At 39.5% G+C, this 144,179-nt stretch overlaps 2 protein-coding genes across 6 annotated transcripts in view; both read right to left on the bottom strand.

The window, feature by feature from the left end:
- Nucleotides 1–51,002, bottom strand: part of LOC120531139 (kinesin-related protein 4-like) — a 136,049-nt gene extending 85,047 nt beyond the window's left edge. For all 4 annotated transcript variants that reach the window (XM_039756270.1, XM_039756273.1, XM_039756271.1 and 1 more), the window contains exons 1-4: nucleotides 50,732–51,002; nucleotides 38,161–38,217; nucleotides 37,744–37,870; nucleotides 1,725–1,814 (exon numbers count right to left, since the gene is read on the bottom strand). In XM_039756270.1, the coding sequence (XP_039612204.1) occupies nucleotides 1,725–1,814; nucleotides 37,744–37,870; nucleotides 38,161–38,217; nucleotides 50,732–50,786 (329 nt within the window). In that variant the 5' untranslated portion in view covers nucleotides 50,787–51,002. The remainder of the gene's footprint in view (nucleotides 1–1,724; nucleotides 1,815–37,743; nucleotides 37,871–38,160; nucleotides 38,218–50,731) is intronic.
- A 42,607-nt stretch (nucleotides 51,003–93,609) lies between these two features.
- On the bottom strand, nucleotides 93,610–139,105 carry lrrc3 (leucine rich repeat containing 3). 2 transcript variants are annotated; one of them, XM_039754965.1, is made up of 2 exons: nucleotides 138,823–139,105; nucleotides 93,610–95,135 (listed from the first exon to the last, which is right to left on the bottom strand). In XM_039754965.1, the coding sequence occupies exon 2, from the start codon at nucleotides 94,924–94,926 to the stop codon at nucleotides 94,168–94,170; it is 759 nt and encodes a 252-aa protein (XP_039610899.1). In that variant the 5' UTR covers nucleotides 94,927–95,135; nucleotides 138,823–139,105; the 3' UTR covers nucleotides 93,610–94,167. The 2 variants fall into 2 exon arrangements, with proteins under 2 accessions (XP_039610899.1, XP_039610898.1); XM_039754964.1 differs by having other exon boundaries at nucleotides 138,828–139,105.
- Between the last annotated feature and the right edge of the window lie 5,074 nt (nucleotides 139,106–144,179).

Below are 144,179 nucleotides of genomic sequence, written 5' to 3'. Positions count from 1 at the left end.
TCTTATTTTTAAACTTTTACTAATTTATCTAAAACACAAACACTTTGCAGTCCCATAGCAAATCAGTAGCTTGGTATGTTAGGGGATGGCAAAATTTTCCTACTCATTCTTGAATAAGAAAAGGAAGTCTGCTTTGACTCTGAAAGATATCCTTGCCATGATCAACTGTTTCTGAAACAAAAGCATTAAGTTCAGAATTGTTATCACCTGCTTCATAAACAAACGAGTTAACTGAAATATTTAAAACTTTAAAACAAAGCATTAGGTTTGTTGGTCATGATGATTCACCAACCTAGGAGAGTGCGCTGCTGTTCTTTTATGTATGCAGTAAGAAAACCACCAACATAGTTCTATGGTTTTGAGTCCATATGAACTACCTTTTGGCTGACAGCACCAGGGAATGTTAGATCTTTTAAAGGAAGATTAGGAAAACGGTCATGTAGATGATCACAAATGTAAATTAGTAAACCAAGTACAGTAATTAGCTTAAAATAGAAACTGCCTAGATTATTTTCAATTGCAAAAGAGCACATGTACCTTGAGCAAGAAATACAAAAACAGTTTGTAATTAAAAAGAAATAAACTCTGGGAATTCAAAAAAAGCTCATTTTTGTTCCAAATGATCCTTACAAAATTTGTAGCTAAATGGCAAGTTCCAGCCATCGAGGAAACAATAAATTCTAAAAATGAGAGTATCTGTATGGCGTAAACCTGTTCAAATACTAAATGTTAATCTTTTAAAATAATGTTATAACCCAAAAAAAATGTTTGTTGGAGCAGCTGCTGTTTTTGGTGATTCAAAATTTCCATAGGACATGATTTAGTTGGAAAACCTAATCTTACCAAACATAAAATAACAGAGCCTGGTGTTAAAATTCAAATGCACCCACATAGGATTTGTGAAACTTAAATGACAGACAGATAGATACTTTATTAATCCCAAGGGGAAATTCACATAATCCAGCAGCAGTATACCGACTATTAAATTAAATAGTACGGTAATAAAAATGAAAAATGAAAAAAATAAATAAATAAATAAAAAGCAGACAATAACTTTGAGTAATGTTAGCATTTACTCCCCCGGGTGGAATTGAAGAGTCGCATAGTGTGGGACACGAAAACCAGACAGAACCAGATATTCTTGCACAGACTTTAGATGTTAAAATAAAGTTTCTAAAAATTATGTATTTCCAATATCCCATGTAGATGAGCAATTAGATAAAATAGGACAAGTACTAAGGGACACTGACAGGTGCCTCTTGAAAAAACCTGTTGTGAACAAATGGCATTCTCCACCCAAGATGGTTTGTATGAATTTGTAAGACTTCCATTTGGACTTCATGACAACACCCCTAACATTTCAGAGAATGATGGATCAGATATTACACACTCGCTCTGAATTTTCCAATGCATATTTTGATTGCATTGTAAGATTTAGCAATGACTGTGATTCCTGTTTAATACGACTTCCAGCAGTGCTGGACACTTTGAAGGATGCCGATTTAACTGAATCCAAAAAAATGTAAATTGGCCATGTCAGAAACTCAAAAAGAGCCTGGTCTTCTTAGCCAGTACTGTGGAAGAAAAATTAGACTTAGGGGCCACAGATTCATTTAGGATAAAGTGTTTTGATATGTAAGGTTTCTAAACTCTTTTGGGACTCCGCCCCCCCTTTAAACAAAGATTAAAAGTAGTACTGGATAGACAACTCGTGTTTTACTTACAGTTCTTGCTCAGTCTGTATGTTCTCATTTTGTAGCTCTGTCTTCAACTCACTCTCATACTTAAGAAGAAGGGAGTTAGTGATCTTTAAACTAGAAATAAAATAGCAGACATCATTTAGTAAATATATCAAAGTAATTTTAAATGTATTAAGTCAAGATCCAAATTTAGCACCATGTCTCTTCAGTCAATATTTTTTCCTTCTCTTCAGTATGTGATTTTACTAACTCAATTATCCAATTTAATGTACAAAAAAAACTATTAAAAGTTTTATTGCTATAAAATAGGTGGGCAAGTAATTTGCACTTAAGTTTGAGAAGATCCCAACAACACTCTTACACATCTCCACTGCACCCCTACAAATACATTTTTAAAGAAAGATTAAACTTTGGACTTTACAGGTTTTCCTGTATTTATTGTAGTTGTGTATAGAAACAACAGCAGTTACTGTATACAGTGGAACCTCGGTTTGCGAGCATAATTCGTTCCGGAAATGTGCTCACAATCCAAAGCACTCATATATCAAAGTGAATTTCCCCATAAGAAATAATGGAAACTCAGATGATTCGCTCCACAACCCAAAACTATCCATATAAAAAATAATTAATACAAAATATAAAAGTAAAAATAAATACCACAAATTAACCTGCACTTTACCTTTAAAAAGAATCATGGCTGGTGTGAGTGAGTTTCTAAACTCATGTGGGATTCCACCCAATGGGACGACACGCGGAAGAGTGTCCCAAAGCAATCACAGTCTCCCAGAGCTGTAGCAGTTCGCCATATAAGCGCATCCAAAAAGATCGCAGACATGCTATAAGCGCCTGCCGGCAATGGGTGATACAAGGAACATTTATAAAGATCCCACTACAATAAATAACAGCGCTGTTGCTGTTTCAAGCTGAATAAAGCTGGTGTTGTTAAAGTACTGAGACTCAGCTTCGTGTTTTGGGGCGCAAGATGGGGACTCACACTTCACAGCACACACAGTCACAATACTGTAGTAAACAGTATACGCTCATACGGATGTTGACTATATGAGTGAGGCACGCTGACTCAGACAGAGAATAGGAGGCGATTGCCCTCAAGAGAAGAGAGAGAGAGAGATGCGTGCGAGCGAGAGAGATAAGGAGAGAGAGAGAGAGAGAGAGAGATGCGAGTGATTTTGTACAACATTCATTGTGGAACTGTGGTTTGTGTTATGTGCAAAAATTTTATATGTAATACATGAACAGCTTATACATCACATTTTAAACATGTATAACCATATAAATGTTGTGAAAAACTATTTGCCCCCTTCCTGATTTCTTATTCTTTTGCATGTTTGTCACACAAAATGTTTCTGATCATCAAACACATTTAACCATTAGTCAAATATAACACAAGTAAACACAAAATGCAGTTTTTAAAATTATGGTTTTTATTATTTAGGGAGAAAAAAAAAATCCAAATCTACATGGCCCTGTGTGAAAAAGTAATTGCCCCCTGAACCTAATAACTGGTTGGGCCACCCTTAGCAGCAATAACTGCAATCAAGCGTTTATGATAACTTGCAATGAGTCTTTACAGCTCTGGAGGAATTTTGGCCCACTCATCTTTGCAGAATTGTTGTAATTCAGCTTTATTTGAGGGTTTTCTAGCATGAACCGCCTTTTTAAGGTCATGCCATAGCATCTCAATTGGATTCAGGTCAGGACTTTGACTACGCCACTCCAAAGTCTTCATTTTGTTTTTCTTCAGCCATTCAGAGGTGGATTTGCTGGTGTGTTTTGGGTCATTGTCCTGTTGCAGCACCCAAGATCGCTTCAGCTTGAGTTGACGAACAGATGGCCAGACATTCTCCTTCAGGATTTTTCGGTAGACAGTAGAATTCATGGTTCCATCTATCACAGCAAGCCTTCCAGGTCCTGAAGCAGCAGCAAAACAACCCCAGATCATCACACTACCACCACCATATTTTACTGATGGTATGATGTTCTTTTTCTTAAATGCTGTTCCTTTTACGCCAGATGTAACATCGGTCCACAAGGTATTTTTCCAAAAGTCTTGGCAATCATTGAGATGTTTCTTAGCAAAATTGAGACGAGCCCTAATGTTCTTTTTGCTTAACAGTGGTTTGAGTCTTGGTAATCTGCCATGCAGGCCGTTTTTGCCCAGTCTCTTTCTTATGGTGGAGTCGTGAACACTGACCTTAATTGAGGCAAGTGAGGCCTGCAGTTCTTTAGACATTGTCCTGGGGTCTTTTGTGACCTCTCTGTGCTCTTGGGGTAATTTTGGTCGGCCGGCCACTCCTGGGAAGGTTCACCACTCTTCCATGTTTTTGCCATTTGTGGATAATGGCTCTCACTGTGGTTCGCTTAGGTTATTTTTTAACAAGGGGGCTATTACTTTTTCACACAGGGCCATGTAGGTTTGAATTTTTTTCTCCCTAAATAATAAAACCATCATTTAAAAACTGCATTTTGTGTTTACTTGTGTTATATTTGACTAATGGTTAAATGTGTTTGATGATCAGAAACATTTTGTGTGACAAACATGCAAAAGAATAAGAAATCAGGAAGGGGGCAAATAGTTTTTCACACCACTGTATATACACAATCTAAGGAACAGCATACAACCCAATATTCTCACAACACGTTACAAGAATAACTAATAAAGATATTCCTTTGTCAGTCCTTATAGTGAAAATAAGCAGCAGCAGAGATGCAACAAACTTTACCAATGTAAACATTGAGTGGACTTGCTTTTACGTTAAGTAAATCACTAAAAAAAGTATTTACTGTGAGATACAATACTGTAACATATTGTGATGAGAACAGAGGCAAAAATGTAATATTCTAATTCATTTCTGCAACATTTTTAAATTAATTATTCTCATTTATACTTGACTAAAGGTAAAGTTAAAATTATATTTCTATGTTCAATTACATCCAACAAGAAAAACCCTTCATTTTTCAGTCAAGTAACTGTATATAAACACCTCTGCTATTTCCACAATGAGACTGTGAATATTCAGTTATTTTATGCACTTAACCTAAATTTAGCTCCAGGCCAGTCTTAGTGTTGTAAACCAATAACTGAGATTAGAATTTTTAGTACTTAAAATCTGTACTTAATTAAAGATACTCATATATGGATTAAAAATTCTGGTGTCTAACATTTTACTTTCAAACTAATTAATATATTAAACATTTATAGAAAATACACTTTTTAAACACTGCAAATGTTTGGTGCTAGTCAGCAATGTCAAAAACATGTCATGATGCTTTGCATATCCTACCCTATTGATTTTCCTTTGCTCACATTTCATTGCCAGTTCAGCCAAATTTATATTGTGTGGATATGAAATTTAACTAGTCAATCTTTGCTGTGCTTGTCAGGAACACAGCCCTGTACCACAAAGTGTTCCCCCACTTCTCCTTTCAGTTTGTGTCATAAGGAATTTGCAATTTGCCAAAACATCAATGCACTTCATGTGCTGCTGCATGGAGGAGCGAAAATACATCACAGTTTATAGTGCTATTGCTTGTATTAAATTTTCACAGAGCACAATGCAGTGTTACAACTTTATGGACTCCATTTCCCAGCTGTACTAAGGGTATTGCCCTGATTGGATGTCTGCAATTGGCACAGGGACTGCTGGGGGCAAGAAGGGCTGGCAGGAACTTTAAAAGGGAGTCCACTAAACACAGAAAGGAGTGCCGTTGTTTGTTTGTCAGCACTGTCACCGTTTTACCTGTGTGGATATTACATGTTTGTCCTGCATTACAGTCGTATTGTAAGTTTTGTCTCATGCCAGTCTGCTGCTTCTTTGTTGCAGGGACTGCTCACATGCATCTCATGCCAATGCACTTCAGAAACAGTAGGACAAACTTTACATTCACCTCTACAGTTCACAGGATCTGCCACCCACCCCCAACTCCATTTGCATCTGTTACATAGGACTGATTCATGGGCATTGCCATAGGTGTTTATTGTTGTGTGTTGTGCTTGTTATTGCAATAGGGGTAGGGGAGGGTTGTCTGATTATTTGTAGTTTATATTTACTTTCCATTTCATTCATTCATTTGAATTACTGGATTTTCTGTCTCTGTTTGTTAGTTAGTGTGAGTCTGGCCAAGGCTGGATGCGTTCTCGGAATCCCCACCTAAAAAAAAAAAAATTACCGTCCCTTCAACAGTGTGAATCTGAGCGGCAATGGACCACTACAACTTTGCAGGAGAATCTTTACAGCAATACTAATAGTAACGGCTCAAGGGTTAGGTTAGGTTGGTTCTACCTTTAATCCAAGAACAATTTAATGAAAGTACAGCTCTGGTTTAAGCCAGAAAACATAATGTATGCCTTAAAAGATAAATGTCTGAAAATTTAGAAGCAATACATTTTATTAATGAAGTAACAAAAATGGATTAAAAAAAAAAAAAAATCACAACCTTAATGAATAAAAATCCTGATGTTTGCCCTTAGTGTATTAATGATATTTCATGATGAATACCACTGCAATATTACGGTATATTGGAAGGATGGGCTCATGTGAGTGTGACAGCCGACAACCAGTGCACATTCACCCAGAAGTTCAAAGCATAAAAACATGACCACAAGCAAAGATGATGTTTTAGACAGTGAAAACAAAACAGAAGTTTCTTTGACCGATTTCTTATGTTTGTCAAACCATAACAAAACAGAGCAGGGGCAAAAAGGGGGCCAAGATTCATTCATGCATGCACTATTTAATCAATTTCTACTTTGTTATCTGTGTATTTTAACTCTGTATCTTTACTAATTCTACATTTAGTGATTGGTACAATCTATTGTTGCATTTTGCGTTGGGAGTTGTTGTGGCAGTCTGCACCTGCACTTGGCAAAGAGTGTTGTGCAAGAACAAATTATATTGTATTATATTTCTGTGGGGACAATGGTAGATGGACCATCTACCTATTAGATAAGGACTTCTTGTATTCTGTTTTGTATATTGTATGTGCCCAACGCAGGGGGTCTCTCTTTGAATTGCCTTTAGTAAGACTTCTTCCTTTTCCCTGCAAGGTTTCTTGGAAGTTTTTTCTCTTTCTTTTCTTCTTAGACAGTCAAGGTTTGTGGGGATGGATTGGGGGAAGGGGGTCTGTAAATAAAAGAGGGCCTGTTAAAGTCCATTGAGGTATTCTTTGTGCAATTTTCAGCTATACAAAAGTAAATTGTTGTTCCTGTTGCTACAAAAATTTTCAGTAATGTGATTATGCTAGCTTGAAAATCCAATTGGTGGGATGGTGAGGGGTTTAAATGGCATGCTTCTAGTATGAAAAGACTGCCACTAATTGTAGTCTCCTTGTAATTACCCCTGGAAAATAAGCCTAAAAAACTGAATTGTTTTTCAACAAAAAATATTATGTTTAACATCACAATCATAGTAGGAAAGGTATGCCAACTGTCCAGCACTGTAATGATGCAGATTTAGTATACAGTAATCCCTCGCTATATCGCGCTTCGACTTTTGCAGCTTCACTCTATCGCGGATTTTAAATGTAAGCACATCTAAATATATATCATGGATTTTTCGCTGGTTCGCCGCTTTCTGCGGACAATGGGTCTTTTAATTTAGGTCACATGCTTCCTCAGTTTGATTACCCAGTTGATTTCATACAAGGGACGCTATTGGCGGATGGCTTAGAAGCTACCCAATCAGAGCATGTATTACATATTATCTAAAACTCCTCAATGCTATAAGATATGCTTCCCGCGTGGCACTTGTTTTGTTTGCTTCTCTCTGTCTCTCTCACTCTCTCTGCCTGACGGAGGGGGTGTGAGCAGAGGGGGCTGTTTACACAGTGGCTGTTTGCCTAGAAGATAGGACGCTCCTCTACAAAATGCGGCTTTATCGCGGTGCTTCTGTATACTTAAAAGCACGTATTGATTTTTTGATTGTTTGCTTTTCTTAGCAAGCTCTCTCTGACATTATCTGCTCTTCACGGTGCTCCTTTGAAGATAAGATATTTTTTCATTCTTTTAATTGTGAGAAAGAACTGCCATCTCTGTCTTGTAATGAAGCACAGTTTAAACTTTTGACTAAAGGGTGTTATTTCATGTCTAGAGGGCTCTAATAATGCTAACAGTGTGGGAGAGTTTATAAGGGCTTAAAATATATAAAAATAACCATACAAACATATGGTTTCTACTTTGCGGATTTTCATCTATCGCTGGGTCTGGAACGAAACCCCTGCGATCGAGGAGGGATTACTGTATTTAGAAGGTCGTAAACAGGTTTTCTATGCTCTAACTGCGAAAATATTCGATTTATAAATAAAGAATCCTACTTCGCGGAAATTCATTTATCGCGGCAGAGTCTGGAACGGATTAACCGCGATAAACGAGGGTTGACTGTACATACTTTCTATATTTTGAAACATTTTGTAATATTTTTATTTTTGCTTGTGCATGACAGTGTAGAATGTCAGTACATGAGATGCACAATTGACATTGTCTATCGTGTTACTATAGTCTACCATAGCACAAAGCTCAAAATTTCCCTCAACACGGAAACCGACAGCTGCTGCATTATGTACAGTGCTTAGGTGGCAGACATCTTTCTTGTCCTTCTTCTTGATCACAATCACTTTGCCTTTATGCCATCTGGCTACTCCACCTTTGTGAAGCTCGACCCGTTCATGTGACCTGATTCATCAAGCATATCATGATAGTTCAGTCGTATAGTGTTATATGTGTCAGTTTTCATTTGAAGTAAAATCCCAAGCAATTCAGGTGAGGTCTAGAAACTGCCCACCATTACCTTGTTCAAGCAAAGTATTCACCAGTGATGGAACAAATGTAGCATCGCCATATTGATCGTACTTGCCATCCCTTTTGTTTCCCTCTACCGGTTTAGACCATTGAGTTCCTGGTATAACCAGTGCTTACTTTGCACAGCACACAGAACTTGACACTCAATCGTGCCCATATGGATACAATGTACCGTATCCATAGCGTCCTTTCCTTATAATGCAGGAGACTTCTGTCGATACTAATATCATGATCAGGAACATACAACTTCTGCATATTGTTGATGATTGTCTGATACGCATCCCACAGTTTGCACAGTTTCACTGCTTGGTGATTGACTTCATCACAGCTATAGTTACTAAAATTTGGGCATTTCATAATAAGTGAAAAAGGCAATTAAAATGGATTGCTGTATGGAACTTATAACTTCGCTAAAGGGTGTTTGCAACAACTAGCTTGTGGATAAGCACATATTTTGACTACTTTGTCCGCCATGTCCTGCAGTTTCAGGAGACTGAAAAACAACCATGTCAACTGCAGTGACAGGCTGACAGGAACTGTAACAAGCAGAAGGTTAGTGGTTTACAGTAATCCCTCGCTATATCGCGCTTCAACTTTTGTGGCTTCACTCTATCGCGGATTTTAAATGTAAGCATATCTAAATATATATCATGGATTTTTAAGCTGGTTCATGGATTTCTGGACAATGGGTCTTTAATTTATGGTACATGCTTCCTCAGTTTGTTTGCCCAGTTGATTTCATACAAGGGACGCTATTGGCAGATGGCTTAGAAGCTACCCAATCAGAGCATGTATTACATATTAACTAAAACTCCTCAATGATATGCTTCCTGCGTGGTGCTTGATTGTTTGCTTTTCTTTGTCTCTCACCCTCTCTGACATTCTCTGTGCCTGACGGAGGGGCTGTTTGCACAGAGGATACGGACACTCCTCTACAAAATGCCGCTTTATCGCGGTGCTTCGGCATAGACTACTTAAAAGCACGTATTGATTTTTTGATGGTTTGCTTTTCTTATCTCGCGTTCTCTCTCTTTGACATTCTCTGCTCCTGACAGCGCTCCTTTGAAGAGAAGACATTTTTGCATTCTTTTAATTGTGAGAAAGAACTGCCATCTCTGTCTTGTCATGGAGCACAGTTTAAACTTTTGACTAAAGGGTGTTATTTCATGTCTAGAGGGCTCTAATAATGTGAACAGTGTGGGAGAGTTTATAAGGGCTTAAAATATATAAAAATAACCATACAAACATATGGTTTCTACTTCGCGGATTTTCACCTATCGCGGGGGGGTCTGGAACGCAACCCCTGCGATCGAGCAGGGATTACTGTATTTCAAAAGCTATTTTCCCTTTCCCTCTGTCTTTGCATCTGCAGTCTTACAAAATACTGAGAACTGTATTGTATTATATTATGGTCACTTGAACCTATTGGTTCAATCACCTCTATATCCTAAATTCTATCTTATTTTTTACAAAATACTTAATTCAGACAAGCTTGACGCTTTAACATACTGTGTTAAAAAACAGTCACTGATTACTTCTAAAAACTCCTATTCCTGTGCGCCTCCATTTGCAAGGTTATCCCTGTTAGTATCCAGATAATTAAAAGTACCCCATGACCATAACATGCCCCTGTAAACTTGCTTTTTTAATATTACTAAAAATATGTCTGTTGAAATTACTGTCTGCACTGGGTTGTCTATAAAACACTCTTAAAATAAGGCCTCTTTCCCTAAACCTTTCTAGGCAAAGCCACATGCCCTAAGATGGGGTTCATCATCCAACTGAAGAGGACTTGCATTTAAATTATGTTTGACATAAACAGCAACTCCACATTCTTCTCTGTTCTGTATATCTTTCCTAAAAATGTGCATCCCTCTATATTACACTTATCCCCATCTTTGTTATTTAGCCAGGTTTTCGTTATTGCTAAAATATCATAATTATGCTTTGCTACATACAGCTCTAGCTCACTTGCCTTATTTTTGATACACCTATCATTAAGGCAATCTATTGGTGCCCCTCCAGTTCAGATGCAACCTGTCGTGGTGAAACAAGTCCCATCTGTTCCAAAAGGAGTTCCAATGCCCCATAAACCTATACCTTTCAACCCTACACCAATATTTGAGCCACGTGTTAAGCCTTCTAATCTCTTCAGTCTTACCTGGACTGGTGCGTGGCTGGTGCAGACAGAACTTCAGAGACTACCTTATCAGTTCTGCCCCTCAGCCTGGCACCTAACTCTTTTTGAATTTGGATCGTAGAACCGACAGACTACCGTTATGTACGTCATTTGTTCCCACATGGACAATGACAACTGGATCATTTTCCTGCTCTGGCCAAGAACCTATCCACCCTTCCCCCACCTGTGCACCCAGAAGGCAACACACCGTGCAAGACTCTCAGTCTCTGGAGCAAACCTGCGCTTAAATCCCCCTAATGGTTGAGTCCGCAACTATCACAACCTCTCTCTTTCTAGGAAACTGGTTTTGAGGTGGCCTGTTGGGGCTTCTCATCCCTGCCTATCACCTCAGAATCATCAGAGACACCATACAGCTCTGCAAGGACCTGAAAACAGTTTGACATTTCTAATTCTGGAATTGATGCCACTGGACATTGTGCACCCTTTATTTTACGCCTTTGACAGTGACCCACCTATCTCTACTTGTCTGGTCTGGAATCTACTGCTGGGCCATGATAGTTGATGCAGACTCTCTCTCTAAAGGACACCTGGGCCAGGTCTGCCAATTCTGTACTACAACAGAGGCCAGACAACCCCTCCTCCAGATTAGCAACCCTGAGCTTGAGGTGCAGCATCAGCTGTCATCCACTGCAGATATTGCCCTCATAAACAACTGGCTCCTCCAAGCCATCACCTAAAAAGTCCAGCATACAACAGGACTTGCACTGAACTGACCTCATTGTTAAAATTTGATTCAGGATTACTACAACTGCCTTAACTTTATCTTTTTTTAATTAAAATTAAATTATTTAACTTAATTGGTAAAACTAAAAAGTTTAGCCAAAAATAAAAAAATTGATTATAGAACTGCTACTGCTATTTTACACCTTCTGTCCCCTTCAGCTACTGTACTATTCTCCCTCTCAATTGACTGCTTGTTTGTCCTTCTATGAGGTTAACTTTACTTTTCTGTTTTCTAACCTTGCGCTCCTCTTATTCCTTACATAAAAGCTTTCTACTTGCATTGTTTATATTCCCCCGTATTAATGAACCCATACAGTGTCACCCATGTAACTGTTCTACCTCTAGACTGTAAGCACTGATAAAGTGCGTTGATGCACCCACCATATGACAAACTGTCTCATGATACCAAATTTGGACCATAGCACAGCTGTGCAACAGGTGACACTTCAGTCCAACGCTAGTCTGAATGGAATGGAACAGTGGGAGTTTTTTTTACATTGTGTGAAGTGCCAATCCTGCCACCAATCCCTGAGTCCTCCCTGCAATCTGAAGGACCTTTTAACATCATACCCAGGATGGAGCAATTGCAGGTTAAGGGCCTTACTCAATAGCCCAACCAAATACAATCACTTCTGGCATTTAAGGGATTCAGATCCCTAGCCTCAAAGCCACCACTCCGCCTAAATGAAACTAAATTGTGTAAATAAGGCTTAACTACTAAAATTGGCTTCAGGAAACCATCCCCAATTGAGCAAAATGAAAAGGTTTTCATACATTGCATTATATTAGGAAGGAAGCAGCTTCCAAAGCTCAGGTACAGTGCAAGACACTGCTGTACAGAATTAATTCACATCAACATAGTTTACAAGTCTGTAAATTAGATAGATAGATAGATAGATAGATAGATAGATAGATAGATAGATAGATAGATAGATAGATAGATAGATACTTTATTAATCTCAAGGGGAAATTCACATACTTCAAATAGGGAAATTTAGAAATATAATAAAACAATTCTTTTCCATACAATAACATAATTAGCATTGATTGGTGAAATTCAACAGAGTGTTTTTTATAGTGAATATGCTGTATTCATCGTTAACCTTGCTTGCTGAATATTTTCCATGCGGCTGGCTTAGGCGACCATTTTCTTTCCCAGTGTGCTGTGATGCTTTGTCCAGCAAGCATGAAATCACACAACTGTATGAGCCATGGGCAGAAGTTTCATGTGTGGTGACAGTAAGATCATTGCTATGCTGTTTCAGACATAGAAGATGTTGTGACCTGTTCAGTATCCCAGCCTTCCACACCGCATCTGTTTTTAAAAAAACTTGCAGTATGTTAATTTGATGGGTACATTACCGGACCATCATGAGAATATTATCAGTGCAGGTACATTTATTTATATTACGGCACTAGGGACACAGGTCACCATGTGTTTTGTACTCAGTAAATGTACGGGAGAGGTGCAATTATATCACGCGTATTTAAGTAAACTTCCTTGCTGTTCAATATTTAGGGATAGTCAAAGTAGCGTTTGATAACATTCACTGCTTTGCCATATTGTTTAAATAAGTTTGCATAGCAGCATATCCTATGGCAAAAGTGAGTCTCTGCAGGGGAGAAACTGTATGGTGTGAAAATTTGTAAGGACAGGGATCTCCCTTGAAGAAAATGAGGGCTGAGGGCAGACTGACATACTGAAATAAGCAGCTGTTTAAATGGTCCTTGAAAGCATTGTTTATTGTCTATTTAAGAAAAGACCATGACAAACTGTTAACCTCAAAAATGCCTCCCTCATCCAGTTCATCTTCAAGATGGATCGGTGCCCTCACAAGTCTTCACACCACCTTTCCCTTGCTCACCTGCTGCACTGTTCATCACACCTCGTTTTAAGATTGAGGCATTTATGGGGCATGATGCACTTGCTTTTGCGAAAATATAGCAGCTGCGAAACATAAAACAGACACAGATGCAAGTAAGTAAGCTAGGACGCAAGGAACTGGTGTCCAATACACCATGAAACTGGTAGCAAAATATTATACAGTAAGTGTTCTTTTTTGTTAATAGATAAAATAAACATCAACATATAATAAAGAATACATACATATATATCTGTAACATCTGTTAAATACATAAATGTATTACATGTTAGATGAGTACTGTCCCCTTATATGGCTGAAAGTGCAATCAGTTTTTGCTTAGAATGTACATGGTGCAATAGGGCAGAAATAAGATAAATAAGGCCTTATGGAATCCATTTTATTTTTCCACAAATTCCATGTTATTTTTTTTTTTAATTTTCAGTTTTCACGGTTTTATTTTTCCTTGATTCTTTTTTTACTGTAAGAAAGTAGTAACAGCTGCAACAAAACAAACAATTATGAAACAGCACACTAGCACAACTGAACCTTATTATTCATCAGGTAAGAAGCCCAGATCCTCCATGATGCTGTATGCTAAAATTGCAGTAGGACAGTGAGTGCCCTCCTTTTAAGAGCTCTTACTAGTTTGATGCATCCTTTTCAGATTAAGGTTAACTTCACTTTTAGAAAAAAGAAAGAGTGACCCGCTTTAAAGGGCTCATTGCGTCTGAGGAAAAGCCTGCTCTTCTGTCCAGGTTTGTAGGTGCCGAGTTTATAACGGACGAGTCAAATGTGGACCTTGCATACCTCGTCACTGTTAGGCAAAGCATTTATTAAAGCACAAAACATCATTATTAATTTTTAAAAGGGAACCCATTAACAACGAATGCTATTCACTAATAACATTTTTCTACGAAAAGGACTGTTAATACCAGTGAAATACCTGCATAATTTAGTCGGTTAAATGATTCACAGTAAATACATCACGTACAATTATAACTGATTACATAAAAGAATTACCACACAGCCAAATGTTTACTCAGCTATCACTATGATGAGAACTATGTGGTCTCGGCTATCAGTGGTTTCATCAACTACGACATATATTTTCTTGCCACAAATCTTTCGAAGAACGGCGTCCATATGTTGTTCAAAGACACAGAGCAAATGAGTTTCACGAAGACTGCTTTCATTTTCTGGCAGCGCGCCTCCTTATTTACAATGCTTAATAAAGAAAGGATGCATCTTCATAATTTATTCGAGCAGTATGTCTGACTCACATGGACACAAACTGCCATCTTGCATCTGACTATTTTGTTGTTTCCTCTTCTGTTACTTTTAGAGGAACACTTTTGATCTTAGTTTCTCCTTGTTTTTGACATGGGTTTTAGATTTGATGTGGTCATTAAAAGTATCTTTTCATTTCCAGTCAATGGTACGCTGGCAAAACTTGCAGAAAAGTTGTCCAGATTCGTAAAAGTCTCTGGGATATTCTTGTACCTTCAATTTTGCAGTTAAGCTCATGTTTCTTAGTTTTTTGTTTTTTTTTTTAAAGTAGTTAGGGTATCTGATACGGCTTGTTTCAACATTACAGTCTTCTGAAACTAGCTAATTCGGGTGCCTTTAACATAGAATTACCAAAGCCTACGAAAAAACCCGTAAATCTGGCCCACCTTAAATTCCTTAGCACCTCTCCATTAGCATCTTTTGTCTTGTAAATGTGCTGATCAAGACAAGCAGCAAGAAGTCTATTATTCCACCCTTCCATCGCTGCAGAACGGGCACAAAGTTCTCTCAGTTGCAGCCTTGATTATCTGGGAGTGAAGTGCAGGAGTTTTACAATGGAAATAATAGATCGTTATTTGGAACACATGCATTGCATGTGTGTTCCATTTCTACAATAATCTGTGTAAAAACATTGTTAAAACAGAAAGGTTTTTCATATTTTAGTAATAAATGACAAAATGCAGACATAAACTATATAATGCATAAATCCTGAAATCCAAAGATCAAATAAACACTTTCAAAAAAGGTTCAAGGATGACGCAACAGCTTCCATGGTGCAGTGGCAAGAATTGCTGACTTGTAATCAAGAGTTCCAGGTTTGATCCTGACTGCCTCATATATTTACCTTTTTGGAGTACTGAGCTGCTCTTATTGTTAATATTATACAATAAAAACATACATTTTGATTTGCGTCTGTAACAGCTGGTGTACATTTATAATACTTGGAAAAGTTGGCTTTTTTTTTTTTCCACTTTTATTCTCTCAGTCACGATACACACTACCCCTCCCCATAAGGGGATCTGATGCTGTTAGTTTTTATTTGAAACTGGGAATAACTGTAGATGTAAGTGGTGCTTTGAGACAATCAACTGGAAACTCTCTGATCTGGATGGATAAAAGCTGACAAACAAACGCTGACGAATTTGTCTTATTCGTATCCAATTGTCAGTTGATTTTTTTTATTCAGTTTTACTGAGTGTTCCTGCTTACGCTAAATTAGTATGCACCTAATGGTCCATGATGTCAAAGCCACACTGACAAAAAACAGATACAAAGATATGTATATATGATATTGGGAATTATTCATTTTATGATCTGTATAGTACATTTCGGAAAACATTGTGGCACTGTTGTAACATTATTCATATTCATTCGGATACCATCTTGCGGTTGTAATCAGTCAAACATTTATTTGGAAATGAATAGCGTCAGATCGGGTGTGAATTTATGCTGGCGCTGTTATTTAGGGTCAGATCATGAGGGGAGGAAGATAAATTTACACCTGATCTGTTTATTTTCAAATAATATTGCATGTTAACATTGCAGTGTTTTCTGATTGGTACAATTCAGGTCATAAAATGATTTCTTCAAAATGTCACATATATCTGTCTCTTTCTTTTTTTCCCTGGTGCTGTGTTGACATCATGCACCAGAAGGCTAAGCTTATTCAGTGTGAGAAGGAACATGCAGGTGGCCGGTTGCTTGTGCAATAACAAACTTGACCTGGCTGTGCTCAACGCGCATGTACTGTGCAAGGCATGTATGGGGTCCACTGAGAAAAGAAGAGCGTTCATGGCTCACCTTGCAGAGGAACTTTCTTTCCTCTGCATGTCCTGGTGTACAAAAGAAACACCACCATGCACCAAAATGTGGAGACTGGGCAAGATCAGAAAAAAAAAAAATAAAAAAAAAATGCGGTCACTGATTACAACAGCAAGATGGTATGCGAATGAATAATGTTACATCAGTTCCACAACGTTTTTCGAAATGTACTATTTTATGGATTATTTTACTCCCTAAATAATAAAAACCATCATTTAAAAACTGCATTTTGTGTTTACTTGTGTTATATTTGACTAATGTTTAAATGTGTTTGATGATCAGAAACATTTTGTGTGACAAACATGCAAAAGAATAAGAAATCAGGAAGGGGGCAAATAGTTTTTCACACCACTGTATGTATATATATATATATATATATATATATATATATATATAATGGACATAGTTAATTCATCATTAGATACGGGGGTCTTTCCAGACTGTCTTAAGACTGCTGTAGTTAAACCCCTGCTCAAGAAAAATAATCTCGACCCCTCTGCCTTTGAAAATTTTAGACCCATTTCTAACCTGCCCTTCTTAAGTAAAATTCTAGAAAAGGCAGTCATTATGCAGTTAAATGACCACCTCAATAAACATGCTATTCTTGATAAATTTCAGTCAGGTTTCAGAACAAATCACAGCACAGAAACTGCACTCGTTAAAGTAGTAAATGACTTGCGAGTGAATGCAGACAGAGGCCATTTATCTGTTCTCATCCTCTTAGATCTGAGTGCTGCATTTGACACCATTGATCATAATATTCTTAGAAATTGCCTAAGTCAATGGGTGGGCCTCTCTGGCAGTGTCTTAAATTGGTTTGAATCCTACCTGGCAGGGAGAAAATTCTTTGTGAGTTGTGGTAATCACATCTCAAAGACACATGATATCCGATATGGTATTCCACAAGGCTCTATCCTGGGTCCGCTGCTTTTCTCAATCTACATGCTTCCGTTAGGTCAGATTATCTCAGGTTACAACGTGAGTTACCACAGCTATGCTGATGACACACAGCTGTACTTATCTATAGCACCTGATGACTCCGACTCTTTCGATACACTAACACAATGTCTTACTGGTATTTCTGAATGGATGAATAGTAATTTTCTCAAACTAAATAAAGAGAAAACTGAAATTTTAGTAATTGGCAATAATGGTTTCAGTGAGGTTATCAGAAATAAACTAGATGCACTAGGGTTAAAAGTTAAGACGGAAGTAAAAAATTTAGGGGTAACCGTTGACTGTAATCTGAATTTTAAATCACATATTCATCAGACCACTAGGACAGCATTTTTTCACTTAAGAAACATAGCTAAAGTTAGACCTCTTATATCATTGAAAGATTCGGAGAAATTAATTCACGCTTTTGTTTTCAGTAGACTAGATTACTGTAACGCACTCCTCTCAGGACTACCCAAAAAATACATCAATCACTTGCAACGAGTGCAGAATGCAGCTGCTAGAATCCTAACTGGGAAAAGAAAATCCGAACACATTTCTCCAGTTTTGATGTCACTACACTGGTTGCCTGTGTAATTCAGGATTGACTTTAAAATACTGCTTATGGTTTATAAAGCCTTAAATAATCTCGCTCCATCTTATATATCGGAATGCCTGACACGTTATATTCCAAATCGTAACCTTAGATCCTCAAATGAGTGTCTCCTTATAATTCCAAAGCTAAACTTAAAAGAAGTGGTGGGCGCCTTCTGCTGTTATGCACCTAAAATCTGGAATAGCCTGCCAATAGGAATTCGCCAGGCAAATACAGTAGAGCACTTTAAAACACTGCTGAAAACATATTACTTTAACATGGCCTTTTTATAACTTCACTTTAACTTAATCCTGATACTCTGTATGTTCAATTCTTCATAATAACTATTCACAGTGGCTCCAAAATCCATACTGACCCCAACTTTCTCTTCTGTTTCTTTTTCCGGTTTCTTTGTGGTGGCGGCCTGCGCCACCACCACCTACTCAAAGCATCATGATGCACCAACATTGATGGACTGAAAGCCAGAAGTCTACGTGACCATCATCATCAGGTCCTTCCATGAAAACCCTAAATACAAAGAGGACTGTTTGACTTATGTTAGGTAGATTGCGCAGAGGGGACTGGGCGGTCTTGTGGTCTGGAACCCCTACAGATTTTATTTTTTTCTCCAGCCTTTGGAGTTTTTTTTGTTTTTTCTGTCCACCCTGGCCATCGGACCTTACTTATTCTATGTTAATTAATGTTGACTTATGTTTATTTTTATTGTGTCTTCTATTTCTCTATTCATTTTGTAAAGCACTTTGAGCTACATTTTTTGTATGAATATGTGCTATATAAATAAATGTTGATTGATTGATTGATTGATAATTCTCGTTATAGCGGGTTGGATAATGGATGGAAAGTTTGGGAACCCCTCTTAAACTTTGGATTTTTGTTTCTCATTGGCTGAGCTTTCAAAGTAGCAACTTCCTTTTAATATATGACATGCCTTATGGAAACAGTAGTATTTTGCAGTGAAATTCATTAAGTTTATTGGATTAACAGAAAATATGCATCATAACAAAATTAGACAGGTGCATAAATTTGGGTACCCCAACTGAGATATTACATCAATACTTAGTATTTTGCAAATATAACAGCCTCTAGATGCCTCCTATAGCCTTTGATGAGTGTCTGGATGGAGGTATTTTTGACGATTCTTCCATACAAAATCTCTCCAGTTAAATTTGATGACTGTGAGCATGGACAGCCTGCTTCAAATCAACCCATTGATTTTCAATGATATTCAAGTCAGGGGACTATGACGGCCATTTCAGAACATTGTACTTCTCCCTCTGCATGAATGCCATTGTAGATTTCGAACTGTTTTGGGTCATTGTCTTTTTGGAATATTCAACCCCTGCATAACTTTGTGACTGATGCTTGAACATTATCCTGAAGAATTTGCTGATATTGGGTTGAACTCATCCGACCTTCGAGTTTAAGAAGGGCCTTAGTACCTAAACTAGCCATACAGCATGATGGAACCTCAGTAGGCAGCTGGTTTTGTTCTTCCATCCATGCAAAGCGCTTTTTGTTATGAACCAAATAACTCAATTTTCGTCTCATTAGTGCAAAGCACTTTGTTCCAAAATGAATCTGGCTTGTCTACATGAGCATTTGCATAAAACAAGCGACTCTGTTTGTGGCATGAGTGCAGAAAAGGCTTCTTTCTCATCACCCTGCAATACAGATGTTCTTTGTGCAAATTGCGCTGAATTGTAGAACGATATACAGATACACCATTTGCAGCATGATGTTCTTGCAGGTCTTTGGAGGTGATTTGTGGGTTGTCTGTAACCATTCTCATAATCCTTCGCATATGCTTCTTCTGTATTTTTCTTGGCCTGCCAGACCTGCGTTTAACAGCAACTGCGCCTGTGGCCTCCATTTCCTGATTACATTCCTTACAGTTGAAACTGACAGTTTAAACCTCTGAGATAGCTTTTTGTAGCCTTCCCCTAAACCAGGATGCTGAACAATCTTTGGTTTTCAGATCTTTTGAGAGTTGCTTTGAGTATCCCATGCCGTCACTCTTCAGAGGAGAATCATAGGGAAGCACAACTTGCAACTGACCACCTTAAATAAATTTTCTCATGACTGGACACACCTGTCTATTAAGTTCAAGGCTTAATGAGCAAATCCAACCAATTTGGTGTTGAAAGTAATCAGCATTGAGCAGTTACATGCATTCAAATTAGCAAAATTACAAGGGTACACAAATTTTTGCACAGCTAGTTTTTCACATTTGATTTAATTTAATACAACTAAATACTGCTTCACTAAAAATCTTTGTTCGGAAAAAACACCCTAGTACTTGGATGTTCCTAGGAAATGAAAGACATACCTTTGTTGAAGGTAAATTATTATGCAGGCTGAGAGGGGTTCCCAAACTTTTTCATATGACTGTATATATACATACACACACATGCACTAGCTCGCCAAACACAGTCTTTAGTTTTCCGGATACACATTTTTAAGATTTTATTTTCTTTAAAATGTTGCTATTTCATTAGTTTCTTTTTTATTTTTTGAAGTTTTATTAATTTTATTGCAATCATTCCATACAGATCAATCAATTTTTACAAAAAGTAAAACTGAGTTAAGAACAAGTCGACCCCAACCCCTGGGAGAGAGAGCAAGGCAAACGGCGTAAAAATAAGGCTTGTAAACATACCTAAATTAATAAGTTTGATAAGCCAACAGAGATGAATGCAGAAGACAAAGAAATAATTGCTTCCTCTGTGCTTTAAGAGCTTATTTTAAAATATTACTGATTAGATCCTGCCATGTTTTGAAAAAAGTTTGTACCCAAACTATTTCATATGACTGTATATATACATACACGCACACGCACTAGCTCGCCAAAAACAGTGTTTAGTTTTCCGGATACAGAGTTTTAAGATTTTTTTTTTTTTTTTGAAATGTTGCTATTTCATTAGTTTCACTTTTATTTCAAAACTTTGGTAAAAACAATATGTGGAATCTTTCAGCCTGCTGAAACTTTTAAATTAGGTCCATGAGGCATGTGTTTAATGACTTTGTACCATAATTCAGGATAGGTTACTCTGTTTGGAATTTCAGCACAGACAAAATGATTTACATCATCAGCAGTTAATAATTTTTTTTGCAAAGTAACCAATAAATGCATGTGAGGTAAACCCCATTTTTGAAATTCTCCGACTTAAACTTCAAAGCCTTAAAATGTTTACATACTTCTGACATATCACCTATGTCCATATATTCGATCTCTATTCACCTATTCGTTATTTTTTCGAGTAATAATTTCTCTGTTTGCACTAATGCAATGTTTATTTTCTTTGTTCTAACAGATGTTTTTTTCTGCTTTCATATTAGAATTAGAATTAGAACAATCTAGACGAGAACAGGCCATTCAGCCCAACAAAGCTCGCCAGTCCTATCCACTTGCTTCCTCCAAGAAAACATCAAGTCGAGTTTTGAAAGTCCCTAACGTCTTACTGTCTACCACACTACTTGGTAACTTATTCCAAGTGTCTATCGTTCTTTGTGTAAAGAAAAACTTCCTAATGTTTGTGCGAAATTTACCCTTAACAAGTTTCCAACTGTGTCCCCGTGTTCTTGATGAGCTCATTTTAAAATACAAGTCTCGATCCACTGTACTAATTCCCTTCATAATTTTAAACACTTCAATCATGTCACCTCTTAATCTTCTTTTGCTTAAACTGTAAAGGCCCAGCTCTTTTAATCTTTCCTCATAATTCAACCCCTGTAGACCTGGAATCAGCCTAGTCGCTCTTCTCTGGACCTTTTCTAGTGCTGCTGTGTCCTTTTTGTAGCCTGGAGACCAAAACTGCACACAGTACTCAAGATGAGGCCTCACCAGTGCATTATAAAGGTTGAGCATAACCTCCTTGGACTTGTACTCCACAGATCGTGCTATATAACCTAACATTCTGTTAGCCTTCTTAATGGCTTCTGAACACTGTTTGGAAGTTGATAGCTTGGAGTCCACTATGACTCCTAAATCCTTCTCATAAGGTGTACTCTCGATTTTTCGACCGCCCATTGTGTATTCAAACCTAATATTTTTACTTCCTATGTGTAATACTTTACATTTACTGACATTAAATTTCATCTGCCACAAATCTGCCCAAGCCTGTATGCTATCCAAGTCCTTCTGTAATGATATAACGGATTCCAAATTATCTGCTAATCCACCTATCTTGGTATCATCTGCAAACTTAACCAGCTTGTTACTTATATTCCTATCTAAATCATTTATATATATTAAAAATAGCAGCGGCCCTAGCACTGACCCCTGTGGAACACCACTCTTAACATCGCCAGTTCTGATGAGGTTCCTCGCACCATCACCCTCTGCTTCCTGTGTCTGAGCCAATTCTGCACCCATCTAAAAACATCACCCTGAATTCCCACTTCTTTTAACTTGATGCCCAACCTCTCATGTGGCACCTTATCAAATGCTTTCTGAAAGTCCAGATAAATAATATCATAAGCTCCACTTTGATCGTATCCTTTTGTTGCCTCCTCATAGAATTCCAACATGTTAGTAAAACACGACCTCCCCTTCTGAACCCATGCTGACTGTTCAGAATAACTCCTGTCCTTGTCATGTGTTGCTCAATCTTATCCTTAATAATTCCTTCCATTAATTTTCCTGTGATGCTTGTTAAGCTTACTGGCCTATAGTTGCTTGGATCTGCCCTGTCACCCTTTTTATATAATGGGATGATATTTGCCATTTTCCAGTCCTTTGGAATCTCTCCAGTGCACAGTGACTTCCTAAAAATGTGTGTCAAGGGTTTATATATGTACTCACTAGCCTCCTTAAGAACACGAGGATAAATATTATCTGGGCCTGGTGATTTGTTTGATTTCATCTTATTTAATCTGAGCAGCACTTCTCCCTCTACAATTTCCAAATCCCTCAGTACCTCCTTAGTAGTTGTGTTTACCTCTGGCAGGTTATCCACTTGCTCACTTGTAAACACCTCAGAAAAATGTAAGTTTAGGGCATCTGCTATTTCATTGTCTGTATCTTTTAATTCCCTTTACTATTCCTGATGAACTTGACCTCCTCCTTAACTGTTCTTTTACTACTAAAATACTGAAAGAATCTCTTGGGGTCTTCTTTCGCCTTATCTGCTATATTCCTCTCCAACTGTCTTTTAGCCTCTCTGATATCCTTCTTAATGGTTGCCCTCATGTTCTCATACGCTACGGTTCTCTTTGCAGTCATTAGTCTTATATGCCTTATACAGCAGTTTTTCCTTTGCAACTTCTTTTTAAATCTTTATTAATCCATCGTGGAGATTTTTTAGTTTCCTATTACTTCCAAATTTAGGTATGTATCTGTCCTGCATTACATGTAAAACATTTTAAACCTGTTCCACTGCTCCTCGACTGTCTCCACATTTAAAAGCTTATCCCAGTCTATCCTACTTAGACTTTGTCGCATCTGCTCAAAATTAGCCCTACTAAAGTTCAACTTAACAATTTTAGTCTTTGCATCTGTACTCTTACAAAATACTGAGAATTGTATTACATTATGGTCACTTGACCCTAGTGGTTCAATCACCTCTACACCCTCAATTCTATCCTGATTATTACAGAATACTAAATCCAGATAGGCTTCACCCCTTGTTGGTGCTTTAACATGCTGTGTTAAAAACAGTCGCTGATTACTTCTAAAAACTCCTGCTCTTGTGCTCCTCCATCTGTAAGGTTATCCCAGTTAATATTTGGATAATTAAAGTCCCCATGACTATAATATCCCCTGTAAACTTGCCTTTTGATATTACTAAAAGATGTGTGTTGAAATTACTGTCTGAATTGGGTGGTCTATAACACACTCCTAAAATGAGACCTTTTCCCTAATATTTTCCAGGCGAAGCCACATGTCCTCACTAAGATGGGGCTCATCATCCAACTGAAGATGACTTACATTTAATTCCTGTTTGGCATAAACAGCAACCCCACCTCCTTTTCTGTTCTGTCTATCCTTCCTAAAAATGTGTATCCCTCTATGTTACACTCATCCCCATCTTTGTTATTTAGCCAGGTTTCCGTTATTGCTATAATATCATAATTGTGCTCTGCTACATACAACTCCAACTCACTTACCTTATTTTTGATACTTCTAGCATTAAGGCAAGCTATTTTTAATGTGTTAATCCTTCTATCTTTACGTGTTTGCTTAAAATTTACATTACTATGCATTTTTATTTCTACACCATTGTTTGTTCTTCCATGTATAGATCTAAATCTGGCCTGTCCTAAACTCCCTGCCCCCCCATTCCCTAGTTTAAACAATCCTCGACTAGCCTACACATACGCCTCCCCAATACATTGGTGCCCCTCCGGTTCAGATGTAACCCGTCACGGCGGAACAGGTCCCATCTGTTCCAAAAGGAGTCCCAATGCCCCATAAACCTATACCCTTCTACCCTGCACCAAGATTTGAGCCACGCGTAAGCCTTCTAATCTCCTCAATCTTACCTGGACTGGCGCGTGGCACAGGCAGAACTTCGGAGAAGACTACCTTGTCAGTTCTGCTCCTCAGCTTGGTACCTAACTCTTTGAATTTGGATCGCAGAACTGACAGACTACCCTTATGTATGTCATTTGTTCCAACGTGGACAATGACAACTGGATCCACCCCCGCTCTGGCCAAGAGCCTATCCACCCTTCCAGGAGGTCTCCCACCTGTGCTCCCGGAAGGCAACACACCGTCACGAGACTCTCTCTCTGGAGCACACCTGCGCTTCAATCCTCCTAATGATTGAGTCCCCAACTATCACTACCTCTCTCTTTTTGGGAACTGGTTTTGAGGTAGCCCGTTGGGGCTCCTCAACCCTGCCTACCACCTCAGAATTATCAGAGTCACCGTCCAGCTCCGCCAGGACATGATAACGGTTAGACACTTCTAATTCTGGGGTTGATGCCCCGGACAGTGTGCACCCTTTACCTTACGCCTTGCGACCGTGACCCACCTATTCCTACCTGTCTGGTCTGGAATCTCCTCCCGCGCCACCTTAGGGGTGCACACTATCTCTCTAAAGGACACCTGGGCCAAGTCCGGCAATTCTCTATTACTATATATATTCTGTATCTTGCTCTGCATGTGTTTTGCGCCTACATTTTTTTTTGAGTCTTTTGAATTCCACTGCTTTCATTATCTATAACCTGCTCTGCATGTGTTTGCCCCCCTTGTTTTTAACCTCTTCATGATGTTTTACTTTGTTTTCCACTCTGTCTTCTATTTCTGACCTTTCTTTGTCCTGCTTTTTTTTCCAATGACACCTGGTCCGTGGTGATTGTTTTCCCTTTTATGAGTAATAATTTCTGTTTGTTTGCGCAAATGTGATCTTTACTTTCTTTTTTTTTTGATACTTTCTAATTTTCCTACTAATATTCTTTAACTTTCTCTGCATTTGTATCACGCTGTTTTTTTTTTTTAGCCTTTTGACTTCCACTGCTTTCACAATCTCTAACCTGCTCTGCATGTGTATAGCGCCAACGTTTTTGAACATCTTTATGAAGCTCTACTTTGTTTTTCACTCTGTCTTTTAATTCTGAGCCCAAATGGACCTGCTTTTTTTTTTCAATTCCACTTATTATGGGCTGATTACCTTATTTTCTGAATTTGCACCTAGATTATTATATTTCATTACATTAAAACCAAGCACACCATTGTTTTTCTTGTGAAATTCCCAATAAGTTTGATGTGTCACATGACCCTCTTCCTATTGAAAAAACAAAAGTTGGATCCAAAATGGCCGACTTCAAAATGGCCACCATGGTCACCACCCATCTTCAGAAGTTTTCCCCCTCACATATACTAATGTGCCACAAACAGGAAGTTAATATCACCATCCATTCCCATTTTCATATATATATATATATATATATATATATATATATATATATATATACACATATACACACACACACACACACACACACACATATACATATACACATATACTGTACATATATCTATACTAATAAAAGGCAAAGCCCTCACTGACTTACTCACTCACTCACCGACTCACTTATCACTAATTCTCCAAGTTCCCGCGTAGGTAGAAAGCTGAAATTTGGCAGGCTCATTCCTTACAGCTTACTTACAAAAGTTAAGCAGGTTTCATTTCGAAATTGTCCGCGTAACGGTCATAACGGTCAACAACGTCCGCCATGTTGAACTTTCTTATTTACGGCCCCATCTTCACGAAATTTGGTAGGTGGCTTCCCTTTGCTAACTGAAACCAATGTACGTGCTTATTTCGTGGTATGGCGCCACTGTCAGCCGCCATATTGAATTTTCCAACATCACTAATTCTCCAACTTCCCGTATAGGTAGAAGGCTGAAATTTGCAAGGCTCATTCCTTACAGCTTACTTACAAAAGTTAAGCAGGTTTCATTTCTAAATTCTACGCGTAATGGTCATAACGGTCAACAACGTCCGCCATGTTGAACTCTCTTATTTATGGCCCCATCTTCTCGAAATTTGGTAGGCGGCTTCCCTCCACTAACTGAAACCAATGTACGTGCTTATTTTGGTAGTATGATGCCACTGTCGGCTGCCATATTGAACTTTTCAACAGTCTTTGTTACTTATGGGCCCATCTTCAAGAAATTCTATCGATCAAAGAACTGTCACTTACCGAGTGGTTTCCATGCCCGGAAATACCACCTACCTTTTCCATTCTCTTTGTTACATATTGCACGGCCATATCAGGCTCACTCTTGATATCCGGAGGAACATTCTGTCTTATGTATTGAATGACTGGGACAGGTTCAAGGTGTGGACTGATGACGGTACAGGAGATAATTATACTACACAGGAGCACTAGAAGAGTGAAATGCTTAAGCCCTTCACCTAGGGTTCTGCATGTGAGTTGATGGCTGCCGCTGAAATTGTTCGGTTGTCGCTTTCAAGTGTACCGAAATGGCCAAATATTTTACACCTTCGACAACTGCCAATGCCTCTTAAACATCTTAGATTCACAGGTGACTATTTCAGTAGTGGACACTTTGATGTTTATGAATGTTTAAACTCTCAAAAGCTGGATGTGATTTTATCGATGAAACCAGTTGTGTGCTTACAACGCTTGACAGATGCCAAATGTCACTTCAACACAACAAATCCTGCAAATACTGTCGTAATTGAAACAAACCATGAAACTCAAACCGATTATGACAGCAGCAATCCAAGCTGTGAGATTTGAGATAAGATTACTGTTCACATGGCCAACTGTAAGTTACATGCTCAAGAGTAAGCTCAGCGCACAGCTTGGTATCCATCCATCCATCCATCCTCTTCCGCTTATCCGAGTGGGTGCGGGGCAGCAGCAAGCAGAGGCCCAGACTTCCCTCTCCCGGCCACTTCTTCCAGCTCTTCGGGAGAATCCCAAAGGCGTTCCCAGGCCAGCCGGAGACATAGTCCCTCCAGCGTGTCCTGGGTCTTCCCGGGGCCTCCTCCCGGTTGGGCGTGCCGGAACACCTCACCAGGGAGGCGTCCAGGAGGCATCCTGATCAGATGCCCGAGCCACCTCATCTGACTCCTCTTGATGCGGAGGAGCAGCGGCTCTACTCTGAGCCCCTCCCGGATGACTGAGCTTCTCACCCTATCTTTAAGGGAAAGCCCAGACACCCTGCGGAGGAAACTCATTTCAGCGCTTGTATTAGCGATCTCGTTCTTTGGTCACTACCCATAGCTCATGACCATAGGTGAGGGTAGGAGCGTAGATCGACTGGTAAATTGAGAGCTTTGCCTTACGGCTCAGCTCCTTTTCACCACGACAGACCGATGCAGAGCCGCATCACTGCGGATGCCGCACCGATCCGCCTGTCGATCTCACGCTCCATTCTTTCCCTCACTCGTGAACAAGACCCCGAGATACTTGAACTCCTCCACTTGGGGCAGGATCTCTCCCCAACCCTGAGAGGGCACTCCACCCTTTTCGGCTGAGGACCATGCTCTCGGATTTGGAGGTGCTGATTCTCATCCCAGCCGCTTCACACTCAGCTGCGAACCGATCCAGAGAGCTGAAGATCACGGCCTGATGAAGCAAACAGGACAACATCATCTGCAAAAGCAGTGACCCAATCCTGAGTCCACCAAACGGACCCCTTCAACACCCTGGCTGCGCCTAGAAATTCTGTCCATAAAGTTATGAACAGAATGGTGACAAAGGGCAGCCCTGGCGAGTCCAACTCTCACTGGAAGCGGGCTCGACTTACTGCGGCAATGCGGACCAAGCTCTGACACGGTTGTACAGAGACCGAACAGCTCTTATCAGGGGTCCGGTACCCCATACTCCCGGAGCACCCCCACAGGATTCCCGAGGGACACGGTCGAATGCCTTTTCCAAGTCCACAAAACACATGTAGACCGGTCGGGCAAACTCCCATGCACCCTCAGGACTCTGCTAAGGGTGAAGAGCTGGTCCACTGTTCAGCGACCAGGGCGAAAACCACACTGTTCCTCCTGAATCCGAGGTTGACTATCCGGCGGACCCTCCTCTCCAGAACCCCGAATAGACTTTTCCAGGGAGGCTGAGGTGTGATCCCTCTATAGTTGGAACACACCCTCCGGTCCCCTTTTAAAGAGGGACCACCACCCGGTCTGCCAATCCAGAGGCACTGTCCCGATGTCCATGCGATGTTGCAGAGGCGTGTCAACCAAGACAGTCCTACAACATCCAGAGCCTTAAGGAACTCGGTATCTCATCCACCCGGGGCCCTGCCACCAAGGAGTTTTGACCACCTCGGTGACTTCAGTCCCAGAGATGGGAGAGCCCACCTCAGAGTCCCCAGGCTCTGCTTCCTCGTGGAAGGCATGTTAGTGGGATTGAGGAGGTCTTGAAGTACTCCTCCCACCGACCCACGTCGTCAGTGAGGTCAGCAGCGCACCATCCCACCATATCACGGTGTTGACACTGCACTGCTTCCCCTCCTGAGGCGCGGACGGTGGACCAGAATCTCCTCGAAGCCGTCCGAAAGTGTTCTCCATGGCCTCTCCAAACTCCTCCCATGCCCGAGTTTTGCCTCAGCAACAACGAAGCCGCGTTCGCTTGGCCTGCGGTACCTATCAGCTGCCTCCAGAGACCCACAGGACAAAAAGTCCTATAGGACTCCTTCTTCAGCTTGGGCATCCCTCACGCGGTGTCCACCAGCGGGTTGGGGATTGCCGCCACGACAGGCACCGACCACCTTGCGGCCACAGCTCCGGTCAGCCGCCTCAACAATAGAGGCACGGAACATGGCCCATTGGACTCAATGTCCCCACCTCCCTCGGGGCGTGGTTGAAGTTCTGCGGAGGTGGGAGTTGAAGCTACTTCTGACAGGGGACTCTGCCAGCCGTTCCCAGCAGACCCTCACAACACGTTTGGGCCTACCAGGTCTGACCGGCATCTTCCCCACCATGAAGCCAACTCACCACCAGGTGGTGATCAGTTGACAGCTCCGCCCCTCTCTTCACCCGAGTGTCCAAGACATATGGCGCAAGTCCGGCGACCACGACCACAAAGTCGATCATCGACCTGAGGCCTAGGGTGTCCTGGTGCCAAGTGCACATATGAACACCCTTATGCTTGAACATGGTGTTCGTTATGGACAATCCATGGCGAGCACAGAAGTCAATAACAAAACACGCTCGGGTTCAGATCGGGGCCATTCCTCCCAATCACGCCCTTCCAGGTCTCACTGTCATTGCCCGTGAGCATTGAAGTCTCCCAGCAAAGCAGGGAATCCCAGAAGGTATGCCCTCTAGCAACCCCTCAGAGACTCCAAAAGGGTGGATACTCCAAACTGCTGTTGGCATACGCACAAACAACAGTCAGGACCCTTCCCCCCACCCGAAGGCGGAGGGAGGCCACCCTCTCGTCCACCGGGGTAAACCCCAATGCACAGGCTCCAGTGGGGGCAATAAGTATGCCCACACCTGCTCGGCGCCTCTCACCGGGGGCAACTCCAGAGTGGTAGAGAGTCCAGCCCCTCTCAAGGAGATTGGTTCCAGAGTCCAAGCTGTGCGTCGAGGTGAGTCCGACTATATCTAGCCGGAACCTCTCGACCTCGCGCACTAGCTCAGGCTCCTTCCCCTTCAGAGGTGACATTCCACGTCCCAAGAGCCAGTTTCTGTAGCGAGGATCAGACCGCCAAGGTCCCGCCTTGCCACCACCCAACTCACACTGCACCCAACCTCCTTGGCCCCTCCCATAGGTGGTGAGCCCATGGGGAGGAGGACCCACGTTACCTCTTCGGGCTGTGCCCGGCCGAGCCCCATGGGTGCAGGCCCGGCCACCAGGCGCTCGCCATCGAGCCCCACCTCCAGGCCTGGCTCCAGAGGGGGGCCCCGGTGACCCGCGTCCGGGCAAGGGAAAACGTTGTGTAAGGTTTTTATTCTTCATTAGAGGTTTATACAAAGAGATCCTTAACAAATAATTATTGGCATATTGTCCCACAGTTTAAAAAGGTTAAATTTTCTTCTTAATCAAAATTTGAATGCAGTACTTCACCGCTGAAGCTCGGGTATTTTGCTAGTGTGTGTATATATATATATATATATATATATATATATATATATATATATATATATATATATATATACACACACACACACACACATACACACACGTAAAATTAAGTTATAACGAATATCTTTACAACGAAATTTTCATTACAACAAAGTATTTTTATGGTCCTGACAGCTTCCCCATAAGGCCAAATTTCAGCCTTCTACCTACACGAGAAGTTGGAGAATTAGTGACGAGTCAGTCAGTGAGGGCTTTGCCTTTTATTAGTATAGATATGAAAAATACTGACAGAGAGGTGTGAAGCGATTTAAGGTGGGCCGGATTTACAAGTTTTTTCGTGGGCTTTGGTAATTCTAGTATTAACGAGAAAACATATAACACACAACACACATAAACAGACAAATGCCCAACTGTATTTCTACAAGAATTGCGTTCTCTTCAAAAACAACAAACTAGAAAATAGACTGAATGACAGATCTACAGATTATTCAATCGTTTAATTGGGAAGTTTTGTAACTGTCACCCCTTCAGTCCCTAAATTCCGCAAATTTATGTTTTTAAATCTAAACTCTATTTTTAAGCGTTAATTGTGTGATTCCGTCTGTGTTTTGCACATTGCGGAAATCATGGGGCCCTAAATAAGGCACCAGCTACAGACCATACATCGCTGGATACCTGGACTGCTAGCAAAATAAAAAAAAAAAAGTAAAACATAGATTTCTGTGCTCTGGTAGTCCAGCTTGCCATTGCTAATCAGCGTACGTAATTAGCCATGTGCTTTAGCCATACAAAACAAGTCTTAAAGACGCCCTCCCCCACTACTCATCACAACACACAGCAAACACTTTGAAATAAGAACAAAATTATTATTTACAAGGCATTTGTCTTCTTAATGGAGGAATAAAATGTGAATAGCTACACAGATAAAAAAAACAAAACAAAAAAAAACATTCAGCTGCACCGGAGATGGGACTTGGATTAACGGAATGGAATGCTTTTTGGCATTAATAATGTGTGCACCAAGAGAGGAATTCCATGAGTGCACAAATCTATATTTTATTTACTTGTTGGTTTGTTAACATTGGTTGTATTTTGAGATATTTGTTCCATTTGTTGTTTGAGGCACAGTGGTTGACACAGCTGCCTCACAGCTCATATTAAATATTTGGCCACAAAAAACAATTGCACTACACTCAAAACAAGTATGGGACCTTCTTCCTAATTGACTTGAATGCATTTTACAGAGTTTGGCAAATATTGCCAACAGTTTTATGATTTTGCCAAACTCATGGTGAAGCAAATTCCTCAATGTTCACTCATTACTACACATAAATAAAGCCACTAAATTTAAAAAAAGCAAAAAAAAAAAAAAAACAATGTTCAAATCCCAGGCTAGGTCAGTGTAATGGGTCTGCATGTTTTGCGTCCGACTCTACTTTAATTGGTTCTCACACTGATCATTTTGATAGCAAACTGTGCTGTCATTACTGCCATCTGCCATATTTATGTCCCACAGATACAAAGGAATGTCCTGCCTTTATCATATGCAGAAAAGACGCTCTTCATCTACAACTGGTAAATAATATGCTGATTTGTCAATCATATATTCAGACCAAAACTGCCTGGTTCTAATCTGTTGCCAATAAACAAGTGAATGATTAAATTATAGATACTGATCCATTTAGACTACCAGTTCCACATTGTACTTCCTATTGAAAGGCTTTGGGTTGGGGAACAAGATAATGCAAGTGTTCAGAGAAAGTGGAAAACATGTCTTTATATAGAAAGTATACACTCAATATAACCAGGAAATACACTACAAAATGTTTTTAAAAATGGTAAGTGACCTGCAACTAATAAAATGTCCTAATAAATGGATTTAAATGTATACAGTATGACATAAAATTAAGCAAGTTATCATAACCAAATGAATCGCAAACACCATCTTTTGGTAGCCAAGCATGCATGAAATATGTATAGATGTTGCACTGCACATTTTTCTTGGCTGGCACTACAGCTGCTTCATATCCAGATATGCCAACACTCCTCTGAAATCTCTAAATCAGGAAATACTGATCAACAGCATCAAAAGCAACTGTAAGATCTAGCAATGCCAGCACAGAGTATTCCTCTGCATCCATACACAATACAATCTTATTGGACTATGAGAAATGCTGTCTCAGTAAAGCACATCCCATGGAAACCAGACTGATTTTTTTTTTTATTTTATTTAGAAGCAGATAACATTCCATACAATCAAGCCAAACTTAACTAGGCAAAGCAAAATTCAACCCCCACCCAAGAGAATGAGAGAAGAGCCAATAACAAAATACTACTCTATGTTAAAAGGAACAAGAAATGAACGATATCCATTTACCCGAAAAGGAAGCTTATTCTAAACTGTTATTGATTAGATCCTGCCACATTTATAAAAAGTTAAGAGCAGATCCTCTAATTGAGAATTAGATTTTTTTCCCCAATTTTAAGTAGTATAGAACATCAGATACCCACTGACGTAAAAGTGTGGGGTGGGATTCTTCAGTTGAGCAAGGTATGTTTGAGTGCTACTAGTATAGTAAAGACAAATACAGTTTTTTTGTCCTTCTCCACTTTAAGCCCATCTGGGAGTACACTAAACAGAGCTGTTAATGGGTTCAGAGTTCAGGGTTGCAGTGCCAGTTCAGTAAACTAAAATTAAAAAGAAACCAGTACATCTGCATCTCCACACCAGGGCGTTCACCTGTTTGCCTACAACTGACCTATATTGAGCACACCTGCCGCACTGAACAGCACAGCACTTAACATCTCTGCTGCACCATCTGACAACACTGCACTCCCAAACCCTGCTGATGTCCCCTCAACACTGGCTTTATGACTAAAGCAGGAGAGAAGACCGCCCAGCCATTTTAACGAGTTTGTGCGCCAATGCAAGGGGCTGGAACTGGCTGCTGGGGATAGTGACTTTGAAGGGAGGGCTATGCACCGGCACGGGACAAATTACATCAATTAGGGATGAGTCATCAAAAGATTGAGCAGGCATTGTATCATCAATAGCAAGAGTGCCTATTAAAATGGCAACCATGCACAGTCGCCAATGCTTTTCAAACTAGTGCAGCAAAAGGCAAGCAGTCATTTTAAGGATAGCAAGTAATCTCAAAGATGCCATTGTGGAACTCTGTGTTGACGCTACACTGTAATACTAAAAAAATACAAAGTGTGCCTTTTCTATTTCAGTGTAAATAAATGTAAATTACAACATAAGGCTAATTTCTGTCATGTTAAATATTGCAATTAAACTGCACATTAATTACTTCAGAATAACAATTCTGCATGGCCTTCGGATTTTGTGACACGGCTTCACTGTGTAGGTTGAAAAGATCAAAATCGCGCAAATTAAACACAGTTAAAGTGAAAAGTATTATATTGATCAAAGTGGCTTTACAGCTACGAAGGACAAGAATTGTGGGGAATCGAGGTACAAAGGCCATTGATCTGCACTATTTGCATATGGAGAACTTGAAAATGCAAAGTGGAAATGCATTTTACTTTTCATTTTTGCAGCTTCATTGCGGTTCAGGCTGAAAATGAAATTGCAAAAGGAGTTATTTAATTTTAATATTTGAACCATTCTTGCACGCAGACTTTGAAAATGACACTGAAAAAGAGACTGCATTTTGATTTTATTTTTTGCAGAAAATACCTCCCATACCTGACCCACCAACTGATCAGCCAAGTCTGACAGCATAACAAATTCAATTGAATGTAATTAGAAGAATGTAAACACAGGTAAGCAGATGCAGCATTTATTTTTTTTAAAAAACCATTCATTTGATTTCCAGTCAATATTACATAGTACTGCCTTTATATTCCAAAGTTCATTGGCTAAATCTCTTACAGCATCCACTAATTCATTTTGTGATTCCAGAACAGCATCTGTCATCACATGTCCAGATGGTCACATAGTGCTTGCTGAGGCAGGGGTGTTTGAGCAGTCAGTGCCCGAAGATGATGATGGTGGTGCTGCTGCTGCACACAACTCATCATCATCACCATCATCATGTGGAGTCAAGCTCCCAGCCTGGGGATCAGCTTTTGTAATTGTGCCTGGAACAGAATAAACATTAATACTTGCTGCTTGCTTGTTTGTCTTATTAAACATGCAAATTATTTACACATGCATGGATAATGGTAAGCAAAAAAAAAATTAAAATTCACCTTTGTGAATTTGTGATGTCAGACTCTCCCTCAACCACTGGTAAAATACCAATAAGTGTCTAATCAAAAAATGCAGCAACTTTGATGTCTGACCACTTTTTTGTTTTATTATTATTTTGGGCACTGTGCAACTTTCTGAACCTGAACTTTGGAGTGCCTCCGTAACACTGTACAACAGCATCATTTTCCTTTTATTGCTTGTGCCACTACTTATGCTGCCAAATACTGTAGTATGTTTTCCCATGCCTCCACTTCACTTAGCAGGATGTTCATTTTACATTTGCTGAAGTCCCCCTAACCATGCTTTTGCCATTCTCTTAATAAACCACTGATCAGAAGGGGCAATTTATATTGATTTGCATATTTATATATGCAAAATTATGGAAGAGTCAGGGTGGAGCTGTAATTCACAGGGTTTATACAGGGGAAAGTGCATGGAACTTGGCATACACAGTTTTATGCATCTGGATTTTTGATCATACTCCATGTGTTAGTGTGAATTCTATGCATGATCTTATACACGAGGCTCCTTGTCTGGGTGCACTTTTCTCTTTGTTTCCTTGTTTTATAAGCAGCATGCATCCCAAAAAAATCTTGCTCCAAATGGAATTAATGATTATTACATGAATAATCTATAATCTTAGAAGTACAGTCATGGTTGCATTATGAGTGTTCATTCCCAGGCCGATGTCCCTTGTGATCCAAATTACCCTAGGCTAATAAATTCCAAAAATAGGTCTAGCAATATTCTGCCCTTGTGATTGTGCATCTTTGCAGAGCTAGACAGATAGCAAACAATAACTTCAATAAACCAGTTTCTAGCCCAGAGTGATGCTTTAATATCAAAACTTTTATTTTTGGTTGTAAAACTACAAACACACAAAAGGTGCTTTCAGTACTAAAACAACACAGAAATACATTCATGCATAAATCAATCAGTTACCTGCGGTAGATGAAAATCTGGAAAAAAATTTACAATAATAGAATGACAAATTTAGGCATAACATCCCGAGGCTTAACATGAAAGAACTGATGGCACCCTGCATCTGGAACTACACTAAACTAATTTCTAAGAAAGGTTGATTGAACAAACTTAAATATCTAAAATGGACTACTAGGTGGCAAAGTTTGAGCCAAAAGTGTGAACAGAACACAATGTTCTTAGGATTCTATTCGCTTCCCGGGTCCTCCCTGCGTGGAGTTTGCATGTTCTCCCCATGTCTGTGTGGGTTTCCTCTGGGTGCTCCAGTTTCCTCCTGCAGTCCAAAGACATGCAGGTTAGGGGCATTGACGATCCTAAAATTGTCCCTAGTGTGTGTATGCCCAGCCCGGGGATTTGTTCCTGCCTTGCGCCCTGTGTTGGCTGGGATTGGCTCCAGCTGACCTCCTTGAACCTGTTTAGGGTATAGCGGGTTGGATAATGTTCTAAATAATACAAGGTTTTTATTAAAAAAAAGACTTTAAATCAATACACAGTAATCATTTAAGAGATACAAATATTTCAATATAAGAGTTTGAGATGAGATTCATAGTTTCTTTAGCCAGTAGGTTAATGTGTAGCAGTCACAGGAATGCCATGATTCACACCATCCGAAGACAGCGGTGTGTTTATTTTAATGTGGGGACCCCAGGAACACACCAAGCCTTGACCGACCATGCACACCGTGACACTGACAAATAGGTCAATGAAAAAAGAATGAATCAGATAATGAAAAGAACAATATTACAAAGATGCATAAGCAAAAGCCCTAACCAGTACCCTGATGGTGATAATTTATGCACACTACACCGTAAACCAACACTAACAACATCCAACACAGTCCAGTATAGCATGGGCAGATGAGAATGAATGTATGAAATGAAAATCTGTTTTAATAGCCCTCTGAAAGAAATGTAAAGTTTTGTCCTACCAAGTGCCAGTTCTAGCGTGAGGATTTGAAGTGATTAGGAACACTCCCCAGACAAAGACATATCCAATCAACATGAAATGGAGAAGCATGCACATGAGAGCACACACTTCCAGATGAATCTGTAATCCAAAGTAGTGTGCGACGAGTAGAAAAAAAACTGACAGATGATTGAGATTCCCATAGTGTCTTTTTGGATCCTTTGTAAAGAGTCCACCGGATTAATATTCCAAGCAACCCCAGCACCTTCTGAATCCACCTAATAACATTAGCCTACATCTCCTCACATGTCTGGCAGTGTATTTTAAGAGTGCTGCTACAAATTTTGTACATCTGAGAGGACTGTAATTAGTCTTAGTTTGAGGTGTTCTGCTTGCTGGCATTTCAATCAGCATTAATTATTACACTTTAGCTGAGCCATATAGTTCAGTTTTTAAATATCTGTTAATTTATAGATCCGTTTTTAGTTTGAGCACTGATTAAGTATATCAGCATATTTTTCATCACCATACATTAAATTTAAATCCAACTACACAACTGTAGCAGTTCCTTCATTAGAAGACATTAGATTATCATCACCACACGTTAACACTGTTTCTATATCATGAACAAGTGTAAAGGCACAATGAAACTCTTTAATAAGTTGTAATTAATAAGGCGAGATAAAAGCTATGAAACTGTTTCTCAAGTACTTTAGAAAACAATGGTAAATGAGAAATTGATACAAGTGTTTTAAGCATTCCAACTTAACAGTACAAGTGCTATTATTAAAAATAGTTTCAGTATGCTCCAATAACTTTTAAGAACAGAAGCTACTGCATATAAAGCCTCTTTCCAAGACATATTAAATTACCTGTTAAATTTCACAACACATATTTTGAGTTTAAAACAATAACTACAGAATCTTTATCTTAAATATAGGATATTGCAAAATAACAAAAGTGTTATAAATATTAAAAGCAATAAAACTGTAGTTTGAAATAATTGAGATTTAATGATTTTAGCAAGTTATGAAAATGGTAAATTTGCTGAAACTATCACACCAGAAATTTTACTTTAATGACCCATCCCCATACAACATGAAAAATAATGAAGGTAAAGTTATCACTGCGACTGTATTTTGCAATTTACGGTTACCTTTTATAATCATCTTTGTAATGCGCAAGACATTTCTGCCTTTCACCAATTTCTTGATCCAGGATTTCAAGCTTGGTTTTCAGTTCTTTAATGTAATTCTTTTTCTCTGCAACACTAGAAGATAAAACTTTGGGGAAAATAGCAGCAAGTTCACTGGTAGAAGCACCTCATTTTTTTCTTTAAGAAGGGTGCATGATCGAGATTGAGGTATTAAAAGTTAATGATACCATCACCCCCTACCCCCATTTATGCTACATAGTTATTTTCTGAATGTTATGCAAATGCAGATAAATTATATGAATGATTTAGACACTGCTTAATTACGAATAGGCATAAAATATATACACTGTCACCATATGTAGCACTGTTACAATATATTCAGTTATTGTAGTATATTTACATTAAAGTAAAACTTACTTTCAATCTTCTGCTTTTCCTTATCTTTACAGGTCATTACTTCATGTATCTGAAATGCTACAAATAAATATGAAACAATCAAAATCAGTAAGAACTTTAAATAGTGAACTATATTCAAAAATTCAGAGTACAGTATACATATACTTTAAATAAAATATATTTTAAAATTTAGTTTTCATTCATCTGCTTTTCAGGGCCCACTTTTCTCTAGTCAAGATTATTAGCCCTATGCCTGCATCAATGGATGCAACACTAGAATCAGTTTTTGTTGTAGCACTAGTTTTCTGCAAGGCAAAGTGACAAACACACACATAATCTTATGTAAACTGTGATAATTTTCTGTCACTAATCAATCTAAAAGCATGCCTTTAGATGGTGGGAAAAATAAGTGTTCCAAGAGGAAACCAAACTATAGTATGGGAAACATCTCAGTGTCACACAAGAAAACTTATTTGAAAATATAACCTAGCACTGTGGTGCAACAATTCCACCCATTTTGCTGCTGCATGTTATGTCTTACAGTGGATTCTTAAAAGTATTCACACACTTTCTGCACAATTTGGTGTAGATGTAATTTTAATTAAAATTGACAAAATAAGAACATATTATCAGAAAGTTCCATACCAGATCAGTCGATCCCTGGGTTAACAACGACCGCTACCAGTACCGTTAGTTAACAGGATGCTAGCGGAAATTGGGCTACTGTTGGCTGAAGAAGAAGACGACGTGTCTGGAGACAAGAGGAGAGGTAAAGAGAGTGGAACTGAGGGAAGGAACTTTGAATGTTGGCAGTGTGACTGGTAAGGGGAGAGAGTTAGTTGATATGATGGAGAGAAGGAAGGTTGATAGATTGTGCATGCAAGAGACTAAATGGAAGGGGAGTAAGGCCAGGTGGATCGAAGGTGGATTCAAATTGTTTTATCATGGTGTAGATAGGAGGGGAAATGGAGTAGGGGTTATTCTGAAGGAACAGTATGTCAAGAGTGTCCTGGAGGTGAAAAGACTGTCAGACAGAGTAATGATTATAAAGCTGGAAATTGGAGGTGCGATGATGAATGTTTTTAGTGCATATGCCCCACAAGTTAGGTGTGCAATGGATGAGAAAGAAGATTTTTAGAGTGAGTTGGATGAAGTGATGAACAGTGTACCCAAGGGACAGAAAGTGGTGATTGGAGCGGATTTCATGTTGGTGAAGGGAACAGACGAGACGAGGGGTCGGTGTCAAGGAGAGGAATGAAGAAGGTCAGAGGATAGTGGATTTTGCCAAAAGGATGGACATGGCTGTGGTGAATACGTATTTTAAGAAGAGGGAGGAACACAGGGTGACGTAAAAGACTGGAGGAAGATGCACACAAGTAGACTATATCCTATGCAGAAGAGTCAACCTGAAGGAGATTGAAGACTGCAAAGTAGTGGCAGGGGAAAGTGTAGTCAAGCAGCATAGGATGGTGGTCTGTAGGATGATGTTGGAGATCAAGAAAAGGAAAAGAGTGAGGGCAGAGTCGAGGATCAAATGGTGGAAGCTGAAAAAGGAAGACTGCAGGGTTGAGTTTAGGGAGATGGTGAGACAGGCACTGGGTGGTAGTGAAGAATTACCAGAGAGTTGGGAATCTGCAGTAGATGCAGTAAAGGTGACAGCAAGAGGGTTGCTTGGTGTGACATCTGGACAGAGGAAGGAGGAAAAGGAAATCTGGTGGTGGAATGGAGAAGTACAGGAAAGTATACAGAGGAAGAGGATGGCAAAGAAGAAGTGGGATAGTCAGGGAGATGCAGAAAGTAGACAAGAGTACAAGGAGATAAGGCGCAAGGTGAAGAGAGAGGTGGCGAAGACTAAAGAAAAACCATATGAGGAGTTGTATGACAGGCTGGACAGTAAGGAGGGTGAAAAGGACCTGTACCGATTGACTAGACAGAGGGACCAAGCTGGGAAAGATGTGCCACAGGTTAGGGTGATAAAGGATAAAGATGGAAATGTACTCACAAGCGAGAAGAGTGTGTTAAGCAGGTGGAAAGAGTACTTTGAGAGGCTGCTGAATGAAGAGAACGAGAGAGAGAAGAGGTTGGATGATGTAGAGATAGTGAATCGGGAAGTGCAATGGATTAACAAGGAGGAAATAAGGACAGCTATGAAGAGGATGAAGAATGGAAAAGCCGTTGGTCCAGAAGACATACCTGTGGAAGCATGGAGGTGTTTAGGAGAGATGGTAGTGGAGTTTTTAACCAGATTGTTTAATAGAATCTTGGAAAGTGAGAAGATGCCAGAGGAGTTGACAAAAAGTGTACTGGTGCCGATATTTAAGAATAAGGGGGATGTGCAGGTCTGTAGTAACTACAGGGGGATAAAAATTGATGAGCCACAGTATGAAGTTATGGGAAAGAGTCATGGAAGCTAGGTTAAGAAGTGAGGTGATGATTAGTGAGCAGCAGTATGGTTTCATGGCAAGAAAGAGCACCACAGATGTGATGCTTGCTCTGAGAGTGTTGATGGAGAAGGCCAGAAGGAGTTGCATTGCGTCTTTATGGACCTGGAGAAAGCATATGACAGGGTGCATCGAGAGGAGTTGTGGTATTGTATGAGGAAGTCGGGAGTGGCAGAGTGGTATGTAAGAGTTGTACAGGATATGTACGAGGGAAGTGCGACTGTGGTGAGGTCTGGGGTAGGAGTGACGGATGCATTCAAGGCGGAGATGGGATTACATCAGGGATGGGCTCTGAGCCCTTTCTTATTTGCAATGGTGATGGACAGGTTGACAGACGAGATTAGACAGGAGTCGCCGTGGACTATGATGTTTGCTGATGACTTTATGATCTGTAGCGATAGTAAGGAGCAGATTGAGGAGACGCTGGAGAGGTGGAGATATGCCCTAGAGAGGAGAAGAATCAAGGTCAGTAGGAGCAAGACAGAATACATGTGTATAAATGAGAGGGAGGTCAGTGAAATGGTGAGGATGCAAGGAGTAGAGTTGGTGAAGGTGGATGAGTTTAAATACTTGGGATCAAAAGTACAGAGTAATGGGGATTGTGGAAGAAAGGTGAAAAAGAGAGTGCAGGCAGGGTGGAGAAGAGTGTCAGGAGTGATTTGTGACAGACGGATATCAGCAAGAGTGAAAAGGAAGGTCTACATGACGGTAGTGAGAAAAGCTATGTTATATGGGTTGGAGACGGTGGCACTGACCAGAAAGCAGGAAACAGAGCTGGAGGTGGCAGAGTTAAAGATGCTAAGATTTGCATTGGGTGTGATGAAGATGGACAGGATTAGAAATGAGTACATTAGAGGGTCAGCTCAGGTTGGGAGACAGTCAGAGAGGCGAGATTGCGTTGGTTTGCACATGTACAGAGGAGAAATGCTGGGTAAGGATAGATCTGCCAAGCAAGAGAAAAAGAGGAAGGCCTAAGAGAAGGTTTATGGATGTGGTGAGAGAGGACATGCAGGTAATGGGTGTAACAGAACAAGATGCAGAGGACAGAAAGATATGGAAGAAAAATGATGTGCTCTGGCGACTCCTGTCGGGAGCAGCCGAAAGAAGAAGATCAGAAAGTTTAGCCAATGTATTAAAAATCAAAGTACAGTATATTCAGACTCTATACACTGAAACTCCGGAGGTCAAGAGCATCCTGTTTGCTTTAGTTATCTTTGAAATGTGTCTAGATTTGATTGGAGTGTATCTGTGGCAAACTGAATTGACTGGACATAATTTACAAGAGAAAAAAACGTGTGTATACAAGGTCCCAAAATTCACACTGCATGTCATACTGTATAGCTAAAACTGTTAAAATATACATTTTCAAAAGAATAGACAGTCTGTATCAATTTCATATTTAATGTGTCCATTATAAGGAGACTCCCTTCCACAGCTGACCCTTCGTTACAGAAATGATCTAGTGTTTACAAAATGAACACTGGACAACATTGAAATAAACCTATTTTATGTAATTAAAAAAAAAAACCCACACCACAGTCTAGGAAAGTGTTGTCACCTTTTTCTCCAATGTGCCCTATCTATTGGGAGGGACACCTGTTTCCACTGCCACAGAACAGTGGCAGAAATGCCTGTACCTGTAAGTCTGTGGCTTACAAAATGAATACAGAACAGCTAAAATTCTTCAAAATGCATTTTAAAATGTTATAGAAAGTCTGTTAAATCACAATCATGTTTACTGTGGCTTTCACTCACATTCACTGGGGTACACTCATTTTCATGGCTGGAGCATAGCTGTATAAATGCTTGCCCACTTGCATGATGGATACTGAAATAAGATTGTCCAGAAAAGTTATTTAAAAATGATTCAAGGAAGTTTTCTGCATCACTTTCATGTCTGTGCTCCCCTGTCCCATCCATGCAAGGGGACACTTATTTCCTCAGCTAGGCCTTTGCCATCGAAATGTATGGCCCCCGGTCTTCAGCTTTCAAAATGAACACTGGACAGCTAATGACTTAAAACGTCTCTGATTACAGCCGCAAAAGCAAACAAGAGCTGAGAGTGATCAGTGTGGAATTAGGCTGTTCTATACACACACACACCCCTACTGTCGTTCAGGCCCAGCACTGGTTTAGGCATGCTCAGTTTATTTGCAATCAGATCACACAGTACAGCTGTGCATCACCATATGGAACACCCAAGTACAAGCTCAAAAACACTAACACTGAAGGCAGAGCAAAGCATATCGTTAAGCAAAAACTATCAAGGTGTTATACTTCAGAAGAACTCTTTTTGCTGTAACTGCCATTGACAGTTGTGTTCTCACAATCAAGGAGATGTCAGATAGACCATTACCAAATGGAAAGTTGCAGGAGTTTCTGCTGCACAATGGGCTAGAATCTGCTGCTCTGCATTTAAAAAAAAACCACAAGGCACTGGGGTAATATGTGAGATCTTAAACCAAATGAAAAATAAAAAGGAAGTATATAGCCCTTTTTAACCTCAAATCCCATTGCTTTAGGCATGGCACTCAATTTCGTTTGGAGGAAGATAATTAAAAATAATTGATAAACCAAATCCATAAAACACATTAGCTCCTTGATTTGTAAACCTGAGGGTTCACTCCATTTTCAAACAATTATTTCATTAAAAAGGTACCCATTGTAACATTTTATGCACTATGAAGCTATAGCCTTGAAATTTGGGGAGGTGGTACCTGGCAAAGATCTGATGTATTCTTCACCAGCCTAAAAACCAAGATTTGCCATACATACAGTAAACATTAACAGAAGCCTGCATTCCAGCTTTAATGCAGACTTTTCAAAAAAAAAAAAATCCTAACATTTCCTCACATAATTCCCCAAGTTTCCAGGTCTCTGAAAATGATGCAGAAAAGCATCAACATTTTATAATTTATAAACACAACATTCTTTAGAATTTTTGTGGGGTTTTGAGTCCAATTTTACTGTGTAAGTCTTGTAACAGGGAAACATTTTTGCCATATTGCAAGCTGCCTCCATCTTTTTTTTTATTATAAATTTAGGAATGGTGTTCTATATAAAAACATTATCAGAACCTACAGTAACAACTACATTTAATCTCTTTCAGAATTAGTCTGCAGTCAGGAGAAATCTAAACATTTCAGTGTCCTTCACATCGTTGACTAAGGGATAAGTGCTTGAAATCAAATATTTACCACCCAGAAACTCCTTTATATTCTGAATTTCAGAATTCTTCAGCAAAAAGAAAGATTGTTTTAGGGTTACTACTGAGGAAGCGTTGAAATTAAAAAAAATATATATATACATTTTTTTGGGTCTGTGCCAGGCAACAAATTTAATATCCAGTAAGTTTACATCTGCAAAAGACATTCCTTCATGGTTAGATATTTCCGTTCTAAAAATATGAAATGCACAAAAAGAAATACTGTTGCATTTTTTAAAATGTAAAATTGATTGTTGCAGGATAACTCACTGGAACTGTCTAATTTGAAAACCATTAAAAAAGCACATACAATTATTCAATTTGAAGAGAGTTACAATCGTAAAAATGTATATTTTGATGAGCTAAACTTAGCAATGAACTCAAAATAATTTTTTCCATTTGTATTCAATTGCAGAAAAACAAAAACTACCTACTTTTTTAGAATGGACACAAGATACCTGTATACTTATGTTTAACATTTGCTAATACCTTAAGATTTTTTTACACAATCTGTTCAAAGTGAAAAAATAAGCTCTCTTTTCCCACCTTGGAAAAGTAGAGAGAACCACCTTTCTCTTCACCCAACTGGTAGCTGGGGCATTGAAATCACACAACACCTAGGGAGTAATCAGAACTGTATAAATGGAAGAAAAATCCTACCTCCTAGGCAATATCATCTGAAGAAAGCCACTCTTTCAAACATCAATAAAATGTTACTCACACTGTGTGCCCATTTCAATTAAACTGTTTAAGAAAGATATTGGCGATCCTAAATTGTCCCTAGTGTATGTGCGTGTGCCTTGTCCAGGGGTTATTTCCTGTCTTGCGCCCTGTGTTGGCTGAGATTGGCTCCAGCAGACCCCCCATGACCCTGTAGTTAGGATATAGCAGGTTGGAATAATGATAAGATAATCCACTGTGGCAACCCCTAACGGGAGCAGCCAAAAGAAGAAGTAGGCAATTAAGTAATAGTCTTTACAGCAAAGTCAGGGTTTTTAAATGATACACGCTTGCTTGGCTAAAATGCTTTATCAAGAAATAGTCTTCTAGGAGTTTATGAAAGAGATAACAGATCACTTATGGTTTAAGGAAATTCTCTCAATAAAACTATTACATCGATAGCTTTTAAAAATTGCACTCTTGCCTATTTGTTAGAATAAGCTCTAAAAGTTGCCTATTTCCTATTTTCATTGGAATGAAAAGTGGCCCCCTTTGTCAAATCAGGATTATTAATGGCTGAATAGGTGAAGAGTTAAACAGGAACGGTTATGTTTTGCTGTTATCTAGAAAATATCACCATCTTTTATTATTTAAAAAAGTCTTTGTAGGTGTTTTTAAATATAAAGTCAAGAGTTAGTGGGATATTGAATGTAGACGTTTTTCCTGTTTAATTCATAGGAGCTTTAGGGCTGTACGCTCCAACCTTCACGATATGTTGCAAAGAGTCAGAGATTCAGGTGTTTTTAAGTTAGTAGCTTGAAAAACACCACACTTTTCCCCAAATAGAATTAAGGGATTAACGGTGTTTGGCTAATTTTAACATAGCACTTGCCCAGTTGTTAAGTTATATTATGCATCTCAATCCACTTCTTACAATATTTAAAAGTTAAATGCTTGCTATTTGTTCGATATATTTAATAGATAGCTTGTCTTGTGAGTTTTAAAAGATACACTCTTGCATGGCTATGTATTATAAACAGAAAGTGCATATTCAGTCTCCTGTTATTTTTATATTTTCTTATTATCAGCATTAAAACTAGTCCTCTTCAAGTGGAGTTGTGTCAAACTGCTGAAGGGAGAGGGCTTAAGTCATGACAGGCGTTTCTCCTCCAAGGATAACAAATTATAATTTGGGGCACAGCTTAAGGTCATAAATTGTCCTACTGACAGAAAAAACTTTTTTTTTTTTTTTTTACTATTCATAAGATTTTTTTTCTCAAACATCATTACAAACATGGGGTACGTAACAGATACAAATCTGGGTAGAGCATTCCTTTAATGTTTGTTCCAATATGTTAAATCTGTTAAACGTGGTAAATGTGGGAGGGAGGTAGATATGATCATATTAGGTTTAGTTTTGAGCAGAAGCTTCTAATGACACAATGAAATATCAATTAAAAATTTGAATGATTTTTAGACTACTGAATTTTAATACAAACATTTAGTGGTTATTACAGTCTTGTGACTAAAACTTAAGTTTCACTTGGGTGGCTGCAATGGCTCAGTTTCAACCTGAATACTGCTACTCCCAACTTCACAATTCATACTTTAGTCACTCCCTTACAAATTCTTCCCCAGCCACCAGTGCGACCCCAAGCCATCCTTCAACACTTTTCAGTTACAATAAAATTATCTAAAAATGAATACATTTCATGAAATTAAAGCAACTGACTGTACTTTTACCACTTGAAGAGTCTATTCCTAACAATTTAAAACAAGAAAATCACTCAACATTTGCCACTTCAGTTATGAAGTCAACACACCTGGTGATGTTGGGCAAAAGTAATGGGTATAAGTGGCTCAAAAGCAGAAGTTACAGCAAGTGTTAGGTGCTTAGGCACTTTCACCTCTGCCTGCTGTACTCAAATTCTTTTACATCAAAATATAGGACACAGATGCTATAATAGATAATAATTAAATTAATAATAAAAGAAGATTTATATTATAGGTGTGGCATATGCTTTTAACACGAGTCCTTTTTAGTTCTCATTATTTATATTTTGAATTTTTTGCTTGAGTTGCCTCTTCAAAAACATCACTTTGAGTCATTCACAGTTGAAAACAGGTGGAAAATGTCATCCTTTAAACTAATGCAAAACCTAAAAATTCATCTCTTCACAAAAACTTGATTGTCAGTTAGCACAACCTGATGTTATCAAAGAGAAAGTAGCTCACACAGGAAAAAAAAGTGAATAAAAAAAAAATGGCTGTGATTGTGCAAAGACAGAAAATGAAAAAAGAAAAAAAAAACGAGCAGCCATTAGACAGCAGGTGTGCGGGACCAAACCCAATTCCATACTTCTCAGCATTGAAGGCCAACAGAGAGTTGTGGAAAAGAGCAGGCCATCAGTGAATTACAGACTGGACTAAAACTGGCTATGTTTACCTTTTCTCCCCCTTTACAGTTGGAGCAAAAATGTAACATGCAAGCTTAATATTCTAAATGCTTTATATTTATACTATTATCAAAATCTTTACTTTCGATCACATTGTATATCTAAAGGCTTCCGTGCTAATGCGTTATGCACTGTTGCCCAAAAGATTCCTTAAAGGAATGTCCATCCATCCATTATCCAACTCACTATATCCTAACACAGGGACACGTGTAACCCTTCAAATATATCACCTCACAAAAGATTAAAAAGAAAGGAGAGTCCAGGACATGTTACACTGCATGTATTACAAATAATAGACTCTCTTGTGACTTCAAAGAAATTTTTGATTATGTTTCTTTTTACTCCTGGAGGACAAAAAAACAACCAGCCCATCTCTTTATCCTATACAACTTCAGCGACTGACAGTCTTAAGTATTTCAAAAATATATATATTTTTTTTTATATTTATAAACAAAATATATTTAATGTTGCATTATAATCTTTAGGCATTTCCTACACCTTATGACTATTTATTTTGCAGCTTGAGAGGTTATCAGAACCCCTACAACATTTAAAAAAAAAAACTATGCTAAGTTAAAGCAAAGCAAAAGTGCAGTTAATATCAGTTAAGTTGGACACATCAGGATCTTCTGCAGCACTGGAGTCAGTTCAGATAGATATAGAAAATAAATAAAAACACAAACACACACACAACCATACAGGACTAAAAATAAAATTTCTTACTCCAACAGTTGCAGACAATAAAAATGAAACACAGGTGAAATTAACATGTTTTATGCAAAAAGCATCAAGTCAGCAGCCATCTTTCAGTATGTGTGAAATAGTGAGTTAGTGGAGGTAGCAGAAGTATAGATCAATAGAAGCAAAATATGGCAGTTGTATTTCTATTGTCTTATATACACACGTGGACAAAATTGTTGGTACCCTTCAGTCAATGAAAGAAAAACTCAAAATGGTCACAGAAATAACTTTAATCTGACAAAAGTAATAATAAATAAAAATTCTATGAAATTTAACCAATGAAAGTCAGACATTGATTTTCAACCATGCTTCAACAGAATTATTTAAAAAATAAACTCATGAAACAGGCCTGGACAAAAATGATGGTACCCCTAACTTAATATTTTGTTGCACAACCTTTTGAGGCAATCACTGCAATCAAACGATTCCTGTAACTGTCAATGAGACTTCTGCACTTCTCAGCAGGTATTTTGGCCCACTCCTCATGAGCAAACTGCTCCAGTTGTCTCAGGTTTGAAGGGTGCCTTTTCCAGACGGCATGTTTCAGCTCTTTCCAAAGATGCTCAATAGGATTGAGGTCAGGGCTCATAGAAGGCCACTTTAGAATAGTCCAATGTTTTCCTCTTAGCCATTCTTGGGTGTTTTTAGCTGTGTGTTTTGGGTCATTGTCCTGTTGCAAGACCCATGACCTGCGACTGAGACCAAGCTTTCTGACACTGGCCAGCACATTTCTCTCTAGAATCCCTTGATAGTCTTGAGATTTCATTGTACCCTGCACAGATTCAAGACACCCTGTGCCAGATGCAGCAAAGCAGCCCCAGAACATAACAGAGCCTCCTCCATGTTTCACAGAAGGGACAGTGTTCTTTTCTTGATATGCTTCATTTTTCCGTCTGTGAACATAGAGCTGATGTGCCTTGGCAAAAAGTTCAATTTTTGTCTCATCTGTCCATAGGACATTCTCCCAGAATCTTTGTGGCTTGTCCACATGTAGTTTGGCAAATTCCAGTCTGGCTTTTTATGATTTGTTTTCAACAATGGTGTCCTCCTTGGTCGTCTCCCATGAAGTCCACTTTGGCTCAAACAACGACGGATGGTGCGATCTGACACTGATGTTCCTTGAGCTTGAAGTTCACCTTGGATCTCTTTAGAAGTTTTTCTGGGCTCTTTTGTTACCATTCGTATTATCCTTCTCTTTGATATGTCATCAATTTTCCTCATGCGGCCACGTCCAGGGAGGTTGGCTACAGTCCCATGGATCTTAAATTTCTGAATAATATGTGCAACTGTAGTCACAGGAACATCAAGCTGCTTCGAGATGGTCTTATAGCCTTTACCTTTGACATGCTTGTCTATAATTTTCTTTCTAATCTCCTGAGACAACTCTTTCCTTCGCTTCCTCTGGTCCATGTTGAGTGTGGTACACACCATGTCACCAAACAACACAGTGACTACCTGGAGCCCTATATATAGGTCCACTGACTGATTACAAGATTGTAGACACCTGTGATGCTAATTAGTGGACACACCTTGGATTAACATGTCCCTTTGGTCACATTATTTTCAGTCTTTTCTAGGGGTACCATCATTTTTGTCCAGGCCTGTTTCATGAGTTTATTTTTTTAAATAATTCTGTTGAAGCATGGTTGAAAATCAATGTCTGACTTTCATTGATTAAATTTCATAGAATTTTTATTTATTATTACTTTTGTCAGATTAAAGTTATTTCTGTGACCATTTTGAGTTTTTCTTTCATTGACTGAAGGGTACCAACAATTTTGTCCACGTGTGTAATAAAGGAAACCAGCATTGCTGGTTACGGGATGAAGAGCCAAGCCAATAGGCAGAGCATTTGATTAACCTACTAATCTATGGTAGTGACAGAAATAACTAGATTACGGATGGAAGCGACAGAAAGGAATTTGAAGGGTGACTGGGCTCAGACTTAGATACAGGGAGGTGCACAGACATTTGGGAAGAGCTCAAAACCGAGCCATTCCTCCGCATTGAAAGGGGTCAGTTGAGGTGATGTGGGAATCTGCTGCCTCTTGGGTATGTCCAAATGGGAACAGACCCAGGGACAGACTCTGGACACACTGAGAGATTAAATCTCACCGCTGGCCTGGGAATTGTGCAGTACAAGGTTTCAAAATTTCCCACTTAAAAGCACTGGCGAATTTGCCAGTGAAATGGAAACGTGTTCTGTGCAACTTCAACAAGGAATTAGCTTATGGTGTCAATTTTCTCTTGAGAGTGGTAGCTTGAACTTGTCTATTTTTCATATTTCTTCTTTTACTAATCTGAGAGCCACTTGGATGCTAAATGCAGGAGAGTCTGACACTAGGCAGAACGCGTGAAAACTGTAGCGCCCTACCCTGCTGCTTTAGGCAAGTTAACTAATGTACAAAAAAGAAAAAAAGTTTCTCCACCATGATATTACACTTAAAGCTAAAGAAACTAAATATGGATAGATGGAATAAGACTCCAAACGCAAATGCAAAGCAATTACTTTTTGGATTACTGTTTTCATTAGAGAAACTACCTGAAAAGTCCCGAGATTAATTAAGGTTAAGCAAATACTGTGCATTGTACAAATACAATGAGAGAATCGTTAAAGGAGAGAGAAACCTAATTAGAGTTCTTCTGTAAAGGTTCGTTTCGAACTGAATGAAGTCTATGAACTATGTTAACTCAACTCAACTGTTTTGTCCACACAGGCTCAAATGTCAGGGATGGACAAACATATCAGCAGTCTGGCACAGGATACCGCCAGCAATCCTCCAAATTAGATAGAAGCCTTCGATGCCTTACCAGGTGGGTACTGAATTAACCGACTGTGCGCTTGTGAAAGGCTGGCTGCGGGTACCGGTTTGAGCGAAGTTTCTACAAACAGTAACTGTGAATACTGCCGTTCGACTTTTGCGATGCACTTCTTTTAACGACGTACGTACAATTTCTACAACAAAGCCCCGAATTACTTAGAATATACGATAGATATGCAAAAGTACCCCCCCTCCCAAATAACTGTGAAAAGTGGTACAAAAAAAACGCAGCATCCCGTTTAATGATAACAAATAAAGACTTATTACCAAGTTGAAGTAACAGCTTATCTGTATCTTCCAGACGGAGATACTCATCATCCATGTCGAATTTGGGCTTCTTATTTTTCTCGGGTGTAAAATACGTTCGTTACAGTGCTTTAATAGTAAATATGTACTACGATTTCACGAGGTTTTGTCACGTTTACATTATTTATTACGGCATAAGCAAACACAGCATAATACATAACACCTGCAGCGACTCGCCAGCAAAATGCCCGCCATAGTTAGAAAAACGAAAAGAGTAACTTCCGGTGTGAGATTGTCCGATGTCTAACTATGATTGGCCTGCGAGTCACTTTGCTTATTTTTGAGGCGGGACCTAACTGCTTTTGATTACAGTGTTGCGTTTTAATCAAATGTGTAACGTTAGTTTCTTTCCCGATGAAGAAGGTGAATGGAGTTTATAGAAATAGGAAGATTCCAGTTTTAGTTGAGAATCGGGAGATGACAGTTATTGATCGGCAAAAAGCAGATTGTATTGCAAATTCATTTTCTAAAGTGCATAAATTGAAGAGTCTAGGATAAGTATTTATGAGAAGGAAGTGGCAAATGTGCAAGAGATACATGGATATTTGTTGAAGGAAAACAATATTTGAAATTGTGATAGGTTATGATATTATTATGTTTGAGTTAAATTTACCAATAAATGGTTTGAGATGTCCAGCCTCTGGCCAAGGTATGACCTGCATCAAAAAAATTAAGCATAAGCAAATACCAGAGAATGGTTTACAAATGTTATAGGAATTGTATAATGTGATTTGAAGTCAATGAAGACTTTCAGGAGATCGGAAAAAGCTGTAGTAGAGTATAGCCTATTTTAAAGGAAGACAAAGACCCTTTGAAAGCCAGTAGCTATTTATCTTTTGTTTTTACATGTACATTATGTAAAGTAATAGAAATTGTAGATAGGTTAAAATATTATTTGGAGAAGCAGTAATTAATAATTGGTTTTAGGAAAGGTAAATTAACATATGATGGTCTAATAATGTTTGGAAATGATATTCGAAAGGCTACAAATTATTTAATATTAGAGAGTGAAGAAGTCTGAAGTGGTGGTGTCTTTGGATATTGGAATGCATGTGACACATTGTGAAGGGTGGAGATGTTGATTTAACTGAGTAGGGCATAGATGGAAGGATGTATAATTGGATGTCACGTTTTTTATTTAGGTATTTATTTAGAGTAAGATTAAAAGGAAAACTGCATTCTGAGTTTGAAACTAATAACGGAACTCCTCTAGGTAGCGTTGTAAGACCTGTTTCATTTATTTTGATAATTAATAGTAATTTTAAGAGAATTGGACTAGAGTTTGGTTTGGCATTGAATCCAGATGATGGAGTGTTATGGAAAAGGGATAATAATATTAACCATGTGATTTAGTCAATGCAAAAGGCTTTGAAAGTTGTGGAAGAAATGTGTTAAGTTAGTGTTTTAAGTTTTCTATTTCTAAATCAATATATTTGTTTTTTACCTAGAAGAGGATTACTGATGACTGCCTTGTTTTATATGGACAATCACTATCTAGAGTTCCACTGTCCAAATACTTGGTATTGTGGATGGGTAATAGATAGATTGACTTACTTGCTGGACATATGTTAAATATGTGGAGCATTAATTATTCATTTTATACATTCATAACTGGGTACAATTTGGACGCTTCTAGGTTTAATTTGACAGTAAATAAGGCTTTAGTTCAGTTTATTCTGGATTCTGGATTTGAAGTTTATGGTTAAGATATTAGCTCTGTTTTAAATTGGTGAACTGTAGTGCAGTCCAGTTCTTTCAGAATTTGTTGTGGAGCTTCCAGGATGTCTCCTGTGGAGGCATTAGGGGCTGTAATGGGAGACATGATAGACAGATAAAACTTTATTTGTGCCCAAGGAGAAATGTGACTTTTTACAGAAGCTCATTGAAAAAAAAGATAGACAGATAGATAGATAAAAATATGCAGTATACACACACACTCTAGATCCTAGCACACACCAGAATGAGTAAAAAGGTAGAAAATTAGAAAGAAACTTTTTGACTTGACAGCCACATTGAGACCTTCCACCTTTTAAATGCCTTTAAATTTAAGAAGAAAATAAACAAGTCTTAACATATTGGATGAATTTAAAAGAATAGTTTTGGATGGATAGTGAAGAAGTAGGGAAAACAATATGAAATTGTTAATATTCTGATTCCGATTCAACCTTTGCAAACATATGCAGTTTTTAATATCTGGAAAAAATTTGGAATTAACTTGCTTAGAGATCTTAATATAGACAACAACTTTGCATCCTATGAACAATTACATTCCAAATTTCACATTCCAGCTACACATTTCTTTTACTATCTTCAAATCAGGAACTTTGTTAAACAGAACCTTCCCGATTTTCCTCATCTTGCACCCTCTTCCACGCTGGAAAAAATATTTCTCAATCTCAAGGATTTAGACACCATCTCTACAATATATAACATAATTTTACAATCCCTCCCTTTCAAAGATCCAAGAGGACACTGGGAAAAAGATCTCTCAATTAATATATCAGAAAAGGAGTGGAAAGTAGCAATGCAGATAATTCACTCGAGCTCCATATGCGCAAAGCATACAATTATACAACTCAAAATTATATATCGAGCACATCTGTCTCATCTAAAACTCTCCAAAATGTTTCCAGGGCATGATCCAACCTGCGAACGCTGCGACCAAGTCCCAGCCTCACTGGGTCACATGTTCTGGGCCTGTACCAAATTAACATTATTCTGGACCAAAATTTTTAATTACCTTTCAGACAGCCTTGGTCTCACAATCCCTCCTAACCCATTAACAGCTGTGTTTGGGGTTCTTCCAGGTGGGTTTAAAGTGGAGAAAGACAAACAAATTGTGATTGCATTCACTACACTTTTGGCACACAGACTTATTCTGATAAACTAGAAGAACCCAAACTCTCCTCTTTTAAGTCAGTGGGAAACCGATGTGTTATACTATTTGAAATTGGAAAAAATCAAATACTCAGTTAGAGGATCCATACAGACTTTTTTCAAAACATGGCAGGATCTAATCAGTAATATTTTAAAATAAGCTCATAAAGCACAGAGAATTTATTAATTTAGGTATGTTTACAAGCCTTAAATTTCACGCCGTTTGCCTTGCCTTTCTCTCAGGGGTGGGGATCGATTTGTCCTTAACTCAATTTTTCTTTTTGTAAAAACTTGATTGATTTGTATGTATTGCAATAAAATTAATAAAATATATATATATATATATTCTGATTAGCCAAACTGCGGTCTGGTCAGGAGTCTCAACATGGAAAATTTATGAACCTGTAGTTAACATTGAACTTCTAGAGAACAGTGAAAACACAGGGTAAAAGGGTGTGTGCATCAGAGAATGTTGGAGGGTTTGTGGCTGAGCTATCATTCATTTTTGCAAATATATACAGATGGTTTTAAGAACATATTAACTAACTGTGTGAGTTCGGCAGTCTTTGTTTTGTCTGGCTAAATTTATAGAAATAATTACTTGGCTATAGTGGATTAAAGAAGTAAACTGAAAAAAGCCAATTATATGTACAGATTCTGCATCTGTATTAAAAAGTTTGAAATTGTTTTGTTCTTGTAGGCAGGATTTACTAATGCAAGTATTTTGTATAAGTTTGTTAGATTGGGAATAGATTCAATTTTGTCAGGTCCCATCTCATGCAGGGGTATTTGGAAATGAAAAGGCTGATGAAATGTCAAAAAAAGCACTTAAAATTTGGAGTGGCTATAGCATTCATAATTTTGAAAGTAGGAATTAGGAAAAGGCAGGACATGTGGACCAGATGTACATTGGAAGGTGGTATTATGGGCTGTGTAAATCTTTTCAGGTTAAAAACTTTACAGGAAGATTCAGAAATGAAGAAGTGTGGATGGCACAGCTCAAGTCTGGTCATACTAGTTTAAATTTTTCTTTGAAAATCATTGGTAATCATATGGATGGTCTGTGCGAACAGTGTATGATTCCAGAAGCAGTAGTATATGTGATAACAGAATGTAGTAAATAAACCATAGAACAAGAGATGATGTTCAGAAAAATAAAGGGAAAACCAGGGGCCTCATGTATAACACAATGTGTAGAATTCAAACTAAAACATGGCATACAGACAAAACTGGAAATGTGTGTATGCACAAAAAAGTCAAGATGCATAAAACTGTGTACGCCAAGTTCCATGCACTTCCTCTTTATAAATCCCAATGAATTTGAAATTTAACATACGTACACACGCCTACAGCCCTGCACCGACTCCTCTCAGAATTTCACATCTCTCTATTATAAAAAAAAGTCTTGGAAGGCTGGAAGGAGACGAAACAAGATTTTCTCATAGAGACACTTTCACATCCCGCGACATGAGTGTTTGTGCCAAAAGATTTAACCATGCCTGGGGCCAGAAATAAAGGAAAGAGTAGTTGACAAAGTAAAACATTGTAAAGAATTCAAAAACATTGGCGCGGTACACATGTAGAGCAGGTTAGAGATAATGGAATATGAAAATTCGAAAGTCTTTAAAAAAAGGATAGTAAAGATCGCATTAGCACAAAAAAAAGGAAATTATTACTCTGTGAAATAACGGAACAGCGAAAAAAGATCGAATATATTGTTTGGATTTAAACTTTAAGTCTGAAACTTGTAGATCATCTAATTTATGTTGCCATCAGGGGAAAAAAATTAGTGTTTCTTCCCAATGAAGAGGCGTATCCGCGAGAATTAAAAGATTCAAAAAACGTTAGCGCAGTACACATGCAGAGCAGGTTAGAGATAATGGAAGTACGATAATTCACAAGTTTCAAAAAAAGGATAGTAAAGATCTCATTAGCGCAATCGGAAATGGAACAAACAGAAATTATTACTCGGTGAAATAATGGAACAGCGAAAAAAGATCAAATATATTGTTTGGATTTAAACTTTAAGTCAGAGACTTGTAGATCGTCTAATTCATGTTGCCATCAGGGAAAAAAAAAAGTAGTATTTCTTCCCAATGAAGAGGCATATTTGCAAGAATTAAAAGATTTGTTGCTTAGTGAAAGTGAAATCCCGCGAGAGAAATCATTTCTCATTTGTGTGAATGCTATTGTCAGACACATTTCTTGTAGAGAGAATGAAACAATATTCACTCACGGGCGTTGGCACGATGTAATTCCAAACACAGAATCAAAATTCAATGCGATATTGATAAAAAGGTAAAAGTGAAAAGAGATTGAATATATGGACGTAGGTGATATGACAAAAGTGCACCACGCGAAATGCAGATCATGCTGCACGGCAGCAGCAAGCCAGCAGTTGATCGAGCAAAGAGGAGGTAAAAAAAGATATATATACAGTATTTGTTTTCCATTTCCCTAATATTTGAATATGCAAATCAATATAAATAGCCCTTTAGGTTCAGTGGGTTGTTAAAAGACAATGGCAAAAGCATGTGGAAAAAAAAAGAATTTCAGTGAATGCAAAGTGGAGGCAAGGAAAAACATACAATTTGTTGGCTTAAACATTGGTATAAGCAACAAAAGGAAAGTGATACAGAATGGTGGAGACACTCAAAAGCTCAAGTTCAGAAAGTCACACAGTGCCAAAAAATAAAAAGTGGTCAGAAGTAAAAAGGCAAGTTGCAGCTCACCACCATTCTGTTTAAGATAATATTACAAATGCTGACCCTGATGCCAAAAACACAGATCCATATGGTGATGGTGCTGCAGTGCTGAGTACATCTTCAGAAGCTGGCTGCACACACACCTCTGCCTCTGAAACCACTAGGCGACCATCTGGCTGAGTGCTGATGGATGCTGTTCTGAAGTCACAAAATGCAATAGTGGATGCTGTAAGAGATGTGGCCAATGAAGTAAGCAATATAAAGGCTTACTATGTGACATTGACCACAAATTAAACGAATTGGTTAAAAAATACATGCTGCATCTGATTACTTGTGTTTACGTTCTTTTAATTACATTCAAATGAAGTTGAAACACTGTCCAATTTGGCTGATCATTTGGTGGGTTAGTTTCAGGTTCATCATACCGCATCTGTTCTGGTATGGCAAGGCACAATTTTGTGCCACATTATACAACACACTACATGCTTGCACAATGTGACAACCTTTTGGTAGACTATAGAGTAGCACATTAATATACTGGAAATGCTTTCTGTTTACATAAGCAAATTATTTCTCTGAAAGCGCCTTATCAGCAGTGACCAAATGTAATTAAAGTAAGATTTTTATACTAGTCTGTGCATAAAAACAAGCACAAGCTTTTCAAAAAATGTCACTTTTCGGCATGTGTTTGTCACATCTTCAGGACACTAGGCTTTGTCCCTATGTGTGAGAATTTTGCACATTGTGTGTGAAGGTTTTCAACTAACACTCTGGCTTTCCTACAAAACCCATGAGTTAGGTTTACCTGTGTGAGTGTGGATGTGTGAATAAGTATACTCTGGTGATGGACTGATATCCCATCTAAGATTTGTTCCTGTAAATTGAGAGCCAGATAGACATAAGATGTAATTTTAACTGCAAGTGCATACATTTAGGACTTATTTATGTCCTTGTCTTGCCTTAGATTTCTAATAAAACAGTAATTAGCATTCGGGTGGGAATTTGATAGCTACTTTGGTCTTTTGCATGAGTATAAAATACAGGGACTGTAAATGTAAATGAATAACATGGCTTATCAATAGATCTGAACAGTACACAACAGACATTTGTGGAAAGAAAATTATTTTGAAACTGCAGATGCCAATTTATTCAGCTAACATTAGTCTTGAACTGCAAAACTTAAAAACAATGTAATTGAACAAATGGATTTTTAATTTAGCAAAAAATGCATTAAAGGAACGTACCTTTTGATTAGATTATTATGTTTTATTGGATTAAATTAGTTACTGTCATCCAGAAAAGACTGATATTGTCTAAATATTTGCTTAGTGATCTGTATCTGCTGCACAGTGTCATTATACCATGTGTTGTACCATTGCTGCATTTTTTAACGTTTCTCTGCCTGAAAGATTAGCGTACCAAGAAATAAATTTTTTGGCTAGGAACAGTCAATTGAACTGAACTGAATTTTTCACAGGCTCATAACACTTCAGTTATTTATGCACTATATATAAAACTGGAAGGATTTATTTGTGATAAAGAATTGTATTAATCAAATATAGAGTACTTACTATTTTATGATGCATACAAATTTGAAAGAATAACTTTGGATACATAATTCAATACATAAAATCTGCCTATACTGTGTTTAATTGTTTGACCAATTGGATTGCTTTGACAAACTGAATAGATAAGGTTTAAGGTTTCTTTTTTTAGTCATGTTTACACAAGAAAACATGAAATTTGCCTTCTCAGTTGCATCTAATAACAGACAGAATGAAGTTAAACAGACAAATAGAAACAAGAAATGTTAAATGTAAGGCAGTTAGATAATACAAATTTACACACAAAAAAAAGGTTACAGGATATATATCAAAACCTTAATCATTAACTCTGATATTTCTTATTGAAAATATATTGGTATATTTCATTTTATTATACTTATTTTCATGTTGTATGATACGAAAATGTTCTTAAATATTTTTATTTTGAATGCAATATGTGGGTTTGGATTAGTTTCGTATTTATATAAAAAGTGAGCATAAGTTGTTAATTTTACTGATAAAGTAGATAAAGACTGCCTTATAAATGATTATTGTAATTATGGAAAGATTAATTTTTAGCAGAGAAACTAACTTACATTTTCTTCTTGCAGTAATTTAGAGTTTTTTGTTGCACACATTTGTTTCGAATGTATCTCAAATGTAGTGCTACTGAAGGTATTATTTAATGATATCATCTATTAATGAGAAAGCATGATGTGTTGTTTAACTTGTAGAAACAAGTCAAACAACACATTCAGCAGCTATTCAAAACAGGTGCATGGAAGAATGCACCTAATATAAAGTTAATTTAGCCATAACATAATGTTTTCCTCCTTTTGTTTAAAATTACTTGTGCTGACTAGTGTTATTTAGAACATTATCATATACTGTAATCAGGGAATTCGTTTATGGATGCGTTCTGTTACTTCTGAGGTAGCATTACTAACACTCTGGGTTGGATTTATCTATAGCAGTACAAATTAGCATTAACTCATCAAAACAAATGCCCAAAATTAATAAAAAGTAATAAATCAGACAGATGTGATCCAACTAAATATGTTATGTTTGAATGACAGTATGAACATATTTATTACAGTAGTTATTTATTTAACCTGTCAGCATGCCAGGTTGCTTACAGTGATGGTAACAACACCATTATAATGTTACTGTGCAGACCCACAGTGCCTTCTTGCTATGTAGTACCTTCTGATACCCTGTGATGATAAAGAAGTGTGTGCCAGGTGGGCACATACAAGTTCGACCAGACATACATTTAAATGGGAATAGTGCAAGTAAAATTCAAGGCTAAAACTAAACTTGCCAGAGAACTGGCTAAAATGTGGGTATCCAATGAAAACACCATTAACAGACATTTGGACATGAACCCAGCATACGCAGGCTTGAAAAGAGGAACATGCACATAATAAATAAGACTTTATTACCAACACCCTCCAAACCCCACATTAACCCCTGCCCCCCCGACACATCCAGCTACTCTCCCCTCCTTATATATTTAATAATATATATATTGTGAAGGATGGCCAGCCATTTATCCCAGCCAATACCCCCAAGCCGCCAGGTGGAGCCCTCCTTGCAGCATGGAGGTCCCCAGAAGACCAGCAGGGCATCATGGACAATGGAGTTTTTATGCAAGGCCCTGCTGGATGCCGTGGGGGCCACAGGAGGGAGCTGCAGGGAGGACCGAGATCTTCTTCGTGCCCTGTGACCCGGAGGTTCGTCATAGGAAAAGCGACGCACTTCCGGGTTGAAGAAAAGAACTTTTACCTGACCCGGAAGTGATTGAGGATCACATGGACTGGGGATTGAGAACACTTCCGGGTCAGGGATTATAAAAGGACTGTGGGAGCTCCCAGACGGCGAGCTGAGCTGGGTGGAAGGGTGGCAATGCGTCTGGGAGCTTGAGGATTGTGTATTATTGATTTATTGATGATTTATATGAGTATTGTGGAGGAGAGTGTGTTTTGTACACTGTGGCGACAAAATAAAGTCAGCTTGAGGACTTTCAACTGGTGTCTGGAGTCGTGGACAGGGGTTCAAGGGAGCGAGAGCGCCCCCTATCGTTCACAGTGGCGTAGTCGGCAGGATACTCTAGCGTCTATTGCAGAGGACCTGAATAAAATATTTCTGTGGGTAACGAACCCCGAGAAGACTACGGAATCAGGAATCACCACAGCATCGCCAGAACCCGAAAATTCCGAGTCCAAAATGGGGAAGAAGAAGGGCAAGCAGAGCAATATCGGCAGCAGGAGTGACCTGTGTGTAATGGCCGACGCTTCGGGAGGAGTTAAGGAGCGGCCTTTCAAGTCCGGAGAAACCTCCAGGAAGCAACGATCACTCTAAGGTACGTGCCGGGAACGACATTACAAATCCTTTTATTGTTACTCACTTTGTCCCGTGCATGTATCTTGGAGATGATCACCTGGAGGCTCCGAGGGAAAAAGGAGACTACCCCGAAACAACGGCCCGCTCCTGTCGGAACCTGAGCACAGGGGAAAAGACTTCCGCATGATGGCAGCCGACGAGGGACACGGCAGCAAACCCGGTGCATTCTGGGAAGGAGGAGCTCCACGTCCCGCTGTTTGCGCCTTCGAGCCCGAAGGAACGGACTTGGTCTTTCCGAAGGGAAGGGGGAGGCGAGCGAGGCATCGCTCAACCCACAAGAAGGTAAGGAGGGTCGGGAAGTAGCTGATCGGGATGTCGCAAAGGTATTAAAGACAGGCCACAGTTCGCCGAAGAAGGCAACTCGACCCTCTGAGAACTCCAAGTCCCAGAAGCCTCCGCGAGACCTGTCAGAGCACGTGCCTGAAGCGGGCGTGCTCATTGGCTCCCGGCCGGCAGAGAAGACAGACAAGGAAGTAAATCTTATGCCGGTCGAAATAAATAATGACTTGCGGGAACTCGAACGCTTAATCGAGCCGTAGCAAGTTTCTTACAGGTCCTGACGACCATTGAAAAGATCGTCGGGGAGTTGGGAGCTGCAGCCAGAGAGCCGTTGGAGAAGGTGAGGGCCTACGTGCGGCGATTTGGTGGGGAGCCTCCCGTAATGAATAATGCGGCGATACAGGTAGGCAAGACCCGTATTGTACATAATAGAGGGACGCGGTGTGATCCGGGCCCGCGTTTATTAAGTAGCGGGTGCCAATACACGGCGTGCCCTACAAGAGAGGCCGGTACGTTAACCGAGTGGTCAGCAGAAGGGCTAATCGATCCGGGGCAGCTAGACAGTGCTGATTCCCGGAGCGAGACGGCCCTTAAGACGCCGCCACTGGTAATTTGTAAATCAAGAGGGGTGCAGACAGTAAAGGGGCTCTCTTCTTGTAATAGAGAGACCCAGACTGTACATAAGCCCCAGATTAAACAGGAGGGCTCTAAGATTAAACCGAGGTCTCCTGACAAGAAAGGAATAGAGACAGAAATAGAGAAAGCACCATTAGAGGCGGCAGGGGTTTCTCTCCCAGCAAGACAAGGGGCGGACCTAACATTTCCTAATTGTTTTCAGTCCCGCAGGGGGAGAATACCAGGAGGACAGATGCAGTGTTACGGGTGCCGAAGGTTGGGCCATATTTGGCGGAACTGTCCTTGTAGAGAGGGGGACAAGATGTCGATTGGGACTAATATTCCCCCTAGGTTCTCCAGGGACCAAGATGGTCGAATTAATCAAGGCTCAACCAGAACGTCCTCTTGGAGGAAGACTTCCCTCTCGGGGCAGGCCGCTCCGAATAGTAATTCGTCGCTTGGGGGGAATACTGTGAAGGATGGCCGGCCATTTATCCCAGCCAATACCCCCAAGCCGCCAAGTGGAGCCCTCCTTGCAGCATGGAGGTCCCCAGAAGACCAGCAGGGCATCATGGACAATGGAGTTTTTATGCAAGGCACTGCTGGATGCCGTGGGGGCCACAGGAGGGAGCTGCATGGAGGATCGAGGGCTTCTTCGTGCCCTGTGACCCGGAGGTTCGTCAAAGGAAGAGCGACGGACTTCCGGGTTGAAGAAAAGAACTTTTACCTGACCCGGAAGTGATTGAGGATCACATGGACTGGGGATTGAGAACACTTCCGGGTCAGGGATTATAAAAGGACTGTGGGAGCTCCCAGACGGCGAGCTGAGCTGGGTGGAAGGGTGGCAACGCGTCTGGGAGCTGGAGGATTGTGTATTATTGATTTATTGGTGATTTATATGAGTATTGTGGAGGAGAGTGTGTTTTGTACACTGTGGCGACAAAATAAAGTCAACTTGAGGACTTTTACCTGGTGTCTGGAGTCGTGGACAGGGGTTCAAGGGAGCGAGAGCGCCCCCTATCGTTCACAATATATATTGTGGAGCCTACACGGCCTTCTTGTGGACCCCTGGCGGTCCGTGGGGTTCCTTTACCCCGTGGGGCTGTGTGCACGCAGCACCCGCGGCACGTGGGTGGGGTCCCCTGCTGCGCCGGGCCGTCCACAACAATATTTGTTTTTCCAGGTCCCCGCCTTGAAACAGGCGGAGCGTCCTGCCAGACGGCCCCTTTTATTCTCTCCCGGATGAGCTCCAGGTGGCTCCCGGCATTCCCTCGTTGGCCACTCCCCAGTGTGGCGGAAGTGCTGGCTGTTCTCCCGGCAGCTCTCCGGGTGTCCTTCCTAATCTTCCCCCATGCACTTCCTGGTGTGGCAGAAGTGCTGAGGGAACAGGTGTCCACGGGCCCCTGCAGGGTGGGGCTTCCATGCCCTTAACCCGTGGCCCCCAAAGCAACCAGGAAGGTGGCCCCCACGTGATCCAGGGTAGGCGCAGACCCACATCCGGTCCCTAACGGCGTCCCGGCCGGGTCGTTGCCCCTGGCATCCCTGACAATATATATATATACATACAGGTGCCGGTCATAAAATTAGAATATCATGACAAAGCTGATTTCAGTAATTCCATTCAAAAAGTGAAACTTCTATATTCGATTCATTCATTACACACAGACTGATGTATTTCAAATGTTTATTTCTTTTAATTTTGATGATTATAACTGACAACTAATGAAAGTCCCAAATTCAGTATCTCGGAAAATTAGAATATTGTGAAAAAGTTCAATATTGAAGACACCTGGTGCCACAATCTAATCAGTTAATTGACTCAAAACACCTGCAAAAGCCTTTAAATGGTCTTTAAGTCTAGTTCTGTAGACTACACAATCATGGGGAAGACTGCTGACTTGACAGTTGTCCAAAAGACGACCATTGACACCTTGCACAAGGAGGGCAAGACACAAAAGGTCATTGCTAAAGAGGCTGGCTGTTCACAGAGCTCTGTGTCCAAGCACATTAATAGAGAGGCGAAGGGAAGGACAAGATGTGGTAGAAAAAAGTGTACAAGCAATAGGGATAACCGCACCCTGGAGAGGATTGTGAAACAAAACCCATTCAAAACTGTGGGGGAGATTCACAAAGAGTGGACTGCAGCTGGAGTCAGTGCTTCAAGAAACCACCACGCACAGACGTATGCAAAACATGGGTTTCAGCTGTCGCATTCCTTGTGTCAAACCACTCTTGAACAAGAGACAGCGTCAGAAGTGTCTTGACTGGACTGCTGCTGTGTGGTCCAAAGTTATGTTCTCTGATGAAAGTAAATTTTGCATTTCCTTTGGAAATCAAGGTCCCAGAGTCTGGAGGAAGAGAGGAGAGGCACAGAATCCACGTTGCTTGAGGTCCAGTGTAAAGTTTCCACAGTCAGTGATAGTTTGGGGTGCCATGTCATTTGCTGGTGTTGGTCCATTGTGTTTTCTGAGGTCAAAGGTCAACGCAGCAGCCTACCAGGAAGTTTTAGAGCACTTCATGCTTCCTGCTTTTGATGAACTTTATGGAGATGCAGATTTCATTTTCCAACAGGACCTGGCACCTGCACAAAGTGCCAAAACTACCAGTACCTGGTTTAAGGACCATGGTATCCCTGTTCTTGATTGGCCAGCAAACTCGCCTGACCTTAACCCAATAGAAAATCTATGGGGTATTGTGAAGAGGAAGATGCAATACGCCAGACCCAACAATTCAGAAGAGCTGAAGGCCACTATCAGAGCAACATGGGCTCTCATAACACCTGAGCAGTGCCACAGACTGATCGACTCCATGCTACGCCGCATTGCTGCAGTAATCCAGGCCAAAGGAGACCCAACTAAATATGCTGTATATGCTCATACTTTTCATGTTTATACCTTTCAGTTGGCCAACATTTCTAAAAATCCTTTTTGCATTGGTCTTAATTGATATTCTAATTTTCCAAGATACTGAATTTGGGACTTTCAATAGTTGTCAGTTATAATCATCAAAATTAAAAGAAATAAACATTTGAAATACATCAGTCTGTATGTAATGAATGAATCTAATATACAAGTTTCACTTTTTGAATGGAATTACTGAAATAAATCAACTTTGTCATGATATTCTAATTTTATGACCTGCACCTGTATATATACACACAGTACAGTAATCCCTCACTATATCGCGCTTCGACTTTCGCGACTTCACTCTATCACGGATTTTATATGTAAGCATAACTAAATATATAACGCGGATTTTTCGCTGCTTCGTGAAGTTCTGCGGACAATGGGTCTTTTTACTTCCTGTACATGCTTCCTCAGTTGGTTTGTCCAGTTGATTTCATACAAGGGATGCTATTGGCGGATGGCTGAGAAGCTAACCAATCAGAGCACGCAGTTAAGTTCCTGTGTGCTGAATGCAGTGTTAACCAGGAAGTCTTGTCTCGCTCATTCAGCATCAACGTGTTTCGCGGTGTAAAGAGTTAACTTTTGTGCTCTTTTGTGTTTATCTTTGTGCATAGTCAAGCCCTTCATTATGGCTCCAAAACGATCTGCTCCTGCTACTGCTTCAGGGGCTGTGCCCAAGCGCCAACGGAAGATGTTAACGATTGCCGAAAAGGTAAACGTTTAGGATTTGTTGAAGGAAGGGAAAAAGTTTATTGGATTTACAGAAAGTGTGCAATAATTGTTCAAACAAAATCAGGCAGGTGCATAAATTTGGGCACCACAAAAAAGAAATGAAATCAATATTTAGTAGATCCGCCTTTTGCAGAAATTACAGCCTCTAAACGCTTCCTGTAGGTTCCAATCAGAGTCTGGATTGTGGTTGAAGGTATTTTGGACCATTCCTCTTTACAAAACATCTCTAGTTCATTCAGGTTTGATGGCTTCCGAGCATGGACAGCTCTCTTTAACTCACACCACAGATTTTCAATTATATTCAGGTCTGGGGACTGAGATGGCCATTCCAGAACGTTGTACTTGTTCCTCTGCATGAATGCCTTAGTGGATTTTGAGCAGTGTTTCGGGTCGTTGTCTTGTTGAAAGATCCAGCCCCGCCGCAGCTTCAGCTTTGTCACTGATTCCTGGACATTGGTCTCCAGAATCTGCTGATACTGAGTGGAATCCATGCGTCCCTCAACTCTGACAAGATTCCCAGTCCCTGCACTGGCCACACAGCCCCACGGCATGATGGAACCACCACCATATTTTACTGTAGGTAGCAGGTGTTTTTCTTGGAATGCTGTGTTCTTTTTCCTCCATGCATAACGCCTTGTTATGCCCAAATAACTCAATTTTAGTTTCATCAGTCCACAGCACCTTATTCCAAAATGAAGCTGGCTTGTCCAAATGTGCTTGAGCATACCTCAAGCTGCTCTGTTTGTGCTGTGGGTGGAGAAAAGGCTTCCTCTGCATCACTCTCGCATACAGCATCTCCTTGTGTAAAGTGCCAATGGTTGAACGATGCACAGTGACTCCATCTGCTGCAAGATGATGTTGTAGGTCTTTGGTGCTGGTCTGTGGGTTGACTCTGACTGTTCTCACCATTCGCTTCTGTCTATCCGAAATCTTTCTTGGTCTGCTACTTCGGGCCTTAACTTGAACTGAGCCTGTGGTCTTCCATTTCCTCAATATGTTCCTAACTGTGGAAACAGACAGCTTAAATCTCTGGGACAGCTTTCTGTATCCTTCCCCTAAACCATGATGGTGAACAATCTTTGTCTTCAGGTCATTTGAGAGTTGTTTTGTGACCCTCATGTTGCTACTGTTCAGAGAAAATTAAAGAAGGAGGGAAACTTACAATTGACCCCCTTAAATAATCTTTCTCATTATAGGATTCACCTGTGTATGTAGGTCAGGGGTTACTGAGCTTACCAAGCCAATTTGAATTCCAATAATTAGTTCTAAAAGTTTTGGAATCAATAAAATGACAACGGTGCCCAAATTTATGCACCTGCCTAATTTTGTTTGAACAATTATTGTACACTTTCTGTAAATCAAATAAACTTCATTTCACTTCTCAAATATCACTGCGTGTGTCTCCTATATGATATATTTAACTGACATTTTTTATCGTAACAACCAATGATTTATACAGGAAAATAATCACTATTAACAAGGTTGCCCAAACGTTTGCATTCCACTGTATATATATATTTTTTGTCTGATGTTCACAAACTCTATCCTGAATTCTGTATTGAAATACATATTGTATGTGAATATCATCTAATGCCTGCTAATGATATGGCATGGGTGAAAGAGGTGCTCATTTGGGAGAGTGTGGCAAAATACATCTTGCCTCATATGGCATTTTGTAAGGTGGTGGCAGTGGCTGCAGGTGCACTTTTTAAAGCTAGAGATGACTCTGCCCTTATCTTTTTTAGCTTATAAGAATCTCCTGTAGAAATAAATTATTTTAAAAATGGAAAATGAAAGCTTTCATTGTACTAAAGAGATCAACAAGTTGGGCAGCCACTATATCAGACTAACAGAGATACAGTGCATCCGGAAAGTATTCACAGCGCATCACTTTTTCCACATTTTGTTATGTTACAGCCTTATTCCAAAATGGATTAAATGAATTTTTTCCTCAGAATTCTACACACAACACCCCACGATGACAATGAAAAAAGTTTACTTGAGATTTTTGCAAATGTATTAAAAATAAACAAATTGAGAAATCACATGTACATAAGTAATCACAGCCTTTGCCATGAAGCTCAAAAATGAGCTCAGGTGCATCCTGTTTCCCCTGATCATCATTGAGATGTTTCTGCAGCTTAATTGGAGTCCACCTATGGTAAATTCAGTTGATTGGACATGATTTGGAAAGGCACACACCTGTCTATATAAGGTCCCACAGTTGACAGTATCATGTCAGAGCACAAACCAAGCATGAAATCAAAGGAATTGTCTGTAGAACTCTGAGACAGGATTGTCTCAAGGCACAAATCTAGGGAAGGTTACAGAAAAATGTCTGCTGCTTTGAAGGTCCCAATGAGCACAGTGGCCTCCATCATACGTAAGTGGAAGAAGTTCGAAACCGCCAGGACTCTTCCTAGAGATGGCAGGTCATCTAAACTGAGTGATCGAGGTAGAAGGGCCTTAGTCAGGGAGGTGACCAAGAACCTGATGGCCACTCTGTCAGAGCTCCAGAGGTCCTCTGTGGAGAGAAGAGAACCTTCCAGAAGGACAACCATCTCTGCAGCAATCCACCAATTAGGCCTGTATGGTAGAGTGGCCAGACAGAAGCCACTCCTTAGTAAAAGGCACATGGCAGCCCGCCTGGAGTTTGCCAAAAGGCACCTCAAGGACTTTCAGACCATGAGAAACAAAATTCTCTGGTCTAATGAGACAAAGATTGAACTTTTTGGTGTGAATGCCAGGCGCCACGTTTGGAGGAAACCAGGCACCGCTCATCACCAGGCCAATACCATCCCTACAGTGAAGTATGGTGGTGGCAGCATCATGCTGTGGGGATGTTTTTCAGTGGCAGAAACTGGGAGACTAGTCAGGATAAAGGGAAAGATGACTGCAGCAATGTACAGAGACATCCCGGATGAAAACCTGCTCCAGAGCGCTCTTGATCTCAGACTGGGGCGACGGTTCATCTTTCAGCAGGACAATGACCCTAAGCACACAGTCAAGATATCAAAGGAGTGGCTTCAGGACAACTCTGTGAATGTCCTTGAGTGGCCCAGCCAGAGCCCAGACTTGAATCCGATTGAACATCTCTGGAGAGATCTTAAAATGGCTGTGCACCGACGCTTCTCATCCAACCTGATGAAGCTTGAGAGGTGCTTTTTGGAATAAGGCTATAACATAACAAAATGTGGAAAAATGTGGAAAAAGTGATGCGCTGTGAATACTTTCTCTATGCACTGTAAACATGTTTTGTAATGCGCAATGTAACAGTGTGTTCTGCCTGTAATTATGCCTTTGTACTGTGTTTTACTTTTTCAGTAAAAGCAACATCTGTGAGAGCTTTGTGCCTTTGCCATTGACTCTGGGTATGGAAAGATACCAGAATACTAGAATACCTGAAAATGATTTATACAGAGACTTTGTACATTTGAATATGCCCAGTATGACTGCTTTGTGAAAGAAGAGTGCATCAGCTTTCTATGTACTTACATAGTTCTATGTGCAGTTTTGTAGTTTGAGTGCAGTGTGCAGTTTTATGGTATTTCTTTTCCTTTCACATTATTTAAAAATCCTGTCATATGAAACCTTGTTTTGTAAGCAGAACTGGGAATGAGGTTGTATTTTGCAGCCCCAAAGAGGAGTAAAACACGCCATGAAGTAAGGCAGATGTTTTAGGCTTGGGATGGGTTATCTTCAGCAGTTAATGCTGAGTCAGTGAATGGTCCTGAAAATTATTTGTATTTTTATAATGTGGTGTCTTGGCCTAAGTGCTGAGTCTCCAGCATGATTCTGAGCCATGCGCTGATTTCAGAGTAGTATTAAGATAGACTGAACACTATGGTAGGAAAGATAAGTGATGTAAGACGGTTGAAATATAAGAGAATAAAGCCCTGAGCCTCTCAAGCAGTAGTCTACCTCCATGATCAGATGTTGTAGAAGAGGATCCTAAAACATATTTAGCTGAATAATGTTGCAAAATGAAGGTAGTTTCTTATGCTGCAGGATCTTTCAGAGCTACTTCATTGACTATTATAATTAGCTGTTGCAGGATGTTCAAATTGTTTTTATCGGTTCTAAGAATGTTAAGGATTTTGCTTCATATAATCCCTTGCTTCTATGTTTCTAATTGTATTGTAGTGAATAAACAAATATAGGAAGCAAAGGTATTAATTATAGGGCACTCTGGAGGGATCCAACCACGAATATTAAAGGGGTCTCTCGTTTATTGCAGAGTTTAAAGCACAACTGAAGATTATTTTAGCATAGCAAGTTCTTGCTACTGCTTAGATTGTTTCATAGTACTCTCTCTCTTATATTGCTTTAAAATTATTTATAATAATCATCTGTCATTTACCATTGCTAAGCAATATCCATTTTTTTGTGTTTTGCGTGTCTGTGGTAGTGCTTGATCTATCGTGGACTGAATGCATCATCACACACGGTTACTAAACCAAACTTTTTTTTTTTTTGGAATTTATTGATTTTAAATAAATAAATTTACAAACAATAACATTCCATACAAATAAGTAAAGCTTTACAAGACCTGGTTCAAAACAAATCAAACTATACTTTTATATTAGCAATAGACAAGTTGTACACTAAAAGATAAAGGTGTCCAGGAGGCAAATGTGCATGCTTTACATTTTTGTTTCAGGTTCATCGTGGATTCTAAAAGGAAAACATAACCAGGTGCTAGGCAGCAGACAATAATTGGCTTCATTAACAAATGAGCAGTCACTTAATTTAGTACTTCAATTTTTGTTGGTCATGTTCTCATTCAGCATGGCTTTGTATGTGAAGCCTGTGACATATTAGATGGTAGCTACATTATATAATATTACTAGCAAAATACCCGCACTTCGCAGCGGAGAAGTAGTGTGTTAAAGAAGTTATGAAAAAGAAAAGGAAACATTTTAAAAATAACGTAACATGATTGTCAATGTAATTGTTTTGTCACTGTTATGAGTGTTGCTGTCATCAAGGATTTGATTATCATTATTTCTTTCAATCAGGTTCATATTTGGAGAACGTGTTGTGTTCAAGTTACATTCTGTGTTTGTCAACCGTTGTAAAGATAACAGGTTTCATTCATCGAAGTGTTCAATACCCAAATCGCTACTCCTCAATCTACGATGTTTAACAGGCATTTCCCGGTATTAACTTGTGGATTTGCCTGCGAATATTTAGCAGCAGCGTGTCTCTGAACTTGTGGAATTGCCTGCGAGTATTTAGTGGCAGAGTCTCTATTATCTTGTGGATTTGCCTTCGAGTATTTAGTGGCAGCGTCTCTATTAATTTGTGGATTTTTCTGTGAGTATTTAGCGACAGCGTCTGTATGAACTTGTGGACTTGTGAATCGTCACCTGTGAATCCAAGATGTTTAAGAGGCATTGGCGGTTCTCCAAAGGTGTAAAATATTTGGCCATTTCGGTACACTTGAAAGCAACAACTGAACGATTCAGTGGCAGTCATCAACTCACATGCAGAAGCAGAGGTGAAGGGCTTAATCATTTAACTCTTATTGTGCCCCTGTGCAGTATAATTATCTCCTGTACCGTCATCAGTCCACACTTTGAACCTGTCCCAGTCATTCAATACATAAGACACAATGTTCCTCCGGATATCAAGATTGAGCCTGATATGGCCGTGCAATATGCAACACAGAGAATGTAGAAGGCAGGCGGCATCTCCGGGCATGGAAACCACTCGGTAAGTGACAGTGAGTGATCACCTCGATAGACATGTTAATGGGGGTACGGTTGGAACGGTAAAAGAAATGGGTACCTGAACAATGTAAACTAAGTCTAAAATACCTACACAATAACTATAAGCGTAATAAATGAACAATAAAACAGCGGAGAAGCCGTGGATTAAATAAAAAGGCTGCAGTTATCAGCACAATAAAACAGCGGAGAAGCTGTGGATTAAATAAAAAGGCTGCAGTTATCAGCAAGGAGAAATGAATACTGTGGCGAAGCAAGGAAGGGAATGAAGAGACCGGAGCGACGGACAGCCTTATATGGGCAGGCAGCCAATTACATGAGAGGAGTGGCGATGGGGGACGCAATATAGGAAGGAAGCCAACTACGTGGAAGGCGTGGGGATGGGGGACGCAACTCCGCCTCACACGGCGACCGAGCTGCAGGCTATGGAAGTATATATGTACGTAAGTAGGATTCAGTTATGACCGTTACGTGTAGAATTTCGAAATGAAACCTGCTTAATTTTTGTAAGTAACCTGTAAGGAATGAGCCTGCAAGCCTTCTACCTACACAGGATGTTGGAGAATTAGTGATGAGTGAATCAGTGAGTCAGTGAGTCAGTCAGTGAGGGCTTTGCCTTTTATTAGTATAGATGTATAGCTTGCTAAAAAAGTTGTAGAGATAATATTTTTGTATCTTTACATAATACTTTGTATCTATCCTTATTTTAATAGGAGTATGCAGAGAAAAATTACTTACACTGATTGCTACACCTTTACTCACCTTATTCATTTGTGATTCAACAAAAGATTTCACAATATATAGAGGACACGGTTTATGAAACAAAATTAAAATAGAAGTCATCATTCATTCTTGAAATTTAAGACTGTATTTAAAGTAAGTATACATAAAATGGTAATTTAGGAGAGCAATTAAAGCTACAGTATGCTGCAGTGAAATATGTTCATATGTTTCATATGTTTTAGGTGGTATTTCATATTTTAGATTCTGAATCTTATTAATCATGAGAGCTGAAATTTTCTGTTGGTAAATTATTCATATTTTCATTAGCTGTGTGGCCTTAGTTAAAGCTGGATGTAGCTTTATAGTAGGTCATTGTTGCTTTGGAGACCTTAAATTGTTATATTTCTTTTCTTTTATATGCTTAAGAGAGAACACACGTGAAAAAGAATCCCATTGTACTTATAAATGGCAAATAAAATGTGAATTTGAATTCCTTAACCAGTTTTCAATTTGTAGCCACTCACAGCAATTCCATTAGTCATGCCTTTGCATACATCACTTTGTTCAGTATGTATAATTGAACTTTTTTAGTTTTGTAGTTTTTGATTAGCAATCTTATCCACTTTGAGGTGCTTACATTTATAAATCAACTTTATCTTACACATACATGTAGTAATTTTTTTAGCACGCTTGAGGGTGTTATGGTAGCACAGTAGTTAGTGCTTCTACTTCATGGATCCATGATCTTGGGTTCAAATCCTGCACCCGGTCATTGACTATGTGGAATTCGCACATCTTCTCAGGTTTTTCTTCCACTTTCTCAAAAACCTGCTGGTTAAGGTAATTTCCATATCCAGATTGGCTCCTCTATAATTTTTAAGATAAGTCAGGGGGGCCTTGTGATGGCTTGATGCCCTGTTCAGGACTGTTCCCTTTGTTGTACCCAGTGCAGCCAGGACAGGTTTTAGGCACTCCCAAGTGCTGATCTGAATTAACCAGGTTTCATATTGACTGACTAGTTTATACATGTGCATACAGGGCCAGCACTACATTTTTGCTGGCTTTGTCAAAGATGAACACATCTCCCCAATCCACATTCCTATATGTATATTACATGTAAGAATGGGGATTTCCCTTGTTGTTTCATGTGCGATTGTTCCACACATATCATAGCAAAATGCATAGAGAGCAAGGCAGGAACAAACCCTGGACATGGCACTGATCCATCGTGGACAGAGAACTGGTCCATTGCAGTGCAAACCCACACACACATACTCACACACCAAACACACACAATGGCCAGTTTATGGTCGGTGGTTCACCTAACTTGCATGTCTGTGGAAAGTGGGAGGAAACTGGAACACTGGGGAAAACATGCAAATTCCATGCAGGGAAAACCTGGGACATGAACCCTGGTATCTACTGAAAAGCTGCAAAAATTTATTTGTTTTCTCTTCAGTTGAAAATTTTATAATGCATAAAATAGCTATGTTTATGATGGTAGTATTTTATATTTAAAATATAAATTTATGCAAAATATGTGAAATAGACCCACATTAGGTGCATTTGGCTTGTGGCACACAAATTTAAACTGAAAGGCAAAAAAGGAATTTACTGATAAAATTTAGAGGAACACTTGTCACATAATTAGGAAGCAGATGTTCTCTACTAATCCTTCATTACAGAAAAGAGTGGAAAAAATGGAAAAAAATTATAACACACCTTCCACCAATAAGGAGGCAAGTAACAATATTTGCTCTCGGTTTTTTCTCAAGCGTGTCTCAAAAACGAGTTTTGAGGACAAAACCTCTACTCTTCTACCAATCTTGTAAGATATCAGTAGCTATTTGAAAACAAAACATTATTGCTACTTTTTATTTTATCAGTGTTTATTTGTGTTTATTCTAATGTTTTATGCTGGTTTAACAAACAACTGAACACTCACTGCCTAGATAATTAGCTTTAAAAATTATCTTGTGTGGCAGAACTGTAAAAGTAAGGGGGGATGTTTTCGAGAAAGTGAGGGTTTGCTGTAATTAAAGATAATATTTGGAGAATCCTCAAATGAAATTCCAAGGAATGCTGGGAAGTAAAGGAGTAAAGCAATAGCAGTAAAGCAAGCTGTAAAACTAAAGAAAAAAAAAACCAGCTAAACCAAGACTTGTCTTGCTATAGTAGATTGATTTATATACAGCATATTTTCAAAATATTGTATTATGAGGTTCATTAAAAATGTTGTTGGCCTTGGAAATTGAATTCAGATCTGCCTGTTTCTTCATCAAACATAAATTCTACGATAAAAGTAACTAATGAATCAATGAAATAGTTTTACCAGAATGTTCTTCTAATGTCATTTTTCTCCACATTCCTGACTTGTGCAGCCTTGCTTGATGGATACATGGATAGATGATATGATTTGTCTTACTTCCAGGCAATACAAAACCATCACAAATGTTAGTCTATTATCAGAAATCTACAAAAGGCATACTCGACTCTCTTCCTAAATAAACTTCATACCAGTAATATCTTCTCATTATAATGGAATCTCATTAGTAGTGGACTGGGTGTATTGATGTCCAGTATAAAAGGGTAGTAAATATAGATTAGAAAAACAAAATGCTTAAGTTAAATCAATGTGCAACACACCCGTATCTCTTATTGTTAAAACCCCACTCAGTGGTTTACAGATGTATGAGTCACATGCCACTTATTTGCCTTTCTGCAAAAACAACTTACATTTCAATATGCTGCAGTCCATTGCCTCTACACATACTCCTCTGTATTTATACTCAAATGCATTCTTTTTATTCATTAATTTATTTTTAGAAGCTCTGAACAAAAAAGCAGGTGGGACTGTGGCATATTAAAAAGGCTTTTACCAGGAAATAAGAGTTTGCAGGATGTTCATTCATTAGATGAATTTATTCTAAGCCTTGGTGCTAATTGGTGAGGCTGCACAGTCCACTTCATGGCAGGACCTTGTGAAGTGGCCATTATAAGAGTTATTTGAATATCCTTTGTTTAAAGTAGCTCATAATTTAGTCAATTTTTCTTAAAGAAATGCACTGAATTTGCATTAAATTGTTTGACTTCAATTTAAATTACTTCTATATCCACAGATGAGTATTTTTTATGCTTTTAAATAATAATTTAGTAAGAGCAGTCTGGACCCAGCAATATCTCCATCACATATCTGAACCTTTACCAGGGATATTTGCTTTATGACTTTTTCTTTGTTTTGTTTTATTTGTTTTGCTAATTCCACCCCCAGTTTTATTTAAGGTTTGACAATTTTCATTTTATTTTCATATTATACAGTCAATATGATATTAATTTTAGTCAGTCATCAATCATTTTTCAACCCACTATATCCTAACACAGGGTAATGGGGGTGTGAATTATGTTAAAATCAGTTGAAATCACAGTTTAACGGCAGCACAGTTTGACATTGGTTAGTGTTGTTGTCTGGACTTGTATCCTTGGTCTGTCTCTTTCTTTACAGTATGTTTATTATGGAAAGGTTTTTGGGGTGACCATGACACTAACCTGCCTTTGTTATGCAGACCCACAGATATATTCACCAACCCCAACTATTCTGTTATCCTTGCACTCACCTGGCAGTGAAAAAGACAATTTACACACGGGACTCTGGTTTGATCTCACCCAAAGTTGACTGCTATTGCAACCCCACGTCCCCCTTTCCCCTAATCTTTAGACCTAAGGCAGCAAAGTGGATGCAACAGGAAAAGCAGATGGTACATTTAAATGCTTTATGTAGTAATTCTAGTCTTTAAATAAGTCTTTAAACAAGACATGTACAGAAAATGGATATACAGTGCATCCGGAAAGTATTCACAGCGCATCACTTTTTCCACATTTTGTTATGTTACAGCCTTATTCCAAAATGGATTCAATTCATTTTTTTCCTCAGAATTATACACACAACACCCCATAATGACAACGTGAAAAAAGTTTACTTGAGGGTTTTGTAAGTTTATTAAAAATAAAAAAACTGAGAAATCACAAGTATTCACAGCCTTTGCTCAATACTTTGTCGATGCACCTTTGGCAGCAATTACAGCCTCAAGTCTTTTTGAATATGATGCCACAAGCTTGGCACACCTATCCTTGGCCAGTTTCGCCCATTCCTCTTTGCAGCACCTCTCAAGCTCCATCAGGTTGGATGGGAAGCGTCGGTGCACAGCCATTTTAAGATCTCTCCAGAGATGTTCAATTGGATTCAAGTCTGGGCTCTGGCTGGGCCAGTCAAGGACATTCACAGAGTTGTCCTGAAGCCACTCCTTTGATATCTTGGCTGTGTGCTTAGGGTTGTTGTCCTGCTGAAAGATGAAACGTCGCCCCGGTCTGAGGTCAAGAGCACTCTGGAGCAGGTTTTCATCCGGGATGTCTCTGTACATTGCTGCAGCCATCTTTCCTTTTATCCTGACTAGTCTCCCAGTTCCTGCTGCTGAAAAACATCCCCACAGCATGATGCTGCCACTACCATGCTTCACTGTAGGGATGGTATTGGCCTGGTGATGAGCGGTGCCTGGTTTCCTCCAAACGTGACGCCTGGCATTCAAACCAAAGAGTTCAATCTTTGTCTCATCAGACCAGAGAATTTGGTTTCTCATGGTTTGGGAGTCCCTGAGGTGCCTTTTGGCAAACTCCAGGCGGGCTGCCATGTGCCTTTTACTAAGGAGTGGCTTCCGTCTGGCCACTCTACCATACAGGCCTGATTGGTGGATTGCTGCAGAGATGGTTGTCCTTCTGGCAGGTTCTCCTCTCTCCAGAGAGGACCTCTGGAGCTCTGACAGAGTGACCATCGGGTTCTTGGTCACCTCCCTGAATAAGGCCCTTCCCCCCCAATCATTCAGTTTAGATGGCCTGCCAGCTCTAGAAAGAGTCCTGGTGGTTTCGAACTTCTTCCTCTTACGGATGATGGAAGCCACTGTGCTCATTGGGTCCTTCAAAGCAGCAGAAATTTTTCTGTAACCTTCCCCAGATTTGTGCCTCGGGACAATCCTGTCTCAGAGGTCTACTGACAATTCCTTTGACTTCATGCTTGGTTTGTGCTCTGACATGAACTGTCAACTGTAGGACCTTATATAGACAGGTGTGTGCCTTTCCAAATCATGTCCAATCAACTGAATTTACCACATGTGGACTCCAATTAAGCTGCAGCTGCAATTTTGAGCTTCATGGCAAGGGCTGTGAATACTTATGTACATGTGCTTTCTCAGTTTTTTCATTTTTAATAAATTTGCAAAAACCTCAAGTAAACTTTTTTCACATTGTCATTATGGGGTGTTGAGTGTAGAATTCTGAGGAAAAAAATGAATTTAATCCAGTTTGGAATAAGGCTGTAACATAACAAAATGTGGAAAAAGTGATGCGCTGTGAATACTTTCCGGATGCACTGCATACTGTACACTGTATGAAAGTATTGGCAATCCTCATGGATTCACCAGTTGATGATCAACAAAATTAATTAAAAAGTCTGATAGAATTTTGGATTTTACAGTGGACTAACTAGAGTACAAGCAAAGAGAGTTTATACTCGCACTGTATGGCATACCTGAGAAGCCATATGTTGAAAACTCTGCATAGGTTTGATTTTACTAGAGAGGTTCAGCTGAAGGTTATAAGGCTGATTATAGAACTCTATTTTTAAGCCAACTGTGATCAAGAAGAGATAGGATTGAAGAGTTTAAAATAATGAAGGAAATAATAAAGATGGATGCCAACTGTTTATTTAAAACAAGATAACATAACTAAAAAAATACCTACAGGTAATGCGTATACCATTGTAGATTGAAGTTCTGTTACTGTCATTTTTTCCATCCAAACAAAAGGCTTAATGCATGTTTAGTTTTTTTAGATTTTCTTTAAATAGGGCATCACTTCACTACCAACAGTGTCCTACGGAAAATTTAGAAGAATAACATACATTTTTTTGTTTTTTAAAAAAATTTTTTTTTAATTTAACCAAACACTTAATGATAGCCTTTCGTTACTTAAATAATGGGCTTGTCACCATAGGGAGCCAGTTAACTGGCTACCAGCACAGGCCTAAGAATTGATCTACTGTACCTCTGACAGATAAATTGAAAGTTTTTGTCTCCTGATACTGGTAAACCACAATTGTTTACTTATACTGTGTAAAAGAATCAGTGTCAACACATACAAAGGTTTGGGGCAACCACCCGTATATTTTCCCTGGCTGCAAAAAGGCTTCGAAAATATGCATGCCTTGAGTTCCAGACTGAACTGATTTGAGTGGTGAAATGATGGCGATTTTAAAAGCCAAAACTGTAAGTGATGTCATCTAAGGTTGAAACTGGAAGTGACATTGATCTAGGCGCTGGAACTGGACGTGACGTCAGCCATTGTGCTGGAACCGGAAGTGCTGTCAGCCTTGCTACAGGAACTGGAAGTGACATTGGTCTTGGTGCTGGAACTGGAAGTGACGTCAATGAAGTTGAATCAGTTAGGTTTTCCCATATTTGTCCTACAGAGATAAAAGAAGTAGGTTTAGCGCACCCTGCCACCCCCTGGCCTGGTAGGTAATTACCTCCACTTGGTCCACTCAGCTTCCTCCTAATCGCACGTGTGTGACAACTGTTATTCTATAAAAGGCAGTGAAATTAAGTATTATAAGGACTACAGAAGTCCTTGTTATATGTTCTAAGTAGCTGAAACTAAAATTTAAGCCCTTGATGGAAGCTAATGTTAATTAGAGTTCTATTTTTAACTCTGTGTGTTTGCTACAAATTTTATTTACAGATGATTGTGAATCATTTCAAGCAGTTCATTTGGGTGGTGCCCCTAACATAATTATAGCCAGGATAAAGGAAAAGAGGTAAAATGTATAACCTGCAATTTGCAATTGTAGACATGCAGTCAAGAAAGCACTATAAAAAGTCAGCTGGCCAATAACTTTACATTATATTGTTAAAACTCATAAGATTCCTCTGTTTAAAGTTTGAGAGAATCTCATTAAAAGGTGCCACCCATTTCCATAAATCATTCAAATTATTCATCTTCTTCTTCTTTTGGCTGCTCCTGTTAGGGGTTGCCACAGCAGATCATCTTTCTGTCCTCTGTATCTTATTATGTTACACCCATCACCTGTATGTCCTATCTCATCACATCCATAAACCTTCTCTTAGGCCTTCCTCTTTTTCTCTTGCCTGGCAGCTCTATCCTTAGCATTCTTCTCCCAACAAACTCAGAATCTCTCTTCTGCACATGTCCAAACCAGCGCAATCTCACCTTTCTGACTTTGTCTCCCAACCATCCAACTTGAGCTGACCCTCTAATGTACTTATTTCTAATCCTATCCTTGTCACACCCAATGCAAGGATAACATACATTAACAATCTTAGCATCTTTAACTCTGCTACCTCCAGCTCTGTTTCCTGCTTTCTGGTCAGTGCCACCATCTCTAACCCATATAATATAGCTGGTCTCACTACCATCCTGTAGACCTTCCCTTTCACTCTTGCTGATATCCGTCTATCACAAATCTTTCCTGACACTGTTCTCCACCCTTTCCACCCTGCCTGCACTCTCTTTTTCGCCTTTCTTCCACAATCCCCATTACTCTGTACTGTTGATCCCAAGTATTTAAACTCATCCACCTTCACCAACTCTACTCCTTGCATCTTCAACATTCCACTGACCTCTCTCTCATTTACACACATGTATTCTGTATCGTTCCTACTAACCTTCATTCCTCTCCTCTCTAGAGCATATCTCCACCTCTCCAGGGTCTCCTCAACCTGCTCCCTACTATTGCTACAGATCACAATGTCATCAGCAAACATCATAGTCCACGGGGACTTCTGTCTAATCATGTCTGTCAACCTGTCCATCACCATTGCAAATAAGAAAGGGCTCAAAGCCGATCCCTGATGTAATCCCACCTCCACCTTGAATGCATCTGCCACTCCTGACTTCCTCATACAATACCACAACTCCTCTCGATGCACCCTGTCATATGCTTTCTCCAGGTCCATAAAGACGCAATGCAACTCCTTCTGCCTTCTCTATACTTCTCCATCAACACCCTCAGAGCAAGCATCACATCTGTGGTGCTCTTTCTTGGCATGAAACCATACTGCTGCTCACTAATCATCACCTCGCTTCGTAACATAGCTTCCATGACTCTTTCTCATAACTTCATGCTGTGGCTCATCAATTTTTTCCCCCTGTAGTTACTACAGTCCTGCACCAGAAAACTTCTCCACTCCTCATGCATCCTCTCACTTTCCAAGATTCCATTAAACAATCTGGTTAAAAACTCCACTGCCATCTCTCCTAAACACCTCCATGCTTCCACAGGTTTGTCATCTGGACCAACAGCTTTTCCATTCTTTGTCCTCTTCATAGCTGACCTTACTTACTCCTTGCTAATCTGTTGCACTTCCTTTTTCACTATTTCTACATTATCCAACCTCTTCTGTCTTTTGTTCTCCTTCATTTATCAGCCTCTGAAAGTACTCTTTCCATCTGCTCAACACACTCTTCTCACTTGTGAGTACATTTCCATCTTTATCCTTTATTACCCTAACCAGCTGCACATCTTTCCCAGCTTCCTTCTGTCTAGCCAATCGGTACAGGACCTTTCCTCCCTCCTTATTGTCCAACCTCTCATACGACTCATCATATGCATTTTCTTTAGCCTTCGCCACCTCTCTTTTCACCTTGTGCCTTTTCTCCTTGTACTCTTGTCTACTTTCTGCATCTCTCTGACTATCCCACTTCTTCTTTGCCATCTTCTTCCTCTGTATACTCTCCTGTACTTCCCCATTCCACCACCAGGTTTCCTTTTCCTCCTTCCTCTGTCCAGATGTCACGCCTAACACCCTTCTTGCTGTCACCTTTACTACATCTGCTGTAGTTTCCCAACTGTCTAGTAATTCTTCACTGCCACCCAGTGCCTGTCTCACCTTCTCCCTTAACTCAACCTTACAGCCTTCCATTTTCATATTCCACCATTTGATCCTTGGGTGTATTGTCACTCTCTTCCTCTTCTTGATCTCAGACATCTACAGAAAACCATCCTATGCTGCCTAACTACACTTTCCCCTGCCACCATTTTGTAGTCTTCAATCTCCTTCAGATTGACACTTCTGCATAGGATGTAATCAGTGGCGTAGCTCGAGTTTGTGCCGCTCGTGGTGGAGCGGGGCGGTGGTTCAATTTGCCGCCCTCCAACATATCTGAATATGTAAAACTATTTAAATAGAAAATTAAAATGATGTATAGAGAAAAATTAAGATACATTTTGCATAGATTTATTCATATATAAAGAAACAGCAATATTTTTTTATATATATTTATAAGCATCAACTAGACAAGAATATAGTATAGACGCACTGATAAGCCGTGTTCTAATTATTAGATAATATGTGCGTCTTGGGAACTGCAGGTCTGACATTGTGTTCAGCAATACAGGGGCGCTGCAGGGGACTGTACTTTCTCCGGTCCTGTTCAATCTATATACATCAGACTACCAATATGACTCGGAGTCCTGCCACGTGCAAACGTTCGCTGATGACACTGCTATTGTGGGCTGCATCAGGAGTGGGCAGGAGGAGGAGTACAGAAAGTTAATCAAAGACTTTGTTAAATGGTGCGACTCAAACAACTTACACCTTAACACCAGCAAGACCAAGGAGTTGGTGGTGGATTTTAGGAGGCCTAGGCCCCTCATGGACCCTGTGATCATCAGAGGTGACTGTGTGCAGAGGGTGCAGACCTATAAATATCTGGGAGTGCAGCTGGATGACAAATTGGACTGGACTGCCAATACTGATGCTCTATGTAAGAAAGGTCAGAGCAGACTATACTTTCTGAGAAGGTTGGCATCCTTCAACATCTGCAGTAAGATGCTGCAGATGTTCTACCAGACGGTTGTGGCGAGTGCCCTCTTCTATGCAGTGGTGTGCTGGGGTGGCAGCATAAAGATGAAAGACGCCTCACGCCTGGACAAACTTGTTAAGAAGGCAGGCTGTATTGTAGGAGTAAAGTTGGAAAGTTTAACATCTGTGGCAGAGCGACAGGCATTAAGCAAACTCCTGTCAATCATGAATAATCCACTGCATCCACTTAACAGTGTCATCTCCAGGCAGAGGAGTAGCTTTAGTGACAGACTTTTGTCACTGTCTTGCTCCACTGACAGACTGAGGAGATCGTTCCTCCCCCACACTATGCGACTCTTCAATTCCACCTGGGGGAGTAAATGCTAACATTAATTTTATTTTTATTTTTTTCATTTTTTCATTTTTATTACTATTTAATATTGTTTCTTTGTATCAGTATACTGCTGCTGGATTATGTGAATTTCCCCTTGGGATTAATAAAGTATCTATCTATCTATCTATCTATCTATCTATCTATCTATCTATCTATCTATCTATCTATCTATCTATTAGTTTAATATAATTACGCTACGAAAACCACAACCAAAGTAGGGTACAAGTGATAGGTGGGGATGTTTTCTGCACAAAGCAAGAACGCATTCGGATTAATAACGAAATTATAAATTGTAAATTAGTTGTTTATTTTCCTAGAAATTATTATCGGTGTAATGTTTATGTTTATTTTTGTCATTGCCTCATACATTTCAACTGCTGTATCTGATGCAGAAGGACAGTCTGAACATCAGAGAATTTGACTTTTTTCATACATGAGTGATATTTTTCCGAACCCTGCTGCTTACACACAAATTGTACTAAGCCTTGTGGCCAATAATGCCGCCCCCAAAAATGTGCCGCCCGGGCGGTCCGCCCACTCCAGCTACGCCACTGGATGTAATCTACCCTGTGTGCATCTTCCTCCACTCTTGTATGTAACCCTATATTCCTCCCTCTTCTTAAAATATGTATTCACCACAGCTATGTCCATCCTTTTGGCAAAATGCACTATCCTCTGACTTTCTTCATTCCTCTCCTTGAAACCATACCTACCATCACCTTTTTGCCTTCTCTGTTTCCTTCACCAACATGACCACTGAAATCCGCTCCAATCACCATTTTCTGTCCCTTGGGTATACTGTTCATCACTTCATTCAACTCACTCCAAAAATCTTCTTTCTCATCCAATGCACACCAAACTTGTGGGGCATATGCATTAACAACATTCATCATCACACTTCCAATTTCCAGCTTCATAATCATCACTCTGTCTGACACTCCTAATTTAACATAATATGCAGACATGTCTACTGTGTAAAATGGAAAGAATGGATAATAACATATTGTATGTAAAATGCAATGGATTTCAGTTTAGTTTTCTAACTAAAGATATTCTTCTAGAAAAAAAATTGGGAATTAGTTCATTATTTAAATATGCTTATCATCCCATGAGGAAAGGACTACACCCTTGTTGGGAATCTGGTCTATTGCAATCGCACCCCGACTGGTCACTTATAAGTACTTTTGGAGTAAGAGGGGAACAGGGGTACATGTAGAAGTTGCAAAATCTACATGACCGCAGTCGGGCCAGAATTGAACATAGAGGTGGATGAAGCTGTGTGGCAACAGTATTAACAACTGTGCCATTCTGATGATATATTATGGGATTTTACTTGTGTGTAATTTACAAGGAATTAACCATTCATAACACATTATGTAAAGTATACACTGAAATGATTTCAGGCATTTCTTGAACCAAAAGAGATTCATATTTATTTGGGGGCAGCTGCACTCAATGTAGTTATTCAAAAAGAACATCCAAGCACAGCAATTTGCCACACCAACAAAATATTTGTTTACTTGTACAAAATTATATAATTTACTTTTTTATTTTGGTTAAATAAAAGAATCAATATTTTTGTTAAATGACAGATATTCTAATGCAAGGTCTAATTATCTCAATAATTGACAAAAAATTTAGGAAAGATTCAAAGATGTGCTTTGAACTTTTGTTTTTGTATATCACAATCTTTACTAAATTCCTTCAGAATTTCAAAAAAGAAAAAAAAAACATCACTCTAGCAAGTCCAGTCTGCCTTAATACTTAAGTCATGATTCAGGACAAATACTCATTCTCTAATGTTGTTATGTTTCCATTGTAACTTTATTACGCCTAATGCAATCCTAATGGCTCAGTGCTTAATAGCATTGATTACATTGCTGTTACTTTGCTTTGGATCATTAGTCTTATTTTTATCTGATAGAGTCACTGACTCATTTTACACAACAAAAACTATGTGGGTACACCTTATGAAGCAGGAATCTTAAAGAGTTAGTACTAAAAGCATGGAATCTGGTAGAAAAAATTACCTTTATAATAAAAAAGCAATGTGTCACTGTTCTGCTGTTGTTATAATTACAAAGTATAAGTCAAGGTGAATAAATTATCATGAATAGTAGTTAATTCAGAGGTGGTTTGTTTTGTAGCTATGATCATCAGTAAACATATTGCTTTCACCGAGACACCTTGTGTTTAGCCTGTAATTGTATTGTTATTTCCGTATGTGTAGATGATCAGATTGTACCAAACACATCCATCCATCCTTTAGACATCATTTTATGCCACTTCGCAGTCCCTCCATACGACAAGCAAACTGATTATAGTCCACAGCATGCCTGGACTATCATCCCTTAAGCACCATTCTTTGCAGACCATTTCAGTTCATCCTGGCCATGTAGACAGAGACAGACAGCACAGGAAAGCAATGATACCCCATTGTAATTGTGAATAACCTTATAAACATGCAGTCCATTAATTATGTCAAGGTGGTAAGACCAATGCCAATAGTCTCCTTGTGGGAACAATTACCATTGTGTTGAAACATGATTACATTAATACATCCATCCATCCATTGTCCACTTCTTATCCGAGGTCAGGTCACGGGGGCAGCAGTCTAAGGAGGGAAGCCCACACCTCCCTCTCCCCGGCCACCTCCTCCAGCTCCTCTGGGAGGACCCCAAGACGTTCCCAGGCCAGCTGGGAGATATAATCCCTCCAGCGTGTCCTGGTCTGCCCCATGGCCTTCTCCCAGTGGGGCATGCACGGAACGCCCCCCCAGGGAGGCATCCAGGGGGCATCCTGACCAGATGCCCGAACCACCTCAATTGACTCCTCTCAATGCGGAGAAGCAGCGACTGTACTCTGAGTCTCTAACGGATAACTGAACTCCTCACCCTATCTCTAAGGGAAAGTCCAGCCACCCTGTGGAGAAAACTCATTTTGGCCTCTTGTATCAGCGATCCTGCTCTTTCTGTCACTACCCAAAGCTCGTGGCCATAGGTGAGGGTAGGAACGTAGATTGACTGGTAAATCGACAGCCTCGCCTTTTGGCTCAGTTCTCTCTTCACCACGACGGACCGCTGCAGAGCCCGAATTACTGAAGATGCCGCACCAATCCGTCTGTCAACCTACTGCTCCATTCTTCCCTCACTCGTGAACAAGACCCCGAGATACTTGAACTCCTCCACTTGAGGCAGTAATGTGTTCCCAACACGGAGAGAGCATTCCACCCTTTTCTGGCTGATAACCATGGCCTCGAATTCAGAGATTGATACAATGTACTGTAAATAATATGTGGTAAAATTTAGAATTGTTCCAAAATCAACATTGAACTTGCTGAAATAAAATGAGAAAAACAGAACAAACTACAGGATGACTGTTTACAAAACATTCAAGAAAGAATCCGTCCTCTTGTTATAAACTAGGTGGCCTTTTTATTAGGTACATCTGCTGGTTAATGGAAATAGCCTGCTCCAGCAAAATGCTAATCATGTTGGAGAAACTTTAATCATGCAGTATGACATTTAGTTATTCTTCACCCAAACATTAGAATGAGAAAAATATGCTATTCAGGTTACTCTGGCTGTGCTATCATTATTGATGCCAAATGTAATGGTTCCAGCCATAAAGATTTTGGCTTTAATAAGTTAGAGAATAATACTGCACTTGCATATAAAGTGAATACTATGCCAATCCTTTTCTATGGTCACTTTGCACAGCTGTGGCCTGTTTATTGGTCCTCACTCCTAACATAGTAGTTTTCATCTGTCTCAGTCTCAGCTGCTCTTTAGTTGTTCAGAACTGTCCCTGTGTGACTAAACATCTGGTCAGTGTCACTTCTGTCCTATCTGCCTTTTCTGTATAAAAGACAGTGTGTTCCTTCTCCTCAGCTAACCTAATAACTCTGTGATAATAGTTTTTCCTGTCTGGTATCTGACCTCGCCATTGCACTGCTGTAGCTCTCTTTTATATGCATTATATACAACCTTCCCCTAAATACTGATGTTGTGTGTTCTCTTGAGCATCACATCTATCCTTGAGGCAACTTACCCCAGCTCATGTTTTAGATAAACAGCTTTAAGATAAAGCTAAAAGAAACTGAACGGTCAGAGGTTAAAGTGGCACCAAGGAGACACAGAGTTACCTGAAATATTGTACTATTGCAACCAATAAACAGTTTGGCCACATATGTAATGATAAAATAGCCACAAAAAAAAACGCAGTGCCATCAATTGGTCAAAATAGTCCTTATGCCATGATATGTGTCTGGTTGGTAAAAACTGCTGTGAGATATTTTTGGTTAAGCTTCAGGCGACAAAATGAGCACTTGGACTTAGAACAATATTGACGAAAGCAGACCAGTCAGTTCAGTAAACCTTGTCAATATTATTCACCTGATTTTTCAGACTACAGAAGTCCTCTGAAGCTTTCTGTATTTGTTTATGCACCTGCTATAACAGACAGACAAGGAAGTTATCATGGTCATAAAATACAAAAGCCTATCAAAAACCTATATTCTTAATAAAGGCATAAATGGGTCATCTTCAGAAAACAAGCTCCATGTGTAAAAACTGGCAATTATAATTAAATACCTAAAATATGTAATGTTTGCTGAGCAATAGAAATGGAGGCACTGGCACATGTGCTTGAACACTGAAATATAGTACAAAATTAAAGCGGTAATGAACACACTCCACTGCATCTGCCTTAAAAGTCTAAATTGTATATGTGGGTTGTCCAAATTGGGGTTTCTAGTATGGCTTATTACTATATACAAATTATTATGCTATTATGCAGCATTATGCTCTTTGCTGCATGGGAATATATATTTCACAAATTGAATCTTGCATTTAAAGTGTCATCCATGAGCTTAATATAGATATAAGGATGATGCAGAGGATGCCAGAATATATACAATTGGTGTGTTTACTACTAACTAATAAAGGCAATGGAGGGGGTATGAAAAAGGCAGGGTAGTAAAGCACAAAAACAAAATTGGTGGTCCTCTGATTTTTAATGTTCAGGTATTGGAACTGTCTGTCAGTTGCGTTTGCTTTCCACTTCCTACTTCAAAGCAATGTGCACTGTTTCCCTGTTGTATCATCCAACTCCTGTCTCTTTGTCACTTCTTCTCTTGCTAGTTGGCTGCTGGTCCTCATTCAACACCCAGCTTTCATCTTTACACACATTTAGCCTTTCACTTCAGGATACTTTAAAAACCACCCCAGAATCAGTTAATGCCAGGGCCCCCTTGGTTCAGTGATAACTCTACATGGACCACAGGATCTGAAAGGTGGGACTCTCTCACATGGCCCCTGCTTTTCCTGCTCCCATGAAACTATGGTTAGCCTTAAAGGGCCAGCTCTCTGCTTTGTCAGGAGGACAGCATGGTTTCATGCATGTATTCTGGGACTATGTGCTTTCTAGTTGGCAAGGAGGCATTGTAGTTTCTGTGTTTTCTCCTTGTCCTCCCTATCTAATATGATAGGGTCAAGCACCCCTTCTAGATGTCTTGCCTGCCTTGTAATATCCCATGGAACAATAACATGCTTTTGTCCAGACCTACAATCTGTCAAATGCACCTCTACATCTCTTTTATAGGGCATGAAGTACATACACAATGCATATCACCCCCTGACAACATTTGTCCTGTGTAATTTCATTTTCCTTCCCCTGAAAGCATGCCTTTCAGTCTTCTTAAGACCAAGTTCCATTGTAGCATTTCACCTACCTGCTTGCAGTACAGCCATCCAAAGTCATACTAGTTATACCTGTAAACACAAGACTGTTGGATCTTGATTCTCATGTGTGGGCACCGCTATGTGAAAACAGCACACTTACCTTAAATGTTCAAATAGTAATTCGCTGAAAGGATGCAAATATGTATACAGTGCATGAAAGGATACCAAGTAAAGGGAAGATGCTGCTTGCAGAAGACTGAATAACTAGAAAATGGCAGCAGCAGCCCAGACAATACAATACCCCCACAATCTCAAAGCATAACTATCCCATTTATTAGGAAAGTATGAGAGGGAATGCAAAAAATAAAAATGTGCAGATCTTCAAAAAGAAATCATGAAAATTGCATAGAGTAGGAATGTGTAATAGAACTCAAACATTGTACACAAAAAAACATTTTTTTTAATGAAAGTAAATTATGTTGAATACAGCATGGATTTTCTGTAAAATGCAAGCCTTTGTGGGGGAAAATGTTTATTTCTAGGTGTGTGGTCTTCTGTCTTGGGTGATTCTCTAGTACTGAGTGAGAGCCAGAACGTAGCTACTTTTGATAAAAACCAAAGGCTGCTACTTGAAATTGAACACACAGAAGGTGATGCCGTTTTTGTAATAGTTACTCCTCAGTATGTCTTTGTACCCCTGTTTCTCAATTGTTAGACAGATAGAATAAAGAAATGTATAATATCTTTAAAGAAATATTCCTCTGCCCATGTATCTGCTGCAACTGAAGAATGGTACAATGGGAGGAGATTTTATATAACCTGATGGCCCCAGGCAAAAAATAGTCCCAGAAGCGCCTGTTAGCACATTATGGTAGAATAAGCCAATGGCAAAATTTGCTCCTTCAGTTTTGCCATTAATATCTGTTCTGCCACAGTGTTTACTGAGTACAGGATCATCTTGTCATATAGTTAGCCTTCCTGATTTCTGCGTAACATACAGTATATACTGTATATAGAAGAGTGGACTAGTAGTGTCTAAGACTTTAAAGACCTACTGAAAATAATTTGGTGAGTAAATTCTCCAAAAATTGAATTAAAACTAAAAAGGAAAGGAGTCTTGCTGAGAGTTGCTGTGGTAACAGGCTGGCCAGCCTCTAGCTCCTCCAGGGAAATTTAAAGGTGCTTTCAGGCTAAATAAGAAATATAATTCTTTACAGACAAAAAGAAAAAATGATGAGAATAATTAAAAAGGGGCCTAGATGTCTGTGTCTGAGAAGCTATGACAGCTGTCATAACTTAGGCAACTATGACTGAAGGTGGGAAATGACATTCTTTTAAATTCACAGACATGACACAGTTTTTTCATACTCTGTCAGTATACTGTTTATTGACATTCAGCTCAAGCTCTTATGATTAAGGTTAGAGGTCACACTATTGGGTTTTGTTCTACACATTTTGCCCTCTGGTGGCCACTGGTTAGTTTCCAAAGATTGCCAGATAATCAGAAGCCTCCCACCACTGCCTTCCCAAGCATATTGCTATTTGGAAACTCGCACTTTGATTCTCCAGGTTATGGTTGTCTCTTTCTGTTACTCTTATAGAAAGTCGATGTACCTTTAAGGATACACATCTTAGACACAGCCTGGGAAGTAAACTCAGGGAAGTGATACTGATGCAGAAGTACCAGAGTCCCATATAACATCATGGCAAAGAAAACAGGCCCTTAAGGCTCCCTTTACTCTTTTCTCATTGTTTGTCTTCAGTGGCCTGTCTCGGTCCCAGTTGTATCCTCAGTGCCATGCATAAAGGCTCTCAACAGCATAAATCACTTAGGGGAGGTCAGGCTGGAGCAGACTAATGCAAACACTGCACATGCATAGCTGGAGCCTCATTCAAAGCACAGTAACTGAGACAGTGGGACAATACAGCAATCGAGGACTGTCAGCAGTGAATTAAAATTAACATATTTAATACAAGGATACAATAATGTTTGCCAGATGTATCATAAGATTGTAGTGGTTCAGTACTGCTAACATTCACACCGTCAATATGACAGTGATTTATTTATTTATTTGATGGGGATTCCTAGGAATGCACCCAGCCTTGGCCTGACCCACACACAGTCACAGGCAGAGACACACGAAATCAACAAATGAACAGAAAAAAAGGTACAATCTCAAAAGCAGAAAAAAACAAATGTAAAGCCCCTGACTTTGGAAAGAGCATCACAGGAATTTGCCTTTGAATGATAGGTGTCCACAGTGGCATACTAGCACATCAATGCCAGATGAAATGGAAAAGACAAATAGGAGGGATGCATGAAAACAAGGTGGTATTGATTATTCAGTCCTCATCTCTATAACATCCTTGAACAGCAGATATTTGCCATTTTTCATTAAATTAGTGGTCTTCTCCACAGTTACACCTGTTGGGAAAGGTGCAGTTAACATCAAGTTTTATTTCCACTTCCATTAGGTACTGACTGTTCTCTTGCCTTTTCTGAGAAAGAGTCTGTCAGGAAGAAGACACTCATGGGAACCACAGTTTTCCAACTCTGTCAGTATTTCTTTTTTATGAAATAATGTTCAGTTTCAAGTTTAGACTTCATTCATATACTCTGTGTTAACATTTCTTTTTCACAGCTGGATTTTCATTTTTTTTAATAGCTTTAAATAAATACATAAATGTACCTTTTATTTACATTCTTCTTTAAAGGTTGTTGTAGAATATTCAAACTTAAAGAAATGGAAATCTCTGAAAAATGTAACTTGACTCTCAATTTGATGAGTAAATCAATGTTAATGATGCCTTTCATATTCAGAATTAAAGAAAAAACCTTGTTATTTTCATTTTAGATTGTTACTTTTCTTCTTTCTTTCTGTAAGGTTCACTCATACTTACTGTAAAAATAAAGAAACGTCTGCTCTTCATCATACATGTTCACTCAGGTCTATAAAATTTAGATTACTCTGTTGTTTTTCTGTATCAGTTTTCAACACAAGTTCAGGAAAAATCTCAGGAGTATGTAACAATGAAATTTTAATTTGTTTTCTGCCTTCCATAGTAAACTCAATTGTAAATCACTTTATCAATTTAAGATGGTTATTTATATAGATTAACAAGTGGAGGTGATGCAGGCTACATAAGTTATACTGGGTTACATTGGCAATGAGTGTTGGGGACCTTCCAATTTCAAAGTCTAATTCTAATACTTCACAGTATATTAAATAAAGCGTGATTTTTTTGACCAGGAGCTCATCTTTACATCCCCAGCACAACATTGAGCTCTTGTACCTCAGGAGATCTCAATCCTTCGACACCCTTCCTAAGACTCAGAAATTACCAATTCTCTTTGTAATAAGTCATTACTTTTTTTTTAAAAACAGACACTGTAGAAGAAAACAAGGTAAAAAAAACAGATTTTTTTTCTAAAATCTAGAAAAAATAAACAGATAAGACAAATATTATCCTATGCTAATGAACAGCCTTATGGACAGACTTTACAATAATGAAGATTATATTTTAGACATGTCAGACTGCAAACTGTAGATGCATACTGTATTCTTCACAGAAATAGTAAATATGTCACTTGTCCTGATTTGTAGCTACAGCAAAAAATGCCAAAATATTATATCAATTATCAAAATGTTCTTTACAGTACAGGTAGTCAAAGAATAGGCTGGATGAGAGGCACTTGGGTTTTATTATTTCACTACTATTAGTAAACTATTCTACAAATACTGTACACAAGTGAGCTTAAATACTGAAAATAAAAAGGAGATTTGTTTTTATCTTTCATACTATTACTAAGGGATCTGAACAGCTGCTGAATTTCATTTCAGCCAGTTCCTTTAACAGACAAACAGTCTTGCCTTCCCAAAGTCTAATTCAGTTTTTCTTATTTAGTTGTGTCAGGAACAACCAACCCTACACACTTGTACTTTTAAATCATGTGTCAATTACAGTATGATCCAGTTTAACACACTAAAGCAAAATCATACTGTTAAACATGGCTGTGATTATTTATTTGTATATATTTTGGAGGCAGATTGAGTTCTACTCCAATTCAGATACTGTGTATATAAAAATTTCTTCCCATCCCTTTATGTCTTCCCACCCAGTGCCAACAAACTTGCATGTTTCATATAAATGTTAGCTTGACCTAGTGTGTCAGTGTCCCATATATCTTGTTCTGGGTTGGTTTCAGCCTTGTACCTAATGCTGCTGTAACATGTGCTCTGTACTGTATGTAAAAGGTGAATCTGAGAAACAGATGGATGAGTAAACATGTGCTTTGCTTCACTTTGCTCTGCTGTGACTATGTAAAAGGGCACATGGCTGAAACAGAAAATGAAGAAAAGTGATGTAGATATCTCTTGTCCTTAGATTGTGCTTTGCCTTCTCCTCACCTTTACTATCAACCCAGTCTGAGAACATGTTTAACTTGTACTTGGCCAGGGCTGTTCAACTCAGCAAATCAGTATATTTATCAATTTTATACCCTGACAGAAAAAATGTACTCTTAGTATTGGTTGAACTCTCCAGGGCATTTGTGTTTTATTTTGGACAACTGTTCCTTGATAAATACTGCATTATTTTTCTAAAATATATTTGATTCTAACTAGCAAAGGCTGGAATTTTCACTTGAGACTTGTTTCCTAAAGGCAAAATAGATTTACAGTTAATTTTTCAAGCAGAGATTTTGTAAGAAGTAAAAGTAAGAGAATTTCACAGCAGTGTTCAGGTGGAACAATGTCCAAGTTCAAGTGAATTGGTGTTGGAAATACTCATGGTCTTAAAAATGGCAAAAAAATTACATCCGAACCAGGCTTGCAACCCAATGACATGTGGTGAGTTAATCAAAAATGTAAAATGCAAAATGTAAGCAAACAAGTAAATATAATAAATAAATATGACATACTATGAATTGCTCACTACTCTGGCAAAATGTGACAGCATCAGCTCCAGTTAAAGCAGACACATTCTGCAGGCCTACAGATTTTGTTTATTTTGCGACCTTAATCTAAATTTAATACCAGAATCTGACACATATATTTTCTTCTGTTGCGACTATATACACCAAAATACTGCAGAGTAACCACCACTTTTTTTCAGTTCAGTAAACGGTAAATCCATGCCTCTTTACCCATTAATACAGTGTAATACATACAAATAAGATATATCACAGGACTGCTTTTAACAGCATAATGTCAGGATGAACACTTTGTATTTTTTTGACTTAGTGACACATATTTTCTTGTTTTATCATATTGTATTTATGATTTTTCTAATGATTTTGAGAATATTTCACATCCTGAGGTGTTGTAATTTTATGTTCTTGAGGGCACCACCATTTTGTTGGTGTTTGTCTTTTGCTAACCTCTTTGCTACTGTGTGATAGCCAAAAGTCACACTTCCTGGTTGTAGAAGTTTTTGGATACAAAATTAAACAAATATATTTTTCTGGTGTTAGTGGTTAGTGTTGGAGTTTTTTGATTAAAGGCCTTAGAATTTCTGTGTGTATGTTCAAGTTGATTTTTGGTGTCGCATATTGAGTTTACTTTATCTTTGTACGTTTTACTTTGATATCAGCCTTTGGCAGTTTTTTTTTTGTCTCATCAATCTTCCACTCCTGTTTATTTTTTCACTTTGCCAAAATTCCACTGCAGGCTGAACACCTATCCTCCAAGAACTTAAGTATGAATTTCCTTGTGCTGGAAAGAATTAAGTGGGTGCTATAACTTCTGCTATGAATTTAGACTGCAATGTTAGGTTATTTATGCTAGAAAAAAAAAAGTAACAAATCAAATTTGTGCAATTGGCATGGATGGTAAATTGGTCCAGTGGCCATGAGTAATTAAACATGCCCTACAATGGACTGGAGTCTCATCCAAGACGTCTGCCATGATGTTTTCTTGCTTTTCATGATATTGTAATATGATAACCTTTTTCAGAAAATTGATTGCAGTATATGCATGTATATATAGCATTTATTTAACTTGGAACCCCACCCTCTTTTTGGTGATCACACATAGCTTGAATCACAAAGTAAAAACTACTCTACTCTTGAATAAACATTTCATTTCACACAATGATAACTATAACAATTAAGAGAGGCACCTCATATTAAGCCAGAATACATCAATGAAGAATCCTAAATGAACAGTCCAAATAATGCATTTTTGCTGACATTTTTTTAAATTCCCAAAATGCAACGTATCCCTGAATGTGCAAACTAAGAAGCATGGCATTTGGTTAAAGGCAGGAGCCAGAGTCTAATGATGAAACTAATAGAAAAGACAAGTAGAAAATGCTTAGGTAAAGGGAGGAAATGGACCCTTATGACAAAGCAAAGATAAACAGGGCTCAGTGTGATCTGGGTGTAATTAGACATCACAACAGACTTGCATATACCCCACCTCCCTACCCCCAATTTAAAAGTGAGAGTGTATTAGCCGGTCACAAGTTTTGCAGTGATGCCACTGCCACTCTGCTCTGAATCCCTCTTGGGCAAACTGAAGGAATGTCTTGTTACTGGAACTGTGTGTTCTCCTTCCTATCAGCAATATTTTTGAAATAATTGACAAGTATGAAAATATGAGCTATGTGCTAAAAGGTTATTCTTGTCAAATCTTCTTTTATGCTATTATATATTTGTATTTGTGTTCTACAATAGGGGGTATCTCTCAGTAGAAATCTGTTACGCTAGATGCCTCTACAGTTTTTCTATTTATACTCTTCGTATTAAAGAATCATCCATTTTTGGAACGCTTTTTTCAGAATTTGAGCAGCATCGGGTGAAAAGCAGAACCTAGTCCTGTACCTGAATATCATAGTTATCTTAAATATGCCAGGTTCACATTCATATTGCATTCTTATATTCTGATCTTCTATAAAGGCAAACTGTGGGCAGTGCTTTATGAATTTAAAAAAATCCTTATTATAGAACTGTGCTAATCGTATCAAAGTCCTTTGAAATTTGGGTGCTAGGAAGTGACTTCAAGTATTCCAGGTGCCGCCTGGCATCTTCCTGATTGTGCCTTACATAATATACAATATATGAAATTACCATTGTGAACCAGCCAAACATGGTTACAAACATTGCCACATCAGTTGTCTTATGGTGAAAATTGCAAAAGTTAATGCCAGAGTCCAGGACCTGGATCAAGGGCTTTCCCACATACTCCTCTTGCACTGAAGTCTGGCAACTGATCTCATTGACAGTTTCTGGGTCAAGCTTGAGCTCCCGTAGCACCTCCTGTAATGAGCACTCACAGTGCCATGGGTTATTTGCAAGGCGGATCTTACCCTTTAATTTGGTGAAGGCCTCTTTGGGGACACTCTGAATGAGGTTGTGTGACAGATCAAGCAGATGAAGCCCTTCTGCCACACCTTTGAATGCGCTGGTATCAACTGTCTCAATAGCATTCTTTGATAAGTCCAGTTCTTGAAGATGGTAAAGGTCCTTGAATGCATTGTTTGGTATTTTTGTGATTTTGTTCGAGTCCAAGAGCAAAGAGACAGTATCTTTTGGCAGGTCTGTAGGTATTGTTTCCAAGTTGCGGGATGTACAATGAACAGTTTTCATTCCATTTTTCTCAGTGCAATGGCATATCTTGGGGCATGAAGAAATCGATTGTAGAGTTACCATAAGCAAAAGAAGAATTCTGCCCAGCGTGAAACATGGAACTTGGAGCATCTCCACAGATATGTTATGTACACAACTTTATTAATTGTGCTAAACAGATCTTCTCACTCTGCAAGGGAAGTTGTGGGGGGAGTGTCTAATTCAATTTAAAAGGACTTTGTTGACTCTGCACAGCAGAAAAAAATGTTGATTGTCATAATAATTAATTTACTTAAATCACTGCAGGATCCTGATATTGTAAGTTCCTGAGTGGAACATGCCTGTGAACATAAAAAGGAGAATCACTGAATTAGAAATTGATTTTGAAAATTTCACTTCATGATGACAGCTACATTCTTGCCATGAGTGGTTCACTGAGAACAGAAATTAACAAAAAGTATTTTTAATTTCTACACATGAATGTAAGTCTAACATCTCTGTCAAGACTCACTGATTTCCTGAATCCAATCCTTGCCCCTGTTATCCTAAAGAAATTGATTGTATACCCATTTCAACAGGGCAATGCTAATAAGTATTTTTTTTTCATCAAACAGAAGCTGACGAAGACATACAGTAGCTTAGTTTATACGACCAGAAACTGTGCTTGATGGATAGTTTTGCCACCTATGATTTGACTTTAGACAGCTTTTTGATCATGTTGTTTAGGTCTATGTCAACTTGGCTTACAGAAGCATGATTTCTTTTTAGATTCCAAGACATTCATTCAGGTGAAGTGACAACTCTGAATTTGGTTATAATGCATTGATATTGATAGTCGTTTGGGAAAGAAGGAAAAGACCAATCCAATAGAGCAACCTGTAAAGGCTACCATAATAACAGCAAACTCAAAAATCCACCAGATTGCCTATGTAGGCTTTCCTTACTCTACTAAACTAACCCCTTTATGTGTCTGATCTGTTCTTATGAGGTGGGAACCACACTCATCTGGAGTTGATGAGGAAAAACATAAGAAATTACTGTTAGTGTGAAGGAAAAAAAGTTGTAGTGTTTCAATTCTCTCTCTCTCTCACACTTTCTCTCTCTCCTTTCTGTTGTTTTGTTGTCTTACTGTCGTGTTTTCTGAACTTCTTTAATAGACTATTCGTTTGTATCAGAGAGAGGTTTAGTCCTCGGGTGTTACAGTAATGCTGGAATTCATAGCTTGGGAGAGAATGAACAGGCACATACAAACTTCAGGTCCTAGACTCTGTCCTTTTCTTTTTCCTTGAAAATCCTTCCTCTTTGAAAAGAAGCTAAATGGTCAATCTCAAAACAATAATGTCACCTTTTCCCTGGTTTCAAATTTAAATTGATTGAAAAAAAAATTTATCATGTTTTTGTACAATTTTGTACATTACTGTTAGGATATAAATGATTATTTAATGTTAATTCCTTCCTTGTTTCTGCAATGCATTTTTTTAAATCTTGCTTGGTCATTGCCATTTTGGAAATCTTATTTCATGATGGAGGCCTAATTGTTTATGGTAGTACACCCATTGATAATCATGTGGCATTGAAGTTGCAAGATGTTTTACATCTTCACTCTGTTCATATTTAAGATGGTGGCATGCTCCCTTTGTTCTTTATCTCTTGATCACTCCTTCCTCAATTTGCAATCCATTTTGGATTGGCCATTTTAAGTTAAGTAATAAAGAAGTTGTCATTTATTTTTTCCTCCTATAACAATGTTTCAGTTTTATGATGATGTTCTCATATATCTTGTACATCCCAAAGCATACATCTGTCACTGCCAAAGTCTGTTATTGTGTTGAACCCACTGGATGTGTTTTTTCACATGTATTAATTACTCAGGTAATTTACTAGCAAATATTCCAGTTCCTAATGTGTAATGGGCTACTTGCTGTCTTGTTCATCCCAATCCACCTCCTCATTTAACACTTGAATTAACAAAGCTTGCAAAAAACTCGTAAATCCGGCCCACCTTAAATCTGCTCACACTTCTCCATCAGCTTCTTTTATCTTGTAAATGTGTTGATAAGCCCAAGCAGCAAGCAGTCTACTATTCCATCCTCCCACCACCGCAAAAAGTGCAAAAATCTCACCCAGTTCAAGCCTTGTTTATCAGTGAGTGAAGTAGCACCTACAGCTGTATAGGCTAAAAAATATATTATTATTTGGAACACATGCATTTCACGTTTGTTCCATGTCTACAAAGAACTATGTAAGTGTAGGATCACAGGAACTGCAAGAAATGTTAAATACATACCTAAAAGACAAACTTTTTCCATGTTTTAGTACTAATGACAAAATGTACACATGAAGTGTATAATGCGTGAAGACTGAAGTCCAAATATCAAATAAGCATTTTCACAAAAGGTATAAATATAACAGAACAAGTGTACTTTTATTCAAGAGTATAACCGAAGAAAAAGACATTGGGTTAGTGTGGGTCATTGTAACAACTTCTTTGGTAGTACAGTGGTAAGAGCTGCTGACTCCTATTCAATGGGTTGCAAGTTCGAGCCTCCCCGCATCTCAAAATAAACGTTTTGAGTAGTGAGCTGCTCTTATTGTTGTTATTACACAATAAAAACATACATTTCATTTTAGTCTGTAACAGACAGTGTAAATGTATGGTACTTGTAAAGGTTAGCGTTTTTTTTTATTCAGTTTTATTCTCTCAGTCGTGTTCACACTCCTCCCGATCTGACACTGCTGTTTTCAAATAAAGATGTGCTATAACAGAGGTGAACTCGGATTAGAAAGACACTCCCCATTTACATCAGAGAAACAGCACAGTTGCACATCCCACCCCTCACAAGAAATGTCCTCTCACATATAGGAACAACACAGCTGCACCATTTGTAAAGGCGAAAGATGGCACCTTTTGGATGCACCTAGAGGTCGGGCATTATCCTGCCAGTCGGTCTGCCCCACACCTGTCCTCCAATGAAGCAGCTCAGCTTATAGAGCTTGCCAACATATCGTGCAAAGTCCTGTTTGTGATGTTCTTTACATAAAAACATTTATATGTTACTTATATAAAAGCCAGATCGAATGTTATTTACCTTGATTTTTTTACTTATCTTCCTACAGCATAAAGTCACAAGTAGACTGCAGAGCTTCCTCTGTTTGATCGACAAGGGCATGCTCACAAATTACATGTGTAATGCCACAAAAAATGCCTGCAGACACTTCAGTACACAATCAATGGTATGAGAATGCAGTCAGACTTCTTTTTTAGGCACATACACCATCTACATCTAAACACTAGCATGGAGAGTCGCTTGTGTACTGAAGAGTCTATAGCTGCAGGTGGAAGCTCCTGTCGCACCCTACACAACTGTGTTTGATCTTATTCAGGAAAAGATCCCAGTCATCCCACAAGAGAAAGACTTTCCGAGACTAAGGTCATAAAGCTTATGAAACTGTTTTTGGACAAAGTCAGAACCATAAAGACAGTTGCATGGAGAGTGGAGGAACCGGTGACCATCTGAATAGGAGTCGGCAGCTCTTACCACTGTACTACCAAAGAGATTGATACAACGACCCACACTAACCCGTTTCTTTTCCTTCAGATATACTCTTGAATAAAAGCACACTTGTTCTGTTATATTTATACCTTTTGTGAAAGTGTTAATTTGATATTTGGATTTCAGTCTTCACACATTATACACTTCATGTATAATGACATTATACTAACAAAATTGTGTCGTTAGTATTAAAACATGGAAAAAGTTTGTCTTTTAGGCATATGTTCAAAATTTCTTGCATTTTCTGTCATCCTACACTTACACAGATCTTTGTAGACATGGAACAAACATGAAATGCATGTGTTCCAAATAACGATATATTTTTTTAGCCTATACAGCTGTAGGTACTACTTCACTCCCTGATAAATCTGATAGGCTGCTTGTTGCTTATCGACAAATTTATAAGACAAAAGACGCTGACGGAGAGGTGCGAGCAGATTTAAGGTGGGCTGGATCTACAAGTTTTTTCATAAGCTTTGGTAATTCTAATGTTAAGCATTTGGAGAGAGGAGACCATTTGTTGAATGTATTCTTGTATTTGTCTGATTTTTCATTCATATCTATTTAGAACATTAGAACAGTTTTGTCGAGAGCAGGCCACTCAGCCCAACAGGCTCGCAAAGTTTAGTCAGTTAATTGTTCTAAAATAAATACCATATATACTCTTGTTTACGTTCTTCCGCGGATAAGTCGTGGCTTGATTTTACCATATAATTTCCGGTATTTTATAATGTTGGTCGTATAAGTCGAATGCGGAAAACTCACGCTATTGATCCAAGAGATTATGATATGTTAACGCCCACCTGAGAGTGTAACCACAGAGCACACTGCCTTTCTTTCTATCTATTCCAAAGTGACGTTTACACTGTTTTGTGTTTTTTGTGACTCACACCCTCATACACCTTTATCTTAATATCAACCCTTATCTACAATGAAGCGTTCGATCAGAAGAAAATATGAAGCTGGTTTTAAATTAAAAGTGGCGAAAGAAATTGGTAACTGCGCTGCTGCAACAAAATTCGATGTGTCTGAGAAACTGGTGCAAGATTGGAGAAAGCAAGTAGATGTGAAATAAAAAAAAAATTAAGTGTGTTTTTGAATGGGCGTATAAGTCGGGGTCTGATTTTATGATCGATTTTTTGGATTTCAAGACCCTACTATATACAGTATTAAGTTGTCCTTTTCTGTATATCACTATTTGGTAACATAATGCATGTGTCTGTGGTTCTCTGTGTGAAGAGAAACTTTCTAAAGCGTCTGTGAAGTGTGCCATTAAGAATTTAGCATCAGGCACAAGGCAGAATTCAATAGTAAGTGGGAAGTCAACTCATTGAACTGTATGCTCATGCATATACCCACATTAGGACAATTTACAATCACCAATTAAATAACCTATTGTATGTGTCTTTAAGATTAGAAGAGAAAATGGAATAGCCACAGACACATCCGTGAGAATATGAGAAAGTACCAACTCTACACAGAGAGCAACTTGTCCAAAATTTAAGATCCAAGATCAATGTTTTATCCTGGGAGCCCCTGTGACTGTGGTGACTACGAATTTTATGATAATCGAATAATTATTTTTCATTCTTACTTTTAACTGATCTCACTGTTTAGAGAGCTGTCCTTTTTATTATTTTATTCTAAGAAATTATGTTTTTTTTCTAAAATCTGTGAATGCTTAAGTTTCCCTTTCAATTTTCTTTAATACCTTAATTTTAACAAAGTGCTGACAGCATTGAATTCTTAAGAGGAGCATTTACTTCATTGCCATATTCACTTCTCTGCTCATTTAAGAGAACACATTTCTCATTTAATGATAAGTGAAAATGTCTCCCTTTTGCATGCTGCCTTTTTTGCACCTGCATCTTTAAGTATGGTTGAATGAGCAAACTCTACAGAAAAGAATACGTTAAAAGAAAATATCACAAGAAATGTAAGCATTTAAAGCTATGGCAAATAGTACAAGTACACATTTCTTAGAAATATTTGAAGGCCAATAACTAAGCAATGAAATCAATTACATTAAAAAATGACAGACTGATTTTGATATTGGTTGGTTCAAAAACCTTCAGCCTAGGGGATCCCCTAGGACTAAACTTGAAAAGCACTGCCCTATTTCTTTTTTCTATATTTAGAAAACTCAAAAACTCATTCTTCCCCTTGGCAACACCATACACAGCTTCTGAAGCACTACAGTATGTGCTTTTGCTGCTTGCACTATTTTTCTTTTTAACAATAATGAAAGTAGCATGACTCAGTGACCAGGGTTTAGGCTTCTAAATTTAGAGAAAATGTAATCTGTACCACCTGCCTGTAAGGCACAACCCTGTTGCCAATGTGGCTAATTCCATCTGCAAAACAATAAACAACAGCAGGGAAACACTGCCTGCCACCTGTAAATGGTGTTACTGCTTGAGCTTTACAAAATTTTAGAAATCCTAATCCTTTAACAGCAGCTGGGTGTAATATTTATGACTTGGTTTATAAAATCTCCATTTATTAACAGCTCTTTTCAAGCTACTCGAATGCAGTGATGCAAGATGCCAGTTTGGAAGTGGTTCTGTAACCCAAATGTGAATTCTATGAAGGACTACAAGTAGGCACCCCATTCCAGAATGAGGCAGTATACAAAATAACACAGATCTAGGCAGAACAGACAAACTGATATGGTCCCTTAAATATCTGTCCAAGGACAAAGTCTTAGCCCACTGTTGCACTTGTGCTCCTTGGGAAGTTTATATTAATAAAGTATCTATCTATCTATCTATCTATCTATCTATCTATCTATCTATCTATCTATCTATCTATCTATCTATCTATCTATCTGACAAACGGGTCCAAATAAAGCAGGCAAGAAAACTGAAAGCTATGAAGGCACACAAAAGACTGAAATCAACTTCTTCTAGGATGGAAATTCCAAGACCCAGTCTTCAAAACTAGGCCTGGAAGGCAGTGTTCACCCCTAATCTTGTGGCAGCCAAAGAGACTCTGGTAAGCCTGATGGGCTCAGCCCAAAAATTCATGTGGATAGAAGGAATTGAATCAAGTGCAATTATTTGCTGGTGACTAACATGAGCAGGATGTCAAATAATGAGCAGTTTAATTAATGTTCACACCATGACCATAAAGTTAGGCAACTGATTTGGGTGACTAGCCTCACTGACATTTCCTCAGGTTTAGCTACAGGGACGTTTCAATTATTTCATTGAAAAATGAATCTGTGATTAGTGAAAGAAAAAACCCAGCCACAGGGGATACACAAGCCAGTGTATTTCTTCGTGCCGGTTCCAAGCCCAGATAGGAAGGGCATCTGATGTAAATATGTGGACAACAATACAAATTTCCATACCGGATTGGTCGAGCCATGGGTTAACAACGACCGCTACCAGTACTGTTAGCCAACAGGTTTCTGGCGGAAATTGGGCTACTGCTGGCCAAAGAAGAAGGAGAAGAAGAGGGGGGAGACGTGTCTGGAGGTAGGAGGAGAGGAGGAAGGTAACAAGTGGAACTGAGGGTAGGAACTTTGAATGTTGCCAGTATGACTGGTAAGGGGAGAGAGTTAGCAGATATGATGGAGAGAAGAAAGGTTGATATATTGTGTGTGCAAGAGACTAAATGAAAGGGGAGTAAGGCCAGGTGAATTGGAGGTTGATTCAAATTGTTCTATTATGGTGTGGATGGGAGGAGAAATGGGGTAGGAGTTATTCTGAAGGAACAGTATGTCAATAGTGTTTTGGAGGTAAAAAGAGTGTCAGGAAGAGTAATGATTATGAAGATGGAAATTAGAGGTGTGATGATGAATGTTGTTAGTGCATATGGCCCAAAGTTGGGTGTGCAATGGATGACAAAGATGATTTTTGGAGGAAGTTGAATGAAGTGATGAACAGTGTACTCAAAGGACAGAGAGTGGTGAATTGAGCAGGTTTCAATGGGCATGTTGGTGAAGGGAACAGAGGAGACAAGGAGGTGATGGGTAGGTATGGTGTCAAGGAGAGGAGAGGAATGAAGAAGGTCAGAGGATAGTGGATGTTGCCAAAAGGATGGACATGGCTGGGGTGAATACGTAGTTTAAGAAGAGGGAGGAACATAGGGTTACGTACAAGAGTGGAGGAAGATGCACACAGGGTAGATTACATCCTATGCAGAAGAGTCAATCTGAAGGAGATTGAAGACTGCAGAGTGGTGGCAGGGGAAAGTGTAGTTAAGCAGGATAGGATGGTGGTCTGTAGGATGACGCTGAAGTTAAAGAAGAGAAACAGAGTGAGGGTAGAGCCAAGGATCGAATGGTGGAATTTGAAAAAGAAAGACTGCAAGGTTGAGTTTAGGGAGAAGGAGAGACAGGAGCTGGGTGGTAATGAAGAATTACCAGACAGTTGGGAAACTACAGCAGATGTATTAAGGGTGACAGCAAGAAGGGTGCTTGGCGTGACATCTGGACAGAGGAAGTAGGAAAAGGAAACCTGGTGGTGGAATGAGAAAGTACAGGAGAGTATACAGAGGAAGAGGATGGCAAAGAAGAAGTGGGATAGTCAGAGAGATGCGGAAAGTAGACAAGAGTACAAGGAGATAAGGCAAAAGGTGAAGAGAGATGTGGCGAAGGCTAAAGAAAATACGTATGATAAGTTGTATGAGAGGTTGGACACTAAGGAGAGAGAAAAGGACCTGGTTGCAGGTCTACCTTTCTACCTTTTTCTCTGTTTTTCTCTATTTCAATGATCACTCCTACCACTTTCGTTTATGTGGACTCGTTCCCTGGATACTTTTTACTACTTTTTACTACTTGGACATGGATTTTTACACACTGACTCTTCTATTCAGGTAGTCAACTTCAATTGCTGAGAACAAAGGCCCGTGCCGGTGTGGTTCCCTATTTACCTGATGAGGTAAGAAGGTCATATCGTGGCAGCAGAGCTGACGCCAAGCTAAAAGCTAAGCGGCTAGCGAGAAAGTGGCAATACAAGCCTTCGGTGCCTTCTGTGATCCTGGGAAATGTGAACTCACTACCAAATAAGATCAATGAACTGGCTGCACTGGTGAAAAATGTCAGGACCTACAGAGAATGCAGTTTGTTGTATTTTTGTGAAACGTGGCTAACAACTAACATCCCAGATGTTAACATGGAGCTACCCGGGTTTAGCACAGTTAGAGTGGACAGAGACGCAAATACCTGCAGGAAGCGGAAAAGGAGGAGGACTCGCTCTCTATGTGAATACAAGGTGGTGCAACTCTGGACATATAAATGTCAAAATCTACACTTGCTGCAGGGACATCAAACTGTTGGCCGTAAGTCTGCGTCCCTATTACTTGCCCAGAGAATTTGGACACGTCATTGTTTTTATTGTTTACATCCCTCCTCGGGCGAACGTGGAGATAGCGGGTGACATCATCCATTCTGCTGTTGCTAAACTACAAACGCAGCACCCCGAGGCGCTTGTGTTGATCGCTGGACACTTTAACCATGTGGCGCTGGACAAAACATTACCTGCCTTCTCCCAGTATGTGGATTGTAACACCCGGGGAAATACGACTATTGACCTACTGTATACAAACGTTAAATACACATACAGTGCCACCCCACTGCCTACGCTTGGGAAAGCAGATCATAACCTGGTTCTGCTTCAGCCTGACTACAAACCAAGAGTGAGGGAGCTACCTACAACCACACATTTATTCAGGAAGTGGTCCCCTGAGGCAGAGCAGGCTCTGAGAGACTGCTTTGGAACTATGGACTGGGATATTCTGCAAGGATCATATAGTGAGAACATTGAGGAGGTTGTTGACTACACTACTGACTACATCAAGTTCTGTATGGATATTGTAGTTCCAGTAAGAACAGTACGCTGCTATGCTAACAACAAGCCATGGATTACAAGTAACATCAAGGGCTTTTTGAACCAGAAGAAAAGGGCTTTTAAAGGCGGTGATCAGCATGAGCTCAAGTGCGTGCAGAAGGAACTCCGAGTCCAGTTCAGGCCAGCGAAGGAGCAGTACAGGAGAAAGCTGGAAAAGAAGTTGCAGGATAACAGCATGAAGGAAGTGTGGGATGGGATGAAGATCATCACTGGCTGCAGCTTGAAGCGGGGTGCCACCATCGAGAGACGTGGAGAGAGCAAACCAGATGAACAACTTCTTTAACAGGTTTGACCACCCTAACCCACTCTCACCTTGAAGTACTGCACTCTCCAACCATCTTTCTGCTGATACCAACATAAGAGAGAGTTTCCCCCCACCCACAATTACAGCAGCCCAGGTAAGCAGAGAGCTGAGGAGACTTCGTGCCAGCAAAGCAGTGGGTCCAGATGGAGTATCGCCAAGACTGCTGAAGGCCTGTGCATTGGAGCTGGGGAGTCCTCTACAGCGCATCTTCAACCTGAGCCTGGAACAGGGGAGAGTCCAGAGGCTTTGGAAAACATCTTTCATCACCCCAGCCCCAAAAGTATAATGTCCTAGTGAGCTGAATGGCTTCCAGCCTGTTGCTCTGACGACACATGTGATGAAGACCTTGGAGCGGCTTCTGCTTCACCACCTGAGGCCACAGGTCCGCCACACCGTCGACCCGCTGCAGTTCACATACCAGGAGAAGGTGGGAGCGGAGGATGCCATCATCTATATGCTATACCGATCCCTCTACCACTTGGATAGAGGCAGTGGTGCTGTAAGAATTATATTTCTGGACTTCTCAAGCGCCTTCAACACCATCCAACCTCTGCTCCTTAGGGACAAGCTGACAGATATGGGAGTAGATTCATACCTGGTGGCATGGATTGCGGACTGTTTTACAGACAGACCTCAGTATTTGTGTCTCGGGAACTGCAGGTCTGACATTGTGGTCAGCAATACAGGAGCACCACAGGGGACTGTATACATTGGACTTCCAATACAACTCAGAGTCCTGCCACATGCAACAGTTCACTGACGACACTGCTATCGTGGGCTGCATCAGGAGTGGCCAGGAGTGGGAGTATAGGAACCTAATCAAGGACTTTGTTAAATGGTGCAACTAAAACTACCTACAACTGAACACCAGCAAAACCAAGGAGCTGGTGGTGGATTTTAGGAGGACCAGGCCTCTAGAGTCTTTCAACATCTGCAATAAGATGCTGCAGATCTTCTATTAGACGGTTATGGCGATCGCCCTCTTATACACAGTGGTGTGCCAGGGACGGAGGCAGCATAAAGAAGAGGGACGCCTCACGCCTGGACAAACTGGCGAGGAAGGCAGGATCCATTGTAGGCACGGAGCTGGACAGTTTGACATCTGTGGCAGAGCCACAGGTGCTGAGCTGGCTCCTGTCAATCAAGGAGAATCCACTGCATCCACTAAAAAGTATCATCTCCAGATCTATCTATCTATCTATCTATCTATCTATCTATCTATCTATCTATCTCATAAAGTAGACTTTAATTCAGTGAGTACAACTATAATCACTATACACATATGTAAACACACACACACCCATTTCAGGCTGGTGTAACTGAAATCTCCTGACTTATTTATATTTCACTGTTAAATTATAAGGCAGGTAATACAGTAAGGCTTAGTTCAACATTTTATAGAAGTTTCAGATCACAAAAATCATGTACATGTACTGTATAACCATGTGGTCCAAAACAATTATATTCGACCATTATCTGAATATTTTTCAAAAAACAACAACAAGGTCCCTAGTGTCTGAGAATCAGCTCTCCCTGTGATACCCATGGCCATCTCTTCAGCAGCTTGTAAATTTAAATTTAAGATTGAGTTTAGGTGAGCTCTCCGTTTGAGTAAAATTTCAAGTCCACTTCCACAATGAGCCCTACTTTTAATCATTATCAAACTGGCCCAAATATTTCATGTTTGTTTTTTTTTCTTTCATGAAAGAAAGGACTTCTTTATATGCAAAGTCTAATAATGTCATTATCAAAGGAGAATGATTCAGAACACAGGAGAGCTGAATCAAGAAAGAATACAGTAATGGGTCATGGGTGAGCCTTAACATCTAAAAAAAAAAACAAAGTGTTTTATTACATTCAAATAATTTTCTCTGCTTTCTTTCAGCAACCAGATGAATAAGATTATTAGTTAGTTAGTGATATATCATAAACAGAAAGGCAAATAAATTTATTTACCAGAAATACTATGCCTGCCAATCTTCATTGTGACAATATAAACAGGTTTCATCTTCCCAAATTACTTGGGGGGCAGTGACAGAAGTGGGCTAAGTCACAAACCTAATTTTCTCCTTTAACCAGATTTTTGCTCCTGGCCCTTCCTGCCAGTGTTTTATATTAAGTAACATTAAATAAGCAGCAGTCACATGATGGGAAGGAGAAGACAGATAAAAGGGAATTTGGAAAAAGCGTTTTGCTCAAATGTTGTAAACCCTGCTTGCAAAAGTCTTTTGTTAAGATTGTTTCACATTTAATCTATTTTCTGAATCTCTTGATAGCAGCAAAGTTCACTGCAATTGGGTTTGAAATGAAGCACAAGTTCAGTTGGCAGCTGTGTACTAAGCACACATGAACTCCTGTTAATACACTACTTTTAGTTTGTTGGAATTGACCTGGTTATGAATTACATACATGTTTCTGAATTACACTATTATGTCTTTTTGTATATCTTTTGAGTTGTTTCTGTACCTGCATCATATTTAATATCTGCCTGGTTTTGCCATACCTCTTGGATTACTTACTGTACATAAATAAAGTATAATTTATTTTTCCTTGTTTGCTATGGCTTGGGTAGCAATGCCAGTAGTACTTTACTGCTCTGTATCTGTGACGCTCAGCCTTCCAATCATGTAAGCCAGCACTGCTATGCCTGATGGGGACAGAAACCTGGGGACCCTTCTAAGAAATTTTGATTTCCCAGTTCAAATGGAACACAGCATTAGCAATGGTTAAGCAACAGCTGCTGCCATCTAGAGGTGATCAAAGTAGCAGAATAATAAACTTTACTGTTTATGGTTTGAGCAACTTGGTACTAAACTTGGAAAATATAAGAGCATGGATAGCTTTGGAAGGCTCCTGAATATATTACATGTAATATCAACACAACATGCTTAATGTAAGCATCCATCACTTTAAAAAAATATAGTAATAGGTAACATTGTGTAATGGACCTACCATATTTATAAACATTTATGCTTATTAATACATGTTTATTAGCAGAAGTATCATTTTTAATATTTAAGTTTACCATAAATCATTATCAGTTGTGTATGTTAAGTTATTTTGCTTTGATCGGTTTACATATTTGTGGTATCGTACATAGACAAATACAATTTGTGTTAAAAAAATAATATTAATAATAATACAGTACCTTACAAGAGGTTATTTATGATTACACTTTGGAATGCCATTCATCGTCTGTTCCGTATGCGTGGTCCAGTGCTAACTGCGCTAAAACAGGCAGAACCACCAAAAGAGGTGTATCACCCCGTCAACTGCAAGGCTAGTATGACCACACATGAGAGAATGATGGTGCTGGCCGTTGATGGACTGGTATGCAAACCAAATGACAGACAACGTATTGTTTTAAAACTCCAAAAGCTCATTTAATATGACTTTTTGCTTATTTTAAGACTACAGCTCTGGTACTGTTACAGGATTATATATGGGTGTTAGGAGACACCGTCATAAAGGATAAGTGCAGTCACCCATAAGAACTCAACAATATAATCCCTTCTCAAAATTTGATTCCAGGTCACTGCCAGTCCATCTTTCCACCAAGTTGAGGAATCTCAGGTTATGGTCAGCCACCACTAAAAGTAAACTGAAGTACACCTCTGTCTGTTTAGGTAAACAGGATCTGTGTCTTGCCTATGAAAGCAAAATGAGGCTATGTGTATAACTGAAAGCTCTAGCAACTCCTGGATTCCAACTTTACTGGAAAAGGCTGTACAGCCATTCTATTGCTCCTCTTCGTTTGGCATAGAGATGTAAGCTGTATGTAGGAGTATAATGACTGGAGCAACTTTGTAAATAATACAATGAACAGCACATTTGTGTACCTTTGTAATATCACAACCACCACAAAAAAGAACGAGTGGGAAAAGGAAATGCAGTGTTATCAAAACTTAACATGTGGAGCCTTTGCCTTTGATAGTAACTGAAGCTTCAGTTGTTGAACTTGTCTCCTGACACTGTTCTTTTAAAGCCTATGTCACATTTTAAACCTCCTTTGACTGCATGCAATGAATTAATTATATGAACTGCAATATAACATGGATATAATTCGGGCAGATGCAGACTGTACCCTTTAAGGACATAAAACTTTATTGTGGTAGCTCAATGTCTTTGCAGATTTCAAGTGGCTATGCCTACAGTATGTGGTGTCATAAAACACTATTAGAGAATGTAACCAGAACATATATAATGCTGCATAGTAATTTCCTCCAGATCCCCACTTAGTGTTTTGGCTGCCTGCTGAGCAGATTGTGGAATGTAGAAGCTTTGGTCACTATTTTTACACTATTATGTCCTTTTGTAAATCTTTGAGTTGTTTTTGTATCTGCATCATATTTTTAATATCTGCCTTCTTTTGTGTTGCCTCTTGGATGACCTACATACATTTGACTTAAGATCTATTTTATTTATTACATCTGTAACTTTGAAGCACATTAATAATTGTTTATAAATATTGCAAAATACAGTATTTGCTGCATAGGCAGTTTGCAGAACTCATTCATGATGACAAAGTATTGTTTAATAATTAATTCACAAATAATATTAATTTTAAGATCACAACTGACTCCAATATCTCATTAGTATATAGCCTATGAATGCCTTATTTCTCTTCACAAGGTAGATTTGCAACTATGATAGTTGAAGTTGTTGCAGATGGCTGGGGGGGCGACCCGGCCGAGACGCCTTGGAGGACCGGAGGAGGGCTTACGCCTCCCTCAGGCCATGTGGGGGTGACCACCCTGGTGCCTTTGGTGGCCACGGGTACAGGGCTTTGAACCTTAACCTGCAGGGGCCCGTAGCCACTCCCAGGGGGCGCCCAGATGCTTTGGGAGTCCTGGACTCTGGGAAGACAAGCAGGGACACCCGGAGTGCTTCCGGGTACGCACCCGGCACTTCCGCCACACTGGGGAGTGCTGGTGGAGGATTGCCGGGAAGCACCTGGATCACATCCGGGTGACTATAAAAGGGGCCGCATCCCTCCAATCGATGGCTAGAGTCAGGAGAAAAGAGAACTTGGTGGAGAGGAGTGGAGGCAGCCTGAAGAAGTGAGGCATTTGTGTTGTGGACTGGACTTTGGGGACTTTGGGGTTTGTGCAGTTTATTGAATGTAAATATGTATAATAAACGTGTTGTGGGTGACGTCACCGTGTCCGCCTGTCTGTGTCCGGGCCGGCTACCACAAAATACAAAACTAATCTACGGCTATAAAATAATACATTTTGCTGTGCTTATCAATAATGTAGTAGGACTGAAAAAAAGGCTCCACAATGGGGCTCAAGCACAACACTGCCTTGGAGTCAGTGCTCCACAGTTTTAATGTGAACTTCCTAGACAGATGGCCATCTAGTGTGGCCGACTTAACCTCTAGATAAGGTTTAAAATTGAAGAGTGTCGTGACATAGTAACTGCCCTTTGGCAGGCAAGCCAATACCACAATTGATGAAGCTGTGCAAATAAAGGCAGTCAGTCAAGGCTGCTCTATTGACATTGGCGGCACTGACTGCATTTTTTTACAGTAGATACTAGATTGGCTTCTTTGGAGAAGTTTTAATGTTAATATCTTGGCTACTAAAATTTCACTAGTCTGTGGAGATGTTAAACACCATTTTAGAAATATTATATAACACCTGTCACAAACACGAGACGGAGTCATATAAAGGTTTGGGGCAGCCACCCGTATAATCTGGTTTCCTGTATGCAAAGTAGCTTTTGAAAGATACAGCACTTATGTGCACAAAACAGAACTGAGGGAATAAGGAAAAGGTGGAGGCTTTTAAAGGGGAAGACAGGAAGTGAAGTCAAAGGGGCCGGGCTCATGTAGGTCTTCTGTCATTGGTGCGAGACCGGACGTGACATCACAGGGGCCGGAGCCAGCAAGGTCTCCTTCCATTGGCTCGGTCCCAGAAGTGACGTCCAGAGGACCAGGTGGACTCTCCCGTGAGTGGTCTGCAGGCAAGGGAGAAAAAGAGTCAGTGCACTCTGCCACATCCCGGTATGTCTCGGAACTGTCCTTACTCAAGCCCTTTAGCTGCCTCCCATGCGCACATGTGTGACAAGGAACCCCCCCACCCCAGACACGTCGGGTCGGGTGACTCTGACCGAGAGGTCGTGAACCTGAGAGAGGGCATCAGCGTTGGCGTGAAGAGGATGAACAAGCAAAAAGTTGTACGGCTGGAGGTCAAGAAACCACCTGATGACCCGCGGATTCGACTCCTTGTGCAGGGCCACCCACTGTAAAGGAGCATGGTCCGTGACAAGGGTGAATTCCCGGCCCAGCAGCTGCTAGGTTTGCGGACGGGGCCATTTTGAAAATGGCATCTACTTTGGAGCACTGTGGTTTCATGGTACCCCGACCCACCAGGTAGCCTAAATACTTGGCTTCGCTCAATCCAAAGAAACATTTCTTGGGATTGATCCCAAGCCCGGCCTCACCAAGTGTCCGCAATACCACTTTAACCTGCTGTAGGTGTTCCTTCCATGTGCTGGAATAGATGACCACGTCATCCAGGTGGTCAGCACTGTATTGAGTTATGAGGCCTAAGCACTTTGTCCACCAGACGCTGGAAGGTAGCTGGAGCCCCGTGTAACCCAAATGGAAGGACACTGTAATGCCAGTGTCCGCTAGGGGTGCCAAACGCGGTCTTAACCTTCGCGGAGTCTGTTAAAGGAACCTACCAGTACCCCCTTTGTCATGTCCAGTGTGGTCAAATATTGAGCCTGTCCAAGCCTCTCGAGGAGGTCGCCAACTCATGGCATTGGATAAGCATCGAAGTCAGAGACTTGATTAAGCCGACCTAAGTCACTGCAAAACCTCTAACTCCCATCAGGCTTAGCAACTAACACAATAAGACTGGACCAGGGACCATGACTTTCCTCAATTACATCTAGTTCCAGCATGTGTTTGATCTCAAGCTCCACTTCAGCCCTTTTTGCCTCGGGAAGCCGATACGGATGTTCTTGGACTACAACCCCAGGTTCTGTCACAATGTCGTGCTCAACCAGAGAGGTCCGTCCGGGGTTTTCACTCACTACCTCCAGGGCAGACAGGATAACTGCTTCCAGCTCCCGTCGTTGTCTGGGACTTAAATCCGCACCGAAGTTAAGGCTAGCCATGTGAGTAAAGAGTGAGCGGGGCTGACCGGAGGAGGGATCAGGATCCCTGTCCTTCCACAGTTTCAGCAGGTTTACATGATAAACCCGCTCCATCGGCCAATAGTCGATGAGTCCTTTCCTCTCCTTAACTTCGTAGGGACCTTGCCAATGGCCAAGCAACTTAGAGTGGGAGGTAGGTACTAGAACCATGACCCGATCTCCCAGGCGGAACTCCCGGACAGACGTGCTGCAGTCATAATAACGGACCTGTCCTGCTTGAGCCTCTTCCATGTACCTTTTAAGGACAGGCCGAATCTTACCAAATCTATCTCGTAATTGCGCAATATATTCAAATATCTTTGTAGAGGGAAAAGCCTCTTCTTCCCATCCTTCTTTTAAGATGTCTAATATGCCCTGGGGTTGTCGCCCATACAGTAATTCAAAAGGGGAGAACCCCGTGGAGGCTTGAGGGGCTTCGCGATAGGCAAAAAGGACGAGGGGGAGGAGCTGATCCCAGTTCCTTCTGTCCTTGCTGACCACCTTACGCAGCATTTGTTTGAGAGTTTGATTCAACCTCTCCACCAAACCGTCGGTTTGAGGGTGATATACCGCGGTCTTTAAATACTTTATTTTCAGTAACTTGGCAGTCTCCCTGAATGTCTTCGAGGTAAAAGGCATCCCCTGGTCTGTCAAGACTTCCTTGGGGATGCCCACACGTGAAAAGACCCCTAGTAATTCCCGTTCGATGGCTTTGGAAGTGGCTGAGGGCAACGGAACAGCTTCAGGGTATTTGGTAGCGTAATCCACGGGGACTAAAATGTACTTATGTCCTCGGGCTGAGGGCTCTAGGGGTCCAACTAAATCGACCCCAATTCTCTGGAAGGGAATACTAATCAGGGAAATAGGAACGAGAGGAGCACGGTCCCTCCTAGGAATTTGTCGCAATTGATACTCCAGGCAAGAAGTGCAAAAGTGATGAACCTCTTCATTGACTCCCGGCCAGTAGAAGCGGAGCTTGATCAGCTCCAGGGTTTTCTCGGTGCCCAAATGGCCACCTAGGAGGTGGGCGTGTGCTAACTCACAGACCTGCCAATAGAAGATCAGAGGGATCTAACCAGAGAGGGAATAACCATCTCTCCTGCCCATCATGCTCCACTACGCGATAGAGATGGTAATTTTCCAACACAAAGTGAGGACCCTGTGGCATCGACTGGTTAGTGCGCTGGCCGTTGACTAGGACCACTGCATTTTTGGCAAACTTCAGGGAATCGTCACTCCACTGCTCCCTTTTAAATGAAGCCGGCGTCTCTCTAAATTGAAACTGCAAAAGGTGGCGTCAACCTCAAGGGGCGTGGTTGCCTCCTGTTCCGCCACGGCGCTGGTGGATGTCGCGTCGGCACGCGACGGTCTGTGAGTCGCCACGTCACTCAGGGCGGCCGCTTCATCTCTCTCTGCCAGCTGATTACACGGTGTGGAGGCAGCTTGAGACGGCTCATCCCCGTCCATAACTAGGCCCAAGTTAACCCCAGGAGTGGTATGTGTCTCACCCCTTTTAATATTAGACCAGTCCTGCCCTAGTATCACTGGGTGTGGGGGATTTGGATGGACGGCCACAGTTAGTTTTTGAACCAATCCCCCGTAACTGATGACACAAGAGGTGGAGTTGTACCAACTGATTTCTCCGTGGGCACAGGCTATGCTAGTCTTAATCTTTAACCACTGTCATGGTAGCACAAACCGGCGGGCAGTAATGGTAATGTTGCTACCGGAATCAAATAAGGCTGTGGTGTTGTGTCCGTTGACAATCACCACGCCAGTATGTGGGACCGCCAACGGATTAGCCAGAGCACACCAACCCCTCCTCGCTCTCCACCTGCATTCCTCCTTGCCTCCAAGCGGTTTGCGTGCCTGCGGCTCCGGGGACACCGATACAAGCTCCAGGTTGTACGGTGGGGTTGGTCTGCAGCTGGGGCTAGACACCTTGGGACGTACTCCGGCTGAGTTTGACAAAGGGATGGTTCTGCTCCCCCAGAGTGTCAGGCCGCCCTTTGTGTCACCAGAAGCTCTATGAGCTCCGACATGTTTTTAAACTGTTTACCCCAGACCAGCTGGGTGAAGCCATGCAGTAGCACTTTCAGGAGCAGATAGCAGGCTACCTGCTCTATTACTTGGTAGGGCTTGCTCTCAGCTGGCCGTAACCACTGCCCTACCATTGCCCAGAAGGACCAGGCTGGTTGGCCGCTCTGGGTTCAACCTCTAGTTTTTTATTTTTTCCACCTGCCAGTCTGGGGCACCCCTAGGTGGAAATCGGGGTTCTGGTCTCATAAGGAGGCGGACACTCTCCTCCGAGAGAACATAATAAGCCCCATTTGCCTTCCCCCGCCGGGTTAGCCCAATTCTGTGAGCCCCTCCCGCACACTCCCTGGCCTCTTCAGGTTGCCTAGTTAAGTGTACCGGGAGTGGAGCCTGCACTGGATCTCATCGAACCACGGGACACCCTCCCCGCCTGAACACTCGGCCCCGGTACGCTCCCACCTGGGTGCATTGCAGGTCCTGTCCCCTTCTCTTCTGGGACTTCTCCAATCTGCTAACTACGCCAATGTCACAAACATGAGACAGAGTTATATAAAGGTTTGGGGTAGCCACCTGTATAATCTGGTTTCCTGGCTGCAAAGTAGCTTTTGAAAGATACAGCACTGATGTGCACAAAAACAAGTCTAACACAGAACTACGGGAATAGGGAAAAGGTGGAGGCTTTTAAAGGGGAAGAAAGAAAGTGAAGTCAAAGGGGCCGGGCTCATGTAGATCTTCTGTCATTGGTGCAAGCCCGGACATGACATCACAGGGTCCGGAGCCGGCAAGGTCTCCTTCCATTGGCACGGTGCCGGAAGTGTTGTCCAGAGGACCAGGTTGACTCTCCCGTGAATGGTCTGCAGGCAAGGGAGAAAAAGAAACAGTGCACTCTGCCACATCCCGGTATGTCTCGGAACTGTCCTTACTCAAGCCCTTTAGCTGCCTCCCATGCGCACGTGTGTGACACACTGTTATATATATGTGTGGCCTCACACTAACTGGCATGCAACTTAACTTACTTGTTCAGTACTTTAAATAAATGCTGTAAAAGACCTGGCAGGTGAATATGGAACTCATCTGAAGAGTGAATCTGTCATATAACGTTGTTTTTGTCTTTCAGCATGTGGACATATTTACTATTCTTGTGTTTTGTTTTAGGGAGCACAGTGGAGCAGGGAATACAGTACTGGGGCCTCTTAACACTAGAATTACCAGAGCCTACGAAAAAACTCGTAAATCAGTCCCACCTTAAATCGCTTCTTAAATCCCTTCACAACTCTCCGCCAGCGTCCTTTGTCCTCTAAATGTGCTGATAAAGAGAAGCTAGAAGCAGCCGGTTATTCCATCCCCCCACCAATTTAGAACGTGCACGAACTTCTCCCTGCTCATGCCTTGATTGAGTATCTGGGAGTGAAGTGAAGTTTTAGAGTGGAAATAATAGATCGTTATTTGGAACACACACATTTCATGTCTGTTCCGTTTCTACAGTAATCTGTGTAAACACATTGTTAAAACAGAAACGTTTTTTATATTCTAGTAGTAGATGACAAAATGTAGGCATAAACTATATAATGTATGAAGCCTGAAGTCCAAATATCAAAGAAACATTTTCACAAAAGGTACAAATATAACACAACAATTGCGCTTTTATTCAAAAATATAACTGCAAAAACAAAAAGCCGCCTTAACATGCGACATTGACAGCCGTTTACTATGACTGTCTCCGTGGCACAATAGAATCAGCTCCCGACTGGGAATCAAAAGGTCGCGAGTGCAAACCTGTACCACTCCGTTTTGAGAAGTAAACTGCTCTTAGTCTTACTATTTTAGAATAAAAGCATACATTTGATTTCAGTCTGTAACAGCCGGTGTAATTTATGATCCTTGTAAAGGTTAGCTTTGTTTTTTTTTCTTTTTTAATTCACTTTTCATTCTCTCAGTCGCGTTCAGAATCAATCCATACAACCCAAAGACACGCTATAGCTCTGCAGTGTACTTGTGACTGCATTCTCGTTTGCGAAATGAAGTGTCTGCGTGCACTTTTCGTGGCATTACATGTGTATTTTTTGAGCATACTCAAACACAGGAACATATGTTTGGTGTGAAAGTATTTCCTGTAAGAAGCAATGTACCCACTTCTCTCAATGCTGTGGTTTCTATTACACACCTGAAAGAAAGAGACGATATATGTGAAAACATCATCGCACTAATGCAATATTATTTGAAAACGAACAGCGTCAGATCGGGTGTGAATTTATGCAGGAACTGGAAATTCTCTGATGTGGGACCTTCCCCCAGGGAAGAAAGTACAGTGTCAGGTGCTCATTCAGTGTAATAGGAACCATAGCACAGAGAGGTGTGTACACTGCAACAAGTACACGTGTCGTAAATGTAGGAAGGACGGTCCTTGGGTGTGTGGGAACTGTTAATATTTGAATGTGATGATTTTATATAGCACGGAATGGAAATCAGCACTTCTTAGCATTGCACCATGCAAGCTGTCGTATCAATCGCCTAATGTAACTTGCTTTCTTTTTTCTTCGGTTATACAGGTAGTCTTGAATAAAAGTGCACTTGTTTTGTTATACTTTTAAACCAAACATATGTTCCTGTGTTTGAGCATGCTCAAACGGGCACGCTCTAAAAATACACGTGTAATGCCACGAAAAGTGCACGCAGACAATTAATTTCGCAAACAAGATTGCAGTCACAAGTACACTGCAGAGCTATAGCGCGTCTTTATGTGAAAACAGCCGTGTCAGATGGGGTTGTATGGATTGATTCTGAACGCGACTGAGAGAATGAAAAGTGAATTAAAAAAAGCTAACCTTTACAAGGATCATAAATTACACCGGCTGTTACAGACTGAAATCAAATGTATGTTTTTATTCTACAATAGTAAGACTAAGAGCAGTTTACTTCTCAAAACGGAGAGGTGCAGGATCGAACTCACGACATTTTGATTCCCAGTCGGCAGCTGAGTCTATTGCACCACGGAGGCAGTCATAATAAACAAGTGTCAATGTCGCACGTTAAGGCGGCTTTTTGTTCCTGCAGTTATATTTTTGAATAAAAGCGCAATTGTTGTGTTAGATTTGTACCTTCTGTGAAAATATTTCTTTTGATATTTGGACTTCAGGCTTCATACATTATATAATTTATGCCTACATTTTGTCATCTACTACTAGAATATAAAAAACGTTTCTGTTTTAACAATGTGTTTACACAGATTACTGTAGAAACGGAACAGACATGAAATGCGTGTGTTCCAAACAACAATCTATTATTTCCACTCTAAAACTCCACTTCACTCCCAGAAAATCAATCAAGGCATGAGCAGGGAGAAGTTTATGCACGTTCTAAGTCGGTGGGGGGATGGAATAGCCGGCTACTTGCAGCTTTTCTTTAATCAGCACATTTAGATTAACAAAAGACGCTTGCGGAGAGGTGACAACGGTTTTAAGAAGCGATTTAAGGTGGGGCAGATATCCGAGTTTTTTCGTAGGCTCTGGTAATTCTAGTGTTAAGCATCTGTCAAGGACTCTGCCTTCCTCTCATCCACTCTGGTAGGAGTTTCTACTCACACATCACAGCTCCATCCTCCACATCATGTAAATATTAACTCTGACAGTGTGGGTCCCTCTGGCCTGGACAAAATTCTAAGTCAGTATCATGAAGCAGAGGGTGTTGATGTGGAGAAGAGTGGGACAGAGGATCTTGATAACAAGGCAAAGAGAGAAGCAGCAACACAACTTCTCAGAGCACCACAACACTGAGCTCTCTCCCAGTTTGAACCGAAGATACTGCAGCTTACAATTCAATTAAAAAGAAGTCTCCTATTTAAACAAGAGGAGAAAGAGACACGTTTAATTAAGGTGAGAATGAACGTTATTAAAAACAAACAGAAAGCACAGCTTGCTAAAGAAATGTGTCACTTTCATAAAATAGACAAGCTTAGAATGTCTGGGAAACAGTACTTTATTTTTTTCCTTATTTAACAAATTTAATTTCCTGTCCTTTTAGAAATTAACCTCTTAATTTTGCTTGGCATTAGTTAGTGCCTTTTGTAATGATTTGAAAATAAAGTTTTTTTGTTTGTCTCTTTAAATACAGGAGCTCTTGAAAGCAGGCTAAGCACAAGTTCAGCTCAACACCAACTTTGTTCTACATATTTTGTTGGTTTTTTTTGTTGCAATTGAGCCCAGAGCTAGACATGATCTGCAGAAAGCACTCTACTGACATGTGTGAAGCCAGAAATTGCAAAGTGGTGCAGCCAGAAAACAGCTAGGATGGAAAAGTCATAACTGACCACATAAATTTAATCACTTTTGTAGGACTATCATTAAAAGCACATTATAAATATTGTGAATCATTGCTTATCAATTAGTAAAATTAAGCTGACAAAAATTTAAAGATTGAATTATTTAGCTTTAGGAATTTTCCAACTCAGTTTAACATTAGGGAAAAGTTTTTAGTTTGCAAATATTATACAGACCACCATAGACATAACTCTAAGGCTGCAATAGCTTCCATGAAGTAACAGACTCAGTTTATAAAGGCTGAACAATAGCATGGTTATGTACTATAGCAGTGTATCTCAACTTGGGGGGCCCCAGGGAATTTATGGGAAAGGCCGCAAGATGCCTTTAAAAATAATTATAAAATAGCAGCAAAATATTTAAATCACTTAAAATAAAGCTACAGCTAGAATGTCAAACTTAATCTAGCACTGTGTCTTTTTTTAACAACCTCCTGAAAGTGTGTTCGATATATTGAATGTATCTGTTTATAGTTTAGCTAGATTACATTTACACCTGCCATTAAAATGTGTCTGAAGCATCTACATCATCTCCGTATAGACATCAGATTGACTCCTCACATAGGCACAGCAGTTTGGAGTTTAGTGGTTAATCTGCCCATCACAGCGCATTGTGGCTACTAATCTGCACTGCTGTTCTCAATTTGTAAAGCTACACAGGGCTGGTCACCAGTCCTGTGGTTTACCTGAATGCTGTTATTACACCACATAATTCTGTTGTCTTTTCCGTTTTTGTTGTATTTAGAGAGAAAATGCATTTGAATTTCTACTCTAATAGAAAACCTCCAGTGCTGAATTTAGAGGATAGCCAAGCAGCTTCTGTAATAAAGTTATGAAAAAATCTCTGTGGCAACTAATTCGGTACTGTTAAAATTATTTTTGACTTTTTATTTTCAGAAATGCTTAATCAGTTTTGCTTAATTTCCAAAGTATTATGTAAGCTGAGTGAGTAAAAAGCAGCTTTTATTGTTATCAAAAATATCTGCAATGACAAAAATCTGTGTTTTGGTAATTACTGGTTATTATTTACCCCTTACAACACCTACTTATTTTATGTTTGGGTTAAGAAATTCATGCATTAGTAAAATAACCTTTATTTTTTTAAAACCATGCAGGCTGTATTTGAACTGGCCTATTAATTTTACTTTAGGCTCAAAAAACACAGGCACCAAATATGCTGCTATGCTGCTGTTGTTAATAAATCTATTATAAAAAAAAAACTTGGGACGAGACTGTGACGGGAGGTGATCTTTTGAAAATAAATCTTTGAGAGACAGAGACAGAGAGACACTTTCACGTCCCGCGAGATGGGCAAGTCACATCATACTTACAACCTTTGGAAGCAAGTCCCATGATACACATGCAGAGCAGGTTAGAGATAATGGAAGTAGGAAAATTCGAAATCTCAAGAAAATGAGAGTAAAGCTCACATTAGCGCAAACAAACAGAAAATATTACTCGGTGAAATAACGGAACAGCAAAAAGAGATTGAATAGTGTTTGAGGATGTCTGGGGGAGAAGAGAGACAAGGCAGTGACTTTAAAACGTTTGAAGCGCCGCATGAAATGCAGATCACGCCGCACAGGAGCAGCAGCAAGCCAGCAGCTGATCGAGCAAAGAGGAGGTAAAAAAAACAACTGTTATTTGATTCCTATTGTATCACCGTTAAAGAGGGGTTTCGGAGGAGTGACCGCATCTCCTTGGGGTGTGTTCAGCCCCCCTCTTCACAATGGTGCGTAGTGCTTGGTGGGGGGAGGGGTTGGCGAGCGAAGCGAGCAGGGATCAAAGCTCCCTGGTGTAAATTAAAAAACAAGCCCCTTTGTCAAGACTGCAGCAAAAGTACACAAGGAAAAAATATCATGGTCGGTGTAGAGGGGTCTAATTAAATTTTGTGGTGCACTGGGGAACCTTAGAGGAATAAAGGTTGAGAACCACTGCTTTATATCAAAAACAGACACATGTTTTGTAGAATTGAGCCTATTGTAGTTTATTGTAGTCCTAAAAGTCAAGCAACTTTACTAATATCCCTCGAAAAAAAACAAAATATAGACAAAATAGTTATGCAAATCTATCAGTAGTGCAAGATAAACAGAGCCAGGTCTACTTTAGAAAACTCAGAACAAGTCCCAAAACAGAATGCTACTAACGTAAGTCTATCTGGATGAGAGACGGACTAGTGTGTGTATTCAAACCTGACTGTATGTATAGTACAGTATAATAAGTCCCTTAAGTCATATTGTTTATTTTATATTCTCTTTTATTATTGTTCATAGCACATTGCATAGATTTTCTATCATTATTTTTGTAAATTATTTTTTCTTTTTATTATTTTGTGTTGTTATTACAGTTGCTCACATGTGTGCCGAACCTTTAACAGCCTCACAAATCCTTTCTTTGTCTGTGTTATGTAATGTTTTCAGCATGAGCCTCTCCCAGCAACATTTTAGCCTGTTAACAATAAATATTAACAAATAAAGGAGTTCAGTGTGGTTTCATTACAGCTTTGTGGCTGTTTGCATGAAGCGACACATCATGAGTTACAACACAGAAGCTTCGGAGGTTAACTGGATTCAAAGCCAGAGCAGAGCAGTACAGCGCTGTGTGAACAATGGTTATAATGGGTTGACTTAAAGTCACATGCGATCACCTTCGCTTTCTTTCCTCCCTTATAATGCTTGATCACCATCATTTTTGTATCTAGATCAATTGCCTTTATTCCTGTAATTTTAAGACAAATGTAACTGAACATAGTCGAAACCGCTGCAGGGAATAAACTGAGATTAACGTGAATGGGTCACGGCATCTAGAACTATCACTTGGCTGTAAAATGGGATAGGGGTCGTAAGTTGAATGGTCATAAGATGCATAGGTCGTAAGTTGATGAATACCTGTAGTTTAGAAAATGTTCACACTTATCATTGATTGGCATCTAACAGTAAATAGTTAAGCATTTCAAAAAATATTAACATGACTATATACTTCTGCCATGGAACAGAGAACCAGATTTAACTAGTGGAAGGTGCAATGTATATTCAACACACAGGGAAAGTACATTTGAGGATGCATGCACCCTTGCCAAAACCTCCTTTCAGGCCTGTGTAGGCTGAAGCAGGCCAGTAGATTTTGGGACTAAGCTACCTAGGATGAGGTCTAATTTGATGAGGCTAGAGAAGGCCTAACCTGGCTTTTGAGACTTATTGTGGAGACCTCACACACTTTTGTCTATGAATGGGACTCCACATTATAACACATTTAATACAAACCCAATGTTTTGCTTTTACTGAGCAGAGTGATTTTAAAAAGGCAGATTAAGAGAGAAAAATGTAAACACTGGGAGATAGTTAGCACGGATGACAAAACCAAGACACAAATATCAAAGTGAAAATATTCAATAGCAGGGTCATAATCAAAAGTACACAAAAAGAGGTATTTTAGCATGTAATAGTTTATCCGTGAACTTGGATAGCTAAACTCCACATCAGGCGACCTTTTAACTGGCCATGAATTAGTTTTCGGTTTGGAACATCTATAATGCCACCCCAAACTACAAAGCACACTTAGAAAAAAGAAGACAAAATAGCAACACCTGCAATAACCAAAAATGGTGGCAGAAATGATTCAAAGTAAAATAAAAAATCTTAACAAGGCACCAAAATGTAATTCTCATAAGATTGTCCCTTTATAGATATTCACCCCATAAAAGGAGCAAAAGTTAACAAAATAATAATTTCCTAATACCCAATAGCTTTTTCTTTAATAATCCCTCCTTGAATATAACAAATGCACAGAATCACAAACTCTCTTTTTTGCATTTATCAGTAATAATAGGTATTAGGACATGCATGCAAATCATTTTTGTTTTTCATAGAAGCAGAGGGGCAGCAGACTATAGCAAATCATTTTGTATATCACAGCTAATCATTTTTGCATTTTTTTGTCAGTTTGTCAAGGCAGCTCTTAATTTCAGGATTATACTTTGCCAGAAATGTAAACTATTCCAAAAAATAAACCTGGTTTAACGCCTCATCAGTTTCTCTGGGTTATTATAGTGGGTTATCTCGTTTGGCACAGAACATTACAATGTCAAGAACAACTTCAATGTGCTCACAGCTTCTATCTACAAAAGTTGCATTTGCATTATCTCTGTTTAGTTGACTTAAAACTGTGTATTTTCTTTGATTTTTATGCATCAAATCTTACTTATGCATTCAAGTAATGTTGAGCAACCTTGTGTTTACAACATGCTCAGATGAGATGTTTCCAATCTCTGAATCCATATTTCACAAAACTAGTTTGCTCACCACTGTGTAACTTGAGAAAATTCACAATTTACAAACTACTGCAATCTAACCATTCAGTATTCCATACAGCTACACTTAGTAAATGAGCATGAGAAAAAAACTCCATGATTTTCCGAATATTGTCATAAATGGAAATTTTACCAGGTTACATTGAGTGGCTTATTTGTCCAAACATGATATATGTTTGTGTCACAAATTATGTTATTTGTTTAGGGTTTTCTTGCAGTATTTTGTATTTTTGTTTTCATTCTGTCCATCTATCCATCCATCCATCTTTCTAACCCACTTATCTATAGTAGGGCTGTGGGGCTGTTGGAGCCTATCCATGCAAGCATCAGTCACATGGCAAAAACTACACCTAGACAGGATGCTAGCCCATCAAAAGATGCACAAATAAACATATAGAGTGGCCAATTTAACAGCACCATTTCACCTAACCTGCATGTATTTGAACTGGGGTTTGGGGTGGGGGGGTTAAGGGAATTGGAGCACCTGTAGAAAACTCACGCACGCATTAAATGGGAGAAAATGCAAACTTTACACAGGGATCACCCTGGATGAGAACCCTTGTCTTCTTACTTCAAGGCAGCAGGGCTACTCCTACACCACCATGCTACCCTCTGTTGTCTCTTATCCTAATTTAAAGCTTTGTGTTTCATGTATTAATATTTTAGTTAGTATTTATGCTGATATTATTTTATATCCAATGTTGTGTATTTGATTTTTTTTCTACTTTTTCCCTGTTGTTTTTATTTCAAAATTTCTGTGATGTGCTTTAAGCATAGGAAAAGTGCTATATAAACAAAATTCTATTATTATTGTTATTATTGTTAATCCTGCAAGATCAGAAGGCAGAGTTAAACTAAATATGAAGAAAAAAATAAATGGCTTGCTCAAGACAAACGAGAAGCTGCGGCTGGAGCTGCAAGAGATGCGTCAAGAATATAAAGACTTGGAAAAACGTATATATAATCGTTTTGATAGAGATAGATAGAGATAGATAGATACTTTATTAATCCCAAGGGGAAATTCACATACTCCAGCAGAAGCATGCAGTCTTTAAAGATATGCTGAGAAAAACTGAGAAACACATTCAGGAAAATGCGTCTAAACTAAGAGAACTTGCCGATCAGCTTGAAGACGTTAAGCAGACATTCACGGCTCGAATTGAAACAGCAGAACATTTGGCATCTAACGCTGATGGAAAAGCTACAGCTGTGAATTCCGAACGCAAAAACTTGGAGACAGACTTGCAGCTCTAGAAGAGGGAAGCAGAAGGAATAATATTAGAATCGAAGGTCTACCTGAGAATTGTGAAAGTCCAAACTCAGTGAAATTCGTAGCTGAGCTATTCTCAGAAATAATTGGAGAGGACTTTAAAATCAGATACAGAGATAGTGGCAGCTTATCGCATACTTGGATCAAATACCTAGGTCTTTTATTGTCCGCTTTGAGAGATTACAATTTGAGCTTGATGTGATGGCACTTCTCAGACACAAACAGGAGATTATATTTGAAAATAACCACATTCGTATTTTCCCTGATTTCTCACCCTCAACAGCTGCTAAATGTGCAGCTTTTTACAACATTAAACAGCAGTTATGGAAAACCGATATCAGATATAGCCTCTTGTATCCTACCAAACTGAAAGTGGAAATTCAAGACAAATATCACATCTTATCTTCCACAGATGAAGCAGAAAAGGAATTAAGAAAGCTGATCCTGACGCTTTTTTGAAATATGAAAGTGAGTCGCATCCTGTCATGGTACAGCAAGAAGATATTACCTACTATCTGATCTGCTTGCAATGATACAGGTACCATAATTATACATCCTTTTCTCTTCTTGGACACTTTTTGTTTATGTGTTAATTATAATTGTAGGCGTATGTGTGGAAGAGATTAAAACAGGTTTTTTTTTTTTAAACTATTCTAAAGGAGACTGTTTAACATCATACCCTTGGTTTACTGTTATTGTTATTATTGTATTAGGGTTTACTATGCTTATCCAGGGCCACTTTTTAACACCACTTCCTGGGTTTACTGTCTTAATATTTCAAGACTGTTGCTGATTATATTTTATGGTTATAGTATTTAGACTTTATTGGCAATAGATATCTCTACTTTTTAATCTGCAAATGCCGCTGCTGGGGGGCTTGTTTTGTTTTGGATGTGCTCTGTCTCAAAGTAAGTCAGAGGACCGGGACTTTTGTGAAGTGGGGTCCAGCCTCACGTGGGGAGGCAAAATGGGGGTGGGGGGATAAGGGGGGGAGAGAAAGAGAAGAAGCTATATCAAATCTATTATTTTAATCCTTATAATGATAACTACCAACATAACAATACGCTGCATGGCAATAACTCGTATGAAAATTGGAAATTAAGGTTAAAGCTGTCTCACTTCCAGTTAAGACTACAAAATGACATCAAAAATACAGAATCAATGTCTCCATGATGGAACAATTAACTTTGTGAGCTGGAATGTTAAAGGCCTGAATCACAAATTAAAGAGAAAGGAAGTATTCTCTAACCTAACAGGTCTAAACACTAAAATAGTATTTTTATAGGAGACCCATTTACTAAGCAAGGATCAGCTGCAAAAAGACTGGACTGGATAAATGTTCCATTCCAGCTTTACAAAGAAAACTAGAGGAGTGGGAATTCTTATACATAAAACAGTCTCATTTGTGGTATCAGATGTAGTATCTGATTCTGAATGGAGATATGTGATTGTCATGGGCAATTTATTTAACTGTAAAATGATTTTGATAAATGTTTATGCACCCAATGTTGATGATTGGGAATTCATGCAAAATGTATTTGCATCCATTCCCAATGTGAACACTCGTAAAATTATAATGGCTGGGGACTCTACTTGTGTTTTAAATCCACTCTTCGATAGGACTCCTGTCACTGGGGGAATGACATCTAACACTGCAAAGACAATTACACGGTTTTTAACTGACCACAACCTATCAGGCCCCTGGAGATTTCTAAACCCAAACTCAAGAACTTATTCCTTCTACTCACCAGTGTATCACTGCTACTCAAGAATTGATTATTTCTTTATAGTGTGGACTATGGCCGGCCATTCATCCCGGCCAATACCCCCAGGCCACCAGGTGGAGCCCTCCCTGCAGCATGGAGGTGCCCCGAATGCCAGCAGGGAATTATGGACAATGGATACCACAGGGGCTGCTAGAAGGCGCTGCAGGAAGGAGCAACGAGTATTTTGCCTACAACCCGGAAGTGCGTCCTAGTCACATGGACAAAGGGAATGACGTGCTTCCAGGTTGAAGAAGAGGAGTATTCATCTGACCCAGAAGTGCTAGGAAGTCACAAGGACTGCGGGTTAAGAAGCACTTCTGGGTCACGGACTATAAAAGGACTGTGGGAGATCCCAGACGCTAAGCTGAGCTGGGTGGAAGGGTGGCAACGCGTCTGGGAGTGGTGGATTTATTGATTAGTGTATTGTGTATTGTTTAATGAGTATTGTGGAGAGGAGGGTGCTTTCTGCACTGTATTATAATAATAAAGTCAATCATTGGATGACAGCGCCCCATATCTGTCACAGTGGCGTAGTCGGCAGGATTCTCTGGCCGTCAATTTGGGAGAGGACCTGTTTAAAATTTTCTGTGGACAGAGAACCCCAAGAAGGCGGCATCAGGACACACAGCAAAATCACCAGAACCCACAAGGTTCTAAATCTGTCATGGGAAAGAAGAAGCTGAAGCACAGCAGCAGCAACGGCGAAGGAACCCCTCTTATTATGGCTAGCACTCAGGAGGAGTTACAGAGCGGCTGCAAGGATCGGGGGAGGCCTCAGGAGGAAGATAACTACAACAAGGTATGTGCCGGCGAACTAATTAATCACATCTTTAAAATAACTCATTTTGTACCGTGCACATACCTCAGAGAAGGTCATCCGGAGGCTCTGTGGGAGGCAGGAGAAGCTCCCGAAGACCGTGGTGTGCCGGTAAGAGGAGCAAAGGACTTCCGCATGTCAGGTGCCGGCGAGGGACACATGATCCAATCCAGTGCATTGTGAGAAGGAGAAGGTCCGCGTCCCATTGCTTTCAACTTTGTCCACAAAGAGACGGACTCGGACATTCTGAAGGGGAAGGGGGAGGCAAGCGAAACACCGCTCACCCCACAGAAAGGTAAGGAGGGCCGGGAAATGGCTGTTCGATCCGCCAACAAATTAATACAGGCGGATCGCAGTCAGCCAAAGGTGGCGGCCCGGTCCTCTAATACGAACTCCAAATCCCAGAAGCCTCTACGAAGTCCGTCAGAGCACATGCCAGATGCGGGTGTGCTAATTGGCGGTTGGGACGAGAGCCTCCCGTGTTATATAATTTGGTGGTAGAGGTAAGTAATACCAGTACCGTACAGCATACAGGGACGCAATGTGATCCGGGCCCATGATTGATAAGTAGGGGATGCCAAGTCACTGCGAGCCCTACAAAAGAGTGCAGAATGTTAACAGAGCGGTCAGGGGAAGGGTCGATCGAGCCAGAGCAGCTGGATGGTGCTGTCTCATGGAGCGATGCAATCCTGAAGACCCTGACCCATATTATATCTAAGTCGAATGGGGTGCAGACAGGAAAGGGGCTCTCTTTTACTCATAGAGGGACCCAAACTGGGTGGCAATGCGTCTGGGAGTAGTGGATTTATTGATTAGTGTATTGTGTATTGTTTAATGAGTATTGTGGAGAGGAGGGTGCTTTGTACACTGTATCATAATAATAAAGTCAATTATTGGACTTTTAGTCTGAGGGTTCAAGGGGACGACAGCGCCCCCTATCTGTCACAATAGATAATAATTTCTTGACTACGATTATTACAATTGTTATTTCCGACCATGCCCCTTTGATCTTGGAGCTAAAATCATTAGGCCCCACACACTCATCTCGCAGATGGCGTCTTAACCCATTTCTATTAGCAGACGAGAACTGGACAGAATATATATCCAAACAAATCAGTTTTTTCTTAGAGACAAATACATCCTCAGAAGTATCTGTAGGAATACTCTGGGAAACTCTAAAGGCCTTCTTAAGAGGAAAGATTATTTCATATCTTTCCCACAGAAATAAATTAGAAACCATTAAGGTATCAGAGCTAACCAGTGAAATTACTAGAATAGATGAAGAACATGCCAGGTGTCCAAGTGAGGCTCTTCATAGGAAAAGGCAGGCTCTGCATTCAGAGCTCAACCTCTTAACAACCAAAGAAACTGAACAACTCATTTTTAAATCAATACATTATTACTATAAACACAGAAAGCTAATAAGCTCTTAGCTCAACAAATCCACAAGCAAGAAGTTTGCAATGTAATCCCAGCAATCACCAACATGAACGGAGATAAAATCATTGACCATAAAAATATAATGCACACATTCAGAGACTATTATAAATCCTTATATTCTACTGAGTTTAAAGAAGACAACACACAATCTAATGCATTTCTAGATACATTACAGATACCACAAATAGATACTTTTAGTGCAGAGGAACTGGATAAATCTTTGGCACTGTCAGAATTACTAGATGCTATAAAGTCACTTCAAAGCGGGAAAGGAGCAGGCCCTGACTGCTACCCTGAAGAATTTTATAAGAAATTTTCCACTCAGCTAGCTTCCCTCTAATTAGCAACATTTACAGAAGCTAGAGAAAATCAAATTCTACCTCAAACTTTTTGCCACGCATTAATCACCGTCTTTCCTAAAAAAAATAAGGACTTATTACAATGTGCATCATACAGACCAATTTCACTTCTGAATAATGATGTTAAGATACTCTCCAAAGTCCTAGCTAGAAGGATGGAGAAAGTGCTGCCTTCAGTAATATCATAAGATCAAACTGGATTTATTAAAGGCAGACACTTAGCTTCCAATCTTCAACGCCTGTTTAATGTAATATATTCGGCAGCAAATTCAAACACCCCAGAGATATTATTATCGTTGGATGCAGAAGAAGCATTCAACATGATTGAATGGAACTACCTGTTTACTACATTAGAGAAATTTGGGTTTGGCCCGAACATTTGTGCATTGATCAAACTACTGTATACCAATCCAGAAGCTTCAGTTTATATTAACAACATTTGCTCAGACTACTTTAAACTAGAACATGGGACAAGGATGCCCCCTCACCACCACTGCTATTTGCAATCTCCATTGAACCACTGGCCATTCACTGTCGAAATGCTTATCAGATAAAGAGGATTATCAGAAAAGGACTTAAAAATTTCTCTATATGCAGATGATATGGTACTGCATATATCAGACCCACAAAATACTGTGCCTGCAGTCTTAACAGCACTTACAGAATTTTAAAAGATCTCTTGTCTCAGAATTAATTTGAATAAAAGTGTGCTCTTTCCTGTCATTCTCAAGCATACAATATCAGATTGGACACCTTCCCTTTTATCATTGCAGATCAGTTTAAATACCTTTAAATATCACAAGTAAATATAAAGCTCTTTATTAACAAAATTTCGACGTCCGTATGGAAAAAATTAAGCAAGACTTGCATAGATGGTCAACTCTTTATCTCACTCTAGCTGGAAGCTGAATTAACGTTATTGAGATGAATATCCTTCCTAAGCTTCTCTTTTTATTTCAAAACATTCCAATATGCATCAATAAATCATTTTTAAGCTATTAGATTCAACCATAACCTCATTTATTTGGAACTCAAAACATCCATGTATTCAAAAAGTGACCCTACAAAGACCTAAGGCAGAAGGTGGCATGGCTCTACCTAACTTTCAGTTTTATTACTGGGCAGCAAACATACAAGCTATAAAAGCCTGGACACAAATAAATGAACTTGGTCAGCAACAGAAATAAAATCCTGCAGTTCTTCTTTATATTCCATGCTTTGTGCCCCAACAAATGCAAGCTATCGCCAATATACTAATAACCCAATTGTGCTTCACTCACTTAGAATATGGAACCAATGTAACATTTTAAGATGGAGAATCTTTTATCTGTGGCACCTCTGCATGAGAAACACCTTTTTCAACCCTCGCAAACATATACAGTTTTTAATATCTGGAAAACATTTGGGATTAAATTGCTTAGAGATCTGTACATAGACAACATCTTTGCATCCTATGAACAATTACATTCCAAATTTAACTTTCCAGCAACACATATCTTTCACTATCTTCAAATTAGAAACTTTGTCAAACAGAACCTGCCCGATTTCCCTTATCTCACACCTTCCTCCATGCTGGAAAAAATATTGCTCAGACAGCATTTCTGCAATATATAAAAATTATTTTACAGTCCCTCCCTTTCAAAGATCCAAGAGGACAATGGGAAAAAGATCTATCACTCAACATATCAGAAAAGGAGTGGAAGGCAGCAATGAAGAGAATTCACTAAAGCTCCATATGCGCAAAGCATATAATTATTCAACTTAAAATTATATATTGAGCGCATCTGTCTCACTTAAAATTGTCCAAGATGTTTCCAGGGCAAGATCCAATCTGCGAACGCTGCAATCAAGTCCCAGACGCACTGGGTCACATATTTTGGTCCTGCACCAAATTAACACCATTCTGGACAAAGATTTTTAAGTGCCTTTCAGACAGCCTTGGTGTCACAATCTCTCCTAACCCACTAACAGCTGTGTTTGGTTTTCTCCCAGATGGGCTTAAAGTGGAGAAGGACAAACAAACTGTGATTGCCTTCACTGCGCTATTGGCACGCAGACTTGCTAAACTGGAAGAATCCTAACTGTCCTCTTTTAAGTCAGTGGGTAACTGATGTTTTATACTATTTGAAATTGGAAAAAATTAAATTCTCAGTTACAGGATCTGTGCAGAACTTTTTCAAAACCTGGCTGGATCTAATCAATAATATTTTAGAATAAGCTCTTAAAGCACTGAGGAAAAAGATTCTTTTCCCATATTAATTTTTTTTATCCACCTATTAAACTCATCAATTTGTGTATTTTGATCAGCTTTAAGTTTTACTCCATTGGCCATGCTCTCTTTCCCAGGGGTGGGGGTTGGGTTGATTTGCTTTCAATCCTATTTTTTGTAAAAATTGATCTACTGTATCTGTATGGAATGATTACAATAAAATCAATAAAATTATATAAAAAAAAAACTAAATGCCTTTTCTTGAGATTCAAATTGAGTTTGCAAAGTTTCTGTAATCAGTGGGGTGTTGGACTCACTTTTTTCTAACATTTTAAGAGATTCTCTGTGGGACTTTCTTTATCAAATTTAGGTTTCTTTATGAAGATTTTGTTAAGTATGCTCTGTTCTGCCATTGATGGCATGTTTGTTAAATTCATGAGAATAAAAGGCATGACAAGCCGAAGTTAGTCCAAAGCAAACTACCAAAAGAGCATGCATCAATGAGGGGAGGCCAAAAATAATAACAAAATTTATTATGACTATAAGAACCAGTTTTAGAATGTTTAATGTCAATGCTAAAGTGCACATAAGTGTTTGCTTAATTTGATTAGAATGCAAGTTTCTCATAGTTAAAAAGATAATGGAATATTCTGTTTATCCCCCAAAGCTATGACTACAAGTAGACTGACATGAAATTAGGCTGGCAGAGGACTTACTGCATTATATTGACAGATGGAGTATGAAGCAGCTATGCTTTTATATCTTGGTGACTCATAACATTTTATTTAGAATTTCCATATATATATATATATATATATATATATATATATATATATATATATATATATATATATATATATAAAATAATACTAAATAATTTCTAAAATAAGTATCACACTATCTACCCAAATTACCACCCTCAAGGAACCAAAATGCTTTTTTCTCACCCTCTTCCCTCCTTTCTTTTAATTTTAGGCTCTTTCTCTCACCAATCAGCCTTCACACCAATTCACTTACCAACTGTAGACTCTGGCTTGAAACTCTGTCTGTAGATATGCAACTGTTTACTGACAGAAAATGAACCATTTTGCATTAATTATCTCTGGATTTACTTTATACTCTGACACTTTTGTCCCTGCATTACTCCACTGATGATGCCTTTAATTGTAGTTCATCAACTCTTCACATAAATATATACAGTACCGGAGGACATTGTTATATATTTTTGGGCACCTAAGGTGCAGGCTTCAGATTGCTGGTGTGATGTTTAATTCATTATGTTTCTTGTTAAATTTCTGACATCTTCTAAATGTACCCTGTCAAATCAGCTTGACTGCTTTGAAATATGTTGGTTAATTACAGATACTGTATTTGTGGGCTCTTAAAGTGACGCTAATCATTTAGCTAATTGCACTGATTTGCTTTCAATAGCTAGCTAAAGAAAGGTTAAAAAATAATTGTAACATTAAATCATTCTTGTTATTTACATACATATATACCTATGTTTTATTTATATTTTTTCAGAATTGGGAGAATAAAAAATTAACACAAGATGGGAAAGGCCAGACTTGCTTAAGTTGTAATATGAGGCTTTTAGTTATTATTATTATCTCAACTCTGCAATCACATCATTTTTAAGGGGCACACCAGGTTAATATGCCTACTGTAACACTGATATTTGGAAAGTTTGGAAAGTATGGCGTTTCAAAAGCCTTGCCAAGAATTGCAGATTATTACCCTGCAACTGGCTATAACAGTTAGATACTGACAGTTGTGGCCAGAGGAGTGTGTGGATCCTGCTCTTGGAAATGAACTACAATCCACCTTAATAAAAGGACGAGTGTCTGTGTATCTTAGTGTCCATCCAGTTGTTATATTTTTGTTATATGCCATTTGGTATAGGATTCATAAAATGTGTTGATGTTTGTGATGTGCCATTTGTTGAAATGTCAAATGCATTGCATTTACAAACTACTGAAGTTGATGCACTACAAATGTTAATGCTGAGGTCTACATTGATTACTTAGATTTTAACCCTTCTTAGATGGGTAGTACAACTAGTAACCACATATTAGGTCACTTGCTGCATTATACCCAGTCGTGAATGCGTCTGGCTTTGTCAAAATAATACAAGGTTCAGAGGTTTATAGGTCAGAGAAAAACCCTTATAACATTCACTTTGAGGCAGCAATGATTTCAATTTAAGAAAACATACCTTCCACAATTAATTTTGGATTCTTGAAGCATTTTTTCTTAAAGTAAGAATTAATTTCCTGTTTGATTGTCTGCTGATGGCTGCCATGGTGGTTGGAGATTAGACATAAATAAGGAGTAGATTAGCATAAAAAACTATGTCTCTGATGCTGTGTACAGCAATTTTGTCTTCGAGAGAATGTTTAAAAATGTGTATATATCCAAGGTGTAAACATAAACCTAAAAAACAAAGCTTTCTGCCTTTCTGCCACTTTTTTAATTAGTGACCAAATTTCTGTTGTCAATTGACTCCTTTTCCCTTATTTTAAGTGCCTTGTTTTTAAGGACTCGGGTCTCAGAATTGCTTCTTTTTTCCTTAAATACCAGCCAACTAAAATAAAATGTGAAGTGCACTAACAGATGATCAGCTAAATCAGGGCCTCAAAATCCAACTCCAACTAATTTCATTCCAACCAGTTTCTTAATTAGAAGCTGATCCTTATTGTTAATTAAACCCATTATTTAGTTCCATAACTTGCTGGTACTCTCATTTTAACAGAGCAGACATTTCCAAAACTGCCGATTTTCTTCTTTCAATGAGCACAGTCAAAATGTTTTGTGGATGTGAGAAGATCAAAATGACTAAGACCTTCATCTTTTTTTTATTTTCAGATATTGGATGGCGGATACAGGTTAGGTGGTCATGTATTGGCTCGTTTTGTATCTCATTATTGTTTTTTTGCTAATTAAAGAGAAAAATTAAACAAGGGGTGTGAGTCTTAAGTAGCAAGTCAATTATAATTAAGGCAATTAGTAGCAAAATCTGGATAAAAATTAAGAAAATGTTTAGAATGAAAACTTGAAGTCACTGTGACCCTCTGACACCCATGGATTACTGGGTAGTGAACACTTGGGTGTTAGGATTCTTGAATGGATTGCATATCACTCGGCCTTTACAAAAATGGTTTCTTATAAAAAGGGACACTAATATTTTTTCCTTTATGTATGCTTTACTAAATTCCACTACCTGCAATAATTCATAGTGTTAGAAAGAATTTAATGGTTCACATCTTATTGAGAATCTGGTATCTGTACAGGTAGCACTTAGATTTGGAGCATCCCAAATTTAATTACTAACACATCCACTGGATTGAGACTGTCACAGATTTGCACATTGTCAAAGTTTGTTCCATCTCTTTGAGACGTCTAGGCTACAGGCACAGGAAGAAACCCAGGGATAGTAAAAGGAACTTGGGATGGCACAAAGTGTGTCTGTGATTATGTCCTGATAATGTTTAATAAGAGGACAAGCCCCATAGGGTCTGAAAGAAGTTGATGTCGGACTGCTTCTTTTGGCCGCATAACCCAAGAGATACTTTTAAAAGGAGAAACTGGAAAATAGGTTTTTAGCTAGCTGTGAGCAAAGGAGGAACTCTACCCTTATGATGGGTGCCAATTTGCCTACAATGGCATTATGTCCATGGAGGAAAAAACATTGAAAGGGAAACATCCCTTCAGAAGAAAGAGACTCTACAATAGCTCAAATGAACTCTGAAACTGAAAGCTGTATAGAGGTATTAATACTTGGTGGGGCATAAAACAGCTTTTTTAATCTCTTAGTTTTCACTTTTGTGATATCCTTTTGTTTCTGATAGTTGAAACACTCCTTGGCAGTCAAAATATATAAATTATGCTGTTCACCATATGACCAGCACTGTGTAAAATGAGACTTTAAACACCCAAACTCATGATTAGTTTGTAGTTGCTTCCTTGATGTATTGATAGTTTGCTGCTGTTAAGTCACTGTACCACTCTTTATTTGTCAATGGTACTCTGTATATCAAGGTTTGTTCCGCATGGGACCATTCTGAATACTGGACAGATATGGCACCAGACTATTGAGATAAAAAAGTCAAACTACTAACAAACAGAAATGTGTGTTATAAACTAAAAGTGAAACAGGGCATTAACACCTGATCTTGTAAACAGCATGTATTCTTTCTAAATGGTGTGATGGCATTGCAAGTGGCTTACCTAATATTCTGTCTGTCTGGTCATGCCTTGTTTAGACTGATAAAATAAGTGTTTTCTATGTACTTAACTCTAACTAAGCTTCTGTTATACCACTAGCCTTGCGCTGATCCTCATTAAATAAATTACAGACATTTGGGAGAAGAGAAGTCACCTTGATATGAAATTGTGAAAAGAGATGTTTCTTCAGTTTCCCAAATGCACATGTAAATGTCTGGTTAGATCAGATAAGATTCCCACCAAGCGCTCAGTTATGGTCTCTGCCTGCTATTGTTATACCGAAGTAACGTGTGCTGGTCTTTCCATGAATCACCCAACCTTTAGTATGTTTGGTTCTGCCTGCCTCCCTTATCCCACTGGTCACATCTGTCAGGGACTCCTATTTTGAATATCGTTTGCTTCTGTTGGTGGATTTTATACCCTAAGGTATCCAATGGGTTAATTTGTTTTTGAAGTATAGATATTCAATTTTGATTTGTGTGTTGAGCCATTATATCACCTCCATTCTGGTGGTGTTATTTTTGATTCCCATTGCTAGGACTGTCCCGAAGTGGGTGTGTCCTTAGAGGTCATGACTTGTTAATTACAACTCGACAGATAAAAGCTCATCCAGGTGTATGTTTTCCTATCTGACTACATGAGTTCTAAAACTCTTCAAAGCTTTTTGAAAAACTTTCTTTGTTTTGTTTTTCTGGTTTTTGATCACCCTGCACTCCTTTTGACTTTGTTATTTTTCTCAAGATTCATCACTTAGGTTGCTGATAACTGTTCTGCTGGTTCTGACAATTGCTAGAGTTTTTTTGACTATGTCTTTGCTTTCTAGTCATCCTTTGAAGACTTGTGTCTACTGGGTATAACAACATCACTTTGACAGCTGGCTTAAAAACTAGTGAGCACTTTCTCCTCGATCCTTGTGAATAATGTGATGATCTTTACTGGTAGAGATGGCTGACTGTTTTTGGATGCCTGTTAGGCAGACTTTGAGAACTGAGCTGCCACACTTGAGCCATTGCTCGATTCCTGGATCTTGCAAGACAGTGACATCAAAATCAACACTGAACTCATTTCCACAGAAAATTCTCTATTGTCTTAGAGACAGTTCTTTCACCAAGAAACTTTTACTTTTCCATTATACTTCAAACCAACTGTGTTCTTGTTTCTCTTGCAGACTGCAGTTCCAACTTGTCACAAACCTTAAATAGGTAAAGTATACAATTCACCCACATAATGAGGTCACCAGTTCGTAAGGATGACCTCACTAGGCCAGTTACCACTGGTGTCAGTGTCTAGACATTTTGCCAAGGCAGATGTTGGCTGATAACATCTTTTATACATTTAATTTATCACTCTGCTTCTTACTCTTTAGGTTTTTGAATATACCAGAAATTCAACCTTTGGGTTCAAGAAATGAGTGAAATACCTCAGCAGAGATCAATGAGGCAAATGGAACATTAATAAGGTAGGTGCTGAGAGGAGGGATAACTCACTTTTTAATTAATTAGTCATTAAGGATTTGAACCTTATGAACTCCTCTGCACATTTTCTTAACATTTCATGCTATGTTTTTCCGCTTAAGCAATAGTGCTGCTGACACAATTGCATTTTCAGTGGGATTTTGCTTCTGGCCAAATGCCCAAACTCTGTGTCCATTACATGTCACTTGCCTCCTACAAAATATAAAATGCATTTACTTTTTACATGCTAGATTGTCAAAATGTAAGAAAGTGGGAATCTCATTTACAATCATTTGCATTACATATGTACTTATGTTGCGTTTGCTTTATTATTCCAGTTCAGCTCCGAGGCAGGACTTTTGGCCTAGTGGCAAGAGTGTGCTACTGTTAACTTTAGATTTGTGCCTTCAGTCCCATCAAAGCCTATCTAAGTGACCCTGAACAAATACCCCAATCTGTTAGTGTTCCAAATAGTAGAAGATATGTGTAAACAATTGTAAAATGTATCTTTTTCTATAAACTGTCTTGGGGTGGATTTCATTGTAAAAAGGCTCTATATGACCCAGAAGAATTATATGTGATCTGCAGCTGGCCTGAGAACCTGCACTCTTTGTACAGTATATGTATAATCAGCAAGAAGTCAAATTACTCAGCCTTGATGAGCTTGATAATTATTTTTATCATTGCCTAAGACTGTTTTTGGAGCTTTTCTTGTCTGCAGTAGCTTTGTATCCCTTCATCCTTAAACATGAAAGCAACAAAACCAGGTCAGCAGAGCACAGCCAGCACTTGCGAGGTTTTTAAAAGTAAAGTGAATACAAAGGGTGGGGCATGAACAAATCCCCCCATCATCTTGTTGAGCTGGTATTGAGAGGGCTACTACAGAAAGACATTTACAAACAAGGAAAGAAAATGAATGTGCACAATAAGAATGTAACAAAGGCTAGATTTTTACATAAAAAGGATTTGTTCATGGAAGACATCAATCATAATATAGGTGTGAAAGTGGATTTCAAAAAGGTAATACTGAGAAAAAAAATTCAGTTTGAGTGAACACCACTGCATCAGTCAAAAAGAACCTCACCTTTAAATAAAGTATACCACCACCTCTAACAAGTAGAAAAACTCTTATTTGTATTTTTGACTCAAAATGAGGCAAACTGTTACTGAAATCTATAGTATACCACTTGCTGATTCTAACACAATAAAAAGGAAAGACTGAGACAATCTATAATGTTACATAAGCTCACCAAAAAAATGCATCCATTTATCCATCTATCGATTACGTATGCCTACTCTGCTAGATTTGTAGGGAAATTGAGTTGATCCCAAAAAGGCAGCATGCCTTTCTACCCAGAAAGTCTGAATCTGAACAAAGCAGTGGTGCCATCATTAGTGCTATTGGCTGTTTTTAAATCCTGCACCTTCTTATGGTCCGTGTGAAGTCTGCATGGTCTCTCAGTGTCTGTGTGGGTTTTCCATTTCAAACTCCCATTTTTCCCCCTTATCACCTGAGATGTGCTGGTGAACCACAAGCTGGCCTTGTGTGTGTGTAAGTGGGCCCTGTCATAGACTTGCACCCAGTTGAGCACTGCATCCTGTTTTGCATATAAGGAAGATGGGATAGGCTTCTTGCCACCATATCCCTTATTTGCACTAAACCAGTTTAAGCATGTTATATTATAGAAAATAAATTACTGGATGGATCAATTCTCATTTTTGAAAAATTGATATAAATAACGAAACATATTAATAAAAAATTCTTACACCAAATCATCATTTGGTTCTCAATATGTGTTCAGTGCTGCTGAGTTAGGCTCTTATTAGTCATAACACATTAACAGTCTAATTAAAAATTAAGCTCAGAAAATGAATGAATAGAAAGGAAAAGTGAATTTTTTAACATTATAAATGATGGTTTTACAACACGGGTGCTGCACTCAATGAAAGCATTGGTACAAACTCTACAGCATATGGTGCTGCATGCCTGAAGTTTTCCTGCTTGTGATGCACATTTATAAAGACAATCCGTCAAAACAAAACCAACAGTTTGAGTGAAAATATTGACATAATTACATCAGTGTTTAGTGATTTTTACTGCAAAGTAATTTAAAACAGCTTGTACCATTTAAGCTACTGTATGTAAGGATTGTGAATATAAAAAAACTGCAACCGAGTTATAAACAAAGCAATGGTGTGCCAATTAAATTAGAAATAAAAGACTCAAATAGCAAATCTCAATATTAATGCTCAGTATGCCCCCATTATCCCACGGTCGTCTTTTGTGGAAGACACCAGTCAGTCACTGGGCACACTCACACATACATGACTAATACAAAGTTAACATTTAAACTACCAAGATAGTCTTTCGGATTTTGAATAAAACTGGGGGATTTGGGTTTGCCAACTCCACATGAAATGAGTGAGAGTATGCTAAATTATGTTAGGGCGACTTGAACAATACGGTGCAAAACCAACACTTTTGAATGAAAACAAACAGTACATGGTAACTGAGGAAAAAACACCTGTGACACATGGAGAAGATCGAATTTTTAATTCAAAGTGGCTTTGAAATCAAAGGCGTGTTCTCAGCCTGACGAGACGGCGATTACTACTAGACTAACCTGGGGGCAACCCCGAAAAGAGAAGATGAGTGTATCACAGACAATCTAAAAGAACAAACTGGTGCATATCTCCTTACTACTTCTCCGATTTAAACGATAGTATCACTTTTTTAAAGAACGTCACGGTAACAGGCAACTACGAATCGGCATATTCGACGACACATAAGCAACACGTTGGACTGCAAGCATCCCCGCTACTTAAAAAGCTTGTTTTGCACTTTGAAGACATCAGAGTACAGCAAGCAGCAACAATGACAACAGCGCCGCGACAACACGGCTGCAATGGTGTTCACGTTACTGTAAAAACTCAACAAGCCGTTTAAAACGGAATACGGAATGGGTTACCTTACAGCAAGAAAAGAGCTGGTACAGCCAGGTGCTCCATACTTCACGTATTGAAGTTATGATCTTCTTCGGCGGAACGGTGATACAAATTTTCCGTAGTCGCCAATGTGGATTTGTCCCGCAGAGAAATAATGACGCGTTTTTTCGGCGTGCTTTTTTGTCGTTGGCTGTTGCTTTGAGATGAAGCAAACTACATTAATAAATCTATCAAGATCTATATGGCTCCATTGTTGTTAATCGATTGACCTGCAGCGACAGAAAAACAAACATCGTGCGCTGTGCACAGTCCAAACGAGTATTAAAGTGAGAGAGCTATGGGGATACCAGCGACTCACCGCGGGGGAGGGATGTGCGCCGAAGTACCAGAGTCCTAGAAGAAAGCGAAAACAAAGATGGGAAAGGCGCTACATTCATATAATCGGTAGACAGATAGGTAAAGCACTGGGCTAGAAAGAGAGAGATAAATAGGAAGGCCATTTTATACAAATGTTTGCATCACAGAATATGTTATTTGTTCGGGGTTTTCTTGCGGAATTCGCATTTTTTGTATTTGGTTCTGGTCAATTGCCGCTTACTTGATTTCTTTGTATATCCTGTTATTATTTTTATTTAGTATTTTATGCAAATAATGTTTGTACTCAGTGTTGTATATGACATATAGTTGTTTCTGAATTTACGTGAGTCTTGACATGGGAAAGGCGCTATATAAATAAAATGTATTATTATTATTATTATAATTATTATTATAATAATAATTATTATTATTATTATTATTATTATTATTATTATTATTATTATAAGGAAAGGCACCACATGGGTGCCATGGGTGGACACAAAAGCATAGGATTGGAAAGGCATACACCAATGATTTCTAATTTAGGAAAGGTACTCTATACACGTGAAAAATAGAAATGGCACTAGTTTAAAAAGAGATGGGCACACTATTTTAGAGCGATAACTTGGTGTGACATACACTTCATGTTAGATAGATAGACATGCAAGGCACAATATTGGATAGATGTGAAAGGCACTATATTTGGTAGATAGGAAAGACATTAGATAGATTTAAGATAATTGCTCATTTTTTAGTGATCTGTCCTGATTCAGCTTGAATACTGAACTGTTGTCACCCAGCCCCTTGTACGCTTACATCAGGCTTATTTCTAGAAATCTTCAGTCATTATCTTTCAAATTCGTGGAATTTTTCAAAACGGTCTGGTCTGCTTTGTCATGCACTGGGAAGAACAAAAAAACAAAACAAAACCAAACTGCCCCTGAATAACAGATTAATGAAATTTAGCCAGTCTGTGACATTTAGCTTTGTGAAATTCAATACATGTGTGACCTTACCTTTTCAATTTATTTACGTGTTTGAGAAACTGAAGAAAATGCAGACAGCCAGAAAATGCACTGTATTCAAATAAATGATAGAGTAGAAAAGGCACTATAATTGAAAAGATATACATTATACATTTACATTTACTTATTTGGCTGTCATTTTTATCCAACGTGACTTAAACATTTGAGATACAGTTGGTTACATTTTTTTTTTTTTTTTCCAGTTAGAGCACATACAGGTGAAGTGACTTACTCATGGTCACACCCTGTCAGAAGCACAATTTAAATCCAGATCTCTCATGGTCTGAATATTAGAAAGACAGAGGTATAAAAGCCAGTATGTGACAGATTGTAAAGACAGTATATTAAAATGATTGATAGATTAGGAAGGGCACCATATGCAAGTGATAGATAGGAAAGGCACTATACACAAAAAATAGATAATGTTTCTCCACCATGTCCTCTGTTAAAATTACATTTGCCTATTGTCCTTTCTTGTGTGTTGTCCTTTATATTTAGAATGTGAGGATTCCTTTAATCACACATTGTCATTCTTTATTATATCCCACCATCTGAATTGCTCACGAACTACCGGTATTTCCAAGTAGCTCGCCATAGGGTTAATGAACCCTACATAAATTTGAAAACTTGATTAGTCAAATTAGGGGTGGGTGATCTTTCCAAAAAATCATATCACGATCCTTTTAACACAAAAATCACGATCCACAATCTGAATTGTAATATACAGTATCTTTTCATTGTGGCATAAACTTAAGAGAATATCCGGACTCAAACTTATCAAGACCTAAGTAACACTTTATTTTAAATATCAAACAAAGTTGAATTAAATTGTTCTCTCATTCGCAAGCTAAGCAGAGTTAAGGACCATGCCCCGAAGCTGACGAATGAGTGAGGAAGGCCCCATCCCTGGCCTGTTGCGTGGATCTCGGATTCACACAAATAAATCGGTACCACAAGCGAACTATGATACATAGCACAATGACAGAAGTCGCAAAATCAACTGGACTATTCAAGCAAATTATAGAAAAAAACCTGATCTAAATCCGTGAAGTAGTTCTCTTGTGAAAAGCGGACAGACATATAGACAGACAGACGTTGGATTTTATATATTATATATTAGTAAACCTTCAAAATAATGTGCAGTTAAAGTCTCAACAGCATTCTCCGCATTTCGGGAGCTTAGTAGAGCCAGATAACTATAAGAATCTTCACCAAGCAGCTCTGAAAATGTCTGCTTTGTTTGGGTCTACATACCTCTGTGAGTCTGCCTTTTCTGACATGAATGTCATGAAATCAAAGTTCAGAGCAAGACTGACAGATGTACATTTAAATGAATCTAAGTGGCTACACTCCACCATACACCTCTCTTGTTGACTCCATGCAGTGTCAGTCATCTCACTAATTAAAAAACACATCACACATGCAACTGGACATGTGAATACTCTTGTGAAGTGAAACAGTGACATGTAACAAAATGACAAATGCATAAGTAATATCTATGTATCTGGAATTGCATTGTTTTGTTTTGACACCATTCATTTTTTAATCCAATAGTGTGAGATACATTAGAAAATGCATACAAACATACAAAATTCACTTGCAGGTGAACTAAATAGTTTTGTGTTGTTTTAATGTAAAGTGTGAGTTGTGGACACCAACATTTTGTAAATGTTCAGGCAAAACAAGCTTATTCAGTTTGTTTGGATTGAAATAAGTTATGAGAATAAACTTTACAAAACATGAGTAGCTCTCGACCATTTTCATTTTGTAAAAGTAGCTCTCAGGGGAAAAAAGGTAGAGACCCCTGATTTAGAGAATATGCAAACATGAAAGCAGAGTCATTAGCAGTACCTTTGTAGCAGATGAGCCCCTCTCAACATAAAATAAGCTCAGGCATATCTGCCTTCTGGTTTCTCAGTCTGATTCTTCTACTGCAAGTTCACTGTAAGCTAAATCAAGGTCAAACACCGACAGGAAGCAAACACCACAGAATCACTTTAGTGTACCACTTAAAAAAGGACAAGGACACACAGGGAGAACATAAAAGCAGCACTAAAAATTATGGAGATGAGACTTGTGCATAGTGAGCTGGAGCTTTAAAATAGCACCGGTCACCACCCACATGACAACCCATTACTTTTGGTGTTTTCCCACAGCAGGAATTTATTTTAGAAACTTAGGAACTCTTGTAGCATTATCATCTCAGGAACCCAGGCCATTTGTAGTTCCAGGTACTCTTTTTAGCTCCTACTCCAGGGTCTGTACTTTTCGTTCATCCAGGAACTATTATAGATGGGGCTTGGGTAATGAATTGTGCTGATTGGTTGACCACAAGCACTGGCACCATCTTTCATATCTATTAGTAGTTTGGACTTTGGAGAGTTATTGGTGAAGATGGAGTGCCGCACTTGACACCACATCACTCTTCATAGCTGCTTCAAAGCAATAATCTCCCCTGTGAAGTCATGATCGCTTTGAAGCAATAAGGTGGAGGGGGTTCCCTTAGAACTTCCAAACGTGCTTCACTTTACACCGCAATACTCTTCTTTGCACATCACATATTTTGCATAAAGGTTACAGTTCTGGGCGGCACGGTGGCTCATTGGGTACCGCTGCTGCCTCGCAGTTAGGAGACCTGAATTCGCTTCCCGGGTCCTCCCTGCGTGGAGTTTGCATGTTCTCCCTGTGTTTGTGTGGGTTTCCTCTGGGTGCTCTGGTTTCCTCCCACAGTCTATGACTGCAGATATGCAGGTTAGGTGCACTGGCGATTCTTCATTTTCCCTAGTGTGTGGGTGTGTGTGTGTGCGTGCCCTGCGGTGGGCTGGCTCCCTGCCCAGGGCTTGTTTCCTACCTTGCACCATGTGTTGGCTGGGATTGGCTCCAGTGGACCCCTGTGACCCTGTGGTTAGGATGTAGCGGGTTGGATAATGGTTGGATGGATGGTTACAGTTCCTGTTGTGCAGTTGAAACACGGCAAACAAAATTGTCCAAGGACAACAAGTGGCCCAGGGCCTACATCGTACAGAAATTCATTGGTTCCTGAAAACAACGTGCTCCTGCAATCAGAAAGTGCGTAAACACTCTTAACCACAATGCACGGTCATGGGGTACTTGGACTTATACTGAGAGTATCGGGTACAAGGCAAAAAAACGACTGGACAGAGGGCCAGCACCACAGAGCCATCTTATCACATCATGACCCATGGTTTTGAGCATGTCTAAGGAAAATCCATATTTACATGCATGGTGAGAAAATGCAAACTCCCCACAGTCCTGGAGCAGGATTATTTCACACTGCACACTAATATACTTATCAACACTCACTAACAAATGAGTGAATGGTTTGTTTTCCTGAGTGATTTAAGCATTGACAATGTTTAAAGCTCATCAGTAGTCCTACAAAGTGAGCACCTCGTAGAGTAAGAGTAAGTAAATGAAAGCTGGCTATTGGATCAAGAAGTCACCATACAGTAAATGGTAACAGAACCAGAATCAGTTGTGGTGATTACTGTAGAGAGGTGAGTCTCTGTTGAGATGACCTCTATCTGTATGGAAACAGCTAGCCTCTGTAATAACTGGAGACCAGAGGCGTGGAAAGGTTTGGGGCAGCCACCCGTTTAATGCGGTTTCCCGGCTGCAATAGAAATTGAGGCATTTTCAAAACAGTTGTTTACACAACAGAGTCCAAGACAGAACTGCCTGCCTAAGCAAAGGCAGTGAGCTTTATAGCTCAGAGGGCGGAAATGATGTCGTCCTCTGGGCCGGAACTGGAAGTGACATCACCCTTGGGGCGGAACCGAAGTGACCTCATTCTTGGGGCGGAACCGAGGTGGTGTGTCCTTCCTGGAAATGGCGGCTCCTGGTGGGATTTCCCGGGTAAGACCTGCAGAGAACTCAGAAAGAGTGTCAGCGTACCCCGCCCCCCCCTGGGCAGATGTATAAACAGTATTGTCTAAGCCCTTCAGCTGCTTCCCATGCACACGTAGTGTGACAAGACT

This window comes from Polypterus senegalus, chromosome 6 (assembly GCF_016835505.1).
Source record: "Polypterus senegalus isolate Bchr_013 chromosome 6, ASM1683550v1, whole genome shotgun sequence".
Taxonomy (NCBI): Eukaryota; Metazoa; Chordata; class Cladistia; order Polypteriformes; family Polypteridae; genus Polypterus; species Polypterus senegalus.
This window is presented reverse-complemented; position numbering and strand designations above follow the sequence as displayed.

What these genes read in the sequence shown, in the direction of transcription:
- lrrc3 (XM_039754965.1), bottom strand. Translation starts at nt 94,926, where the DNA reads ATGCTCCAAGTTCCATGTTTCACGCTGGGCAGAATTCTTCTTTTGCTT.